A 144,179-nucleotide genomic window follows, 5' to 3' on the forward strand; every position below is an offset into this window, starting at 1 on the left:
TCTGTCCAAAGACAATAATATCAACAACTGACAACATTGAGGTTACAAAGGCCATATTTGGGAGAAACTTTGGCTGATATTTTCAAGACGCTCAGTCTATAGGCATACTGCACTTTAAGCCGGTTGAAGGAAGTGGGCAGTAAACATCCAGTAATAGAAATTGTGTTTATGTCATTATGTAAGCATGGCGTCATGACCACAATAAGCTAAAGTGTCTTTTTCCCTCCCACCAAAAGATTTGCTGCCATACTCGGGGAAAATGAATTATGTTGACATATGGCTGAAAACAATGGTGGAAAGGCATGCAACGTAAGCCAATGAAGAATCATACAGTGTTGTGGAGGAGAGGATCTGGAGCTGTTCCTTTGGGCCCTCTATGACAGGTATACAGAGCCTCTTGACAGCACAGTATTTCAGTGATAAATGCAGTGGGTCTGGGACTTCCATTCACTAAACTCAGGAGCGTGCTGGGCTGATACTTCAAGGTCAAGTGAATATGAAAGAGCCAAACCACACAGCTTGCTAAAAAGAGTGAGAGTGTCTGCTTCTTATGTTGCTTAAATTGATGTGACGTGCTTATAAACAGCTGTTGTGTAACAGCGATGTTTTGTGATTATTGGATGTTTGTGATTTTAAAAATTCATTGCATGTCAGACGCACATGCTATATTCAATCTAGTTCATCTACACACTGATAATAAAAATGACAATAACCATTGCTTGAAGTGGAAAATAATGACATTACTACTATAATATAAATAAGAATAAGTTAAGCTGCAATACCAAACAGGACCAAAGGGAGCCGCTAAAAGACCACTAAACCTGCTGCCTTAAAGGTACAGGTTGTATGACCTGCCAATAGAGGGCGCACTACCAAAACAATAACAATCGCGTGGTTTGATGATGCTAAGAAGGAGCGTGGAATGATGGAATTTGTTGTCTTTATTACCTCTTGTTCAACAAATATGTACACTCGTGTACATTTAAACACACTAATTGGGGATACATAGCAAACACGAGTTTAACGATTTGCGCAAGTATATTACATTCAAAGTCAATGCACAGACGCGATCAGACTATGGATCAGAAGTGTCCTTGCGCGGGTCTAGAGACGCGATGCCCCGCATTTGGCATGTATGCCCCATAATACTAATCTTGTTGATCGTTACAATAGCATACATTTTCTGTAAATATACGAATCAAAACAACTCACCTGTCAAGTAAAACACAAGCGAGATCGGCATCTCTTTCTAGCAAGGCAAGTTTATTTAAATAGCACATTTTGTACACAATGGCAATTCAAAGTGTTTTACATAAAATAAAGTAAAATAATAATGAAGAAAAATAATAACAAGAATAAAACAAGCAATTTTAGAATTTTAAAATTATAAAAAAAATACCTTTTTAAAATGAATTTAAAACAGCTAGAAAATGATTTTACATAAAAATAAAAATAAAAACATTGAAAATATAGTGCAATCAGTTCGGACATTGCACAGTGCACATTCAATAGATGCACAGCTAAACATATGAGTTTTAAGTCTAGATTTAAATGTGACTAGTGTTTTAGCACAACTGATCTTTTCTAGTTGAAGTTTGTCGCGAAGCTCTCTCCATCTAGAAAATGCACCAATATTGATCCTCGCTCTTTCTCTCCTCTTGTCCCAAACTCTTCTTGGTTCGTTTGGTTGGCCCATACGCTTACAAGCCACCATAAAACGTGCAAGAAGAATAAAATAAATAAGGAACTGCTTCAAGCAAGCTAGTGGTTTGCCGGACGCTAGACACTAATTCTGCATTTATCCACAACACTGTTGTCATGTGGTTTCTACGTCAGTAAATGCGGTAACACAGGGTAACTAACGTTTAGAATGGGGATTTTCTCATGATTTACAAGTAGTTGAAAACATTAGAGATATTGTTAGCTGGACAAAATATATAACGCTAGTCTAGTGGTTTTTGGATATTTTACTGCAAATATCTTACAAATTGTACCTTTAACCTGACTGTGCATGCTATTATACGGATCCATTCAGAATAACTAAACCATTAACCACCCTATAATCTAAAACAACTTCAGCCGACATTCATTATAAAACACTTCTTCTTTTAAGCCAAAAAAATGCTGAAAATAATAATTTGCTGCCATCTGGACTTGAGTCACTATTCTCTACCTATTCTATAAATACCTATTAGATTGTGCTATCAAAATATATATTTGCATTGTATTAAAGGTAAGTTTAGGGTAAAAAAAAAAAAAATTGCCAGTATGCTAAAGACTAAAATACTGAAGTGCTGGAACTCCAGTCGACTACATAAAAATGAAGTTGAAATCTACTCTCTCTCTCTCTCTCTCTCTCTCTCTCTCTAACACACACACACACACACACAGAGATAGAGAAAGAGACACATACACACTTAGAGCCAAAACAATTGAATTACAGGGCTTGTGGCATGTTGTCTTAGTCTGTGATATGTGTGAAATGCTTAATTAAAGGTGAGCTCGTTATTCTTGCTCAGGATCCAGTAACTATGTTAACATGATCCATGACTAATACATCACCCCTTTATTGCACCCAAAGAATTTAATCAATTGCTCTGAACACCAATTCATACACAAGAGTTGAAGTAAATGTGCCACTATAAATTCTACAGTTTGTATTGTTCAGGAGGACTGATGTTTAATTCACAAAAGCCAACGATTTTTTAAAGACATACACTCTTTGGCATAAAAATAAATAAATAAATGCTATATATTGAATATCATGAAGCTCTTAGAGTTCCAAGCTTGCTGACAGACCCTTCTGTGCTTTTCGCATTGTTTATCCTCAACTGGCTCATCCCTGAGGAAGTTTTGATTTTCTGCATATCTGATTATTCACTCTTTAATTAGCATGTGTTAATTTACTGTGTTGAGTGTGTCAGTGATGGAGGCAGTCCACAGGGCCTTCAGTCAGTTCATGCACTATGGAATGGACTTTCTAGTGCCAGCGTTCACAAATTCTCAGCATAGCATCACATGTTAGTGCTTTTTGGAAGGGTGTCTGATTGACTTTCTGACTGTGCAACAATTAACAGCTCTGTTTCCTCGGTATGTGTCTCTGATTCTTGGTAATTAGTCCCATCACATCAGTGGCTGTCATGTCACAAGTGCAACCCTGCCAAAATGCATTACCTCAGCTATTATTTCATAATGAATATTAACCTGTAGGTACAGTACCTTGTGGCAAAGTGCAACTTTTTATTTTCACTCACAAACGAAATCGGCTCATTTCTACCTATACTGATAAAATTAGCACAGCAAATAGTGTCTGAATGCTTTTGACCACTATAAATATAGACTACAATATACTTTGATAAAAAGATAAATAAATAAATAACTGAATGCATCAGTGCAGTGTATTATCAGTTAAAAATGATAGGTGAAAATTGATAGCCTGAATGCACTGTAAGTCGCTTTGGATAAAAGCATCTGCTAAATAATAAATTTATTTTAATTTAAATTTAAATAAAAAAGTTGGAGTTTCTCTTAAAGATGTGACCTTTTATAAAATGAACTAAGCAAAGAAACAATAAAAATATAGTTCAAGTAAAATATACACATAATCCAATAATGCAACTCTGTATAGTGAAGTTAGCACATATACATTTCCTTATCATTCGTTTTTGGTCTGTGATGAGCTGTTATTTACCACAGCACAATAACAAACAAACAAACACATGAATAAATAAATAAATAAATAACCTAGGTTTATGACTTTGAACAAAAGACGCGTATTTCAAATCGCAATAAGGCCATTCTAAATTAAATGTAGTAATTTGGAATCGGCGGGAAGAACACCGTGGCTTTAGTAAGGCATATGTAGAAGCGAGGCGACCGGAGGAAGCGCAGATATGTTTCAGTGTGTCTCTTTGATTCAAGCCCACCGAGCAGTCTGCTACCATAGCAACTGCCGAGGAGCGCTGCGCAGCGCCGCCTGCTTTTGCAGGAGATGTCACCCTTAACAACGGCCAATCAGAAGTTGGTATCTCTCTGTACAACCGTAGTGAAGGTAGTGCGCTCTGAAGGCGGGCGTTCTTGCTCAGCGGGAGCCACCCACTGGTCCTTGGGGCCGTCACTCAAACACGGACTCTGCGCTGATTGGTTTGAGACATCTATTTCCAATATTATAAACATGTCCTCTGCTTTCCTGCCCCTGCGAGCAAGGCTTGTTGGAGGCGACCATACTATGGTGTAAGGAAGCGAAGTGCCCGTGTAATTCATTATTAGTTTGAAACAGACAATATAAAACTCCGACCTTTTGTTTATTTTATTGGAAATTGTTATAATGTAACGGCATCTCAATGCACGGGCACGCTTTTAAATGAGGCACGCGTAAAGTGGAGACTTAAACGCTGTTGAGTTGATGTTCTGGTCTCATCATTATCATCACCAGCAGTATCATTAGAAGCTAACTGGCATTTTGTTTTCGGGGGCTTCGGCGAGAAGTGACAAGAATCTAAGACCCCTCCTCTGCAGGGCGGAGCGTGCATTTTGATGTCGATTTTGTATCTTTTTTCTTCTCTGACACGTCCGCACTGAGTGAATGGCATTGGCACATTGTCAATCGCTCACTACCGCTGCCATCAAACAACATAAAGCACACACAGCCCGCGCGCTCGACTCATAAATTTCCGTCAGCAGATATTTTTGCGCATCGCTTTATGGCGCGTGATTAATTTTTTTGTCCAGTTTTTCTATTTTCCCCACTGAAAGTGAGAAAACTTTTTTATACGTTTTTATATTTTTTCCTACAATCTTTATAGCTCTGGTCACAGGTGATGATGGTTTAATTTATTTCACTTGGCTTCTTTTATTTTCTTATATTTTTATTTTTGGAAAGTCTTTTCAAAGGCAATATTTTGCCAGTTTTTCCACACTCAATGCGCTTATTTGTAATTGCATATTTAATAACCAAGCATGGGATGTTTTGCTTGCAACTCTTTGTAACACTACGGATTTGTCCAAGTTTTCCTGAAGCGCACAAGACGGCATTATCCTAAGAAGACCGCGAATAAGAATTCCAGACATCTGCAAAGGACCCCATCTCTTCAAAGAAAAAAAATAAATTGGCATGAAGATTCGGACAGGATTGAACGGGCAACCACTGTCACCTGAACGCTGAAGTTTACTTAAATAATAGGCGAGAAATATCGCTTTTTTTTCCTCCAATGGGCATACTTACAGGAGGATCAAAGACGATTTAAATCTTTTCCACAAAGTGATTCCTGGAACATCAATTCCACTGCATTTCATCCAGCGATTTATTGTGTTTGCTACTTCGCTTCACGGTCACTGTTTTGTGCACGATAGCAACCCGTTAACCACTGCACATGAAATAATCAAGTTGTTTTTGCATGTGCATTATCCGATTTTATTTCACCCATCTCAGTGACTGAGCACGAGCGCATTGATTGTGTTGCGGCAGACTATGGACGAGCAAGCCCGGATCCTGCAGGCTCTCGGCGGTGTCAACCTGGCCGGTCACTCGGTACAGGGAGGCATGGCTCTGCCGCCTCCACATGGACACGACGGAAGCGATGTGGATGGAAGAAAACAAGACATCGGTGACATTCTGCATCAGATCATGACCATCACCGACCAAAGCCTGGACGAGGCGCAAGCAAAGTTGGTGCATTATTTTAATATAACGTTTCTATTGTTTTATTGAGAAAGTATTTGCAGCTATTTATGCTTTCTCGTTTTATGTTTTAAAATAGCTTACTGTGCTTCTATTCAGACGTTACAACAGCTAACTTATTTTAAAGTACTGTCCCACACATTGAAACTCTTGTCCCAACAGTATTTTTATCACACATGTTAATATAGTAATACCTTGAGAGTCACGTTTGCATTGAAATCCAGGTGGAAAATACCACTATGATATATTAAGTTATAAAGTTTAGACTGAATATCACAGTAACTTGTAGCTGATATTAAATATAGCCTCTGACTTTATATAGAGAATGATACACAGGTAAAGTACTCAAAACATGTGGGCATCTCATTAAAAGTTTCTACATCACACTTTCCTACTTCTAAACGTAAGAAGGCCCCGATACTTTTACAGTCTGTAGCAACTACAACTTTTATTTTATTTATTTATTTATTTTACATCGAATGTAAATATTTTGTGCTCATTTTACGTAACTTTGTTTTGAACGTGAACTGTAATGTGTAAAGCCACATTACACTCTCAGACGAAAGCAGTTTAAGGTTCAATTTAAACTTGAGATGAAAGTTTTATTGCGACAGAACTATGAGTTTTGAGTGACTATATATCAATCTCGTCTCTTGCTCCCAAATGGCATAGGAAACATGGGCTCAACTGTCACAGAATGAAGCCAGCTCTCTTCAGTGTCCTCTGCGAGATCAAAGAGAAAACAGGTAAGATACCCGTACAAAAAGGCAAAATTATGCACAGACATATCAAGAAAAAAAAAAAAAAAAAAAAAAAAGCAACAATACAGTGCCACTGATCCTTCAGACACCGCCATCTTTACTGGTGTTTTTTTATTTGGTCGTTAGCGGAGTCCAGTTGTACCAAGCCAAATCCAGCATCCACATTTCTGTTTCTCCTTTTTGAAATCGAATAAATGTCATGATTGGATTTCTAAGAATGTGAAATATGCAGATGAGCACCCCTCCCCCGCGTGGCATCGTGAGGCTGAACTGAGTGCCTTCTTCTGGGGGCATGTATGGGAGAACCACACCGGTAGATCCCTTGTTTACTCACGGTGCGCTATTCTCACGCCGTGCTTTTAATCTTTCAAGACCCACATTTGTTAGGCAATTATGCATCTTTAGGATTCTCTGCATTTGTCATTGAGGAAATGTTTTGTGCGGGGGTTGGTGTTGTGTATAAGGCTTGTTTTGTTTAATTGTACCACTGCGAGCCCAGTGAGCGTTTACGCGTGTTCGTGGTTCGGAGCGCGGTCCAATTCCTGCGCTCCTCTGCCTAATTATGCGACCTATTTACTGGGTAATTGTTGGCAGTATCGGCGGTCCTGCAGTTAATTATTGCCCCCATTTTATTATGAAAGACGCCAGCGCTGTGAAGGTTACATCGTTCACCGACACGTGCAAAAACGTTGTGGTGTCATTGTTGATTTTTGTTTGTTATCGTGTTAAAACGGACTTGGATTATCAATGTCATTTATTATTAGTTTCATATGAGCCTATCTTATACAAATATTTAGATCACATTGTACATCTGGAAAAATAAATCCTAAAACCTTATAATTTATGCAATTAGGCTACTCAATATTATGTGTGTTTAAAGCTCAATCTGGATTTCTTTATCAGTAATTAAATGCAAAGTGGTTAAAAAGCGTAATGAACTGTAAGTTGTCACTTTTACACGATACAGAAATTAAAGCTTTCATGAAACTTTATTTAATTGGTAGTTGTTATTATTTTATTTTACAGTTTATGACTTTCCTTCACTGACGGAGACCTTACATAAGTGTGAATATATATATATATATATATATATATATATATATATATATATATATATATATATATATATATATATATATATATATCAGTATTTAACTAAAGCAACACATCGAGGAAGAAGCACGAACGCACGTTGTCGTGTAAAATGTTTACTTTCACATGGCTCTTGTGACACCACTTGTCTTTGTTCTAATTAGAAGTGTAGGCTACTATAGAAATGTTGTGTTTGTGGTTGTTTTTTCAAAGTGCATTTGGATGTCTATAACAAAGAGGAATATTCTATCTCCACTTTTTCTGACACTCAAGCACCTCTGAAACAGTCTGTCGCGCGCGCACTGTAAATGAAGTCCAATGACAGATACAACATCAATCCAGCACGTGCGTTGCCAAGGCTAAACCGCCTGCACCAATGACACGGAACATTAGCATATGTCACTGTCTCACAAAGACAGGTTTTTTTTTCTTTTAAGGAGAAAATCAGCACCCGTTGAAATCAGTTCAGTACGTCCAGTAGCTTTGTAGATGTAATTTAATGTGCAGTTTTTCTTTTTTGCTGCGACGGTTAACAAACGCGCGTGATGTGCTCAAAGGCGTGCGCGTTCTGCAACCATGCAGGGCGCAGGTATAAAGAGATCATGACCACATAACCAGATATGCAGAATCCAGAGAGACCCTAACATAAGGGGCATTTACCAGGAATGTGCACTATGTATTTCTGGATAATGCGGAAGGAGAATAGCAGAGCGAAACCTTTAAGGTGAGCCCAAAATACAGTGGCAAATGCACTGCATTTGACTAATAACTGTGCTTTTGTCTTTACTTTTTCATTTTTAGCATAAGAAAATTAAAGCTTATTTTATACCATGTTGAAATAAGCATGTTTTTTTGTGTGCATTTTTTTTAAATAAACTTTATAATATGTATAGCCTATGTATGGACTTTCGAAGGGTTTACAAATGATTCATCTAATTTTTGAAAAAGCAAGAGATGATCATTTCACATACTAGAGCTTAAATCTAGTTTTTGATCAAAGATGAATACAGCAATGCAATTGCATTCAGATTTCAGTTAATGTGTTTATCATGTCTCTGTGTGGTTGTATAGGCAGAATAATGCTTTGCCAGATTTGTGGCCTTTGTGTGGCTTATAAGCAGTGACTGGAGGAAGATCATAAAACTTAATGAACTTCTCGGCTGTTAGAGGTCTTAACTGCGGGAGGGCAAGGCCCTGATCCACCTCCCGGTCTGCTTGAGTTGTTCTTTATGCATGTCCAGTATCAGAGAAAATATGGAGATTAAAAGAGAGAAATATTTAAATGTTGTAGCTGTATTGTGACTGCATTGTATTGTAAGTGGCTACTGTTGTGTCTCAAGAAAAGATGAATAGATGAATTACATGGAATGTTTACTAAAATCTCCATACCCCTGTACCTATATATATATATATATATAGGTACAGGGGTTATATATATATATAATATATATATAATGAATAACTGTTAAAACACAAGAATATTTGGAAATAAAAGCATTGCATGAGGACACCTATACGTACTGTAACACACAATTTACTCATAAGCAAACAAGTTATATAGATATATAACTTCTTTGCTTATAAGGAAATTGAGTGTCCTCATGCAATGCTTTTATTTCCAAATATTCTTGTGTTTTAACAGCTATCCATTATTTGCTGACATAAACAGTTATATGCAAGCACATTTCTAGCATTATTTATGAGGAGCTTTTCCATTTAATTTTACAAGTATTTTGATTATTTTAAACCAACCTCCAGCTGTTGACAATGCTTCCATGTGCACCTATCATGTTACATTTAATACAGCTATGTCCCTTATTGCATTATAGCTTTAATTAAACATGCATAAAGAGTAGAGTCCCTAAGTATGCTAATTATTTAAATGAGCTTGTTTACTAGCTCAGTTGCTGTAATCTCAGTTAATCCCTTTGACTCTGCCTGTTTGAATGGTTTCTTTTTTAACTCCTTCTTAACGCATGCGGACTAATTTCCTTACAAGCTTCATTCTGCTAATTTGTTTATTAACTCACAAGTGAACACAGGCATGACATTTTCCTGTTCCGCACATGTACAGTATGTATGTATGCTTTTTTATTGTTTTCTGCTCTGTGAAATAAGACATAAAAGAAAAGGTTTTCATAATACCGCGATAGCAGATTTTTAATTTTTTTTTTATTATTTTTAAAATAGACTAGTGAAGCACTACTGGTACTTAAATTTACTTGCTATAGTGTACAGGTTGTGAGAAATGAGGAAAACTGTGTTTTTTGTTTGTTTTGTTTTTCATCACAGGCCCGTTGAAGGACATTGTCTCATCAAAGTGATAAGAGAGACTTCCACTGATAAGCATGCTACCACTGCTACTCTTTGTTGTTGTTGTTTTTTTTTCAGTGAAACACATCTTCTGGAGGCTTTTTTCTCTTTTAACGCACCACACACATACCTAGTGAACACCTAGTGTCAGAGCAGTATGTACATTTCTCTTATCGCACTCAACCGATGCATAGAAGTAATGAGTAGTTCAGGGGTTTTCGTCAGGGTTTGGTGCTGTTGCAGAGCAGAGCAAATCTGTGGAACTGAAAAAAAGTATTCCTGAAGTTCCTGAGAGTTATCGGACAGGGTGTGCACATTTAATGCATCATTGGGCTTAGCGTGTGTGATATTGATATTGTACAGTTTTTACCATGCAGTCACTGCTATGTGTATCTCTTTATACGGTAAGATAAAATAAAGAGAAACTGCCAGTGCTGATGTATGAATAAGTTCCAGTCTGAGAGATTTCTTGGCCTTGTATTTGTGAATCGCAGCAGAGAACAGAGCTTTGAAAAGATGAAACATTCATTGTTGCTTTTGGATCTTATGCAAAGGGGACTTAAAGACGAAAAAGGGTAAATCAAACCTGAAGTGTTTGTATTGTAACTATGTAAACAGTGAGAAGGAAAAGCTGTGCATGTACATGTGTTTGTAGAGCGAGCAAACAGAGATGATGTGTGTGACTGTTTGGGTTTTCGGGATGCATGAGTGTGTTAAGAGTGTGTACCTTTGCCTTGACTATGAGAATACCAGGGATGTATGCATTTACACCCCTAAACTGTCTGAGTGGAAGGCCTCTAGATCTTTCTTATCGCTCATTGCGAAGCTCGTGAAGTGCAAAAAAGTTACTTGTAAGATTAACCACAGATTACCGCAAATGTAAAGTCTTGTCGGGCTGAGATGTTTTTTGGGATCCCCAGGGCACTGCGGAGAATCAGAATGAAGAAATTTGTGTGGCTAGTGGCTGGGCTAGATGATGTGTGTGTGTGTGAGAGAGAGAGAGAGAGAGTGGGAGGAGAAAGAGAGGAGAGAGATACATACATGGAGGATAAATGAAAAGAAGCGTTTTGCAATGCAAAGCTGTCTGTAGTGTTGGGGAGCTTTCTTGGCACTCCACTAACTGCTACTGGAGGCCCAGTGAGTAGATTTCCCCATCGCTAATGCCCTAGAAGTATTAATTCACTTTGATATGCTAATTAGAGGGCATTATGCAAGAAATGAGATTAAGTGGCAGCGTGGAGTCATTTGCCTGTCAGTAAATTGAGTGTTTTTAGCAGGAGGGTTTTTTTTTTTTTCTTCTCCTCCACTTTCTCTCGCTTTTGCATTTAAATGAATCAAATGATGGGTATGTGGCAGAATGCTTGAAAATCATTTATTCATTTTTTTGTTAGCAGATGCTGTTTTTTCCCTTTATTGCTTTCTCAGTCTCCCCATCTCTCCTTTTTTTCAGGTATCTGTTTTTCTGAGAAAGTTTTTGGTCTTTGTGAGGGGGCTATGTTTTCAAGTTTTTCTGCTGAATCATTTAGGACACCATTATACAATGCCATTCACTTCCGCACCTGCTAACATTTGATTTGGTGGGGTAATTAACAAATCCAATTATTTTATTTTAATTTCTTTGGTGCCGTTAACATATAATGTGTCTGATCCGGGCTGTAGTGATGGAGAAATCCCAGCAGAAAGGGTGAAAGAAGCCTTAACGTGTGGAGAATAAACTTGTCCAGTTTGTTTCGAGAGGGAATACAGAAGTGCAGCGGCGAATTGAGGAAGACCTCTGCTGAGTTGACTGTGTGCTAATCAGACAGTGTGTGTGTGTGTGTGTGTGTGTGCTTGGTTTTTTTGCTTTCTCTCCACCGGTAGAGAACAGGGCTGGCGGCAGCAGTGGAAGATGCAGCGGTAGCAGCAAGGAATAACAAAGGTGAAAGATTACCTCCATATGGCATTTCTGACCAGGAAAGAGAGAAAGAATGGAGGGGGGTGTTTAGGTGTGCTCTGAAGCAACACTCCTTTCTGAAGTGAGGTTTAATCAATACAGAGAGATTACAGAAAACTATTACAGGGCCAAAATCATAGGCTTCTCTTTCTCTCTCGGTTTCTCTCCTCTTCCCTTATTGCTGCCTCGGCAGCGGCTGCCTGCCTATTGACTTGTTGTTTTTCTGACCTTTGACTCATCAAGTTCAGAAACGGGAGGTCTGGAGAAGAGACTGCAGGAAGCCGTTCCCCTCACTCACACACACACACACACATGCACGCTATTTTTCAGCGAGGGGCTGTGTGTTGATATTTGTGCATCCGCGGCAAGACCCTTCTTTGTGCACTCTGAACCAGCTGAATTAATTTGTAGGCACTGTTGTAATTAACCACATACGAGGCCGGCTAAAAGCATTTCCTTGAAAAAATGGAATGCAAGGATTTCGAGAGTAAGCGTTTCTTAAACCCTCGGGGACCATTCATTTTGAGGCGCCCCGACAAAGTGGTAATGAGCCAACTAAATCTACCCTGAAGTTAATTTGACATCTGCTGGGTTATTGTTGTTACTATTTGAATTGTTATTGTTATAGATTTTTTTTTTTTTTTGGTATTTATTTTCTATTTTTGTAACACAATCTAAAAGTGATATTTTTGATATCATTTGATTGGATTATTATGAATGTGATGGCTTATTTTAATACTCCATAATTACAGATTATTAATTAATGAGAGAACATACTCATTAATTGTTTGCTAATTACGAAATAACAAAGGAGCACTTGTCCTTGAAACTATGAAAAATTGACTCCGGCTCATGATCCATATTTGTGTAGGTGGAAAGCTGTGTGTCTCAGTCTCTTTATGACATCATCACGAACCCAGTCGTTACAATCCAAAGTAAATATAAGTGAGCATCACCCACCTCACTTGCCTTTAGTTACAATACCACAACATTTTTTTTAAATGTGTAGCAGTAAATGTATGCAGCCTGCAATAGAAAGCCATTCAGCAGTGGAGACAATTGACTTTGGGCTGCTTTTTGTTCCCATCTGCCCCAGCAAAGCGTCTGCAGTGACAAGATAGTGTAAGGCAGAATGGCTTCTGCTCAACAGGGCGCCTGGACTCCTGAATGCCGTGACCTCTCTCTCTCTCTCTCTCTCTCTCTCTTTATCTGTTTCTTTCTGTTACACGACTTGATGTTTGAAATCGAGGAAGAGTGACTGCTATCTTCCTTACAGTGCCGTAAAACCCTTTGCTTTCCGCTGGTAGAAGGTGAATATGGAAAAGAAAGAGCAGATGAAGGAATTAACAAAAGAAAAAGCGAGGGTATGGATGGTTGTCAGGCTTCAGAGAGGTAAAAAGAATGCAAAAAAAAAGAGGAGAGGAGAGGAGAAAATCTGTAATCGCAAGCTTTCTTTCGTGCTTGGAGCATTTGAGGAAATGTTCCCACTCTGTGCCTTGTCAGACATATTTTTACATATATGAGGCTAATCTACTTCTTGTTGCATATGGCAAAGGCTTTGCAGCACAAATAGCATGCCTATACACAATTGGACTTACATTCACATCAGTGTGATTTCTCAATGTACTTATCCACCATAGCTTCAAATCTTTGACTGAGATTTTGAGAAAAAACTAGACTCCATAGTTGTTTTATATATATATATATATATATATATATATATATATATATATATATATATATTTATAAAAACTGTTTCCTTTAACACATTAGCTATGCTAATAAGCCTTTTATGGTGTAAAATCTTGGCAGGTTTATTATAAAATGTCTCGATTGTACATTTAGCAATGGCAGAGGTGGTGAATTGTTGGAATGGCCCAGGCTTGTGTTTCTTGTTTCAGGAAATGAAAACAGGACATGTTGCAGGTCAGGTTCAAACCTGTTTTTCCTACACGAGCACAAAAGTGTTGTGTGTCTAAAATTACAGCTAACATTTCGATGTTTCAGTGATCACGAATCCCAGTCTCCTTTTGGTTCAATAAAAGCTATAGTGTCTTGATAGAAAGTTTGACTTTAATAAGCCACTGCAGTGTTTCTCTGTATGTTGTCTGTGCATTAGGAGGGAGAATGTACTCATCCCTGGAATATGTATGGCTGTTAGTGACATTGTCTTTTATTTGCATGTCTTATTCATAAATCACCTCTTGATTCCTCAACACAAACACACACACATTTGTCCAACCCCTTCTGTGTTCTATCAAGATGCGTTCATGATGGGTTTCATTTAATTATCTCTGACTACAGATTGCTCTGTGTATGTAAATATATATGTGTATTCCTTAGATGTGGTGACTGGCACAAACCTCTGATGAATCTCACATCACCTTTGAATTGTCATCTATCCTTTGCGGTTTAACTAAATTGTGCTCTGTATTGAAACATTAAATTTTCATTTAAAAAAAGTAAATGTTCCCACCCGGCACTGCTGTTTTAATATTTTACATCCCCCTCTCGCTCTGTCATCTGTATATGAAATAAGTGCAATTTGTGATGTGTTGTCATCAATAATTTTGTCACTAGGGCGTAAAAGCTGTGAAACACCCATCCAGCCAGTATCGCAAACTGTGAGGCGATGAGCAATGTTAACGTTGGCCAAACGTTCTGGATATTATATTTTTGTAACTCAATTCATACAAAGCTTTCTAACACGGGTCCTATTTGTTATTAACACAAGGTTCATGAACTGTTATGTTCAGTTTTATATAGATATTAAAAAAATTGCAAGCAGTTGTACTGCATCCAGTAATGGATTTTTTTTTTTTTTTTTTTCTTGAATTATTATTATGTTGTGTTACATTGATTTATGTTCAAAATGTCACTAAAATAAAGCCAGGGCTTTCAACCAGGAACCCCCTGGGGGCCCATGAAGGTACTGTAGGGGGTCCTTGTAATTATTTTTTTTGCATATATCTCAAAAAGATTTGTTTTTATTTATTGTAATAAAACAACAACAACAACAACAACAAACTTATATAATCTAATTTACCGTTATTTAATTATGGTTTAATGTTCTATGTTGGACAAAACATTGGCACAATGAATCTAGGGCATGGTAAAAATAAATAAAGGTAGCATTTTTATTGATTGACAGAACGTCTAAGTGTGGGGTCCCTATGTCAAAAAGGTTGACAGTCCTTGAAATTAAGGAAATATTACTGGGTGCCCTGCAAAGTCACATTAAGGTATCAGTAACCACCTGGGGAATTTAAACTACAGTTGCAGTACTTACAATTATTCCACCTCCACTACTCGAACAGACCTGCAAATAACTCTGGCATGATTATTAATTTTTCAGGTGATTACACAATTTGAGTGCATTACTCAATTCCGTTTCATAATCTTTACAGTCTCCCAGTGAGGTAATGTCCAAGTACTTGCCCAGGCTTTCTTGGGTCACCACTCTGGTTACAGGACCCCGGCTCCGCATGGTTATCCAGCAGAACCTGCATCACTGTCAAAATGCTTATTAGCACAAAAAGGGTCAGTTGGGAGGGGAGGGGAGGAGAGTGGTCCTCTCATTGTAATGACATCGCTATTTATAGATCTCCATTTCATTAGCCTCCTCTGTTTCAGTGGTGAGATTTCCTCAAGGGGCAGAAGATGCAAGTCTATATACTTCCTCATGTACTGTCTTCATGTGTGTAATGTGTAGTGTTTGGTGATACACATTTGTTTTTTTAGGGCAGAACTACTGCATAACCATGTCTATTTTTCTGTTCTTTATGGGATTTTTTTATTATTATTTGGATTTATTTTTGAGTTTAATCAGTGGAGTTACATTAATATTTATTTATTCAATTAAATTAGTAAGTTTATTTTTTATTTTTTATTTTAATTATAATCATTATAAAATGAATGCATTTATTTATGTATTTATTTATTTTTGAGGAACTTCAAATTTTGTTCTTCTCTTTAAAAAAAGGATTATTTCAAACAGTTTACATGTGGGATGTGTTCAGAATATCTGGGAAGTATGCACATAATATTGGGCCATGCGTTTTTCGAGCTCAGTCCAGTTTGCATGATGTGTGTGCAGAAATCCAAACGTTTCCTTTAATGCTAAATTAGACTCAAGTAAAACACTGTGTTTTATTTTTCTTAGCCTAAAGTAGCATTTCAGGGTCTTATTCTCCCCACAGCACTGCTCTGTCCTCCCCTTTTCCAATTTGCATTCCTCAAATGAAGTCCCTGTGCCATTGTTCCTTCAGCATTTCATACATTAGAATGATATATTGAAAGCAGAAATGGGAAAAAGACTGCAACGCAATGAAATTTTAATCAGCGTCTTCTCCTGCTTTAACAAGGCAAATAATTCTTATTGGCTGCTGTGTTAAGATTTCTAATATTTTATTCATAACAAAGCTGGCGTTATTCTGCCGTGGCCATGACAAGCCTCGCTTCGCCTGCACGAAACAGCAGTTAAAAAAACAAACAAACAAAAAAAAACCTTTAAGCATGCGTAAATGTCCTAAAGCTAGCAGGCATCATCTTCAAGAGTGGTTTCAAAAAAATCGACTACTAGGCATTCCTTGAATTTAATCACTGGAGCGGTGATATTTCGATTGATTTGAACTTATTTATTTAACATCAAGAAACAGGCCTAATGCCATTGCTCATTTTGACCGAGGCATTTTCGGTTAATGCTCACACGTTTTTTTCCCTAGTTAAACATAGACTCCCATGAATAAATGACTCTCACATAGCTGACAGGAAGTTTTAAAGCTAACCCACTACTATACTGAAAGTTGAATGCTAATGTTTGTGTTTTTGTGAGCATGGATTTACAGTCTTGGGCAAGGAAACTAGAAAAAAGGTATGCAGGCCATGCAGTCTATCTCACAGAGAGTGAACTGTTTAACCTCTGACTAAACGAGTGACATTTACGCTATGTGTTGCTAACGGTGCACGAGGGAATGCTACTTTACCCAACTCTTCCATTTTTATACATCCCATCAGTTAAACAATCCAAAAGCCTCAAATAAATGTTACATCTGTTCTTTCTCAAGATTACAAAATCAACAACATTTTTAGGTATCGAAGGTGCTGTTTTAAATGTAGTCAAGAATTACACTACTGTGCAACACACATGTAGAAGGCAGTTCTAGAATGTATTTTGGTGAGCTTAGGTGAAAAAAAAGAAAGAAAAGAAAACTAAACCATACATACAGTAAAATACATGCAATGAACACCACCATTTAATGGTTTGGGCTGTTATTTTTAATGCTTTTGAAATAAATGCTCATCAAGGATACATTTACTTCAAAAGTACAGTTAAACAATATTGTGAAATATCATTAAAATGTTTTATTTTTTCAGCAATTACTGCAGTCTTCAGTGTCACATGATCCTTCAGAAATCATTAGGCTGATTTTTCTTATTATCAGTGTTACAATCAGTTATGCTGCTTGGTTTTGAGGAAACTAATATATATATATATATATATATATATATATATATATATATATATATATATATATATATATATATATATATAATTTGTAGGTTTCTATAGTGAACAAAAAGAACATTATTTGAAATAGAAACCACTTGTTGTGTCCTTGCTAAGTAAAAGTTTATTAAATTATTTTTAAGTATATAAAAAAGGACGAATTCTTACCAACCCCAAATTTTTGGAAAGAGTATGGATAGAAATAGATCAGTGTGATTTTAAAATAATGATTTCATCCAACATTTATGTGTTATTTATTTATTTCTTGGAGTAGCGCACCAAACTTAAAACTTGAGATCAATTGCTAGTTGATCAAACGCTATTTATGTTCCGCACAGATTTTCCGTCTATGTAGAGCATTCCAAATCAGTCACTTATGATGTTCCGTGATAGTTAGAAGGCAGCTGCCTGTGTAGGTAGTAGGCAGCAAAGCAGCTCTCTAGGTTTTGGAACAGAGCTTGTCTCTTCACCCTAAGCCCTTGAAGCTCATTTTTGTAAGCTGAAGCAACGGAAAGATGGCGCAGGGCCAAACCGGAGCTAGGTGCTGTCTCATGTTTCAGTGAGAGGGGGCAGATCCTGTACTGGGCTCATGGTGAAATGGCTTAATTGGTGTCTGAGACCCTGGGATATTCTCTCTCTTTCTTTCTTTCTCTCTCTGGTTATTTCTTTCTCTTTCCCTTTCTGTTTGCTCTGAAAAGCGACTCCACATCCTCTCCTCTCCTCGGTCAGTGCATGCTGCTTGAATGAAGAGTGAGCAGCACCATAACAATATTTGCTGATGTTTGGGGTGACAGAAATGAATACACGCTCAGTTCCTGGGAAAGTTGTGATTAATGGCAGCGAGTTGAGGAACACTGTCCTTTCGCTCTGCTACACTTTGATGGGGATTGAAAAGCAGCAGAAGAAAAGGGGCAGGTTTTTATTCTACATTATTGCTATTTCCTGCTGCCTTTCACTCCATTTTTATTCCCTGTTCTCACTTCTCCATTCTCTGTGTTGTGTGTTATTGTCAGGTGGAGGTTCTCATGGAGGTCGCTGCTGTGATATTGTCCCAATGAGGCACTGACGGTATTTGTTGATTGTTATGGGATTTTCAATGGCTATATATTGCCAAAGAAGTTTGGAGTCATTCAGATTATTAAAATGTTTTTGAAAGAAGTCTCTTATGCACACCAAGTAATATTGTGGAATATTGCTGCAAATTAAAATGACGATTTTCTGTTTGAATATATTTTACAATTTAAAATAATCCTATGATGGCAAAGCTGGATTTTCAGCATCATTAACTCTTCAGTGTCACTATCCTTCAGAAATCATTTTAGTATGCTGATTTGCTGCTAAATAAACATTTCTTATTTTGCTGCGTAATATTTGTGTGAAAAGTGTTTTTTTTTTTTTTTTTTTTTTGACGAAAGAAAGTTCAGAAGAGCATCATTTATTTTAAATAAAATGTTTAGAAACATTATAAACTTATTTACTGTCAAATTTGATCCATTTATGGCATCCTTGCTTTAAGTATTATAAAACAAAAAAAGTTTAACGTTAGTGTATGCATATGAAATCACAAACTAAAGGGTCTGTTCTGACGGAGTTGTAAATTGTAGGGAAAGATAATGGTAAGTGCATATTATAAAATTTGAAAAACCAAAGAATTGTATGTATAATTCAGATAACAGCTTTTAAAAAGGAGGAAATCATGATTCTTGTAGATCTTTTCTTGACGTCAAAGGTTATGTGTAAAGTCAAACTTTACAGTGTTTTGGAGTGAGTTTACATATCACTTTAAGTAGATACCAACAAGAACGGGTTATATGACATGCCCTCATCCTCAAAAAAAAAAAAAATGATTACCAAAAAAAATAAATAAAAAAATAAAATAAAATATATATATATATATATATATATATATATATATATATATATATATATATATATATATATATATATATATATATATATATATATATATTAGGGGTGTAACGGTTCACAAAATTCACGGTTCGGTTCGATACGATACACTGATGTCACGGTTCGGTTCGGTTCGGTTCAATACGTTTTAGATACAGCAAAATGTAAAAACATCTCAACTTTTCAGAATGCCGCAAGCGCACCGCGGGTCATGTGACAAGAACCAACCAATCAGCTTCATCCTTTCCCGTAACAAGGTTGAGAGCTCAGCCAAGATGAAGGAACAGCTGATCATAGTTGTATATGGATTGCAATTTTGAAATAAATTTAGTAGCAGAGCTACTGCAAGCGATTTTTAGAGCAGGAAATCCATTTATCCTTCGCTGAAATTTCCGCGTCTCATGGAGAGAGCACGTCATTGTTGCTTAGCAAAGACAGACGCCTCATGAGCGAGCCCGAGCGCTTCTGCCCGAGCGCTCTCTTGCCATCACCATTATAGCTTAAAGGGAATCCAAAGTGCACGCAGACACCAGACCTGTTGGTTATTGGGGGATCTTCTCATTTCTAGTCTGTTAAACGCATTGGCTATTTTGCAACGAGCCTTCAGCGCGTACTGAGTGAGCGAGCGCCTGCTGAGTAGCCTAACATAAACATATAAGATGGTGTTTTTTTCTTCTTCGGGAGTGTCAGGGGCGTTGCCTGTTACGTTGTTTGGGTTATTGGGCTACCTTGTTGAACGCATATCATTATATTTCTATCTCTCTCTTTTTTTTTTTTTTCCAAATATAATTAATTACTCCAACGAACCGTTCGGTATACATAATGCGTACCGCGTACCGAACCGAAAGCGTCGTACCGAACGGTTCAATACGAATACGCGTATCGTTACACCCCTAATATATATATATATATATATATATATATATATATATATATATATATATATATATATATATATATATATATATATATATATATATATATATAATTACTTGTCATAGCTTCAAAATATATTTATTTGAGCTAAAATAATGTGTAATACAGTTCAGTATGTAATATTTATAGAGGAAAACTTTTCAATGTATCAATATAAACTCAATTTTAGAGGCTCGTTAAAATTATTCATATGGAAACCACAATTCTTAGATTTTGACTAGATCTGATTTTGTGCACACCATGTATTCATGCCTTCATAACAGTTAAGATAGTGAGGTTAATTACTGTCACAGAGTTTTTCTTCCTTCTCTCTCTCTGTCAGTAGCAGGGTCTCTGGGACATCGCCTCAGTTAGTTGTTAATTCATTTAATCAGGGATCTTGGCACTCTGCTCTTCTCCTGGCTGAAGCAGTAAACTTATTTAAAGCGAGACGTAGACGAAGCCGCATGTCTGTGACCTTAGACTTTCATCCCTGTCAGTCGGTACACACCACTCCGCTCGGCACGGCAGGGTTCTGCAAGCTGATCCATCCTTCTCTGTGTTGTGAATATGTACACTTCATATTTGACCATTTATTGTCATGCATTAAGCATTTTGTTCGATCATCGGACAGATGAAAATAAGTTTCACTCTCAAGACCTTTGTATCCGGTGTTTGATTTAGAGCTCAAATATCAAATTCTCTTTTTGATCATGAAACCCGAAGTGCATGGTTCCATTCCGCTTCAATGTTGAAATAGGTGAACCGAATTTGATGACATGTGGTAGTTGTGATATCATTATCTGTTGTGTCCTACAAGAGACGGCATGCATTTTTAATCATGTGTGCAATGGCGCTCTGTTCATCCCTTCATGCAGCTCCTTACATTTCATATTAGAGCAGTAAAGCAAGAGGACCAGGTCTGTGTCTGCAATCGAAGTGCCTTTGGTGTAGTCTCGTAGCTGCTGAGATGTAAAGTGTGGGTTTAGACACTGGCCACTTTGCTGACAGCTTGATTTTTTGCTCACTTTTGCCTCTCAAATAAGCGGCAGCTCTGTCAGAATGATTGATGGCGATTTGTTTGACATGGCACAGTTTGAGATTTTTCACTCTTTTTCTGCCTTACAAGGAATCGCGAGTTTTTATAAGTGTAGTTTAGTAAAAAAATTATCAGTTTCCAAGGAAACTCAATGTCAAATACTCATCATAATGATCTAGTAAAATTGTTTGAATCTTGACATCCTTTTCTTGTTACTAGTAACGTTGATGTTTTTCTAACAAATATTGTACTTTCTTTATGTAATTGAAAACTACATAAATATAGCGTGTGGGTGTTTTTTTTTTTTTTTTTTTTTTTTTACATTTTTCTTATTATTCACATAGCACTTCACAACCTTTTTAATTTGCCCTAGCTTTTAATATAATCATGTACTGTAGAGTAGGGCATCCTTACCCATGCAAATGAAGATTATACACCAAGGTCAAAGGCGGTTCTCAACTTCCTCCTCAAATTAAAGACCCTTTCAACAAGACACAAGGTGTACAGGAACATTCTTATCATATAGTTCCAGCTTGTGCATGTTTGCTAATTCACTGCTTGCACTCCATAATAAGCATTTTAAAGTGTGTTTTAGATATGTTAACACAAACATAGAATTATAATTTTTAATTTTAAAGTGCAAAAATATATCAAATAAAGCTTTTTCTAATTCCAATTCTGATTGCCTTATAAATATATATATAACTCAACCTCTCTAGCCCGTCTGTCCGACCACCACTGATCAGACCAGACTGTAGGGCATGCTGCTAACACACAGGGTCTGCAGTAGAATGGAAGCACTGGACCCTTGAATTCAACCTGCACTTGGAATGAAGTAATGAATACATAACGTGATGGCTCAGAGGTTAAGAGAGGAGAGCTAGAGTGAGGGAGAGAGTAGGAAAGTCAATGTATAGCATTACCATAACCCATCATCAGCAATCCAGCAGGGGGTCGCGCAAACTGGAAATTATTTCTTCAGGCATTTGCTGTCAAGTGTTATTCAAATAGCGGCAGCCTCATATTTGAATAACAGCCGACATTTTGAATTAATTAATCAGCCGAGATAGACCAGGGCCTTTTTCTCATTAGCGGACGGGTCAGGCCGGAGAAGATATATGCTCCGGTGATGATATACTTGTCTTTAATCGTGATTTATGGAGATTTGCAATCGCACACAATTTGTCAGAGGTTCCGGGAGCATGCTAAAAATAAATAGATAACAAAATAGTACAGAGCATATTTCATTATCTGATCTTTGATTGATCTGGCAATGCTGAAAAAGAAAAATGTGATTTCGCTTGCAAGTGCAGAACTTTTTCAGTTTTGTTCCTTTTGTTGTTGTCAGCAGTCAGCAACGGTTTATTGGCAATGATGCAATTATTATAATATTATAATGTAATATTATTACTAATATTAAACTATCAATTTAAATACAATGCCAGTGTATAAGTTATCAAATATATGCAATAATGTAGTCCTATACTGTTCAATTTTATTTATAATTATATTGAAGTGTTTACGTTAATACACAACTCTTCAGAAGTTTAAGATTTCTTTTTTTGAAAGAAGTATTTTATGCTCACCAAGACTGAATTTATTTGATTAAAAATACAGTAAACATAAATACTGTGAAATATTATTACAATTTAAAATAGTTTTGCTTTTGAATTTATTTGAAAATGTAGTTTATTCCAGTGATGGTAAAGATGAATTTTCCTGTCACTTTTGATGAATTTAATGCATCCTTGCTAATTAAAAATGTAAATTTCTTTCAAACGTCTTACTGATCCCAAACTTTGGAATGGTAATGTATAACTATCTATAAATTTCTCTCAGTACATGTCATAAAATAGAGTTTGAGCGCTCTGTGTCAGTACCCAATGTAAATATCATCCTCCAGAGTTGCTGACAGTCCATTGCTAAGCAAACTGTCACTTTTCTTCTCTTGTTTAGTGCCGGACTAACAATTCTGCAATGCCATCTGATTTAAAACAAGGATGACGGTCTGCTGCTATTATTCCAGATCTGGAATATAGGACATCGAATTTTGTTTATTCATCCATTAATATGTATTATTTTTTGGCTGTGTGTGTGTGTGTGTTCATATAGGTAATGCATTCAAGTTCAAGCGGCTTGTGGCAAAGGAGCCGTTAACATCTAGGATTACACAGACCTAGTTCGAGTCATGCTTAGAGACTCATTAATGTGCTTGTGTTTTCAGAGGAATTAATCATTCCTTCTGCCAGTGCTTGCGGACTGTCAAGTGGACTTGCTCTAAGTGTGTACGTATAAAAGCCTAAGTACTATGTATGTTTAGAAAGTGAAAAGTTCAGCGCTCTGGAAAATAAAGGCCTGCTGGTTTGCGGTTTGGTGTTTGTGGGTGTTTGTACACGCTTGTGGCGGTTAAGTGTGTAGAGCAGGAGTTTACATTGTAATTGGTGTGTCTAGTGCCGAGCGAGGGCTGCATGTGGAAGTGTTACAGAGTAATAGGAGAGGCGATCTTCTAAATGCCTGAAACAGCAGCTAACCACGTCTGACTGTGGGTTTCAGCATTAACACTGCACTGAGACTCAACCAGCTGCCTGCCAACACAAGCGTTTACACTAGACTCTCAAAGCAGTTTTTTTTTTTTTTTTTTTTTTATGTTTACCGCTGTCTAAAGTAAGACTTGGAAATGTGGCAAGCTTCCTACAGGTATAAGAATCTGTGCTAATAAAATGTTAGCTCTTTCAATAAAGAATTTTATTTTTCTAACTTTTTTTCATTGTGAGTGTGTGTGTGTGTGTGTGTGTGTGTGTGCGTGTGTGTGTGTGTGTGTTTTACGCAAACACCATATGTAAATATTACATTTAACACCAATTTCCAGGATGCATTCATAGATTTAAGCTTTAATTGTTTTAAACTTAGCGTTTCACCATATTTTCTGCATCTCACTTGTATGCAAAGGACATGTTTGATCCCTTTAGGTGTTTTAAGTCTTCATTAAATTGAGGCAAACTGAATCTGTTTGGATGAGAGTGTCAATAAGCTACATGTTATTATATATTTTTTGCATTTGTGTGTGCGTGTGTGTGTGTGTCTGCGTGTGTGTCTGCATTCGTATAGGCAAGGGTAGACATGTCATATTAGCATGCAGCCTTCATATAATGCAGCAGTGCACTGACAAAACATTCAAATAAATTGCTGTCACTAAGTCCAAATGCTGGCTTCTGAGATTTTGATCTAACGGGCAGAGGACTCAAAACGTGCCACCCTGACAGCCAATGCCGGGACACCTGCGATAGAGAGAGGGAGGGAGACAGAAAGAGAGAGGGATGATAGAAATCCGTTACACACTGCACTCATCAATGCTTGATATTAGGAATGTAAAAAAGAGCAGTGCGTGTAATGAAACATGACTGGGAGAGGATGTGACATCACATATTTTGCACCTCTGCTTGTCAACAAGCTGCTGATGTCACTTTTGGCACCACTGGACAACTGCTGTCATGAAAGCAGGTTTATTTATTTATTATTCTTTTTTGTTTTGGTATTTTACCTTTTTTCTTGTATTTTTTAAAATTCTATATTTAAATTTTATTTGTAATTTTTAGAAGTTATTCATTATTTTTATTTTTTATTTTTTTTAAGTATTTTTGTTTTAATTTAATGCAGTTAAATTTTACTTAAATTTTCTACATTTTCTTTTTACCATACCTTTTTTAGTGTATTTATTATTTTTGTTTGTAACATTTTATTTAGTTGTATTTCTACTTTTTTGTAACTGATAATTGTTTTTGGCTGCACATTTCTCTTGTCGCTACAGTTATTTCTAAACATATCAAAGTTAATTTATCATTTATCATTTATGCTCCTATACATATGACATCAGCTCCCTGTTTTCGATGTTATGAAGATGTTAAATGCTGGCTCCTTTATTCAGCCACACAGATTATTAAGCTTAGAATCTCGCTTTGTCATTTATTGACAAGAGACGAACATCAGAAGGATGTTGAACTTGTGACGACAGACCTTCCTCTGTGTGTCTTACATTCTCTGTAGCATTGTTATTTTGCTCGTATGCCATCTTAATGAGAAATAGAGGCTCATTATGATTTTAAGGATGAGAGGGGAAAGCTTTTAATTAATGAAATGTAAATGGTTCTGAATTGATTATGTTACAGTATCAAGAGAGATGGGTAGAAGCTGTGGTGTAATATATTTTAATTAAGAATTAATTAAAAATGATGGCAATTTCAGAAAGCCTCACAGAAAATAGTGGAATTTACTCTCTGTCAGAAGTGAATTAGCCTCTGATTAAATGAATGCCTTGTATTTATAGCGCCGTTATTTTTAAGCCTCGCCAGGAAGAATTGCAAATTTGAAACATTTGGTCCACCAATCGCTGGAATGATTGGAGGTCATGTGACTTTTCTACATTCTCCTAATCAATCGTTCTCTAAACTGACCTTAATTTTGAGATGTTTGCTCCTCACATTGCAGGCAGAAGGTGGCAGAGAGACCTTTGTTCTTGCCGCTGTGTAGCATGTGTTTCAGGAAAGATCTCCCCCGCGATCAATGAAAGCGAAACTGGGATGGGAGTAATCGAGGTGGGTTGGGGTGGGGGTCCCTTGTGGTCGGGTTTGATATGAGTGCTAAGTTTGGTGTTGAAAGGCAGAGGGGAACAGCCTACTGGAATCATATCCCACAGGATCAGTTAGAGCTTTGCAACAAAAACATCCATATTCCACAATAAAAATGAAATGCACATGAACGACACATTAACAAACACGGGGAAGAGAGAGACACAGATTGATCTTGATCTTGTGTGAGTGAGTGCAAATATTTTTCACTAACGTGTTTACATATCACACACATTATGCACTGAGTTAGTCAGGCAAATGAAGGCAGACAGTTAAAATCTTTATATATATTAGATGTATATATATATATATATACACACACTCTTTTTTTTTTTTTATACAAGGATTGTAAGGTTTATGCAGACAGCAAATAATAGTTATTTTTCCCCTCCCGGTTGAATTAGATGACAATTCTAAAAATGCTTAAACAGTGGAATTCACTAGATTTCCCTGTGAATAAATAGTGTTTGAGAAAGAGAAATAGAGAGACAGTGATAGTAGTCTAAGCAGACAGTATGGAAAGCGAGAGAAGGACAGAAGAAATGAAGGGGGGGTCAGCATGTAAACGGGTGTATCATTCAGTTCCATTCCCTACAGAGCATCTCTCGCTCTCCGTCTCTTGCGGTTCACATCCCTCTCTTTTGCCCACCCACCCATGACCAGTCGAGTCTCGCTCCTCTCTTTGACACCTGCAACCAGTTGCAATACATCACTGTCAGGTCTGCTTTCCCCACCCATCCACACATGTGTATGCATGTGAGTGTGTGTTCGGGGAGAGTTGAGCGCTCCTGACACACACACCCCTGTGGGAGCAGTTGTAGGTGAAGGTGCGTATGGAGATGCCAGGTCCCCTCACCACCCTCCACTGCTCTCACACTCAAAATATCATTCAAATGGAAGACTGAGGATTTCTATTTTTTGACCATGGGGCCATCTGAATGCATCAAGAGCGAGATGTGTATCGTTCAATGTGAAATTGGTTGTTTGTTGCTCAAATTAATGTGTTTTCAAATAATAGTTCACCCAAAAATGCTAATTTGGACTCACCCTCAGGCCATCCAAGATGTAGATGAATCAGATTTGGAGAATAACAAATACATTATGAGTACATTATGAAGTTCAATAAAGTTAGTTCCAGTTTATCACATTCCTGCTTCTGATGACGGTGCATACTGATGTTTAAAATATGAATGTGAAAACAGATTCACTTTTGTTAGTTCATTAAACTTATCCACATGAGTCTTTTGCTTGTGTGCGTTTCTGTGGTCAGTGGCCATACGACTCAACAGGGGTGCAGAACATAGAATGTGGGCCAGTGTGTGTGTGTGTGAGTGTCATGAATGGGGCAGAATTACTGCGGGGTGTGAAAGCAGACTGTAATGGGGTCATTTCGAAGGCAACTGGCAAGGGTTAATGTACTATGGAGAGATGAGGTTATATTAGAGTGAAACTTGGGACCTGATAATGTGTTTAAATGAAAAAGACAGCCATGAGCAGAACAGAAGAGTTGAATCAGGAGCTGGGAAGTGTGTTGTGAGTGTGTGGGCAGCGGAGGTGGGACATTTCGAGGGGGCAGTGAGAAAGATACAACTCATAGGCATATAAATGGACATCAGGCCCTCGCTGTCTTTTTCAATCTCTCCTCCTCATGCACAATTTTTTTTAAGAGTCATTTCTTTGTCTCAGCAGCCATGGAGGAAGTGTTGTTTTACCAAGGGCCATCTCGGACAATGTGCTCCATTGTACTCTGCAAATTTATGAAATAATTTCCTGTATCATCAAGGAAAACACCAACATGAGAGTATGACAACATGAAATGCCACTTTGAAGGACTGCTTTGAAACTGAGCACCAAGGCCCCTATGATATTCAATACTGCGCATATGTTTAACATTATGGCATGGATAAACAGCGCAGTGGCCCGGTCTTGTCTTGAGTTAAGTGATTCAAAAACAACCGTAATGACACAGACAAGAGGCCTGGAGAGGACGGATCTTTATTCTTAGCCAGTTCATTAGCGTAATTGCTGTGGGTAATCCTGTTTTAGAGGGAACTTTAAGTGCGGTTCTGGGAGTTTCTCTGTGCCAAGGATCTTTAGGAATAGTTTCACACTGAAAAAAATAAATAAATAACTAAAACAAAATAAAATACAAATCAGTTACTTAATCAGTAATTTTGTCTTGTTTGCTAAAATATCTAAACCTTCTTTAAAAGTAAGTGTATCTGAAAGAAAATTGTGTAAGATTAGACTATAATGTATCTATCTATTAGATTTTTCTATTGTATTTAAGTCCTTGTTTTATTAGAACATATATAAAAAAATCCCTAATACATTAATATTGTTTCTTGTTTTAAGCATAAATCTAAATCATACAAACACGATGATGATAATGAATCTTTAATAAATCCACAGAAGGTAAATCCAAGGATTGCAACACACGTAATTTCGAGAGACGAGATAGACAACAATGCATAGAAAGAGAGCAACTTAAATACACAAGCAGGCTAGACTAACACATTACACATCTGAACGGAATGACACAATTTACAGAACAGAACAGTCCAAACTGAATGATACAGTGACAGATCGCCCCCCCCTCCTGGAATGTGCGAGCTCGCAATGTAGAGAGAAGGATGAAGTGGCGAGAAGGATGAGGAGATGGCAAAACAAAGGGCAGGCACGCTGGAGATGCAAGAGGAGGTTCAGGTCGAGGACGGACATTCGTGAGGAGGACGACAAACAAAATCCAAAGAGGTGCAGGTGGAGGAGGTGACCAGGGAGGAGCCTTGAGTAGGGTAGGGTAGGTGGAGACCCAGGCCACAGCCAGGACTGTGCTCCATGGCAGCACCACTGGAGGGAGGAGCCAGGACGTTATGAGGATTGAATGTGAATTCCCCCAGAGTTGTTAGTGTGCACTGGGGCGCAGGGCAAGAGTAGTGTGTGTGTGTGTGTGTGAGAGAGAGAGAGAAAGACCGTATAGTTGGAGTGCCCTTGCTGGATCACTGACCAGCCATTGCATTATCATCAGTCCTAGCCTCCAGTATGTGAATCGCTCTGATCATGTTCAACGCTGCAGCCGGACATCAGTCATGACTGAAGATTCCTAGAGTGAGGATGTTTCCTTTTATCTCTATGGTTGAGTTCACCTTGTGAAACGCTCTCTCGGTGCGTGTGCAGATTGCTCTGTCTCTCTTTCTGTCTTTCTCCCTCACACACACAAACTGTGCCCCTCCACTCGTCCTGGGCTGAGGGTTTTGGCGAGGAGCCGGGCTTCTTCAGCTGAAGCAGATTTTCCCAGGCTCCCACAGGGCTATTTGAGCATGATTCCCATTGGGCCTTAACCCATTATCAATGTTCCAAATCATTTACAGAGAATCTATTGAGTTTTATACTGTAATGAACACACTTCTCATGGCCTTTTCTCTCTCACCCACTCTCTCTCCATTAATATGAAAGTCAAAGTACTAAAGTGCTGCCCTCAACTCCACTTCTCCATTTTCAGCTGACGCCACTGCGGTGTGTCAAAAGGCTTTACTTTGACTTGAATTTGGCAGTTTCTACAGATCACTTATTTGAAGGAGATTTACCTCACACACTTAAATGAAGTGTTGATTGTGTTATTTGTGGTTATTTTCAGCACTTACGGTTTAGCGGAAGCCCTCGTCTTATAAAGGACAATTTTTTGCTGTTTATAGGTCTTGAGTTCATCATATGATTGATGTTTCATTATAGGTTCTTCAAAAAAACTTCCTAAAATGTAAAGTCTGCTAAATATTTGCATTTATACGGTTTGAGAAAAAACATGTTTTCTAAATTGAATAAGTGGCTTTTGTACTGCAACTGTATTGAAGCCAAATAAATTATTCAAATATCATCTGGGAAATTTTTGCTTGAAATTATGTTGACATGGTATTATTTTCCTCCATTAATGTTAGATGTAGAATGGTGGTTCTCAATTCTTTTTTGACTTAAAGACACCCTGTATGGGGTATTTCCACTGTTATTATGGCAAAGTTGCTTTTTTCCAAACTTTACTTGTAGTGATATATTAAATAAATGAACCACAATGCATTTTGCGATCCCCAAAGTTTCAAGACCTTTATGTTCTTCATTAAAAACCATAGTTGATGAGGGATAGAAAGAATAAATAGGATTTCCAGTTTTTTGTTTTATGTTTATTATTCCCTTGCATGTGGCTACAGGACCCTTTTTTTGATCTAACAAGAGCCTTTCTTTTTTACCACAGAGCTAAAAGAACTCTTGTGAAATCCTGTGTGTGTTTCCCAATTTAGGTAGACAGTGGTGGATCTAGCCAGTGTTCCTCAAGCGTAAAGCAGGCCTCCCTGTCTGGAGTGAGTCTAGAGATCTCACTCCTGGTGTCAGGCCATGTGCAGGCTTATAGCAGTCATCTTCCCCTGTCTTCAGGCATAGCCACTCCCCCTCTTTATCTCCCCACAGCAGACATTGGTTGAGAGATGAGGAGATTAAAGCTGCCCTCTCTTTTGTGTGACACCATGTCTGCATTCATGTGAGACGTGTGATTGAGAGAGGTGAACGAGTGCTTAGAGCACCTCTGCTGTGGATGATATGAGGGGAGTTACTTTCATCGCTGTCTCCCTTTCTTTGTGTATTGTTGTGATTCTCTCTCATTCACTCAGTGTTATTTTTCATCTCTCTCTCTCTCTCTCTCTCTCTCTCTCTCTCTCTCTCTCTCTCTCTCTATATATATATATATATATATATATCAAAGTAGTGACTTTGTTACTATGCACACAGCCCCTGCATTCATGTCATGCCACTAGAAAAACACCACCAGTAAGAAAGAAAGAGAGTGAGAAGGGAAGAAGGCAGAAAAAAATCAATGGTGCAATCCTTTTCTTTTTGCCTTATCCAATCCGTAATTGAAATGGAAAATCAAATGAACGGCGAGCAGATAATTGTTTTATCAATATTCTCGGGCTGCCCTACAAGGGTCAGCGGCGAATGATCACGAGGCAGGGATATGACGAGGACAAAATGCGAAATTGAACAGCTAGGAGGCAATAAATCAGTCCTGACAACTAAGAGTGACCGGCACGTACCCAGAGCGACCTGTATATCCCCCTCTCAGAGGTGGAGTGTGCTGAATGAAGAATATTAATCTTATTACCCATCTCTCTTAATGTCCTCATCAGATATTAGCTGAAGAAATTACTCGGGGAAACGTCAAGGTCAGTTTGGCCGATCATTGTTATTGTTGATGTTCTACTGTAATATCCTTACTGTAACCAAGGACAGATGCTGTGGCAAAGAGGTTGACTTGAATCAAAAAGGTTTTAAACATTTTCCGCTCCATTATGTATTCTCAAAACAACACGTCTGACTGACTTTACAAGTCTTTTAAAACTCACGGCTAAATCTGTTGCTGAAAGACAACATCCCAAATCAGACATTAGTCCTTTGAAATATAAATCATCCTCTAGCCAGACATTGACAAAAAATATGAAATTGATTAGGTTGACGGGTGTTAAAGAGTTGACTGTAGAATGTCACAAACAGTGAATGCTGGCAGTCACAAAGAAAAAAAAAATCTAAATCAATAGGGAAAGGTATGTGAGCAGTGGGTGGGGTGTTAAAGAATGACTTGGCAAGTGCCTGCTGTCCAACAGCTGAAGATCCATCTTCCTGGACTGGTGATCAAAACGGAAAGCTGGATGGGTTTAATGAAGGAGGGATCCAGGGAAAGCTGACAATACAAATATAGATTCTGCAGCGCAGTGTATCGCACATCAGAGCAGACTACTGTCATTCTGACTTATTGAAGATACATCTTAATCAAATGTGCAGAGGCAGTAGAAAGTGATTGAATCTTCTGTTGTGCTGTATTTGGTTAGGCTGTTGATATTGAGAAACGCAAAGCTCTAGTTTTAGTCAGCATGTGATGTTTACACTGTCAAATTTTCATATGATTTAGCTTTATAAAAATATTACATATTCCGAAAGGAAGAGTTCATCCAAAAATAAAACAATGACTCTCATGTCTTTCCAAACCTATATGACTTGCTTTCTTCTATAGAAACTTAAAGGGGAAGTTTCCAACATGGAAATAACCTATATGTGGATATATGCGCATATATGAAACTTATATGCATTGCATATGCACATATATGATAATATATATGCTGCATATATGCCACATATAGGCAAAATTGAGGTGCATATATGTGCATGTACAGGAAATATAGGTCTCCTGTATTGCTTCTTCATATCCACATATCCACATGGAAGTGAAAGGTGACCATGGCTGTTGGATCTGTTGCATTTATTATTTTATTTATTTATCTTACACTTATGGCCTTTGGCCACTTGCATTTAAAAGTGTTGGGTGACTGACCATTCTTAAATCCTGTTTTATGGAAGAAAGCATGTCATACATGCATTACAATAACATGCATTACGAAATCAGATTATTAAAAAAAAAAAAAAAAGGGTCGACGTGTTGACAGTTTTGTTTAAGTGGTCATTACTGTTAACCCCTCCTCTGTGAGTCCTGTTACTTTGTTGAGATTGCATTTGTAAAGCCGGGCCATATGCTGCTTCCTCTTTAGCTGGGATTATGCCACCATTACTGCTGATAAAGGCTGTTTACAGGCTTGGCACGGGGTTGGCGCTTAGGGTGATTGGACACTGGCACTGGACTCAGTAGAAGTGTTTGGCCGATGCCTGCTGCTCAGTGCCCTGGCCACTCTGTTTTGTAACAAGTCTTTCAAAGTAGAAATGCCACATGATTGTGACATTTATTTTACCTCAGATGGTCAGTGTGGGTTGTACTGGAAATTGAATCATATCTAACTGGCAGTCGTGATGATTTGGGGATGTGCTGAGTTGCTTAAATCACCAGACAACAAAATCAAAGTCTTAAGGAAGCACTGAATAAGTAGTCTGATTTTGGGTTCAGCTGACCACGTGGACACATTGTTTTAGGGGGCATTTACATAAGACAAACACTTTTATGTTCAAAAACAACTAGTTGAAACTGAAGGGAACATGTTGCAGGGGTCATGTTTTATATTAATTTAATTAGTATTTTTGTTTTTATATATATAGAGCGATGGTCCCGATGCTTTAAACTATGACAAAAAATGACTTTTCTAATGAGCTAATAGGAATGGGTACCGAAACCTGGTATTAAATGAGCCCCGGAGCTAAATTATGAAAGACAGGAGTATCGATATGCTCTGACGTTAACGGTTCTGCTGTCAGTACTGGAGAGATTATTGATAAGCAGTATTGGTAAGGGTAGTAATACTGTTAAAAACCTTAAAGACCTATCCCTGCTAGCTAACAGCTAAAGCAACCCAGACAGCAACATAGTGTTGGCCCAGATCCGGCCCACATCTGCCCCACATGAAATCCATGCGGGCCAGAGGTGGGCTGGATCTGGGCCGAAACTGCTTGCTGTCAGGGAAACTGCTAGTATATGAATACATGGGCCATCACTAAAAATCATAAGCTGAAAAACTAGTCACACTAACCAGCTAGTGAGTACAGTAGTTCACCATCATGACCTGTCCCTAATAGGCTCTGTGCAAAAACATTATTGCTTTTGTTGTATTTTACTGTATTAGCTACATTTAAGCTACCGAAAGTTTCAGTTTCTAAGGTGAAGTCACATTAACAAAATGTTGATGAATTTTCAGTGACACAATCCACTAATTTCAATAGGAATCCTTGTGATCATGGATTTCTTTTTGACTAACAGAAAGCTGCTGGTTTGTAGGTGACTTGTCTGTGAACCGTGCTTTATGCATTGCTACACTATTGACAAGAGACAGGGGTCCTTTTTTTGCACCCCCAAAATTTCATAGAAATTCTGCTAATGTGAGTGCACATTAGCAAAGGGTTAAAGCTTTAAAGTTTAAGCAAGGGGCCTAGTGGTTACTACACATTGATTGTGCATCCTAACAATCAATTCAGCCTTCGGGATGTCAGTCAATGTGTGTGGTATGCTGAGTGTTGTGCTATGATAATGACCCATTCCCATAACACCCGGGGCCCTGATGGCCTCGCGTGTCTCTAATTAATAATGTAAAATCAACAACTGCCTGATTCCCAGGCAATTGTCTAGCCATTCTTCACCTGCACTTGTCAGGCTGATGCCTTTCATGCAAGCTCATCTGTCTGAGAGAGGGGAAAAAAAACAACAAAAATTGTGTCTCTATTCACGTTGAGCCAACACTAGCATACACAGCACAGCTGATTGAGTGTATTGATTGGCACCACGAAAATCAGCTTCTTTGATCAAATGCACAATGAGGCTGATGTGTCTGCACATGATATGCTCTTTTGTAGACTTGCCAGACGTGTTTTCTTATCCGCTCACTGAGAGGGGTTTGAACGTAGGACAGTGAGCGTTTTGTGCGATTTTGTATTTGGTCGGTGAGCTTGATACCAGATGTTTTTCTGTGGAGACGTAGTTTTATAGTAGTTAAAACTGAGTGATCCTGGACTTGATTGTGTATGTTGTGTCCAAGCATGCAGTGATCTTTTCAATGATCTTATTTATTGATTTCAACAATGGCTTTTTAGCTTTTAACATCACATTTTTATGGCCCTTCCATGTCTTGAGGCTTTGTTTCTTTATTTTGTTTTGTTGGGTGTCTTATGTTATCTCTCTCTCTTTACTCTTTGGGTGCCCAGGGAAATCACGCTGATCAATATTTCCCATTTTAGAGGAATTGTAGCAAGCATTCAAGGAGAAGAGAATTTACAGTACCTTCTTCACAGCTCTAATCAAACTATAATTTAAATGTGCCCTGCGAACAATTGAGCTGAAAAAAAAAAACACATTGTGAGATTGTGTGTGTGTGTGTGTGTGTTTGTTTGGTTTCTCTTAGAAGTAACCTGAGTTGTATTTCAGAACAATATGTACAGATTTTCTCACTGTATTGTGTGTTTTACAGAAAAGCAGCTCGTACTGGTTTTGAATGTGTGTATTTATAATTATTCAAAGTTTGTCTTAGTATATAAATCAAAGGATGTAATTTCAGCTGCCTTTTATGATGGTCAAGGGCCATTGCACAACTCAACCTCACACTGTCTTACCATTTCAGCCGCGAGGAGATCCTTTACATACCGATGAGCACTTCCCAGCTCCTTTTAGCATGCTGGTCGTTTTCTCTTTCTGCTACTGTTCCTGAAACCATTTGTGCAAATGACCACAGCTTTCAGAAAAGAGCTCGGATTACATGTTAGCATTGTCATGTTGAAAGAAAAAACCTTCAGTAGCTGCAAACTGGAGGGTTACGACAACAAAATGGATTGCACGTTCAATAATACACTTATTTGTGAAGTACATACACAAATCCACAGCAGGGTGTTCCTTCAGCTAGAAGTACTTTTTGCCCTGTGGACTATGAAAACACACTTTTTTACATACAACAGTGTATATTTAATATGTCCATTAGTAGTGTATATACATGCATCACAGTAATTATGTAATGATTTATTTGTGTTTCTGAAAATGTCATGAACACAGTTTTATTTCCACCACATCTTTTGCGTAATTGTATGAAAGACTAATATCTTGCTAAAGGTAATTTCACAGAATTTTATACATAGTAAATTCCTAATTATATCATATTTGTTTAGGTTTTTGCATAATTTGATATTATTATGTCTTAAAATAATTATTCTATAAATTATATTATTTTACATGTCCTACTTTTAATTGAAATTTACCTTAATTCTTCACACATATCAAACTAACTAACTGATCTGTATTAAAGCCAAATTGTTTGGTTGTTGTGGATATATATATAAAAGAAAGAAAGAAAGAAAGAAAGAAAGATATCAGAATTAATATTGAAATTATGTATTTAATTCTTGTTTAGATCAGAATAGTTTTTTACATCTAATAGTTCTTATTTTAGGATGGGTCTTCATAAAACCAGGAACCTTAATATTTAATATTAAAAAGTCTGTGAAAAAAATGTTTATAATACTAAAAGTAATCTGAAAATTAAAAAAAAAAACATGACATGAAAAGACATGACAAACAAATTCTAGAGAGGACATTCATAACAAAAAGAAAAATGTTTGGTGTAATGATTTGATACAAATATTTAATAAAACTCACCTTCTGGAACACCCAATTATATAATAAGTAAAAAAGTAATATTTACACAGATATTTTTCATGTAAATTGCCTTTATGTATAATTAATTTTATTTGTTTATCTAATCCATGGTGGTCATATAACCTACAACAATATCCAGGCTCTCTACGGTGAAAAAACACCTCAAGGCATTTTCGTACAGACGGGGAGAGCAAGAAGAGGGAAAGAAAATATTTATACAGTCCCCTAATGTGGGACTTTTTGGCTGCAGAGATTCTTTTCTGGAGCCCCAGGGTGTTGTGTAGTGCTTTCTCGCTCATGCATGTCTGTCTGTGCACTGAATCAAGTCCCAGTCCCTGTGCAGGAAGCCCTGCTTCAAGTCTCAGGGGCCCGGTGAGCCACAGATGAGATGTTGGCAGCGGCCAAGTTAAGCTCGGCTAGTGCGGACAGACCGTGATATATGACTCATGCACTGTGCTTATGTGTCAGTGAGGAACGCTTCTGGAATTTCCCTTACTCCAACTTTTTTTTTTTTTTTTCATGTTCACTTTTTTATTGAGGTGTTAACAGTAATGGTTTATGATGGAGAAGGTTTCTCATTTCCCTCAAGTGTTTTCATGGTAAGATTTTGGAAAGGAACAACTTAAAAGAAGAAAAAAAGTGCTTTTAAAAGTTCTCATCTGAAATGTGGCTTCCCTTACAAGGCCCATGTGGTCATGGTGATCTGTAATGATTTGTTTGTTGTGGGTTGGTTTGCTTAAACGGAGCTCCAGGCTAGAGTTATCTGATGGTATCAGTTACAGGGTTATTCAGTCACTGAAGTATTGGATACTATGTATAAGGGCACTGCCAATTCGGTCGGGATGTTCAGGCTGCGTGTGCTTGAGGTGAGTTTGAGTGCGTGTGAAGGGCTAGGGTCCATGGAGTGTGCACTGGGTTCAGCTGGTTTCTCATGGCAGGTGTCGACAGGGTTTGAGCTCCGCCTGTCACAGGTGTGTATATTCAGATCCTCTGACAGTCCTGGACAGCCATGAAATGAGACACTAGTATCTCCCTCTCTCTTTCACTCTCACTTTTCCCCTCTATCTCTGCCATACCATCTTCCTGACCCTTTCTCAATTGAAATCAAACAAAAACAAGCCTTAGGCATTATTCAGATTGGGATTTGTTGTCCGACTCTCCTTATTTAATTTTCTTTTTTCTCTATTTTTTTTTTTTTTTTTCGGCTGTAAAAGTTGTCAAACGGGTTTAAATTCAAATAGATCCACTAAGATTCACAAAAATCCAGAAACATTCATTTTGGACATTTGTGAAACACAAAGTTGTCCAAAAAGGGTTTTACACAGCACCACCTGCACAATAATCCTCTCTTCTTCCTATATGCCATAAGCCTTCTGAAGAGGTGTGTGTGTTTGTGGGTGTGTAGAGGAGCTAATGTTTCGGAAAATGTCACTTTCACTAGATGGCCGTGGCTTGTCGTAGGTCAGGCTCGAGGTGTGGGCTGATCCAGTTATTAAGTCAAAAATCCCATAAACAGCAGTCTCAGCCCAATTAATAATTTACATAATTAACATGCAGTTGTAAGTTGGGGCTGGCAGAGCATGAGCCGTTTAGGGGTCGGGTGTGTGTGTGTGTGTGTTGGGGGGTGTAATTAGGGCTAACGTGCCCATGCCTCTAGGACCCCTGTTGGATATTCCAGCACATTTGCTCTCTCTCTTCCCCGTCCTCCTCAGCATGGTCGACTGACAACTGGGCGACAGGCTTTCCCAGCTAAAGCCCAAGCCCTCTCTGACAGTATTAATAGTTGACAAACTGCACCTAAAGCCTGGGCATTGTTTCTGTCACTTGTTTGGTTTGATGTCTGTGTTAGCCGTTATAAATCAATAGTGTCGGGATTTGGTAATGTTTATAGCAGAGCCAAGGTTTATTATTTCATGTGACTGTCATGGACAAATGGTATTTATCATAGCTGTCTATAAATTATGGCCGACAGACTGTTGGTTTACCCAAACCCACTCCACTCTAGCAGGGACCATTCCGACGTCCACGTCCATATTTAAAGCAATCTATTTTCCCCCGAGCTGGAGCCAGACGTTAACCCCACGCTGGTTCTCCTTTCTCTCTGTCGGCCCACTTGTATGTGTGTGTGTGTGTGTGTGTGTGTGTGTGTGTGTGTGTGTGTGTCTGTAGTGGTTTCTGGTGTCACATTAACACTTCCTAAACAGCTCAAGGGCAGACCTCGAAACATGACCTCTCACTCCAGGATTTTTTTCTTTTCTTTTCTTTTCTTTTCTTTTCTTTTCTTTTCTTTTCTTTTCTTTCAAACATTGTTGTCTGTTGATCTTTCTTTTCCTATGAAATCCTGTTCTATACTCTTAAAAAAGGTTATTTATTGGCACTGATAGTTCGATGTAGAGCTTTTAATATTTATGGTGGCGAGGTTCTTTGGGGAACCCAAAACTGTTCTGTGAAAGCTCTCATAACTTTTATTTTTAGGATCCTATCCTGCATTTTGTATAAATAGATAAAAGTCGGGGAAGTCGTGGCCTAATGGTTAGAGGGTTGGACTCCCAATCGAAGGGTTGTGGGTTCTAGTCTCGGGCCGGACGGAATTGTGGGTGGGGGGAGTGCATGTACAGTTCTCTCTCCACCTTCAATACCACGACTTAGGTGCCCTTGAGCAAGGCATCAAACCCCCAACTGCTCCCCGGGCGCTGCAGCATAAATGGCTGCCCACTGCTCCGGGTGTGTGCTCACAGTGTGTGTGTGTGTGTGTTCACTGCTCTGTGTGTGTGCATTTCGGATGGGTTAAATGCAGAGCACAAATTCTGAGTATGGGTCACCATACTTGGCTGAATGTCACTTCACTTTCTTTCACTTTCTAATAAACTTTGTCCCCCCCCCCCCCCCACATATATTTCCGGGTGTGAAGTATGTTAAAACTGTATTCACAATATTGAATAAAATCACTTTACTATAGTTAAACTTAAACCAGCTGTTTTAGTTGAATAATGCAGACTTTTTTAAAACATAAAAATATGATTTTGACAGGAAGCTCTTATTTGCTCCAAGTGTATATAATTTTTATATACTGAAAGCAAATAAGAAAAGTGATAATGTCATGTTTACTGTAACCTTAGACCAGAATTGAATTATGTTTACATTTAAGCAGTGGTTCTCAACTGGGGAGTAACAACCATATTTAGAACAGTAAGATACATGGGTTTACCGTCTTTTTAAAAGCTTTTCACATAATTATTATTAATATCACATGATGTATGTCCAATTAAACCTACTACTTTGGGGCTAAACTGCAGGTTGAATCACATGCCCTCCTTCTCAAAAAATGCAGCATTAATGCATTTAATTTTTTTTTGTTTACTTTTGTACTGTAAACGATTTTGAGTGATTGGTTGCAACATAAAAAAACATTTGCGAACCACTGCAGTGCAGTGAAAAATTAGTACTTTAGGATCCTATGTCAAAATACTTCTCCTGCTCTCACACACTCTCTCTCTCCTAAAAAACTGACCATGCCTTCTCACTCCACCTCTCTTTTCCTCTCTCTTTCTGTGCCTTTGATGATAGCCATGCTGTCTCTGCGTGTAAGAGATGTCTTTGGCCTTGGAAATGGTTTCTCGGTGGCCAGGCCCAGCTCTGTGCTATTGATCAGTGGCAGCCATTGACTATCAGTTCCACTCGCAGCAAGGAGGTCATTAGTTACCCACACACACACATTCATCAGAAGGCGGCCGTGGATCACTTAGAATGCTAATGCACACTCTAAGAGCTGACAGCTGGACCAGGGGGAGAGGGAACGAGGGAGAGCGAGCGAAAGAGGGGTGGCTATAGGGTTGTTCCTGTGTTGAGGAGAGTGTATCAAGGGAGCGCATGTTAAATTGTTTGCGTGTGTATACAATTGAACTCCATATTCTATTCTTAGCAGGCCATCTGCTAACGTATGTGCACTTTTCCTTAATGTACCATTCCTGTGGCCAAGTCTCAGAAATAGTGACGAAAAAGAGAGATGACATTGGCTATCCAGCCTGTGCATGCATTTGCAGTCTCTGCTGAGAAGGGCCACCATGCCTGACCTACCTTGTTTTAGCCTACGGCAGAATGTGACCATTCCCTTTAAAACCAAAACAAACATTGCATGAGGAAAGCAAGGCAGCGAGAGAGAAAAAGAGAGAGAGCTTTATAATTGGGCTGAGCGAAGCTATGGGAGGTGGCCGAGCCTCCAGGTTCGCCTTTTGTATATTCATGACCCCTCTGACTTGATTGATGGAAGGGTAGTGTTTGGTGACACTGTCATTTGCAAGTTGAAAAGGTAGCACAGTGGCTGGAGCTGCAGGCTGGGGTCCGGGCTAGGACTGTGGAACAAGTGTGAGAAAGAGAGGGAGAGGGGCTCATTTCTATGCTGATGATATCCAAAGCCCTTCTCATTTCTTTAGTCTCCAGTGGAATGACATCTGCTGACAACAGACACTTTCCAAAGGGCTCTTCAGTTGTGGAACAGAAAAGAAAAAAAAGAAAAAAATAGGATTCTGGGTATGTTAGTGTGTTTGAATGTTATACAACTTAAAAACAGATACTGTATAGCATAGAAAATAGAAAATGCCTTGCATCTAATAAAACATATTCATTGTGCGCTTTGTACAAAAGCCTTCTCCTCAGTCCACTTTGACTGTTTATGGGAACTTGTTTTTGTGGTTCTGACATCACAACTGTGAGCATATCACTGTATCACACACTTTATAACTGCCTTCATTTACATTTAGCTAAATACCTCAATGTGAACCACAACTCTATTTGGACGGCTTTCAGTCATAATGATCGTTTGCATACAGGATGTCTTAAAGTTACAATAGCAAAAACAGCTTAGTTTAATGCAAAAAAAAAAAAAAAAAATACATTTTCATACACTGAAAGCCTCTTTTCGATCTGTTCACAGTTTCCAGTTATGATGCGAAATTTGCAGGTGTAGCTCCCATCCCATATTTACACCAATTAACACATAAAGTGTAATTACCCCTGTGGAGTCGTTTGGAAGTCCACAAATGAGGACACTGCTGAGGCCCATGGCAGCTGACACAGAGAGCCAGAGAGAGAAAGAGGAGAAATTAGTAAGTATCAATTAAGTGTCAGTGATATTGATGAATGCTCTCTCTGAAAGGTGTCAGATAAAGACTAAACCCAGAAGACAGCAAGATTTGAATGCACCACGGGGTCTGTGTCACTTAATGCTGTCTGTAAGCACTAAGATGAGAACAACAGATGGAAGTTGAGCACAGAGGGGCTGCACAGCCCAAACATAGACCAAAGTTTTACTGCTGTTTCAGAACTGTCAACGTCAAAAAAAAAAATAAATAAATAAATAAATTGTGCTAGAGTTATGATTTAACAGATTAAATGTTTAATGTATTTTTTGTATTTTTGTATTTTTGTAAAATCTGTATATATGCTAATGGCCCTTCTGCCAGCTCTTTAATGCTTAACACACTGCTGTAAACAGCCCCTGAGATTATCCATCACACGTGCACTCCCTCTATATTTATGTATATGTATGGGTGTGTGTGTGTGTGTGTGTGTGTGTGTGTGTGTGTGTCAGCTATTACTCCAGTCTTCAGCATCACACGATCTTTCAGAAATGTTTCTAATAAGTGAATAAGTGTTATTAAGTGTTATTAAGTGTTCAATAAACATTTCTTCTTTTGGAATGTAATATTTGCCAAGATAATTCTAAAGAACACCAATTATTTAAAATAGAAATCTTTTTGTAACATTATACATGCTTTTCAATCAAATTAACGTATCATTTTGTATTGAAAGTGTTCATTTCTTTAAAAGTGTATCTCCTCATTTAGATAGCTTAGTAAATGTGTGTGTGTTTATAAGAGACACTATGTAGTTGCACTTGTCTTCTTGTGTTGTCTTGGATTCCATATAAATACAGAAGTGAAGAGCGAGAGAGAGAGATGGAGAGCGAGAGGGAGTGCACGTGTGATGGATAAGCTCAGGGGCTGTTTACAGCAGTGTGTAAAGCATTAAAGAGCTGGCAGAAGGGCCATTAGCATAAATGTTTAAATCAGACAAACAAACTTATGTACCCAAATGAAAATGTTTTCCTGCATTAATCTGGAGCAGAAGGCTCAAGTAGAATAATTAGTGCCTCTCTTATTCACCCTTTTCCACTCTTTCTTTTTCACCAACTCACTCTTATTCTCTCGTTCTCAGCCTCTCTTTTATTCCGCAAGTGTTTACTTCTCCGGTCCCCTATTAGTGCCAAAGCATCAGACACTGTAGAGACCCCGTTTCAAGGGTTGGGGAGTAATTGTCAGCCTGGTGTATTATGACTGAGTTTGTCAGACAACTGTGAAGTTTCACAGACCAGCTGCGAGGCATCAGACTCTCTTTCGTCTCGCTCTCGCTCTCTCTTTCCGAGCTTCTAGTGTTGAGGACCAGACTGAAGCTAGGTTGATTTAGGGCCTTGTAAAAGTGTCTGCTTTTTAAATACTGTTTGCATGCCGCCTCCCGGCAGACATTTCATATTCAGCAGATTTACATGATGGCCATTATTATGATTTTATGAAGCGTGAGCTTTTAAAACTATTGCCTCAGAAACGCTAGGGCAATTTCTGAGATCGTTCACAAGCTTATGACTAGAAGAGACCATGCAGATCGAGGTGTGAAGATCAGATTAGGGATAGAGAGCCTTTTTCAAATATACCAGTGCTCTGCTGCAAAACCTAGCGAGGTGGCTACATAGGCAGAATTTCAAGGCATTATAGGCGCTCCTGATGCAAAGACAGTTATATATATTATATATAGTATATATATTCTATTAAACCCAAATTATGGCAGAAAAATGTGTTGCAAAAGGCATTCCTTGTTTATTTGTTGAAGTGGTATATGAGTTTAACCTGTTTATTGGAATACCAAGGTGGTATACTTGTTCTAACCAGGTTCATCCAGATGTTCTACCTGGGACCTTTCAGCTAGTATTTCATCTGATCAACCAGAGTGAATTTTGGACTACCTAATGGCCCTCTTCAATCTTGAAATTATATAAAATCTGCTACCAGCTTGAACTATTTTTTGCTGGACTTTGTAATTATTTAATGTTTCCATTAAAAGAATGAATGGCGGAACTGAGATGCCTACATGTGATTCAGTCTGAGGAAAATCCCCTTCCACAGTAACCTTGTGTGTCATGGAATGGCATAAATCCAGTCTGGTTTTTACATATGCCCTGTCTACACCGCCTTACATGAGCTGTTTGTTTAAACTAGCCGATAAGCTCTTCAAAGTTCAGCTGCTGAAATTCTCTCTCTGAGAGGTTTTCTACTCTTCCTTTTTTCTCCTCAAATGTTAAACTTGCATAAATTATGGCGGCCCGCTCCAGGACTCTTGGTCTGGCTCTTTGTGCCTGCCTGAATCCATCTTTACAGTAGTGTAAGCACTGATAGCAGAACATGCTAGGTGTGACAGAACTTCTCCTTTTGTGGGTCGGATTTGACGTTTCTCTCGTGGAGAGTTATGGCCGTTTTGGTAAGACTGGTGGGCCAGGAGGGCTCTTTGCTGCAGGGTGGAGTGATAGATTCAGCTGCCTAAAGCATCCCAGTGTGTTTATCCATGGCTAGTATGGCAGCTTTCAGAAGACATTTACCCCATGATTTGCGATGAGCTTATGTGTGAATAATTAATGGCAATTAATCCTTAATTACAGTAATTAGGCAAGTCACAGGAAATTAAGCTGCAGCTGGAGAGGCCCTGCGCGTCAGGGAGGAGGAGAAGGGAGGAATGTGGCATGGCGGTGCTGCTGGAGAGCATCAGAGGGTGGCTCGGGTGGCACGGTGAGTGCCGGTGTGTGCCCATGCGAAATTGGCAGCCTCAGTGTGGCGTGCGGTGACACAGATGCTCAGCGGGCATAGAGCCGCCTCACAGAAGAGCAGAGCTGCTAGCAGTATGGAGCAATACTCTTTTTAGTTATCTCTCTTTTCTTTTATTCTTTCCACGCCTTCTTTTTGACAGTCCCTCGTTTCTTGCAGCTTGCAAATATAGGGATTGACCCATTGCCTTTCTCAGATCTGCAGAGATTAAGACAGCTATTTGAGCCATCTTCTTTATTCCCTTTTAATAAAACCCAAATTTATGGAATTTCCGAGCACCTGGGCCATAAAGCACTCATGCCAGACTGCCAGGAAGACCTGGTGGGTAGAATTCAAGGCGCGGCACACTAACTCATCCAATATGCCGGTGAGACTCCTGATGAGCCGTCTGCGGCAAAGTACAAGCAAAATACACTAATCATTCAGAGAACCTAAAATAGGCCAAAGGCAGATTTGTGCTTTCATTGGAGCAAGTGGACATGGGGAGTCTGAGGAGACGGTGGAGTATTTTTCCAGTTTAGTACAGAGCTCATTTGCGTCTTTTCATGCCTGCCTGTGTGAATTTCCACTCCTTTCTTCTACCGTTACTTTCAATTACGCTGTTATGCACATCACTAATTCATGTGCCAGGACCTCTGGATCAGCCTTGGGTTTGTCTATGCACATTTTCCAGCACAATATGACCTTCATCTTTTGTTTTTCTTTGTGATGTTTTTGACGTGCCTCGTTTTACATTTTTAGGTCATCCACAAGGTTTGATACTGGGCTCATTTTAATATATAATTTTGGGTAATTTTCACTCTATTGTTACCTGTCTGAAACACCTTAATAATATATTCATAACTTCACACAATGTACGTGGAAAATTATTGTTAACTTCTGTTGTTCCATCTTAGGTCTTTGGTATGTAGGGAATAATTATAACTGAGAGCCTAGAGCCTTTTCTTTTTTTCTTTTTTTTGTATTCACTACCAGTTTTTGACAGTCTTCTCTCCTGTGCATCATTGAAGTGGCAGCGTAGTTTATTTTTATAACACGGAGGGAGTGTTTTACTAATAGGGGGTTTAAGTGGCATGGTGAGGAGCCCAACTGTGTTATTACATTAACCCACCGTGCCTCACATATCCTGCCACCGATGACAAGATTAAAACACACCACCCCACTATTAGCTCTAAAATACTCCATTTCAAATAATGAGAATTTATTGAGGAGCTCAAAGATGCTCCTCTCACACCTCCTTTACCTCTTCCCCCTCTTTTAAAAGGACACACAGCGAAAAACATGCCAGAGTGCCACCAATGTGGATGTGCATGCTCTCTAATGATGATGCTCCTGCCTTTTTCTTCTCTGTCAATTTACAGCAAAAAAAAAAAATTGTGTTCAGTTCCACGTAACAGTAACATAGTTAAAGCTCATATGTGTTAACCCCTTTTAGCCGTCCATTATAATAGAAGCTGAAGCATTTGCACACAATGGGTGTTCTGACAGTTCAAGCACCGTCTACATGTACTCTTTATAGGTGTACATTTTTCTCCATTGCTTCTTCGAATAATCATACAGAACCCAAGCACCAGTGAGTCCTTTAGCTCCAGACAGACAGAGCAAAGGAGGCAGGGAGACTGGTGGTGTGAAGTGACAAGGTCAGCAGGTTCTCTTGTTGCTGAACTGAATCTTCTGGATAAGTGAAATAAATAAGGCAGTGTTAGCTGCTAACGGAACGCATTTCACCACGATGCAAAAGGCTAACTGTGGACTGCCACACCTTCAGATCTCTGGGTAGCTTAAGTTTCAGCATCAGTAGAGAGGTCCTGTTAAAGTGTCTTGGAAAAGTGCAGTGGAAGCAGATACTCATGTTGTCCAATTCACTGATTCAAATTATACAGGAACCAAGCCAGAACAGCATAGGTGCAACGCTAACCAGGGACTTATTAGTTACATATCAGCTAATGTGGAAGAATCAGAAAGCCACTCTGACATATTACTTGTATTGTTAATCATTACTAGTCACATTAATAAGTGGTGCATTCCTCTTGTGCATTCCTCTTATTCCTCTCTGAAAATAATGATAATGAAAATATGCTTCCTTGGCACTATTATTATATTATAATTTATAGACTTCCATCCTGTTAGACTTTTATAAAATGACTTTAACAAAAGCCAGTTTCCTAATGACATCGTCCTCTAGGAAGTAAAATAATGTTTGGCTAGAAAACAACAGCATACAAATCAGTGAGTAGTTTGTTTTCTGCCATTGGTTACAGTTCATTTTGTTTTTATATAATTACAGAAATCTGCATATGATCAAAATGACAAAAGATGCTAAAGATTAAATACTGAAGGATTAAGAGTTTAGAAGGTACACACAACAGTAGCTTGAATTTCAAAACAATGCTTAAAAAATAAAACTAAAATTAAATTAAACGATTCAATTTTTTTGTGTCAGGTCCCAGTAGGGAAATCACAGGAGACTGTACTGAGAAGTAGCCGATGTCTTGAGTCTAGCCTCTTTCCTTCTTTCCCCCCCATCCTTTTACAACTACTCATCGAAAGCACACAGAAGAGCTGTGGTTGTTTGCGTGCGTGTGTCTATGAGTGTAAGGCTATCCATTTGGCCCTGCGCTGAACCCTTTGTGGGCCTGAATTCCTTAAATATTTGCAGGATCAAGTCACTTAATCTGTGTCTCTGCTCGAACCCCAACGCACAAGGCCTCAGAGGGAAGTAGAGATAAAAAAGGAGAAAAGCACTTAGATTGAAATGGAGGAAGAGCTGGGAAGAGATTTACTGTACATTGAGAGCTGGGCTTCAGTCAGTAGGCAATATTTATTCACACTACCTCATATTGTCCATTGCCAATTGTTTTTGACAGGTAAAACAGTCAGGGAAATCGGCAAGGGAATTCTATGTGTTCCCACAAAATGGTAGGCATTGGCATTTAATCACAGAGTCTATGGTGTGAAACTACTCTCTATTGAAATTTACAAATTTGCTGCGCCAGGAATGGGGCACATCCTCTTTAGTTTGAAGACTATTCCGGAGGGATCACTCCTTGAGATACAATTCCGTTTGCGTCTCCAAACAGCATTCCTGTCGCCCGGCAATCACCAGTGCTCCCTTCATCAACTAGCAACAGCTCCCTCTTGATAGGAGCAATTCATAATTTCAGCTCCGTGTCACACGCGCACATCCGCGGCCCACTCATGCCTAATAGCTAGCGAGTCTGAGGCAGCAAGAATGGAGCTGAAACATGTCTGAGCCTTGAGAAATATTTGAGGATCAGTCAAAGATATATTCCAAGAACTCTAGTGCATAATATATAAAGGGCCTCGCGAACATAAGCCGCTGTTTTGCTCCGCTCCTATTTCCCGCTCAATCACGATGATACAACAACGTCATGGGAGGAGGGTGGTGAGTTTTGAGGCAGGTTGGTCTGTGTCGGGCTGTGTGCTCGTCTCCCGAGTTCCTCTTCCTGGGTAAAATGACAGTTGTGCGGTGGGGGAGCGACGGACTCCTCAGTCAGTGCGTGACGCTGCTGTCAGTACATGCATTAATTACGCAGCCCGGGGCCACTGAACGAGAGCGGGAATGTGTAAGATTAAGACTGAAAGATGGGGAAGGAGAGATGAGAAAAGAATGAGATGGATGAAGGAGACTTGTGTGTGACGGGACAAACAGTGGAACGGAATGAACTGGGTTTTAACTGGGTTTGAACTTGGGATTTTCTTAATGCACATTCCTATTCTTATTTTGATATATTCATCTTGCATGTTATTCCAAAAGGGAAGACAAAAGTTTGTCTTTGTAATGTTTAGTCCAGTTATTTGGAAATGGCTTACCGATTAGTTCTATATTAATTTAATTTAGTAAACTAATTTTATTTTATTTATTTAGTTAGATATGACTGTGCTTTTTAGGATGGACCAAACTGAACTGAATGTGTAATGACAGCGAATCGCCATGGCAGGCAGCTCTCCATGAGAGATGCTAATTTTAAACCCTGTCCTAGATTTAGTACAGCCTAGCACAGCAGTTTCCTTCCTGTGTGCACACATGCTTATGGCTCACTGTGCTGTCTCCTTTCCTGTCACTCATCCCACATCATCCACCATAATTCAGAGGTGATGCCTCATGACTTCTCACTGCCATCAGCCTTCTGCTCTGTAAGTGTTCCAAGGTTTGAATCCGTGGCTGTCAGGATCTCGTCTGTATTCAGGGATATATATTCCGTGTGTCCTGCCAATATTGCAGAGGAGCTTTTCGAATAGTCCAAATTGAGTAATGCAAAAAAAATATCTACATTTTTGTTCCAATGATCAGGAGTTGCTTCCGCGAATGCATGAGTTCACAACTATTATTCACTGTGAGAACTTCCGTGCCTTTATAAAGACTTAACCCTGCCGGATCCAGCATGCTCACTTTGTAGCACACACAATTTTGATCTCAGGAAAACTGCAGTTACGTAACTGTCACCTGTCACTTCCATTTTTCCACAACTCAAAAGAACATATCTTGTATTACATGGTATTCCACAGGGGTGTTTCTCTTTCCTTCCCCTGATGTCTGTAGTTATTGAAAAATAAATGCTGTTAACTACTGTTTGAGTGGGCTTTGATTCAAATGGCATGAAAAAGAGTTAGTTGCTTTATTCTCAGGGAGCACAATTGAAACCATTAATGGATTATTCACTCTCTCTCCGAATGTATTCATTTCTTTATTCTGCGTGATCATACATAACCATATTCCTTTTGACGGAAAGGTATAAAAGCTATATTAGCAGCCCAACACAGCATGGAGCTACATAGCCCCGAATAGCAAGGTTCTTTTGAAAGAAGTAGGTGGCACGAAGGAAAATCGATGGAATCGTTCCCTGAGGAATGGCATGTGTATAGAGCTTTAACTTCAGCCTCTGTTATACCTTAAACAAATTCACGCCCACCCATGGACTTCTTAAATATTTAATTTGACAACTTTTTAATCTGTCACTACGCCATGATGAAGTAATTGTCACATGTCGGGAAAGAGAGAGAGGAGGAAAAAAATATTAAATTATACTTTGAAATGTGAATTGAAGTGATTTAAAAGGTGCCGGGCTCTTATTTGTTTTAGGACCTCGAGTAATAAGCCAAGGCTAAGAAGGATGACTTTTCTCATGTACTTGCGTGTTTATCTTAGGGCTTTGCCATTACAAAGCCGGACTCCCTGGTGATTTGCCTGGGATAGTGTTCTCTGGATCCAGAGGCGGGAAGGGGCTTCAAACCATAACCTGTACTAATGGAGTTCATGGGTCTGCTCACTCACACATACACACAGTTCCACACTCAGCAGTGCCGTATTTGACCGATGATATTTCGTGAGTGCTTTTAAAACCTATGCCTAAGCTATTGACCTTGGTTTTGCTTGGATAATGTGGAGCGGGAGGCAAAAACAAAAAGCTTTATGTGTTTGAGTCAAACTCCTGAGCTCATATCGGTGACTAACTGTCTTTTCTTAGCATGCCTGATCTTTTCTGATCACAGATTAGCTACCACGAGAAAGACATAATGCCCTTCTATCTCATCTGCAGAGAATGGGAACAGGACAGATTATACTCAACCCATAATCCTGAGGGGCTGAGTAGAATGGCATCCAACACCCCCAGTGTTTATTTGACCTTCATAATTTTATTACTTTTAACATTACAGAATATAATATAAACATTAAATGAAACTAGATAGTAAAGTTTGTTTTCAAACTTTAAGTTGGCTTGAAAAAGCCTGGCCAGAAAGTTAGAAAAATGTAGAAAGTTTGAAAAGCTTAAAAAGTTTTAAAAATGTAAAAGTTTGAAAAGTTAAGAAGTTTTAAAAAGAAAGTGATTAACATATTACTAGCATTATAAGCAAGTGACTACCATGTCGTTAGCATGATTAGCAAAGTTGTTAACATGTTTCTAGCATGTTGAGAGCATGATTTTAGCATGATTAGCATTTTGCTAGCATGTTTCTAGCATGTGACTAGCATGTTTCTAGCATGATTAGCATGTTGCTAGCATGTCGCTAACATTTTGCTAGCATGATTAGCATGTTGCTAGCATGTTTGTAGCATGATTAGCATGTTGCTAACATGTTTCTAGCATGATTAGCATGTGGCTAGCATGTTGTTAGCATGTTTCGAGCATGATTAGCATGTTGCTAGTATGTCGCTAACATTTTGCTAGCATGATTAGCATGTTGCTAGCATGTTTGTAGCATGATTAGCATGTTGTTAACATTTCGCTAGCATTTTGTTAGCATGATTAGCATGTTGCTAATATGTTTGTAGCATTATTAGCATGTTGCTAGTATGTCGCTAGCATGTTTGTAGCATTATTAGCATTTTGCTAACATGTTTCTAGTATGATTAGCATGTTGCTAGCATGTTGCTAGCATTTTTGTAGCATGATTAGCATGTTGTTAGCATGTAACTAACATTTTGCTAGCATGATTAGCATGTTGCTAGCATGTTTCTAGCATGATTAGCATGTTGCTAGCATGTTTCTAGCATGATTACCATGTTGCTAGCATGTCGCTAACATTTTGCTAGCATGATTAGCATGTTGCTAGCATGTTTGTAGCATGATTAGCATGTTGCTAACATGTTTCTAGCATGATTAGCATGTGGCTAGCATGTCTCTAGCATGTTGTTAGCATGTTTCTAGCATGATTAGCATGTTGCTAGCATGTCGCTAACATTTTGCTAGCATGATTAGCATGTTGCTAGCATGTTTTTAGCATGATTAGCATGTTGTTAACATTTTAGTAGCATGATTAGCATGTGGCTAGCATGTCTCTAGCATGTTGTTATCATGTTTCTAGCATGATTAGCATGTTGTTAGCATGTCGCTAACATTTTGCTAGCATGATTAGCATGTTGCTAGCATGTTTGTAGCATGATTAGCATGTTGCTAACATGTTTCTAGCATGATTAGCATGTTGCTAGCATGTCGCTAACATTTTGCTAGCATGATTAGCATGTTGCTAGCATGTTTGTAGCATGATTAGCATGTTGTTAACATTTTAGTAGCATGATAAGCATGTGGCTAGCATGTCTCTAGCATGATTTTCATGTTGCTAGCATTTTATTAACATGATTAGCAAGTGACTAGCATGTCGTTAGCATGTTTGTAGCATGATTAGCATGTTGCTAGTATGTCTCTAGCATGTTTTTAGAATGATTAGTATACAACTAGCATGTTGCTAGCATGATTAAAATGTGACTAGCATGTGGCTAGCATGGCTAGCAAGTGACTAACATGTTTCTATGCTAATCCAGGTAAAACCAGTTGATTCAGTTAGAAACCAGCTAAGACCAGCGTGACAGTGGCCAAAACTACTTTAAAACCATGTTAAAAGCATGTTTTTGACATGATTATCAAGTTACTAACATGTTGTTAACATGTTTCTATGATAATCGAGCTAAAACCAGTTGATTCAGTTAGAAACCAGCTAAGACCAGCTTGACAGTGGCCAAAACCACTTTAAACCATGTTAGAAGTATGTTTCTAGTCTGATTAGCAAGTTACTAGCATGTTATTAACATGTTCCTATGATAATCTAGTTAAAACCAGTTGATTCAGTAAAGAAAACCACCTAAAACCAGCTAAGACCAGCTAAAGCCAGCTTGACAGTGGCCAAAACCACTTTAAACCATGTTAGAAGTATGTTTCTAGTCTGATTATCAAGTTACTAACATGTTGTTAACATGTTTCTATGATAATCTAGCTAAAACCAGTTGATTCAGTAAAGAAAACCACCTAAAACCAGCTAAGACCAGCTAAAGCCAGCTTGACAGTGGCCAAAACCACTTTAAACCATGTTAGAAGTATGTTTCTAGACTGATTAGCAAATTACTAACATGTTGTTAATATGTTTTTATGATAATCTAGCTAAAACCAGTTGATTCATTAAAGAAAACCACCTTAAACCAGCTAAGACCAGCTAAAGCCAGCTTGACAGTGGCCAAAACCACTTTAAACCATGTTAGAAGTATGTTTCTAGTCTGATTAGCAAGTTACTAACATGGTATTAACATGTTTCTATGATAATCTAGCTAAAACCAGTTGATTCAGTAAAGAAAACCACCTAAAACCAGCTAAGACCAGCTAAGGCCAGCGTGACAGTGGCCAAAACCACTTTAAAACTTGTTAGAAGTATGTTTCTAGTCTGATTAGTGAGTAACTAGCATGTTGTTAGCATGTTTCTATGCGAATCTGGCAAAAACCAGCTAAAAACAGTGGATTCAGTAAAAACCAGCTAAAACCCAGCTAAGACCAGCGTGAGAGTGGTCAAAACCACTTAAAAACCAGTTTGGGAGACTAGCCAAAACAACTGATCAGCTTAGGCTGGTTTTAGCTGTATTCTCAGTAGAGAGTTTTTAAGGTTTGCCCTGGTAGTAGACAGCTTAAATATATTATAAGCCTTATATTTCAAAAGTTTGTACCCCCGCAATGAAAGTCTATGGGATTTAAGGTGGTTTTGGTAGTCTGGTTTACGAAAAACATAAGCAGAATCAGTTAGAAAAGATATAGCAACCCGAGTCAGACCAGTCTGAAGGTCTGACCCGAGTTTGGTGGTTCTAGCTTGAAAGCTCTAGGAGGAGATAGTGTTTAAAATTTGGCTCAGAAGAATAATAATAATAATAATAAGATTAAATAGTAGATCAGTAAGTTGGCTTTTTCAAGCCAACTTAATTATGGCATCATTCACTTACCTTCATGTCATTCCAAACCTGTATGACAGTATTCGTTCTAGGGAACATAAAATAAGATATTTTGAGAAACGTCTTTGACTTCTTAAATCTAATTAATTCACAAAGAATTAATTTGTCTTTCTGGTATTAGCTTCTTTTCCTATATTAAACCCCTGATTTCTTCTTACCCTCTCACCCTGGCATGGGAGGTGTGTGTGCCTGGTTATGGCCGACTGGTGCCCAGCATTGCAGGGGATGGCACTGAAAGCAGCGGGCAGAACCTTCAGGCTCTCTCTACCTTCATCCACTGCTGAAGGTGAAAGTGCCCCCTCAGGGCTATTGAGCTCTGCCCCTCCCAATGGCTGCTGTGCAGGGAGTCAGATAGAGGAGAAATGATTAAAAAATGAGAACTGCTGAATTTGCCCTTGTCTACTGTATAATGTTTAATAATGAAGGCATTTTTTGTCTCAGAAATTAACTTTTACATTAAGGAGCAGTGCTTGTCCCCTGGAGTTGTTCTTCTGGGCTTTTTATCTTTAATATCTAATTATATTAAAACAGGCAACATATTGCCTGTTTACATCAAATACTTCTGAATCAATTATTGGAAATGTATTCTCAGTTGAATAATTATGGATTTTATTAGTAAAATTAAATTAACATTACATTTAAAAGTAGCTGCAAATAATCAGGCCTTCTATATATCTATCTATCTGTCTGTCTGTCTGTCTGTCTGTCTGTCTGTCTATATCCCCTTTCACACTGCCATTCCGGCAAATACAGGGGTAAAGTGTTCCTGCAATTGTTCCCTGGTCTCTAGATTTGGCACTTTCACACTGCCAGTGATGACCCGGTATATATGCGTGCTTTCACACACAACCCATAAAGATCCCGTATCGACACGTGACATCAGTGCGTGACGTGTAATGTACAAGTCGACACCGCTAGGCACGTTATACTTTCACTGAAGCAAGCAAACGATCTCTGCGTCAGCACGGAAAGTGAGGAACTAACTGATCTCTGCTTCATTACAGTTTGCACATATTTTTTCGTCGCGAACGTTAAAGTCGCGTGATAATGCGCGTCATCACTTCGACACGGAATTAGATCTGGCTTTTATTCACACAGTGCTCGTACTGGGTCGAACCCCGCAATGTTACTAGGTCCCCGACCCGGATTCTATTCGGTAATCAATCCCGGGACGTGGTTGCTTTCACACAAAAGGCGACCCGGCAATGTTCCAGAAATATTGCGGGTCCGACGTGCAGTGTGAAATACAATACGTGCAGTGTTTAATACATTTCATTTGTTCCATGGGATTTGTAATTGCTTAGGGTTTTTTGTGTGTCCACTAGTAAAATGTTGAGTACATACACAGCTAGTATTAATAAGGTACTACGGAGGAGAGGGAGCATAGTATGCATAGACAATTAGCCCTTATAGACTTCATTGAGAATATAAGGACTGCACAGTATATGTTGAGTGCTATGAAGCCCCAATCCATAACGTCAAAGAAAGCAACAGCCTGTTGAAAAATGGAGACCAGAGTTATATATTCCTGCAGGACTTGTAGTATTATAGACAGTCGGATATGTAGAATGTGTAGACTGTGAGAGAGCGAAAGGCCCCAGTTTAAAATTCCATCCAGGCAAATTTAAAGCCCCTGCCATCTTCCATTTTCTGGAAGAAGCCATTCATTTGTAACCTATGAAGATGGCAGCTGGAGGAGTGTGTGAGGCAAATGGGGGGAAATGACAGAAAAAAGAAAATTTAACAGATAACTCCATTGCCTGATGTGGCCACTAAAATATTTGCTTTGCTTAAATGCTGTTGGTTTTTAAAAGGAAATAAAAGAGAGCAAGTGAGGGAGGAAAACAGACCCCCATTACCGAGGTACCTACAAAGCAGGTGAGAGTTGTTTTTAGCAGTGTTTTCTTATCTAATAGGCTTTCCATTTTGATGGCTGAAAGTGTCATCACTTCTTCATTTAAACAGCAAACAGGAAACATTCATTAAGAGAGAGACAGAGAAACAAAAAGATTGGACTCTTTCTCTCTTGACTGCATGAGTAATGAGGGCTAAAGAGAGTTCACAACCTGACTAAACAGCTAGCTGTGTTAGCTGCTGCCTGTAGCATGATACTTGCTAGCTCCTGTCTTTGTTTTGCCCTAGTAGCCGCAAATGCACTTGCAAAGGTAGATGTTTTTGTTTACTGTACATGGGTAATGCGGGTCTGTTTAATGTTGACAGATATGGGTTTTGGGTAAATGCTAGCTGGGGTGGATTGAGTGGCCCATTATGTGGCTGTCATCTGCATGAACAGAAATTAAAGAGAAGCATCCCACCTCTGTTTCCCCCTTCGTATAGAGCCTGCACTTCTCTCACTCAGCAGCGCTTGTATTTATGGACTGGTTTTACTGGCCTCAGACATGGCGCTTTTACACCGACCTGCTCAGACTCAGGGTTGTTCAGACATTTACGTTGCTCCTGCTCGAGTTACGTACTCTTGTAAAAAAGACAAAAAAAAAAAAAAAACGAGAGTGATATTTTCTGTAAGTTGGGGGGAATGTAGAAATACACTAGCAAAGACACTGACAGACACAGACTGTGAACCTGTGGCATATACACTCACTCGGAATATGGCATGATATGATAAACCAAATCATGAGAATGTGTGAGATAAAAAAAAAATATATACACATATATATATATATATATATATATATATATATATATATATATATATATATATATATATATATATATATATATATATATATATATATATATATTAGGGCCGGGACTTTAACGCGTTAATTGAGATTAATTAATTACACAAAAAATAACGCGTTAACTAAGATTAATTAATGACAGAAAAAAAATTCCCGCATTTTTTATAACTTATTTTTGCACCGCGGAACGTTTGTCACTGGATGAGTTTCGGGGGACCGATTATACTGGAGCACCAACTAGCGTTCGCATATCACCGCAGCACACATCGAGCCTCAAGTATCACCTCAACGCAAAACATATAGCAGCTAGCGTGGACTTTACACTTTATGTTGAACTATGTATTGTTTTGTTGGTGCAACAGTTTATGTTGAACTCTTTATTGTTTTGGCCAAGGTTATTGAGAGTTGGACTTAGTATGTTATGGCCTCTGAAGCAACAGAGAGATGTTTTCTAATAGTCAGGGTTTCCAATGTTCTGAATGTAATTGACAGTATTGTGTTTTACTTAAAAACACTTTACATAAGGTTCCAGCACCGATAAGCTACCTGAATTTCTGAAATGTACTATTTCTAAATTGTTTCTAAATATGCTATTGCTACACTTCATGGCAAAAATTGCACTGGTCTGCTAGACTTGGTTGAACAAAAATAAACAATATTTTGTTGCTTAAGCTTATGTATTCAGTCATTATTCAATGGTATACTATAAATCCATGTGAAAAAAAAATACTTCTCACTGTTCTCAGGTCAAATATTTATATGCGATTAAAATGCGATTAATTTCGATTAATTAATTACAAAGCCTCTAATTAATTAGATTAATTTTTTTAATCGAGTCCCGGCCCTAATATATATATATATATATATATATATATATATATATATATATATATATATATATATATATATATATATATATATATATATATATATATATATATATAATTATGAGATAAAGTTTATAATGGAAAATCAAGTCACATTGTGAAATATATGCTCTCAGATGAAAAATACAGTTGCATTTGTGACATTCTCAGTTGTGAGATATAGATACAGTATGTTGAGGTATGAAGTCACAATTTCATTCATGAATTTTTTTTATTTTTTTTAATATTTTTCTGAAATAGGTTTCCATACCTTTCTTACCCTTACACAAATAGCCAATATTTGCTTCTTTTGTCAAATACCATAATTACTACAGTCAGTTGTGTGTGTGTATATATATATATATATATATATATATATATATATATATATATATATATATATATATATATATATAGTCGCAGATACTAGATACTGACAACTTCTATAAAAAAAAAAGGAAAAAAAAATTGACTGTACTTTATTTATTTACTTATTGGAAATTATGGTTACCAGAGTACATTTTTGTCTTTACTTTCCATTATAGCAGTTAAATTAACTACAGATATACAGTACACCTTATTTCATGCAAACTTTCAGGCCTCAATGTTTGTTTTCAGGAAACTAAAATCCATTACCAAGACATTTCTATCTTATTAATAAAAAAACCTCCCTGCAATACACATTTATATTCAAATCTGTGAACTGCTGCGAAGCTCCAAAAGAAGCAGGCAGAAGTCATCTGCGGAAGTCTCTCTTGCGCTAAGCCCTCGAGTTTATATGCACAAACACACAGAGCGCACAAGAAATGAAAGGGAACAACAAGAGCAAGCAAGACGGAGACAACCCCTCCCCGCCCTCCTCTCCCAAATCCTAAACACTGTTTACTCATATTTTAAAATCAGCCTTTCCACTGCCCCACTGCGAGAATATCGAACTCATTCAAACACGTCATCTTTACCAAAGCTTATTAAAAAGACGGACACAGCAGCGGAAGATCCTCATTTTTCAGTCTGTGCTGTAATTGCCCAACACAGACTGGCGAACAACAATCACAGAGAGAGAGAGGGAGCGAGAGCAGGAGAGTGGAGGCAAGGAGATAAAGGGCTTTAGAGGGCTGGACAAAAAGGAGGGAGAATGTCTCGGAATCTCTCAATGGACCATGTTCCAATAAATCCCCTTGCATTTCAAAGGAGTGTGGGATTTCACAAACACATTTTGAAAGACGATCCTGTGAATCGAGCGAGCACTTTACGGTATAAGTGCCAGCTTCTTTAAGCTGAGAGAGCGAAAGAGGACAGGGGGCAGGGAAAATGCGAGCAAGCAAGGGGGGTGGGCTTTTTGTGCATGTAATGCCTTGTGTTTGACCTGAAACTGCACCGGCTGGCTGATCTTTTGTGGAAATGATATACACGTGGAACAGAAACATTAGGCAATTCAATCTGAAAAGGTCAGTCGCCACTGCAGTCGGCTTGAAAATGGAGATGAAGTGTATGCTGCCCCTCATCTGTTTCATAAAAAAAAAAAAAAAAAAAAAGGATAATAATAACAGCCTCAGCCCACAAAATGCTCTCAAAGCTTCATGTTCAGCATGAATCCACTGAACTGAGGTGGCTAAACGCGTCAAGTCCTGAGAAGAAAGGAGACACTGAGATGGAATTGTTTGCTGGCAGGATAGGCTAATGGTGCTGTTGTTGTGGAGAGCGTGCATGCTCTCATTAACCCTCTAGCTCGTTAGCGATGGCTGTTGTGCGTGCTTGACGAGCCCCGGCATCTCAACCTGACGCATGTCGTGTCAACGAGTGCTGTTCCTCGCCCCGAGACAAAGGCACGCTGGCACGACACTGGTCCACCCTGACCACAACCGACAAAACGCTATCCCCTCTAATGTCTTCCCCTCCAATTAAATCTGTAACTGTTAATTACTGTAATTAGCTAAGAAAGACCTTTCTCTCTCTCTTTATCTCCCTCTCCACCTCTCTTTCTCTTCAACATTTCATGATAAGCTGAGCTCTCGGTTTTGGAGTGCAATTTGTAATGAAAAGGTGTGATGTTGTGAATAGTTGTGATTTAAATATTAACATATTTTCTAAAAGCTAAAGGTCTGATGCCACAGTTCAGACTCTAAACCCAAATTAAGAGATGTGTGAACAAATACATTTAAATATATATACATATACATATATACATAAAGCTGTAAAAGTATACTGAATTCTTTTTTCAAAGGTCATTGCACCTAACAACACTTTTAACTTCTAGCACGTTCTACTGCTATATTTACACCGTTATATGCACAATATAGGAGACTATCCATCAATAAACACTAATTGTGCTACGTTTGTGCTAATTATTATTATTTTTTTTTAAGTAAATGGTGACAAAAGTCATTTTGGGTTAACTGACTATTTAAGGTCCATTTAATGGGCTAGTGTAGGTGAACGAACCACTGTAGGCATCAGCAGGGATTTTACATGAATTTTAGTGAACTTTAGACCATCTTCCTTGTTCCTTCACACCTGATTTGTGTGCTTGTGCGCTATGTAATGGATTTAGTAGAGTGTTATAGCTGAAATAATTGCATGCGAGTTCTGTGGTGAATGTGCATCCTCTGTGATCAGAGCTCCGCAGGTTTCCTGCCTCGGGATGCAGAAAACAAGGCAATGCTAATCTGTAATTTGGAGTGTAGTTCTTTCTCAGAAAAAAGAAGAGACCTCTCAGAGGGAGCTCTTTCTCTCCTTCTCTCTCTCTCTCTCTCTCTCTCTCTCTCTCTCTCTCTCTCTCTCTCTCCGCTCCAGGCGGCAGAGTCTTTGCTGTGGATTCACTGCAGCCAAATTTAAATGATGGACTGTCAAGTCTGGCACAGAGGACACCATTGCAAAAAGTCATTTCTTTGGCACTGGATCACGGCCCAGCTGTATATTTCCAACGCTGCTTTTGTTGTTTATCAACACGCCCTTGCACATACACGCACATAAAAAAAAAGACACGCACATGTGGGCATCTGACATGCAGGAACACTCCAGCATGCTCCCATATCGCAGCGAGAGAAATGAAAGAAGCAGGCAGAGAGGATTCTGGGATTAGTGTGCCTGCATATTACAGCATATTCACGTCTGCCCCAAAGCTTTTTATTATTGCCCTGCATGCTGTCGTGCTCATGTGTGTGTGTATAATGACACTAATACACCAGAACCTGCCATTTGTGTGTACTGTTTTTATATGTGTATGCATGTGTGTGTGTGACCTGGTTTTACATACTTCTCCCTTGCCTAATTAGGCAGTGCTGGAGAAGGACGAGGCGGCTTGCATAGATTAGTTGCCTGTGGGTATTTCATAAGTGCCTTTCAATGACACATTTGCATTATTTGCTGGGGGTGTACATTAAGAGGCACACTACCTTGGCCACAAATGAAGGCCAGGAGCTTAATAAGACAAGAACAAATAACCAAAGCAGATATTAACATGAAATATGACAACCCAAAGCAGGCTAGAAATTAAGAGAGTCAAATTGGAAATGTACAACATTGAAAATAGCAGTGCTCAAAGCACATATACACATTTCAAGGAATTCTGGAAATATGAAGACATTTTGTATTTGAATGAATTAAGAGATTACCGTCTCATGCTGATAATAAGTTCTGGAGTTGGGAAGTTAGATTTGTTATAACAAAATGTCTCATTTAGATTTAGTTCATTTAGGTTCAAATACTAAAACATTGTCATTGCAAATTATTACTAAGGAAGTTCAAATTAATATAATTCATTTTGTAATATATATATATTACATATATTCGGTGTATATATATATATATGGTCCAATCATCAGTAAAGATTCATTATCAGTACTTTATTTATCACTCTGTTTTTGATTAGGTTTTATAGATTGGCATTAGCTTGCATGGGTTACAGAGTGCTTTCTGAATTGTTTGGACTGAAACATTAAAAAGATAACCAGCAAACGTCCTTAATCAGTATCTTATCACTACTTCTATTTAACACTTTTTTACACTACATTATATAGTTTGCCATTGGGTTAGAATATAGTGTGTTTTGCAAATTGTTTTATTAAAAATAATTGGCTCAAAACCATTATTTTGTGAACTGGACATCACTAATCAATAAAGATCAATGTATCACTGTTTTTTTGTTAAGTTACTGTATATAGATTCCCATTAGGTTACACAGGTTATAGATTGCTTTGTGGATTGATTTGACTAAATCATAAAAGTAAATAATCATTGTCTATCACCAATGATTAGAGATTCATATATTATGCTACTTCTTTATATTATTTATGAACTAAGGCTAGCTCTTTATTACATGGTCAACTAGGACTGCGCCCAACACTATGTATACCAAAAAATGCTGGCTTCAGCATCTTGACCAGTGACTAATTATACATTTGGCCTAAACAAATGATTGAATGAAACTGTGCCTGGCCAGAGCCAGTGACCCCGTGAGATCCAGCACAGGAGCCCATGCTGAATAGGTCCCGTCAGGTCACTGTGTGAGGAAGTGTGTCGATCTGTGTCACTGTGGCCTTGCACTTTGGTTTGGCCGGCCTCCACATAGACACACAAGCAGGCCTGCTTGCTGACCACTGTGGTTTTTGGCCCCAGGCCGACTCCATGTCCAGGAGGGCACCCACACATGCACACACACACACACACACAAAAGAAGCAGCGACAAAGGCCCTCTTGTTTAGACACTCTTTCTCTGCATCTCTATCGCACTTTCTCCATCCTCTCCCTCTGGACTCTCACGCTGCGTGTCACTACAGACGAATGTCAGCTCCTCAGCAGGACAGTGATTAATTTTGGTATGCTTTGCAAAATGTCTACAAGATGTTTGTTTGGGTTATCTTTTGCCACCCCTGTCTTCTCTCCCCTCCTCTTCTCCCTCACCCTGTCACAAACCTCTCTCCTGGGGAGAGGAAACGCATCATCATCTAGGGACATTCAAGCTACCTGAACTGACAGGAAATCCTCTACTCTTGACTGCTGCCACTTTTAGTCACGTCTCTCTCTTTCTCCCTCCTTCTTTCTCTCTTTCTCCACTGCCTTTTAAGATTCAGATGTTTAAACTTAAATGCCCTGTCCCAGCTCGGAGGTGTGTGTGTGTGTTGTCACGCATTGCTGTCAACAGTCCTGATTAGTTTATCATTCGGTGCAGAGGGAAGAGATACCGTGTATCATCAACATCATCTTCCTCCTAGTTGAAGTTGTACTGTTCCATCGTTTTTCATTCCTCCTGCATCACTGCCATGCTGTTGTCTGTAAACACTGATAATTTACTAACCTTGTAATGCATTTTAACATTCCACCAAACTCCACCAAACACACTATTATGGCTTAACACTTCAAGTGGTCATAATGAAGTGCAATAGTAACATTTAACAAAATTGATAAATGGGAATTTATTGGAAATTAATATTTTATACATTTTATGTTTAAAATAAATTCATTTTGCAATGAAACTGGAGTAGTGACAGATCTGTTCTTCCATTTTCTTCCATCAAGTCTGCCCTTTCACTAGAATATTGAAAAAGAACAACAACAACAACAAAACCTTGATCAATACCTTACTTATAGAAAATATAAATTGTAAAAAAATTATTTCATGCTGACTTTACCTTGAAATTACACTGATCTGTCTCTATAGAGAAAATCTGTAGGATTTTTATATCTGAATTCCTGCTGTTGCGCTCCATAAGCATAATGCATTCCAGACTTTATACCAATAGTCTCGCTATGAGAAACTTGTGTCGCTCCAACTGTCTCTGTTGTAACTTTACATTTAGAAAATGTCCAGCATGTTAAGTCGACAGGCAAAGTCAAAGTCGACAGGCTGGACAGGCAGTATGTGGTGGTCTCGCGGTAAAGTGCTCCCCGACTGTGGGGAAATAGAGAGCCTTTAGCTTGTGACTGGGGCACTGATTTGAGCTGGCTGAGTCGATTTGGTGGGAGGGTGCAGTGCGCTGGCCTCCCCAGTGCAGTCTCAGGTAGGGTAATTAGTCTGTCATTAAGTTTGGGAATAGCTAATGTGTATTAATGTGTTAATGGCATGTTAATTACCCTACATGTGAGAGTTAGAGAGAGCCCGGAGGCGCTTTCCCCTCAGCGTTCTCTTTGCCATGTGGATGTAGGCCAAGACTCATGTATGGACACACACATACACACAGAAAAGGACACTTGAAGACACATTAACATGCTTGAATTTGTGGGTTGTTTTACTTGGCGGAACAAAAGATTTTCAGAAGTGATCTGATCCACTCTGATCTTAAGGTTTTTCCCACCAGACGTGACTGAGAGGAAGCTGGTTTTGTAATCCTGATTCGGTTTGGACCACAATTAAATACACACTTTCTATTGACTTCTATTGTTTTTATACTGAGCTATTGATGTTTTCGATTTCATAATCATTGCAGAACCCTTTTAGATGCTACTTAACACATTATTTAGTGTGTTTATTAAGCCATTTTCCTTGTGTGGTCAGTTTGTCTGCTAAACCGGCCCCACATACACACTTTTCATGGTCATGAACGACCGAGCACTGAGCTGCTCTGAGAGAGATGACCTTTCTAGATATTGACAGGAAATAAATTCCCTTTCGATTAGTTAGCTTTGGGAGACCTGCGCTGGTCGATGCAATTAGACGTGCCGAGGTGTCGATAGGCAGCGTTCTGCTTCAGAGCAACTCATTGAACAGAAAGAGAAGGGATGAGTGGTTATGGGGTCAGTCGGAGGTGTATTGAACTGAACTCACGGACCGTGGATGCGTGAAAGAGAGCACTCGAGAAAAAGCACTGTAAGACAGTGCTCGCATGCAGGGGATAACTGAATCACAACAAATGTATTTCTTTCCTGTCTCCTCATGACGCTTCACAAAACCAGCTGCTCATCCTGTTATGAACAAACACGGAGAAGTATTTCTGCTGTCAGCACATCACAGTCAGATTTCAAGCCTTCCGTTAAATGGATGAACTGAAAACAAACAATTTAGTTGTCTAGAATAGTGTTTCCCAACCTTTCCCCCACAACTTATCAAGTACTATTTTTATCTGTACAAACCAGAAATATGATCTTTTAAACTTACACCACTGTTCAAAAGTATGGGGACATAAAACAGATAACATTTTTTATCCAGCAATAAATAAAAAAGACATTTATAACGTTACAAAAATCTATTTAAATTGTTATTTTACATATTTTATTAAAATGTTTACTACGTTTGCAGTTACCACAAACATTATGCAGCACAACTGTTTTCATTGTTTATAATAAAACAAAATGTTTCTTGATCACTGAATCAGCATATTAGATTTTAGGATTATGTGACACTGAAGGACGGCTTCTTAAAAAAATGTAGCTTTGAAATCACAGGAATTAATTATGTTACAAATATTACGTAATAATATACACTTTTTTGTATTTATTGTGAAATAAATGGGCATAAGATACTTCAAAAGCATTAATACAACTTAATGACTTTATATTGGATATATTTATTATCAATAAAATTATTTTTAATCAACCAGTTTACAATATTTCATAGTAAGGGTGAAAAAAACAGTAATTTGACTAGAAAACTAGAAAATAGAAACTTTTTAATTAACTGCATTTATTTTGATTGACCAAATGTACACAATTTGATTTCTATTTCATTATAAGTGCATATGTTTAGCCATTAATTAAAAAAAATAAAATAAAAATAATAGTTCTTATGTTTTGATTATTTTATATTGAAACTTTATTTCAGTTACATTGATTTAAAGCAAAGCTGTAATCCCTGGTTGGGAATCGCTGGTCTCGGGTTTGTGTAAGTATTAACAAACACACATCCTCACCGAGTTGTTGACCGTACTTCAAAAAAATAAAAAAATAAAATACGACTCTCTGTGGTGCTCGTGTGTGTGTTAAGAGCTTGGCACGCTTCAGTACTGCACATTAACTCTGCGGGGATGAGTCTTTATGGCTCTCATGGCCACTCTAATGTGATGGGAGTAAACAAGGTAGAGGTCAGAGGTCAATTGTAAGGGCATATCCAGTGCCTAAGGGACAGATAGAAGGAAAGAGACAGAGTGAGCAGGTGTAAATTCACTATAATGGTTGTGACGGTACACGGTTGTTAAATACTTCTCTAAAACCATAATATTGTGTCTGTCTGATGTCTTTAAGTATAAGGCCTGTTTGCGTCATTTGTGTTGGACCTAATGTACGCTTTTGAAAATATGTTCTGCTTACACTGTGCAGTATGAAACAGGCCTAAGTGTATTCAGCAATCTTTTGTTCTGAGTTTTTTTTTTTTTTTTAAGCAGTCGTAACACACTAGCAACAGTTCCCCCTTCATCGTGTTGTTCGTTTGAGCTGATGAAATCGAGTGACAGGCCTAAAGCACAGCGTTTAATTGGGGCTGGTTCTTCGCCGTACTGTGTATTTTTAGGGTACTTGTGAAGGTGAAGCCTTGCCTCCATTCTTCAAACGAGCTCCCAACCCCCTATTGTCCATTTACTATGATATCCGGAACGTTGCATCAGACGCAGCTGCTCGGAACAGAGCTTTTTCTGTCGCATTGGCTCGGGGTTGAAGTCTTAAGGAACTTGCATCAGATAAAAAAAAGAAAATGAATGTTTCGTACTACTACCTGGGATTGTTGCGTCAGTTCGAAGGTAAAGGGTTTGGATAAAGGTGCATGGTGTTTAGACATGCCGTCAAGATTATGCTGAGAGAGTGAGGTATTAGGTAAATCCAGTGCAGATAACTGTGACTAAAGCAGTGGAAATTCTCAGCTGCGTATTTGTAGCTTTACTGCCAGTGAAAGATCTAATCGCCTCAAAGCCTATTTTACCAGGATCACGGCACGATGTTTACATTTCTCATCCTAAAAATGTTATTAGCTGCTTAGCTTAAAGGAAACCGCAGGCCTCGGGATGAAATAACCCGCTGTGTGGATGTGATAGCACTAATTCATTTCAGACATATTGGGGTTTAGTTTGGAGTAATAATACTGAGGAGATTTGGTTGTTTCTTATTTGTCTGGATCCTCCGTGAGCCGGAAGTTTTGCTATAATAAAACGGATAAGAATAAAGATTAAGAGAAGCGAACGAAGGGAGAATATTTCAGACTGAAAGGAAGGAAAATCTGGTGAAATTATATGTGTGTAAAGCAAAGGAGCAATTCTTTTACAATTCTTGTTTACAATATATACTCAGTGTTGTTTGAAGACACTTTTTGTATTCATGTTGGTTTCATATGGTTTGGAAAACTTTCATACCATTTTCAACAAAAGGTTTGTTTCCTTATAATATTATTTCAATGATTTAAAATATTTTAAGTGTAATTTGTTTTTTTAAATCAGCGTGTGATATCATCAAGTAAGCACTACCATCTACTTTAAACACGCAAGTGCCCATCTTAATCATTGTTTTATTTTTTAAAGGTTTAATTTTTTTTTTGTCATGTAATATTTTTTTATAAGTATTTTAAAGTATTTTTAAAACACACACACACATTTATATATAATTAATTATAAATTCATAAATTTTATTAATTAGATGGAACATTTTTTTTAAATGTATTGACCTTCACAACAGTCACACGATCTTGAAATAATTTCCAAAAGGTTTCCCTTTTAACACTTTTTTTCACTATGATATGAGGATTGTTGTAACACAAAGACTATGTACATATAACAGCTTAAAGAGAAAGGACTTGAGAACCCCAAAAGACTTTTGGGAGTGAAAAATATTCAACAGGAAATGACTAGACTCTTATTTATGTTCTTAAAAGAAAGTGGCCCATAAACCACAGCACAGTTAGCTTGAAGCTCTTGCAGCAGGTGGAGGTGGAAGAAAAGAGGGGGTCCGTGTCTACAAACGTGTCCATTATGGATGGCTCTCCTGGGCTGCCGTGGCACCAATACACCATGTCTGCAGCCTGGAGGGGCCCGGCGCGCTCTCCGCACAGCCGAGTAATCATTTTTATCCCCGCCATTTCCCAAATAGAAATGGACACGTATGATAAAGGTGTCAGGGCCAGTGTGGGCGACAGGACCTTCTAACTGCATTACATGTCACATCCTCGCGTCCCTCTCTGTTTTCCGCTTTGCTTGCGAACGGCCGTGTTATTGCTTGCAGGAACTTGGCGGTAATATACAGTGTGAGACGAGCAGCTCTTTATGGCCTCAGATTATTTGGTTTGAATGAAAGTGCTGATTTATGTCTGTTTAAGTGAAAAGCACTGTAAATTCCCCTCAGCTGCATTCCCTGTTCTGGTCCTTCAGGAGCCACTGAGCAGAATGGTAGTGACAACTGAGGCTGGTGTTGAAATGTGTCAGTTGTGGTCTATTTAATATACCTGGCTGAAAAGTGAAGAAATAAACCAACCTCAAGAACTAAGCCTTTACCTCCTCTAACTTAACACAAATTAAATGCAAACCCAAACATAGTCATACTTGCATATGCTACCCAGTGAGCATGCAAATCATCGCATCATCTGGAAAGTATCACGCTCTTTTTTTTTTTTTTTAAGCCATAGTTGTGTACAAACCTCTGATAAACATCTAAAACCACAGACAACATCTGCTAAATGTCATTCTAACATCCGACAGGGAACATTCTGGCTAATCCACATGAAAACGATGAACACATCAAATCAGGGTCATAGTAGTTAAATAGGACTAAAAATAAAACCATGAATAAATGTTACTTGAAAAAAAAAACACACACTGAAATAACATTGAAACATTTCTCATTTTCATTTATTTTCACTTGCTGTACTAAACTGAAACTACAGTTGAAATAAATAAATAAATAAAATATAATATAATAAAAGAGATTAAACATATAGATAAAATACAATTAATATAAACTATAAAAACAGAGCACAATAACAAAAAACGAAGCAAAATTACTAACATTTAAATAAAAGGATAATAAATATGAAATTAAGGAAATAAAAACTAATTCAAAATAATAATAGAATATAATAAAAACTATATAAAACTACAGTGGATGAACTTGATGTCTTGGCGATCGGTTGTTTGTATGTGTAGTTGAGTAACTGCTCTTGGAGTCATATTGTCCCTGGTGTGGCCTTGGCTCTGCGCGCTGACACTGCACTGTCCAGCACAGCCAGCTGAGCGTCTCACACAAATGACCTCATTCATCCTCGGCCTCTCACACCATTACACCCCATGGCCTAATATCAACAGCACATACATGTTCTAACACCTGATCAATACTGCACGGGCCAGGCAGCGACCACACTCGCCAGGCTGGGCTGAAGGTGCTGCTGTTTAAATTTGTTGTGTTAGCCGAGTAAATGGTCTCTTCATGTTGACAGTGTCTTGTCTTTGTTTATTTACAAAAGTGGGTTAGCTAGAGTGTCTGTGTTCAGTGGGGTTTGTTGGTACTCTGTCCACAGGCGTTGATGGATTGTAGGCTTTTTTTGTTTAGTTTTTTGTGGTTGTGCTCTATGGGACCAAATCTTGAAGTCTGTTTGCAAAACCATTAAATTAATGTGTAAATATTAGTTTATGTTGTAATGTACCCGATAATTGTAAGTGTATGACCTTGGTCAATTATGTTAGGGAGTATATGTATTCAAACTTGTATTATGTTTGTGCTATTGATTTGAACCACATATAGTAAATAAACTGGGGAGTCAACATAAAAATCAAGTAATGCCCTGTGGAATTGGAATTCTGGCATCTAAATGTAGGGATGTACATATTTATTTACTTATTATACACTACCATTCTAAAGTTTGGGGTTATTCATTCATTCATTCATTTTTGTTTATTTGTTTGAAAGAAATGTATTATTTTATTCAGAAATTATGCATTAAATTCAAGACATTTATAAAATTACAATGGATTTCTATTTTAAATAAATTCTGTACTTTTAAACTCTTTATTCATCAAAGAATCCTAAAAAAAAAAAAAAAAAAAAAAAATCCAGTTTCCACAAATATATTAAGCAGCAAAACTGTTTTCAACATTAATAATAACAGAAAAAATATTTCTTGAACATCAAATCAACATATTAGAATGATTTCTGAATGATCATGTGACACTGAAAACAGGAATAACTGATGAAAATTATGTTTGCATCACAGGAATAAATTACAATTTAAGTAAAATATATAAAAACATAAGTTATTTTGAATAGTAATAATAATATTTGTTTTTACTGGATTTTTTTTTTTTTATCAAACAAATGTAGTCTTGGTGATCATAAGAGACTTCTTACCAACCCCAAATAGTGTGTATTTCTATACATATTTTTGTTTAATAAAATTATATGTGTGTGTGTGTGTGTCTTTGTGTCTCTGTCAAACACACAGAGAGGCTTAGCTGCTTGCCAGCCTTCCACAGTTCAATAATAAAGTCAGTAATCTCCTCATTTAGGATTCAGCATCTCACAGTATCTTAATGAAGCCTGTAATGAAGCTCTCAGAAACTCTCAGAACCCCCAAATCACCCACTAGTTAAACCGTCCGAAATACCCAGACCAACCACAGCATATACACACTCGTCTTAGTCCTTGACATTTCCTCCTGCATTCATGATGATTTCTCACCCCCTGATATAACTGAATAATAGCATGTTAATTTCAGCTTGTTTTAAGGCTGCATGATTTATTTATTTATTTTTATTTTGATTCTACGTCTGTTTTTTAAAGCTTTTAAAGCGCTTTGTTGAGTGAGAGTTAATTGGGATTCACTAAAATATTGTTTAGTCTAAAGTGTGTATCCAGTGGACATTTTGATTGGCCAAAATTCTGTATGAAAGGGTAAAACAAAATAGAAGAGAACTGTGAACCGGGGTGCTCTGGATACCAAAAAAAAAAAAAAAAGGTTCCTCGTGGTAAGCGACAATTACTACTACTAGGAAAGTAGAAATCAGGATGTGTCCCAATAACAATCACAGAAGGCCAGAGACAAAGTGCTTAGAGTTCTTAGAGGAGCACCCTTACAAAAACTTAAGATTAAAATTTAATTAAAATCTTTCATAAAAAGAACTTGTTTCTGCTTCATTATTCTCCTATATGAATGGAATTCATTATACAGACACACAGAGTGAGAGAAACAGAGAGAGGCAAGCATGATGGGGAAGTTTGTAATCAATCTTAATGGCTCTTTACTGCTCCAAGGTTCATTATGAATATCAGGCAACCACGATGAGCTATCTTTCACCCTCATATCGATTGCTATGCAAATTTACATACATTTCAAGCAGCCTTGCCTCTGCAAAGAGCAGAACTGGATTGTATAATAAAACAGTTTGTTGACAACAAAACATAACGACACTTGTGAGAACACTTTCTGCTCATTATTACCCCGTACTCGTGGATTTGGAACAGCAGGCGAGCGCATTCAGACACGTGTACATATGCGCCTTTCTCTTTAGCATCGCCTCAGCATGGAGAGGTGCCATCACACTGTTGAGTGTGTGTCAGTCGGTGAGTGTCCCTGTCATGTATGGCTGTGAGTACACACACCGTGTGTGCAGTGTGCCGTGAAGATTTGAGAAGGCAGCACTGCAACAAATTCATACCTACGGGCCTTTTCAGCACTCTCTCAGTACCGCCAGCGCCCTGATCCATCTCACTTTAACTCAAGTATAGAGATGGGCCGGAGTGGACGACATATTTTTACTCTGATACGATCTGGAGTTATTTTCGCCTGTTTTGACAGATAGTGGCATTTGCTGCCAGACAGAGGCTTTATTGCAGAGCTCAACACCCGTGTGATAGTGTGCCTATGATTAACGCTTATATGAAATTCAATCATTCGTCAATAATGAATTCACTCTTTCATTGTTCATGGCTCATGAGGGCAGCAGATTTACTCAAGTGAGGCAGTATACATCTATTGTTTTGTTTTTTTAAACACCAACAACTTGCTGGAAACTTGTTCCATTATGTCTGGTTTCGACACAGTGTAGTATCCATTGCATTTCTTTATGAAAATGTAGAGTTAATAAAGTTTAGTACAGTGTACTTAAGGGGATAGTTTGGACAAAAAGAAAAAAAAAAGAGTTTGTCATCATTTACTTGTTTCAGACCTGTATGGCTTTTATACTTCAGGAAAACAAAACGGAATATTTAGAAATATTGGGGTCCGTTTTTTTTCTCTCTTTGGGCCCAGGTGACTTTAAATGACTTTAAAAGAGTTGAAACATTCTTCAAAATATAGTCTTTTGTGTTCCACAGTTCAAAAGAGTCATATGTCGTGTACAATAAGTTGATTCAAAACTGTTTAAGAATATAAAAAGCCTTGTCATGTCACTGACCAATCGCTTCTTGTTGTTTATCAGGTCTAAGTATCCGCGGGGCTCAGGAGGAGGACCCACCCGATCCACAACTGATGCGTCTTGACAACATGCTTCTGGCAGAGGGAGTGTCAGGACCGGAGAAGGGCGGAGGATCGGCGGCGGCGGCAGCGGCAGCGGCAGCAGCCGGCAGTCCCACTGACAACTCCATCGAGCACTCTGACTACAGGGCCAAACTCTCCCAGATCAGACAGATATACCATACAGAGCTGGAGAAATATGAGCAGGTGAATGACAGTATACACTACAGTACAGGAAGTGTTTGTGTTTGTGTTGATTCGTACAAGAACACTCAAATTGATTTTAATGACAAATTCAAATTATGTAGCATTATATTTATTTTGCACCAAATCCTTTTCCAAATTTGTAATCACTGAAATTGCATATCTAGTTATGTTATGAAGACCAAACACATTGTACTGTACAGAGCCAAGAACACTACAAAAGAACTTTGTATCTGCAGTCACATATTTGCATTGATCCTATGATTGTGAATCATTCCAGCTCGCTTTTCTGTCTGAATAGATGTTTTTCACTAATGCCTTATGATAGGTTTAAAGGGAGACCTGGAGGCCTTCATCTGAAGGTGTCACAGGTCTAAACCTGAGCAAGCGTTTTGCGTTTTACAGTCCTGTCTATCATGATAACGACTGAGAGCAAATGTGATTTATTGTGGTATTCAGGCATAAGGACATCTTCGACTTACCTGACCCCTGAACAGCGGTAGTCTAGACGTCCTCTTATAAATATTGAGCAGACGCTTTTAGTAACAGTGTGGAGAGCAGCCTCTGATTGCACAGTGCATTTGAGAGTGTCGCTATATTCCGGACTTGCTACTTCATTGAGGTCATTTATTGATTCTTTAATGGAGCTGACATAAATTTTTGATTCAGCGCTTTAGTTTTTTTTCGCATAATCAAGGATGAGTTGAACCAGCGCCTTTCATTTATTATTATTATTTATTTTATTTTTTTATTTTTTTGATATGCTGTACGGTTGAAGTGCTTGGTATTTTAAAGAGATGCCTTGAACAATAATAAGTAATAGATGCATGTCTATTTGCCCCTGGGTCAGTGACATCATGATCTTTTTTAATGATTGAAATGTGAGATCTGTACATTCATGTATTCATGTTTTCTTGACGGTTACACAGTGTGACAGAAACCAACATGAATACATGTACACAACTTGTGTTTTAAACTAGATTTTACAAGGTTTTTCCCCTTGTTCACTCTTATTTGTCATTGACCCCGTACTGTTTATGCTGTACATACACCATGAACAATAAAGAATGGTCAGAAGAACACTTTTATTTGTAAATAACAATCCTTCTAATATGATATGGAAGTTGTTTAGCTGATGGCTTAGCCAGCCATTGGGCTAAATTAGTCTGATTAACTTGCAAGCGTTTATGTGGAGCATGTGGAATAGGTGGCTGAACCCAGGGTAAATGCATCCTTCTTAAGGGTGTTCCCCTTTTAATTATCTAAATGTAAATACTTAACATTTTACTCAGAGTAATGAGCTGAAGTATGCACTACCTAAATTAGTTATTCTAATTAATCATGCATGAACCTCTGCTTTAACGAAAAGCTGTTTAATTCTTTGGGCTCTGGGAAGGTGCCAAATTGCAAATCGGCATTTGCATTCATAGATGACTTCACCTATTAAGTCGTTCAAGTCCTGCGCAGCACTACAAACTGTGTGGATGGTGTTTTTCCCATGCTTTCAAGAGTGGGGCTTTGAACTTGCTTCAAAAATTGCTGATTGCTGCTCCAGAGAGCTTCAAACGAATGCAGTTGAACTGATGTGCTTCTTCTGCAGAATAACGTCAAAGAGGATTTCTGTCACTGTGCCAAGAGTATATAACAGTTTTAAAAAGAGGGTCAATCTCTAGGATGGTTTTGGAGTTAAAGTGAGGATGCGATGCCGGAATTGTAAATACAGAAATTATTTATCACATGTAGCTGTTAAGTCTAAAGACTTAGTAGTAGAAGTAATTTATTTTTGCGTAATGCACTTTCACACCTACATTCTCAGCTCAAAATGTTCTTTCTCCACAGGCATGTAACGAGTTCACTACCCATGTTATGAATCTGTTGAGGGAGCAGTCTCGCACACGGCCCATCTCGCCGAAAGAGATCGAGCGCATGGTCAACATCATCCATCGCAAATTCAGCTCCATCCAAATGCAGCTTAAACAGAGCACCTGTGAAGCAGTCATGATCTTGAGGTCCCGCTTCCTCGATGCCAGGTTAGTATCAGTTTGAGATCTGTCCATATAAATTACAATATGTCTATATACAAATGAGTTGTTATCAGTTGTATTTGAAATAATTAATATTCTGCTATATGCAAGAAAGTAATGATTACAGAATATGATTTCAAGTTAACCATCAAATATATTGGCTCCAAAAGATGTGGTCACATTTACCATTTATGGACCAAGTCTATTCATAATAGGACTCTGCTCAATGGGATGTTTCGTGTGAGGGTGAAAATGTTCCCCAAACATATTTCTCTAGTGTTCAAGTTGGTCACATACATTTGCCATGTTTGCTGTACACATATTTTTTAAAACGAGGACAAATTAGTCATTATTCTACTAAAGTTTGTTTTACAGTAATGGCTTCGTAAAGTGAAGTTAGTCTTGGAAAAATATCAAGTCTCATTTGTCTGCAGAAGCCACTTGGTTTGATATTTTATCTATACAGTTGAGTTCAGATGATTTTAAGTGTGTTCAAATACTTTTTGGTGCCATTGTTACTTGAATTGGGACCTGTTTTAGCTACATTTTCAAGTTCATTTGACCTTTAGTCTACAGAGTCAGGATTTAGGCTTAGCCACTGATGGCATGGCGCCTGTTATTAGTTGACCACAATAATGCATTCATTATTATTCAGCCATTAGTCGTTAAGATGTGTTGCCAAGACTAGAGTTTTAGAGCCTAGAGGCCATCCACGGAACACAGACTACGTTTACATGCAGCCAATAACCCGTTCAAAACCTGGGTTATAATAGTAATAACCTGGTCGCGCACAGCCATATAAACACCGGCAAAAACCCCGATATGCTCATATCCCGGTTTTTAAAAACCGGGATATTATACCTGGGGTACCCCTTTTCTAACCCGAATATTTGGTCTTGTAAACGTGTTTCGGCATATCCCCATCAAAATGTGTGTTCTGCACATGTTCTATTCGCAAGGAATCTTGGTCTTTTGAGTCTTTGGATACAGGAAGAAGAATCGGAAATGACGCATAATGCGTATTACGTCCAGACGCTAACCGTGCGTCGCCGTTTACATCGGGATATTGGCGACTGATTACACATTCCATGTATACAGGAGTAACTCTCTCTGCTCACGCATGTAAACGGGTTATCCCGAATGTTTCAGAAACCCAAATAGTGACCTTAACCCGACCATAACCTGAATTTTAACAGCTTGTAAACGTAGTAAATGTCATACTAAGCACCTGAAAGCAGTTAAGAGTTTTATAGAGTGGAAATGAAGTCAATTGTGCTTGGTGGGTAGGAGGCCATCAGCAGGTGGCCCAGATTACTGTAATCACAAACAGTTGGAAGAAGAGATTTGGAGAGTTGTAGAGGGGAGAGAAATGATGCAGTGAACATGAGAAAAGAGCAGATGAGGTCTTGAGGAGAACACTCAAGTGAAGCGGAAGCACAATCCTTTGGCTGGCCACTCGTGTGAAAGGCATTAAACAAGGCGAGAGAAAGAAGCCAGCGCTTAACTGTGGCTGGGTGGGCAGCAGTGAGTGGCCGTAAGTGCAACTCCATCAGGCCCTGCCCCAGTACTTGAGGAACAGTGTTCAGCTGGCCGTGGACTGATTTCCCTAATGTCCCAAGATACAGCTCTGACTGGGAATGCTTGAGCACCTCTAAACGTCCCCATCAGAGCAAAAGAAAGTGCAATAGAGGGAGAAAGAGAGAGGGAAAGCTTGCAGATCTAAACACTGAACATTTCACGCTTCGCTTAGAGCTCAGCCGATAACGTAACATCACCCATTTGTGTGTCTACATATGTATTCTGATAATAGCCTTCCCGACTTCATTTCTTGCCAGCAGCTTCATTATGAGTTTGGCCATCACACATGGTTTTATTTGAGTTTCTCTAATTGCCCTCCTTCTCTTGTTTTTTCCCTACTTGGCAGACGGAAACGGCGGAATTTCAGCAAGCAGGCGACCGAGATCCTGAACGAGTATTTTTACTCACATCTTAGTAACCCTTACCCAAGCGAAGAGGCCAAAGAGGAGCTGGCTAAGAAGTGCAGCATAACAGTATCCCAGGTGAGACCACACCACCCATCCATGTTCCACACGTCCCGTTTGTTGGATAGTCTGAAAAGAATGACTGACAACAGGTCAAAGTCTGGCCAGGGTTTAATCCAATGCCATCCCTACTCTGTCCCATTTAAAATGGTTAAAGCTAGTCTAATTTCAGCTGGTCTAACTCTGGGATCTTCAACCCTGCTCCTGGACTCACACTGTCCTTCAGAGTTTATTTCCAAACGGCTCCAAGACACCTGCTTCAAATTTTCAAATGATCCTTAAGACCTTTATTAAATGGTTTGGGTCTGTTTGAATAAGGTTGGAGATGAACTCATCAGGACAGGGGTCACCAGAAGCAGAGGTCTAGCTGGTTTAGGTGGTTGGCCAGTTGGTCCCCTAGCCTGATCAGCTTAAAACACTCAAAAACCCTCTAAAACCAGACAACAAACAAACCTGAGAGGCTTTAAGACCATCAAACCATCTTAGACTGGTTTAGGCTATTGTTTTCGGCAGGGTACTATAATCTAGGCTAACAGTGTCTAATTGGCTGTGATATGTCACACAAAGGCCCTGTCTAAAATGGCACATCTAATGGACTTGAGGTGTACATGAACTTCTCTTGTATGATGTTTAGCTTGTCATTCTAGGTTTCCAAACCTTCCCAAGCACCCCATTTGAAGCCACTATGCATCCTCGAATGTTACCCAGTAGTCCATGTGGCAAAGTATAGACTCTGAAGAGGATTGCGAGTGCTGAGGGTGCCATTTGGGACAGGGCCAAGCTTAATCACAGTGATCACAGATCTCTCCAGTGCACTGTCTCTCATTGTCCTCTTCTTTCCTCACGTCAATGTCTAGCATGCATACCTGTTTGCTCTAACACATCAGTCTGATACTTCCACTGAGCTGAGTCTCAAGCAGGGCCTGAAGACAGAGTGTACCCTGTTGTGGATGGATGCCACAGTTTGTGGTGATCTGTGTCAGTCATTGTGTTTTAGAGTAAATGTGTTTTCGCATGTTGAGTATATGTGTGTCGGTGAGAAAGAAGAGGGACTTTAGTCAAACAGTATGATCCATTATCCCAAGTAATATAAAAAAAAGTATCACAGTGTTTTCCCACTCTAATAACTAAATTCAGAATCCACCTGAAGGCAAGTATACCCACCCATACCCATCTCCCCACAGACAAAACTTTTCTTTTCTTTTCTTTTCTTTTTCAAGTGGTCACAGAGGTTGTTAAGGAAAATGTTTACTGTTAACCTATTGGTCTTAGAGCATATCTGCATACTCTGTGATGTAATAAATGTGTTTTCTCTGTGGGGAGGGGCTTATGGAGGGTTGTTCAGAGTCAGATCCTGTAAAAGCCATTCTTTTTTGCCTTCAGGGGGTGGGAACCACCATCACAGTGGCACAGGTATGTCATGACTTCTCCTGCTCCACATTTCTTGTGCCATTTGTTTTTCTTTGTTGCTTTTCCTTTAATCTGTCACCAGTTTGTGTGTGTCACTTGTACCTTAGAACATGTTAAAACATACTCTACACTCTGTTCCCCAAAAGTCTACCTTTCCTGCACTTAGTGACTACAAATCTGCACACTTAATCAAGTGTCAAATGGGAATTATATATTTAGAGTGCTTAGTAATCAAACCAAGTATCAGACAGTATTTATGTTGTAAGACTTCTGCTGTAATATACATATTTACACCCCCTCCACTCTTCCCTAGAGAATTTCACTCAATTGTCAAATCGCTAAAAGTATGTGTCCCTTTTGATTGTGTTATGTCTTGTCATTAAACATTTTGACATGCCTGTGATAGATATTTACCCCACATTGTATGTAATCAGTGTGTTCTGTATGTTCAAAAAATATTTATTTTCTTGGCAATATCTTTCATTAAATTCATTTGTATGTTGCAATGTTTTGTTTTGTAAGGAATTGGTTGCAACAGGGTTAAAAATAGATGCAGATTGGCAGGGTTTTTATATTAATATTAAAATTTAAATAGTAAATATTAATTTCTTCCAGTTTTATTAAGTTACATTTCTATGGTATCCATTTGTGGTGTTTTTTTTTTTTTTTCACTCTTATTGTAACGGTTTCTAGGCTATGTAGATCCCAGTGATTGTCTGCATTGTCATTTTTCCTGTATCTGAAACGTGAAGTGATATGTGGTGTTGATGGTATTGTTGATGAAATTTGGTCGCCTTTATCAAGCACCACTTCATGAATCAACCTCATTATCTGAGCACAATCTCTGTACATGTGTGATGCTTTGGCTTCTAAAGGCAGCACACAAGGTCACATGATGCTTTTTTTTTGGGGGGGGGGTCATAACCACTATGAATTTAAGCATTTCTAGAGGGGTTATTGTGCACCCTTCAAATGAGTGGGCACAATGTGTTGGGCCCATCACCCTGTTGAATGCAGTTATTCTGCTTCAATCTTCCTGCGGTTCAAACGAGCGACACTTATCAATATTTCAGCTCATTATACATGTAGCAGAGCTCTGCCTCAGGTTAATGTGTTAACTATTCATGCAGACCGCTTCATTATTGATAATATCAGCAGCCCTGGCCACTGCAACCGCCCATGACAGGGATTGTGTGTGTGTGTGTGTGTGTGTGTGTGTGTGTGTGTGTGTGTGTGTGTGTGTGTGTGTGTGTGTGTGTGTGTGTGTGATGAAGCCAGAAGTCTGAGTCTTCATTTAAGCTCCACTCTCAGCAAGAGAAGCAGTATAAATCGGGAGGTATTGAGACCTGGTAAGATCATCCATCCCATTTCAGTGACACTAGCAGCGTATTGACCCAAGCTTGGGGAGGGAGTAGTGGTGAATTATTTACTACACCCACACAGAGGTTCCTCTCCATTGGTTTAAATCAAACAAACCAGGTGTTGGGTTCCAGCATAGAACTCTACTGGGTCTCTAGTCTGTTCTCACATAAATATATAACCCGAATATTAGAATTTAACTTAACTTAATCAACTTAAATTGATGTAGGGTGTAACCAACATGCAAGAAGTCATTTAGTTTGTCATATGACAATACAACAAAATGATAAAACATGAAGTATATCACAGAATGGGGCCCTGTACCCCAAAATTTAAGATGAGTTTAGAAAACCCTAATATATATATATATATATATTTGCATGCGTCTGTGTGTGTGTGTGTGTGTGTGTGTGTGTGTGTGTTAGTACAGGTGTAAACCCCAGAATACTTATTAGAATTATATAATATTCAAACATTTATGATATTTGTTTAAAAGAAAGTTTTTGTTTCGTTAATATATGAAAATTAGGGATAGGAACAGCTAAGTTTAAAGTATTTAATCTTTAGAGGGAGGTTAGCTATGTGTGTCTCTTTTCTATGGCCTTAAACTGCTTCATAAGCAGGTTAAGTAAAAAGGATGACGGCTAGTGCTTTCATTGCTTCCAATTAAACCTTGCTTGTTAGTTTAACCTCTAGGTAAACCCATCAAACAATTGATGTTAAGGCAAAAGCCTGCCAACGGTGGTGGCTTCAGCTGAATGGTCATTAATTTTAATTGCCTAGATATTAAAGATTTAGAAGCGCATAGGCAAGGTGGGGGTAGAAATGATCTGATGTCATGTAAATTCAGCCGCTGTAGCGTAGTGTGGCTCGGGCTGCTGGAGATATTAAAATGGAAGCAGAGAGGTGGAAATTAAATAAAGCATCATTAAGGGGCTGAGGCTCTCTGGTCCTCCAGTCCAGCTAGATCCGGAATACGGCAGGAGAGATCGCCACGGCGACAGGCCACTGTAATTTATAGGGCTATTAAGAAACAACCCTTAATCTCTTTATTATTCCACAATTATGCAGTGCTATCATTTGCACATCCACCACCCCCCATGTGACCCAGATCTTATTTTTTTCCTGGCTGCTGTTTTGAGTAAAATTGGCATTATTTTTAATTATTAATGTATTGTGTTAAGGCGGTGCGGCTGCTTTTAGGTGTACTATCTGAGTTGTGGTTATTATGATTATTATTTGTCTTAAGGCAGGAACACAAAAGTGAAAAGAACATTATTTATATTATAAAACATCCATGTAACTTTTAAAGGTAGGTAGTGAAATTCAAATCTAAAGATAGTGTTATGTTAAAACTGTTTTTTAGAATGTGTCCATTTTTAAACAGGGCCAGGGACCAAAACACAATTTTTTAGCAAGATCTCTGTTAGCCTTACAGGGAAATATACAACCTTCACATTTGGCACTAGCTACTTGATCCCATAAGCACAACACTGATCAAATTTTGACACAAGAAGAGCAGCCCCTTGCGTGTTGGTTTTGTCTAGAGACAAACAGGGAGCATGTCATGCCTCCATCCACAATAACGCACAAGCCCTGTCTGATAATCGCTTAATTAGTCTGCATGCCCAGCGGATATTATTGTGGGAGGATGGGGACTGTGGACTTGATGGACCTAAACATGACATCTTGAAACAATCACTCTGCTCAGTGCACAGTGCCTTGTCTGCATTGACGTCTGACACCCCCTCCTCTTTTTTTCCTCTCTTTCCTTTTCTTTCCATCTCTCGCTCAGGTATCCAACTGGTTCGGCAACAAGAGGATCCGCTACAAAAAAAACATTGGCAAGTTCCAGGAGGAGGCCAACCTGTATGCCGCTAAGACAGCCGTGACTGCCGCGCACGCAGTAGCTGCCGCCGTACAGAATAGTCAGACCAACTCACCCACCACACCCAACTCCGGTAAGCTTGCACTGATCCCGGACGAGCCCCCAAAAACCAACCAGCCATCCCCTATCCCAGCTTGGTCCCTTCTGAACCTCTGCTCCCTCTGGCATGCCGGTTGGCTGCCGTGACAGTGAGAGGTCCCAGACTGGGGGATGAGCCTCACTATCCTGCCTCTGAGGCTATACATGCTGAACGAGATGAACAGAGTCAAGCAGAAACTGTGTGAGCGGGTTGCACATGCTGAATATGTTTCTAGATTTGAGGGGTGGGAGGGTTTTGGTTGTTGTATGGGTAAAAGATATAATCCTCACCCACTGTCCTGCCTTCCTATCCATAAATATGTGAACATGTTAAGCTGCTGTGAATTGATGGAAATCTCTTGTTCAGAGCATGTTACACTCTTGACGAAATGTGTAGTATGAAATAATTATGAATAATTGATGAATTTTCTACCTTAAATTGATGCTCTTCCGACATAATAAGCAGAAAATTTGACTGTGATTAAGACATGGCTTAGACCCTGAGGAGTTGTGGGTAAGCAATTTTTTAAGGGGTCCCCTTTTTCTTGCACCCAGGATTCCAGATGAAAGATGAAGAATTTCAGCTGGACTCTGCAGAGAACAAAAACACTCTATTAACCAACATGTTCACTGGTACTGGACTTTTCCATAAGCTTCTTATTGTCCTTGTCATTAGCATATAATTCCCTTTATGAACTAGTCCAATAAAGTAGGAATAGGTGTGAACCCCTATGGAAAACTTAGACTTCCAACTCCATATACCATCTTTGTCCTTTTTTTTTTGGTGATTTCTCCCCTTGGTTTTGGCATTTTTGGTGACCCCCACGTGCCCTTCTAGAGATGTAATGCAACCTAGCCATCACTCCCATCCCTATCCTTTCATTTCTTCCTTTTTTTTTATTTGCTCTCCTTTCTGTTGTTCGCTTTCCAAGCATCTCTTCTTAGTGTGGCGTGTGGTGTGCGTATGTCCTCACACATGTGTGAGTCTGTGATAGCCTCTATTTCACTTTCTCATCCTCTAGTTATACAGCTCCTTACATCTTTCCTTTCTAGGTTCGTCAGGTTCTTTTAACCTCCCAAACTCGGGGGACTTGTTCATGAGCATGCAGAATCTGAATGGGGATTCTTACCAAGGGGCACAAGTCGGAGCCAATGTGCACTCACAGGTAGGCGCTATGCACAGGAACTGGGGCTGTGAACCAGAGCAGACCTGTCAGCTAGCCTACCATCCACATTAAAAACTCAACTCCCTCCCCCTCAACATATAGAAAGTGATACAGATTCAATTACCCCCTCAACAATTAGTTGAACTATAGTCATGGAAGATTAATGATTACTATAGTCTGGACATGGATGATTCCTTCACATTTCCTAAATGGACCCCCAACTAAATTAACAAATCACCACCCATACGAGGCCTGTCTGACTAGAGACTCATTATTTACAGTATTATGCTAGTATGTTGATCCTGGAGCAGACCCCGTTTTGTAGTTGATGTTGTGAATGCATTTGGCTCTGACTTAAGCTCTTGGGTTGGTATTGGTTGTATGGTACTGTTCTTTCCTCCAAACCTCTATATCATTTTCTGTCCCCTTTTCATCATGATAATCCCAATTTTCACATGTTCACATAAGCTCATTTCATTCTCATGTTAAAAGACACCATTTGAAGGAGAGAGACAAAGAGTTAATGTGTACTGAACACTTCTCAGATTCTCAATATCTGCTCATTTGCTGATAATGTGTTCTTAGATACCGTAATCTCCTCCAACTGCTGTCATGTGTGAATATTATTGTGCTTTGTAGTAAATTCCAAATGAAAACTATTCCATTCCTTATTTCTATGTTTTTGTGTTTAGAGCCTGGAATTAGAGCTATCATTGTCAGAAAGCAATAGAGAGGGAAAACGCATATATTATCCTAAATATTGCATTACACCACATACTATATGTATGCCTAACTTCATTCAGCTGCATATTCCGTTTTAGTATGATTAATTTAGTAAACCGCAAAGCCATCAGATGTTTTTATAAACACCATTGCCTTTGTCTGTTGTCACCATACATCACTGCATTGATCTTTGTGTGTGTTTCTGTAATGCAGAATGTTGACAAGTTTGACTTCCTGTTGTGTCCTCTGCAGGTGGATACCCTGCGCCATGTTATCAGTCAGACGGCAGGATACAATGATGCCCTGGGGGGGAATCTCATGTATAGTCCACATAGCTTGAATGTAAGTACAAGTGCCACAGAAATAAGCAATAATGAACATACTACACCCATCCTAACATTATAGAGATAGTCTATAACCCTATAAGCCTTTTTGAATGAAAATCGTTATATACTCCCATTCAAAAGTTTAAGGTCTGTACGTTTTTTTTTGTTTTTTTTTTCTTTAAGAAGTCTATTCTGCTCACTGAGGCCAATTTATTTGATCAAAATATATTCATGTCGTGAAATATGTGATTCGATCTAGGGAAACCCAACAAATGGTGAAATTTACCTTTTTAGGTTTTGATACCATATGAAAGCTGAGTTAAAGCCCTTTCCAAAAATATTCTGCATCATTACACAAACAGACTAACGTCACCCTGAAGAAGTTTTCCATTGTTTATCATGATGGGCGTAGTCTCTGAACTTTTGATCACCACTTGTATGTTTGGATAGCACGAGTAGTTTAACCTGCAGTTAGAAAAGCGAACGCAGCACACGTGTGCATATAACAGACTGTCATCGGACTCCTCCTCTTCATCCGATCCTTCATCTCTGGATGAGAAATAGTCCATTATAACATATTTTAGGGCACTGATATCACCACGATTGAGCAGACTGAGACGAGCAAGATCGTCTAAGTGAGCAGCTTCAGACTGCGTTGTTTTCTTGCGCTCCAACATCTCACGATATTAAAAACTAAATAAATTAAACTTGGCGTGACGTAGTTTACACCGGACTGGTGGGAAATGTGCATTGATACACCTTTATTATATATGTTAGATGATTTATTTTAATAGGTTAACTGTTTTTGTGGTGTAAAGAGAAAACACCCCCGCAGCCTGTTCTTAACATGAGAGAAAGACAGTCTTTTCTACTTGTTGCAATAAATTGCAATTATTCTGCACTAAACAAGGGAATTCTGCCAATATATTTTGAGTGATGATAGACAAAATGTTATAGATTATAATATAGTATAAACCATGACATTTTTTTCAGGGTTCTCTGACAGATATACAGTTAAAAAAACTACATATTTAGACATTCTCACACTTTTGATCAATTTAATGGGTTCTTGTTGAATAAAATTATTTATTTTTTTATTTTTTTGTTAAGAATGTGTTTTATTTAACTAAATGATATGCCATAGGCACATAAACACCAAAATTTTTGGTTGGCATTTACTAAGAAATGATGTTGTGAAAATCTGCAAAGTGCAAATACAGTTATTAGAACATAAATCAGAAGGACCTGAGTCAGACAGCAAGAAACCACCATAAATCCAAACTCCACGACAAACAGAGTGATGATTCAGAAGATGACAGGAGTATCTATCCTATAATATGCTTAAAGTGGAAAATGTTACTTTTTTTTTTTTTTAAGAGGGAATAAATGCTTTGCTCAGTAAAAGCTCAAGCAGCTCAAGTCTTTGGGAGTGGTGAGGAAAATGAGATTCAGAAATATATTAAGTCAGTTTGTTCCCTTTGTAAACAGTTCCTATTACAGTAACCTATAAAATGAAAAGACTTACTAGCACATAGTGCCTCTGTTTGCCTGTTTTGCAATGCTTCAAAGAATTTGCAATATCCTTATCAACTTTATGAAATATGAAAGTATGATTGCCTGCAGCCATCTGTAGGCATGAATTTTATCTTCCTTGATGAGGTTTGATATTACTATTTGTTTCAGTCATACACTCCATAATCACCATCAGAGTAAAGATTCATTTATTTGATGGGGTGGGTGGGGGGGGGGGGGGTAAAAACAGACATACTGTATATCTTCCTTAAGCTAAACACAGGTTTAGATGTTATAACTGTTACCTTGTTTGTCAGAGAATTGTTTATAATTATAAACTTAGATGTATTAACCTTATAAATAAAAAAAGGGGCTGAATGACAAGACTCTGGTGATGAGCTGATAAAATAGGAACATGTAATTGTAGTTTATGAAAGACAATTGATCATTTTCTGCATTTGCAATATTATAAAATAATCCAGTAAAATGTGTTTTGAAGATTATTACATATCCATGATACAAAACAGCTTATTTATCACTCCAAATGGTCCTTGTACATTATCAAAAAAGACAAATGAGCCTTCCAAAAGCAAAACAAATCACTTTCTATTGGGAAACAGATGCAATCTGATGTAGGAATAATTTGCAGTGAGGTAATTAATAGAGCAGAGCTGTCATATGTGTACTTTCTGATGACTGTTAGAGCTCCATTTGCATGAATTAACTCTCACAAAGCACACAACAATAAATGTCAGAAGTCAAAACGTATGCCGTTTTTTCACAGCAGTGGGGCCCAAACGTGTGGCTAATGCTGAGACTGGTGTGTGTGTGTGTGTGTGTTTGGAAGCCTTTGTGGCCTGTAGCTGTGCAGATGAAGTGTCAGTCTCTCGCAGGCTCAAACGCCACACTTTCACACTCTCTCACTCTCTCACTCTGGTCCACTGCTCAAGTCAGAACTCACTCTATCATTACAACAAGTGTGTGTGTGTGTGTGTGTGTGTGTGTGTCTGTGTGTGTGTGTGGGTGGGTGTGTCAGGCTGAATGAGAGTGATCTATGTCATCAGGGTACAGCAGACTTCCTCATAATGCTCGAGTTTCAGCATCAGTCCAGACATTGTAGCTGGAAGAGACTAGCACAGTCTATTTATTGACCTGTTCCAGGAACTCTAAATCAGCAAAATCCTAATTCCCCCACTGAACAGTCCCTTTTCACACACACACATATGCACAGGCACAAACATCTCCCCATGATTTTGTATAAAACATAGACAGATTGTTTTGATAACCAAATATCTCATTAGCAAATCAGCATATGGCAGCACTTCTCAACTAGTTTTGCTTCAGGATCCAGATTTTACATGAAGTGACAATTCCATGAAATTCAATCAATTCCATTGATTGTACAAACAAAGTTTGTACTAAAATGTGACCCTGGACCATCTTAAGTCGCTGGGGTATATTTGTAGCAATAGCAAAAAATACAATGTATGGGTCAAAATTATTGATTTTTCTTTTATGTGAAAAATCATTAGGGTAAGATCATGTTCCATTAAGATATTTAGCAAAGTTCGTACTGTAAATATATAAAAACTTCATTTTTTTATTAGAAATATGCATTGCTAAGAACTCATTTGGACAACTTTAAAGGCGTTTTTCCTCATTCTTTAGATGTTTTTGCACCCTCAGATTCCGGATATTCAAATAGTTATATCTCGGCCAAATATTGTTCTATCCTAACAAACTATATATCAGTGGAAAGCTTATTTATATATAAATCTTGCTCTTTTATTTATTTTATTTTTTTATTGACACTGAAGACTGGTTTTGTGGTCCAGGGTCACAAATGCCATTAAACATATTATTATTATTATTATTATTATTATTATTATTATTATTATTATTATTATTATTATTATTATTATTATTATTATTTAAGCCAATGATTTACAGTATTAATTATTATTATTATTATTATTATTATTATTATTATTCAAGCCAATGATTTACAGTATTAATTATTATTATTATTATTATTATTATTATTATTATTATTATTATTATATTAATTTATTATATTAAAATCGTTTGTTTGTTTATGAAGCCAGTGATTAACTATTTTCATTATTTATTGAAATCTGATTAGACATTTATTTATTTATTCACTGATTGATTGATGCAAATGATTGACTGTTTATTATTATTATTACTTTATTATGTTAAGCAATAATTCACCATATTTATTTTGTATTTATTTTATTTGACTAATTATTGAGCCAGTGATCCACCACATTTTGTTTGTGGCTTTTGAGAACGAGGGTATTTCCTCAGGCTGGCACATGCCTAATTTGACAAACTTCTAAAAAAATATATAATTTCAAGTTTTTTTTTTTTTTTTTTTTTTTTTTGTGGTTCATGATCCTTAACCATTTGTTGTGGTGATATGAAGAGTGAGCAGTAAACTCTGGTGGGGGATTGAATGAGGAAAGATATCCAGCTAAAGCTATTCTTCAATGAGTGCCGGGAGGGCTCATGCGTCAGGGTGGAGGAAAGGCCTGCACCGTCACTTCCAATCAGCATCCTTCCAGATTTCCGCCTCCCCGGCCTTCCTCCCCTTGACTGACATCAAAATATGGAGCGACAAGCTGTCGGCCCACCGCTGAAATCTGATTAGACATTGATTTCAGCAATCGTTCCCATTGGCCACAACGTTTATGCGAATTTGTTTTCTGAGAGCGAGGGAAGCAGGGACCGAGAGTGGGAGGTTTAGCGTGGCAAGCCGATGTGGGTTTAGCATGGCAAGATGTCCATCGGCATGTCAGACAGTAGATCAGAGGAGACACTCTCTCTTATTAATTTCTTAATGCATTAATATGCACATCCATGCAAGCTTCACTCCCATGTACACACCACAATTAGGGCACACACTTAAGCATGTGCAAGCAGACAGATAAACACCTGTACTTCCTGCCACACATGCTTCTGTGATTTTTTGAAAACTAAGAAAGATTATCTGTATTATTTTACATAACAAAATTCTTTAATGCTATATTAAATATGAACAGATAAATATTAATCTGATAATAATAATAAAAATTATTTTTATTATTAGTATTATTATTATTATTAACAAACATGCAATGTATTCCTGCGATCAATATATTATGCTGATCTGAAGCTTAGTAAATATTGGTGCTCAGTTATTAATAATACTATTCATAATATGAATATTGAAAGGTTTTTGGTGTTTTATATATATATATATATATATATATATATATATATATATATATATATATATATATATATATATATATATATATATATATATATATATATATATACTCTTTGAGTATAAAGTTAATTAAGTATCAGTTAAATATTTATTTATGTATTTATTTAACTTTTTTATGATTCTCTGTAACATTATACATGTCTTTACTGTAATTATTATTATTATTATTATTATTATTATTATTATTATTATTAAGTTTCCATAAAAATGTTAAGCACCAAAAAGTGTTTTCAACATTCATTGAATTATGGCGCATAAACTCAAAATAAAGAGCATGAGAGACTTATCTCTCTTTCTCTCTCTCTCTCTCTCTCTCTCTCTCTCTTTCTCTCTCTCTCTCTCTCTCTCTCTCTCTCTCTCTCTCTCTCTCTCAAAAAAAAACCCCCATCATAATAATAAAAAATAAAAACTTAATTATTCAAAACGTTTGCCCACCAGTGTTTGTATATATAAAAGTGTATTTCTTTTTTTCCACTGAAAACTTTTTTTTCCTGCTGTGTTTTCAGGGTAATGGGGGATGGCAGGCTGCTACGACTCCATCCTCTGTGATCTCCCCTGCAGAAGGCCCTGGTAGTGTGCACTCTGATACCTCGAACTGATCTCCTCATTGACATGGATCCTTCCCAAGCTGTGGACAACCAATCACAGAATTACAAATCCACAGACTGACCAATCAGAGACACAGAATAAACTCTTAACGCTCATCCAGAAACATCATCATGGAATCATCCACAGTACCCTTCCACAGCGTTTTGGAAGCTGGATATTTCCTAGCCGTAACATCAGTCCACTGCAGTTTTTACTAACAATCTCTCCTCCGATCATATTAAACAATTATGGTTTGTTTCTTTTATCATTTGAAGTGTGCAAACTCAAAATGTATGTTTAAAAATTAGTGTTTTTTTTTTTTTCTTTTTTCTTGAGTTTATTACTGGTCATAACCCTCTCCATTGTGCTAACTAACTGTCAGCAAAGCTTTAGGAATACATCTGGTACTGTACTTACAAAGTATATTCATATGATGCTAACCGATGCATTTAACAGGGCTAAATGCTACAGAAGGCAGCTTGGGGGATTAATTGCTGATATTTTTTTAGTTTTATTAATATCTCAACTAGCAATGACTAAAACAAGACCACCTATAGCAGGCAATCCACTCCATTTTGGGGGGTGATTTTTTGAAATACCTGGCAATTAATGTCTTAAAAAAACACACAAAACGTAATTAATATACAGTCCACTACAATTATTGAAGGTAAGTGTAGAAGATGGGAAAAGGAAATATGGGTCATCTTGTTGGACGCTCTTCTGGCAATTTTCCATTCAAAAACTTTCCGCTTTATTACCTCATTGAAAAACATAGAAAACCAATAGATTTAAAACATTTCTTTAGCTTATAGCGCTCTCACTGACTACCTCTCAACAAAAATCACCACCACCGTTTTTGTCTTTTACTTTCTGTCATTCTTTTTTGTGTCTTTTTAAAATACATTTTATACTTTTGTTAGATTCGGTTCCATCTTGTATGAAATTTGCTCTCTCTGACTCTCTCTTGCGCTTTATGTAATCTAATGTATATTTTAACCTTCTAAGAAAACTTAGTTGCTTTGTTGCAACTTTTAAACAGAAAAAAAAAAACAATATTAATAATATGAATAAAACAGAGAGTATGGAGAGCACAGTGGCTGGTGGAGGGGAATTTTGTGCTGGAACAGGGAGGGGGAAATACGATCATAAAATTAACAGCAAACAGTTAAACTGTTGTAAATACTGAAGAACATTTTGAATGTTGCTCATCTTGTTACTAATTCATGCAAAAAAGACATAAAAAAATTATAAACAAAAACCCATGATGAAAAAAGAAGAAAGGAAGAAAACCTGTAATGTATAGAGGTTTCAGTATTCAGAATTGTACATTACAAAACCCTGTGTGACAGGGTTCTAACTGTCCTTCTCTTCTCTTTTTTTTCACTTTTTTTTGTATCGTATGTGATTCTGAAACTAAAAAAAAAAAAAAAAAACAGTCATACAAAATTTATTTGTGGCAGTGGTTCTAATGTATTAAAGATGTTTCATTTTTCTTTCTAACCAGACTACACCCTGGACTGAAAAGTCTTCCTTGTGGTAGTTATGTGTAATTTCGATGAATAAAATGTTTTCCTTTCATTGACAGTCTGTTTTGATATTGCCTTAGGTACACTTGAGGATATTATAATACTAATAAAAATATTTTTTAATGAATGTAAATGGATTAAACATGACATTTTATTAGTTTTAGCAAAGGCATAGTTGTATTATTATGAGAACAACTGTCCTTCTGTTATATGCATATACATGTGTATCCAGAGTCTTGTTCATTTGCATGAATACCTCTTCATGCCAATTTCAACAAAGTGAGAGATTTATTCTCCAGCGTGCATGTATCAAATCAAGCACACACGCCGAACTAAACACAACACCCTATTTTGCTAACGCATAAGTGCTTGTGTCACATTACTTAGACAATCATACGCCAATATCTTAAATGCATTAGTACACGTCTATGCAAGCCACACATGCGCATGACAGAGCCTCTAAGAAGAATTGACAGTCCCCTCATAGAACGCATGGTTTTCCCCGCAGGCTTGTTCTCTGTCAAAGAGAAAGAGAGGGATTTTAGCGTAGTGAGGGCTGCTGGGGCCAAATGAATTATTTGGTTTGATAGGGATCCATGGAACAGCTTGTGAGAAGCTACTCCATGTGGCATGGCGACGTGTGACAAGATTGCATTAATAGCACTAATTGTTGCCCGAGCCCTTTGACAAATGCAGCTAAATTAATAGCTTTCTTTAATTGGCCTGTTTGTGAATTCGCCTAAATCCCTGATTCTGTTTTATTTTTATTTTTATTTTTTTGTTTTTGTTTTTATAAATAAACATGATGTGATCTTTAGACAATGAGTCCAGCTTAAGCTTCTTATAAGAGTCTGGCGATGTAGAGCACTGATAAAGGCAAGCTCTATTCAAAACACAAGGAGAAATTCTCAGAAATGGAACATATGCACGACAATTTAAAAATAATAAATAATAGCAAGAGTTCAGTGTGATAGTGCTGAGGCCTAGAAGTTGGTATGCATTTTATAGTTTATGCAGCCAATGAACTGCACAATTCTGCTAACAACAATCAATAGAAAAAATGCATGAACATCTATTCTAAACAACATTTTTGTAGATGGGTAAACCATTTTATATCTAAAGGATTATTTTTTCTTGACTATGCAAGACTTCCAGTGATAACTTCTACAATAACTTCTAGTTATTTTAAGCTGGTATCTGTTAACATGTTTTTAATTTATAATCGTAATCATATATTGCTGTTCTTCTTCTAGTTATTTACTTATAGTGGCTAATGATTCGTAAATTGAGAACGCATGAGAATACAGATTATTATGGCATTTTAAGGCTGTCAGTTGATTAAAACAATTAATCATCTCATTAATTATATTAACGTGAATTATATCGAACCTGCTGCAATATTTTTTTTTTCTTTCCAAGTGTGCATTCTGAATAATAAAAATCTTTTCATACTACAGTAAGTCTATAGTGCTCCTCTTCTGAAAGGTTTTTCACTTATTTCATACCTGTTGAGTTACCATTTAAAATGAATTGGACTGATAGACTGGATTTGCTTGTGTTTTGGTGTTTTTATTCCAGACTAAAATAGAAGAATGAATGCCATACCCACCTTTAACAATGTAAAATATGTTTAACTAATCTTAACCAGTAACACTGATTGCCATAGTATAATTACTTTGAACGACAATTTACAAAAAAAATTCTGTATGGTGTGTGTCAAACTAAATTGTGGGTGGTTAGCAAGTAACCTACTGTAACTGCACACTAAAGTAGAGAAAGTGTTTAGTAAATTCAGCCCTGAGAGTCTGGATTGGTTTAGAAGTAAATGGAGCAAAATTGCTATAATAACATGCAACGATAAAACATGCATGCCAGATAATAGAGCAAATTGTGCACTGCATATACTGACTTTGCCCAGACAAATCCTAGTATTAGCTGACAAAAGATAAAACCATTACCAAGCTCTAGGTAAGGTCATGCACTACAGTTAAAGTGTCACTTTTAACCTAAAGTAGTGCTTTCTTAGACCAGCTAGTATATGCACCAGGAGTTTCTTAGCACTTTCTTTTCTGACTAATGACCTGATTGACTTTGCAAGAAGAGAAAGTACTAATGGTTCAAAGGGAAGAATGTATTAGATGTCTAATGCCTGGAAGACATGGGACTAATCATTATGCCAGGAGAAATTGCATCCTCTTTTTGATCATTTTACCACCTAAATTACCATAAATTGTTTTCTGATCTTCTATGTACATGTTTCAATAGCTTGCCAAACCATCTGCAAAATATCAGTCCCAGATTCAAGACATCATCATCTTTCTTTATTGTTGTCTTTTTTGTTTGCTTTTTTTGTTTGTTTTTTACTTGGATGGCCGAGACAGAGGCACAGCGATAAACAGTTTGACCTTCAGATCATGTTGCAGGTAAACCTATTTAGCATTGCCTCAGTCAACTGCTCCCGGTGGTCAGTGCCCCTAGTAATTAAAGGGGCAGCGCAAATCATATACAGACCTTGAATAATGAAAGCCAATTTAAACAATTCCCCCTCTGATCCTACTAGAATGATTTAGCTGCCAATGTGAGACTTTTGTTGCAATGGTGTTTTTGTTTATTAATGTAATGTGGGCACTGAGAGGGGTTTGACTGCTAAGAGAGGGGTTGTGTGTCTTTTTGCACTCATTTCAAGGAACTGACTGAAAGCTAATTGTTATGAAAGTCTGTTTCTGCCTTAAAAGACTAAAAATAAAAAGTAATCATGACTTCCAATTCCAAATCCAATCTTTAAATTCATATTTTGACATTTCTAATTTGTTGTGTACTTTTGGATTTATAATTTATGATGTGATTTTATAACAAACATTGTGACTCTAAATCTAGAATGGAAATTGTGTTAATCATTTCTCTCCTACTGTGTAGTATATTTTAGTGAAATGACTTCTTGAACTAGAAAAAATATATATATGTAAGGTGAGACTTCATTTAGTTCATTGGAAATTCAATGGATCTATTGCCCTTAGCCGTTCTAAAATCACTGTAAACCACAGCTTCACAGGGCTTATTGCTTTTATGAAATGTTTACTACATGTACAGTACATGACAAGGTTTCATAAAATACAAACAGGAACAAAAATGTAAATTATTTTTGATAAAAAAAATCATTCTTCCGTCAAGCAATGTAGTTTTCATCAGAATGTTTATCAGACACAACAAAAACCCACTGATTTAGAGGCTAAGTGATATTCATGGAATACGGAGTATTTTACAAAGTACTACTTATGAAATACATATCAATACTCATGTTATACAAAGTAAATTTTGCATTAATGCAGTCTGAACCAGGGAAACATTACAGTGCCACTTACGGAGAGTGTTCATCTTCACCCTTGTTGCAATTTTGAGAACCGTGATGAAAGTTGTCCTGTCTGAAATATGCTGTCAAAAAAGTTAAGATGCTATTAAAACGGCTGCCAAGTCAAAGACATCAGTTTTTGTTCCTGCCCAGATTCAGCCAAGATTCACACTTCATGACAACTGAATGTGAGACTTCATTGTGTAAGAATCCCGAGTTGTCAGTATCCAATATGCACTGTCTGTGCATCTATCTTCCTAACCATCTTCCGTCTCTCCTCCAAATACTCGGCTGCAAAGGTGAAGACTTAATTGAACCTGGTTCGGAGGTGACTGCAGAAGCCGGCCACACTTGCAGCAATTAACTGAAATGTCAGGCGCTTATAATTCGAGTTATTCTGTCTGTCTATGGTGGAAAGGGCTTCCTCCATGGGTCATTGGCTAACAATTTAAAATGGAAATTGACATCCATTTATTCCCATTTTCGCTGCAGACTCCTCCAAAATGAACTGTGCCTTTTAACCCAAGCAAGGAGAGGGAAAATCAGCTCTCAATAGCCTTTTTTTATTTATTTAACTTTGTGCTATTCTGAATAATGGGTAATGCAGAAGAACATCATAATCGTCTGGTCCTCCATAACTGGCTAAATGTGTTTAAATCAGCAGAATCAACTAAGAGACCTTTAATGTAAGGGAAGTAACATTTGTTAAAAACAATGTCTATTAGGATTGTCTCTAAGGTTCATTAAAAACAACATTTTCCCCCTGTAAAACTTTGCACGAAAAGCATGCATCATTAAATATGGAAATCCAGAATTTTATTAGCAATCTGCTACATCTGAGCTGACGCCAATGAAATTAAAAGAAGATATCATTTATTAAGCTAGAGTTCATATTCTGTTAAATATGAAATGTAATTTTCTTCTCGTATTGATTAATTGCCTGCTGGTGCATTGTTCAAAGACCCATGTAACATTTCAGCAAAAGGACATTGTTTATTCATTAAAATTTTAAACCATCCTTTTTTGCTTAATGCTCTTCAGCTAGAAATGAAATGGTTGTGATTTAAAACTATGAATTAATAAATACATTTGCAAGTGTAAAAAAGAAAAAGCAAACCTCCTATTTTTCATTAGAGGGCTTTAATATTTCACTTACTCCACTAATGCCATTTTTTCTCATTTGCTTCTCTCTCTTTCACAAACCCACACATATTTAATCAGTCAGTGGTTTATTTTTTCTTCTTCTTTTTTTCAAATGGTCAGCCCTCTGATATTCAAGTCTCGGCAGATCGAGCGAATATCGGACAAATGCAGATTCTCCTCTCATAAGATTTCATTGACATTTTAAAAAATTTCAACAGCAATATCACACACACACCAGCCAGACTTCCCACATGCCCACACGTAAGTATTCCATGCACAATTTTCCACAATTTACCCAGCAGAATAAAGAAGGGGGAGGGCGAACAGAGTGGAGATGTGTTGATTGGTACTTGTTAAAGTATGATGTATGGCCCTCTCGGAGAGTACAGCTATCTGGAAGTCATTACCGTGGTCTCTCTTATTCTCCAACCAAAGTGAACTCTACATTTAAAAGGAGAATGTCCAGCCCTTTAATATCTGAATATAAATGGAGTGGTTATTTTAGAATGAGTGTGTGATTTATTACAGATACTTTGTCAAATTAAGTATACTTTGGGGTTGGGAGTTCGACTGAGCTCTGAAGTTTGCCGCTGTGGTTCAATTCACACTTTGCTCACAGTTGTAGGATGTCACTGTTTGATTAATGTGATGGAGGACATCCGGGCAGGTGGATAAGAAGGATAGGTTATGATCCCTGAGTTTCTGTCATGGTGGAATGTCTAATATGACCATGCTTGGGGTGGTGTGTGCAAAGCTTCTATCCCCATTCATAGCAATTACATGGAAATAGTTCAAATTGTAAAATGTCAAAGTGAAAATGATGTAAATGACAGCATAATATTTTTTACTTGTTTCTAAAAAGGTATAATTCAATGGCGACATTCCTCTGGCCTTGGTTACGTTGTTGATAAATAAAGATTCAGCTGATTTTTTTTTTTTTTTTTTTTTTTTTTTGCCATTCATTGCATAAAAATAAAGATTGCAAGACAAATAGTTCCGAAACATTTGTTAATGCCCATGCAATTAAAACCTTTAAGCTCTGAAACCACCACATGGTGTTTTCTTCACACTTGTGCAAATAGCTGGACTAATTATCACACGTCACAGTCCTCCCTTCTCTAAACACAACATTTTCAACAAAACCCTTCAACAACAATACATCCAGTATCTCTCACCTTCAGCCTTGAGCTATATTACTGAACATGCTATAAGGATGTAACTGTTTGTGAGGGAGGCAGGGCAATAGCTGGGGTTTGTGGGGCCCTGGTGCAGGTTTACCAGTGGGCCCTGTTTGAAATACTCTCATTTGTATGTTTGTTCTGATTATTTGTTTGCACTATTAACACAATGTTTAATTTATTTCAAGTTTGTAGGTGTCCAGGTACAGAAAACGAATAATTAAATGTAAAATAGCACTGCATAGTTTTCAGTATAAAAAAATTATATATGTACATGTATATATATATATATATATATATATATATATATATATATATATATATATATATATATATATATATATATATAATAGATGATTAATATATGATGATAGATAGATGATAGAGAGTAGATGACTACATTTTCATATTGCTTCATGGCTTCATATGGTGTCCATATGCAGTCACATAATGAGAAAAAAAAAAAAAAAACATTATCATTATATAATTTTCACAACAAAACATGGTACTTATGGTACAGGGTTGATGTCAACATAACTGCAAAAATTGCAGGCTTAAATTTTGCTGAGGTCTCAAAGCTTGGCTTTGAAAGACTTGGATCTTTTATGTTGCTTTGTTAGTGATTGTTCTTTTTAAGCTTGATGGGCCCAGTCACTATGAACAACTAAATAGTCTACGTAAAGATTAAAACATACTCTTTTTGTCTTCCACAGAAAAACAAACAAAACAAACAAACAACAAAAAGAAAAACATTACAGCAAACACTGTGGAACAACATGAGGAAGAGTAAGTATCTTTCTATCAGTTTTTTCTTACTTAAAGAAGGACCTTGACCCAGGAGGCAATGTTGTGTTTTTTTACAGTTTGGCACGTTTTCATATTTTGTAATAAAGAGATATTTGTGGTTGGATTGGTATATTTGCTTTCCAAATTCCCCTCAAGCTTAATTTATATTTCATATTTTGTGTTTCGCGTGGAATTAACAGCTGTGATTTGTTTTTGCCATCTGTAAGCGATTACTTGGACTTTATTTGGCTTTGTAACAATGGCATGTTTTTGTCTTTGCATCTCTCTCGACAGGCGAAGCAGATCTCTGACAGGTGCTGAGGCTTTTGCTCAGGAGACTTGGAGAGTTGAGTTACTACTGCATTATTCAGCTGAGCTTGGATAAACAAACAGTGCTTCTCCGCGACACCGTGTAATACAGGCCCCTGTGCTAGATTCTGTACTCACAATTTTCATTTTCAACAATAATAACAATAATAATAATAGTAATAATAATATAAATAATAACTACATTCTGTATATCTCTTCCGAATATTACTGAATGTCCTTCTCCTCACCCCTGCCTTTTCCTATTGCTTCCTAGTTTCTCTTGATTTGGTCACTCTTCACCCAATTCATTGTTTTTATTTATTTATATATATATATATTTTTTTTTTTGGTTTGTTTGTTTGTTTGTTTTCAGATCCGATCTCTAGGACTGAGTGTCCACACTGTCAATTTGCAGGTGTTTAAATCTAATAATGGAAAGCTCAATAAGTGCATGAGACAACATACAGCACTGCATTTTACATATTCACATCCATCAACCTCATTTTTCAATTTGTAAGTATATTTCCAGTGAAATAGCCATGGGTTCAATAAACATAATTTTTACGTTCAAAATAATTTGAATAACTGAACACAGACTGGTACATTTTTTTAATACACCGTTTTGGGAAACTCCTGGTTTATAAGAGGAATCCTATTGAATAACTAGCTGTCTATTTCAGATGCGACCACACTTTTGTTATGTGTTTTCAATTAACAGAGCTGTCGTCTAGTTGCTCCCGTCTCTTTTGTGGTTCACAGGTGACTCACAGCTGTGATTTTCACTGTTTAATTTAGCTGTTGGTTAATTAAGGTAATACAATTAAATGGACTTGTCTTGTCAACTGTGACAAGACTTTTTTTAGCATTATAGATGTTGCCATCTTTGAAGTTTACTTTTAGTCACTGTCACTGTGGTTACAGATGATATTTACTATTAGCAGAGGAACAGAAAAGGAAATTGACATCAGTTATGGACTGTTCACACAGAACACATTTTTGCTTTCCAAATACACTTCTTTCCATTGTTTTTCTATGTAATCATCTTTATATAAATTTCTCGTGAAATTACTACAAAGATGTTTCAAAGATGGCTGCCGACCGCTTTGGAAGCTGAAGGTCACTATTATGGTAAGGGAATTACATTTCCGACACACGCTTGAGATGTTTGGCCAGTCAATTGACCGATCATAGCACACTGAGCTTTTTTGGAAGGAGGGGCTTTGTAGAAATTGACAGGTTTTGGAAAGACTGGGCATAGAGGAGCTACAGTAATGTTCAGTATATGAAAAATGTGTTTTCGGAACATGCTAAAGCCAAGTTCACACAAAAAATGTAGAAAAAAATTTCAGAACAGATCTCACGAAACCATTTCAAATAAACAACTCCTGTTTCACTTGTTGTTGAGCATCATTCCCAATCAACTTCTCACGTGTGTTTGACAAAACGTGGTTTGGGGGCATTGTAGAGTTGTTGGTTGACAGAGTTTCTGGCAGCTCATGTAGTGTGTGACCTCTTGTTGTGGGTCATTTACATAGTGTCATGTAGTGTGATCACCACAACGATTAAATTTTACACCCAATACAAAAAATAATGATCTTTGAAGCATCATATGATCCCTTTAATGAAATAAATAAGTGAATAAATAAATAATCTGTGTGAACGGCCTCATACTTTTACATCGATCTATTTGAATGTTTAAGCTACTCTGTGAATGGGACAGTTTGAGAGTCAAACCTGTTATCTGGTAGTTTAGCCTCTCTCTCTTGTTTCATCTTTCAACTTCCTTGTTATTCTCTCTTACATTCCTCTCCGTAGTCATCAGGTAGCAATTTCACCTCCTTCTTATACCATCACAGTGATATTTGTCCTTTTCAGCCGCTCATTTGTTCCCTCTCTCTCTTTCTTCGGTGACCTTCTCTTTTTCCTCTTCCTTCGTTCTGCCTTTCTCCTTCTACCTGACTTCCTCGCTTACAGAGTGCTGGTCTAGTTTTCACTATAATAACTTAACACTTCAGAACGCATTAGTCCACGTCCCCACAACAAGGCAGTATGACCTACGAAGTCAAAGAGCACACTCTTCCGTTTGCGTGTAGTAGCTATTCATCAAGACAGCCAGAGGCTTGCTATGATTCAGCCCAGAATAAATCCGGATGAGAGTTTGCAACAGTGACCTGTAGCTGCAGTTCCTCTGCAAATGTCACATGAAGCTGCTGACATGCAAACCACAAAGCTGAGCATATATGTGGAATGTAGTTGTTTTCAGATCATTTTAATTTCTTGTGAATATAGAAACAAAACAAGCAACAAAGTTATTGTCTACTAAAACCGTATTAGGCACTTTAAGTGAATACAGTTTTCAACAATTTGTAGAGCATCAAAAGCACAAAAGGTTTTTCTAAATGGTATAAATACTAAAAAAATAACATTATTTTAAATTGTGTAAACCATTAAATGGCATAATTTGAACCCTTTCTGGAGAAAATATATATATATATATATAAATATATATATATATATTACAACAAATGTTTAAATTCCATTCAGTCATGTAACCTTAATTATTGTAAGAAAAATTGTCAAACATATATTTATACTCAGGATATATTCAAATAAATTCAAATGCTGTCACTTCTTCAAAAAGAATGTATAGTTTCCAAAAAATGTTTGCAACACAACTGATTTTAGTATTGATAATACTAAGAAAAGTTTCTTGAAGGATCATGTGACACTGAAGACTGGATTCCTTGCTGCTGAAAATTCAGTTATGCTATCATAGAAATAAATTACATTTAAAAATATCTTAAAAATAGAGAACAGTTATTTACATTTTACAAATATGTTTCACAACCTAACTTTATTGACCAAATAAAAACAGCCTTGGTGAGCATAAGACACTTAAATAAAAAAAAAATATAATAATAATAATAAAACATCTTACCAACCTCAAACCTTTGAATGATAGTTTGTTTCATAATTACATAATGACAAAAATCAGAATTAAAAACAAATAGGTTTACAATCAACATTCTCTTAAGCACATTCTATCATGACAATTGACAGGAAAAAAAAAATATATATAAGAGTTTCAGGGCCTGGTTAAATACAACATGTGGTTTACTTCATGGGATTATGTAAAATAATTGGCTCTTTTTCAAATGGACATCCAATATTGGCAAGGTGTACAAAGGCGAGTGTCAGAGCTGAATAATTATTTTGGAATACTGAATGTATGACAGAGAGAGAATACGATAATAAGGAGAAGCAAAAGAGAGACACATAGAGAAGCATCCAAGGCTCAGCTCTTTCTACTGCAGCTGCTGCCGAACCCTGAGGAAGTCATTGCAGGACCTGTGACCTCACTGGTGCAGCCCCTCCGACAGGCCAGCCACTGGCATGATGTCATACTTCACATGTCAGGCCTCATCAGAGCTCTTCTGGCCATTGGAGAAAATCGAGCAGCGCGGCACAAACCAGGAGGACGCCACTATGACAAAGACAATGTGTTAATATCAAACACGCAGCAGCTGACAACAGCAGCTTTACACTGGCCCCGAGACACAATGTGTCAGAGTCTAAACACAGTGTGATACAAAGTGCTGAGATTTAATCAAGTAATTTTCTGATAGATAGCGCATGCATTGTTGGTAAAGGTGTATGACATTCAAGGTGAGATTGATCAAAATAAACCTCTATTTCAGTATGAGAATATCAAAATATTAAACATAATGTGAAACATTACATGAATAGTTTAGCCAAAAATGGAAAACTGATGAAAATGTGTTCACTTTTAGGCCATTAATGATGAAGAGGAGTCTGCTTCTTTATTTGCTCAGCAGTGGATCCTTTGCAGTGAATGGGTGCCATCAGATAAAAATACACAAGTAATTCACATGACTCCAGTCCATCAGTTGCTGCATGTTTGTAATAAACAAATCCACAATAAGGGCATTTTAACTGTAAACCTTCACTTTTGTCCAAAATTCAATGTTTCTTCAGAGTAATAGTCCATGCCTTGTTGTCCTCCCACATCAAAATCCAGTAACATATTTGTTCAGAACCATTTTGGTTAATTATGGATTTATTTATTCATATACTGTATTTACTTACAAACACACAGCTTTTAACTTCAAAAGACAATAACTGATGGACTGCAATCGTGTGGATTACTTGTGGACTATTATGTTTCTATCAGCTGTTTCATTCTGATGACACCCAATCACTTCAGAGGATGCACTTGTGAGCAAGTTATTTAATGCTATCCCTTAGGCATGTAAAAAAAAGAAAGAAAGAAAAAAAGAAAAACCCGTCCTGGATTATTATTTATGCAGCTAACATGTCGCAGTTCCTATAAAAGGTTATATTGCTCAGTACTAGTGGGAGAAGTCTCAACTCCTACAAAACATTCACTGACTCACTTCACTGACCACCTCTCTCTCTCCTTTTTATACTCCATCTTGCTTTCTCCCTCCAAATCCTCTCCTATTTGATCTGATACACATGTCTACATGTGACTGCCAGGCTCCCAAGGGTAATGGAGAGGGGTCCGGGGTCTGCCAGCCCTGAATTGAATATTTAAACTCATTTGTAGTCAGTGTCACTACCCCTGCATGTGCAGCAGTGCAGAGAAGCAGGAAAACCCCAGAAAACCTTCAGTTTCAGTTTAGAGGATCATACTCCACAACACACACGCACACACTCACACACACACACACACGCACGCACACACACGTTTGTTTTTTATGAAAAGTGGGGACCTCCCATAGGCGTAATGTTTTTTTATACTGTACAAACTGTATATTCCATGGCCATTCACCAACCCTACACCTAACCCTAACCCTCACAGGAAACTTTGTGCATTTTTACTTTCTCAAAAAAACTCATTCTGTATGGTTTATAAGTGTTTTGAAAAATGGGGACATGGGTTATGTCCTCATAAGTCACCCTCTCCTTGTAATACCTGTGTCGTACCCATGTCATTATACAGAGTTGTGTCCTGATATGTCACAAAACAAGAGCACACACACTCACAAACAAAAACACTGTTTTGCCTGTGTAGTGTCTTGCAACACTACACTGGGGAATTTATTTTTGTAAAATAATATTTCACTCAGGAATTTCCAGTAAGCCAGTAGTATCTTGAAATGACTAAATATGTCTGTCTAAGGCCCATTATTCAGCTACTTCTTTACTTACTTTCCTACAATTTGAGGAAAATATTCTTGACTAAATACAGTGTAAAATGTTTTCACAGCATCTGTGGTCTGCTATTAATGAAACACAAAAAAGAAGTCATATTTAACCTGAAGTATGAATGCACTTGTCCATTTTCACATGCATTGTGTTTGTGTGTGTGTGTGTGTGTGTGTGTTTAAGTTTTGGGATTTTGGTCTATTTTGCTTCAACTTTTGTTTTTCATACTAGTGGAACCTTCACCTGTGATTAGAAATTAGAACAGCAAATGAGCCAATCTAAAAAAAAAAAAAATATATATATATATATATATATATATATATATATATATATATATATATATATATATATATATATATATATATATATAGTACAGACCAAACGTTTGGACACACCTTCTCATTCAAAGAGTTTTTTATTTTATTTTCATGACCATGAAAATTGTAGAGTCACACTGAAGGCATCAAAACTATGAATTAACACATGTGGAATTATATGGAATTATATCAAAAAAGTGTGAAACAACTGAAAATATGTCATATTGTAGATTCAAAGTAGCCACCTTTTGCTTGGCATTCTCTTGATGAGCTTCAATATAATACAGAATACTTTCTCCCTACTTCTATGGTCTGTTAAAATGCATGATCCTGTGTTCATGCATTGCAGATGTGCATATTTGTGTGTGTGTCTGCTTGTGTAAAAACATGGGTGTATGTGTGTGTTGCCCAGGTCTCAGGAGGGCTGCTTTGCACTCAGTCTGCTTCCTTGCGGCGACTGAGACTTCAGGTTGTAAAGGCTCCAGGATCAGGTTGCCTCTGTTGCGATTGTCACTTGCATGGATTTGGCTAATTCATCTTGCTAATGGCAGGTGGCTAAGTTGAGCGCTATTATGTTTTTTTTTTTTTTTTACCTTCTTTTTTCTCATAACACTGTACAGCATAAGCCTGTTCCCTCATGTTTTTCCACTGATATGAGACATTTTGCACTATTTATCTTATAAATAACCATTTTAAGCAACCCAAGCAATAATTTTCTACAGTCTTTGAAAGCTGTTTGTGTGTGTAACCTCCAATAATGCTCAAATCATACTTAAAGAGGTTTCTTTATTTATGTTTATTTTTATTTTATTTCTTTATTTTTACCTAGACACTTCTGCATGAAATTATGAAAATAAAAAATTCATGAGTTACAGCTTTGGCAGGATGTTAGCTTGATTTTGAGATGCAGCTAAATCCATTTCTTTTAAGCTGTGCTCCCTGAAGACTCTACTTGAATTAAAATGTTAGTCTAAAAAATAAAATAAATAATAAAAATAAAAAATCTTACCCCAAAGAAAAGAAAGAAGAAAAAATTATATCACTTGATTCTCCTTGACAGTAATGAGAATAAATGGAGAGCAAATGGAGCCTTTTGCTTTATTCTCCTGCTTCTCATCCAGAGATATTTCTCCTGACAAAACGGTTACACTTTATTTCAATAGTTTACTTTATACATTCCACTCACTATAGATAATTTTGCAACTACATGTCAGCCAACTATTATTAGAGTATTAGTAGACTATTAGGCTAGAGTTAGTACATATTCATTAACCTTTCTCAAACAAATAATTCACACACACACACACACACACACACACACAAATATATAACCCTAATGATTTTAGTAAATCAAAACGTATATAGTAATTAGTGTACTGACTGGTTTTGTGTGTGTTTCTATACTATATAAAAAAAGTAAGTAAACAAATTATGTTACCACATATTTTGTTAACTTAAAATTGATGTTTAATATTTAGGGTAATTGTTGAATTGCATTATTGCTGCTTCTAAAAGACTTCTAAAAAACAATTATGTGTATTATGTAAAAGCAAAGCCAGGATTGTTTTTTTAAATACATGTATTCTTGAAATGATCTTATTGTCCGGCAATGAAATATTGAAAATAAATAAATCAAAATCTCCTAATTTTAAGTTAGTTCACTAAAAAAAAAAAAAAAAAAAAAAACATTACTTTACTTATTCATGCAATTTGAAGTTTTTGAAAATTCACCCTCTTTCTTAATAATAACAAAAGGTGAAGCTGACCACTCTTTTCTCCTCTCCACTATGGCTCCCTGACAGAGGAACAAATCTAAGATGGCTGATGATAAAGTATTGTGGTTTGAGAAGGTAGGCTGCAAGTGCCAGGACTTCATTTGTGTCAGGCGCTCCATGATGGTAATGAATTTCTGTGGTGAACCTGAGACTGAGAGAAACAGAGTCTGATGAGTGGTAGAGTACGTGCAAGCGGTACCAGTCAATCCCTGCAATCCCTTTCAGATTTTATCTGCACAGTCCTGTCATTCCCTATCATTGCCATACCACATACTTGTGTCATGCTTACAAAGGATCACTTTCATTTTTGCTTTTTCCAGCTTGGCCAATAATCATCTACCTTGCCAAATCCCTCTTGAACTTACTTTTTAGACAAAGCATGTGTGATCGAAAGACTTTAAAAGGTCTATAAGAAAAGAGACTGGCTCTTTTATCCATCTCATAAAACCCTTTTGATTCCTAATGTTGATGGAGCATATCTGGTTACTTAGGTGGAATCGGAGCAGCGGAGGAGGCTTAATTGCTCCCAGTGAGTGCAGACAGAGTACTTGATTAGACCCCGGACTGCTTCTCATGTTCTTCATTTGTGCGGCGACGACCTTCTGCAGCGATGGGCTCAAGTAAGAGGTCACTCAGTGAGGTACTCCACTGGGAATAGGCCCCTGCTTAAAAAAAAGTACCCACATGCTTAAATCCACTTATAGACTACATTTCTGGCTTTATTTTGCTCAATGTACAATACAGACAATACTACACAAAAGCGATTTTTACTGCTAAGAGTTAAGACTTTAATATTTAAAAGAATATTTCAACCAAAAATGATTATTTGCTGAGACATCTGAGATGTAGATGAGATTATTTCTTCCTCAGAATATATTTGGAGAAGTTTAGCATTACTTAGCATAAGCATATATGTATTGTCTGAATCAGGAGAGTAACATGATCTACTGGTGAGCAAGAGATGTAATGCTAAGTTTCTCTAAATCTGTTCAGATAAAGAAACAAACTCCTCTTGGATGGCCTGGGGTGAGTAAAATTGAAGCATTTGTGTGTGTGCTCTTGTTTTGTGACATATAAGGACACGACTCCGTACAATGACATGGGTACGACACAGGTATTACAAGAAGAGGGTGACTTATGAGGACATAACCCATGTCCCCATTTATCAAAATGCTTATAAACCATACAGAATGAGTTTTTTTGAGAAAGTCAAAATGCACAAAGTTTCATGTGAGGGTTAGGGTTTGGTGCAGGGTTGGTGAAGGGTGATAGAATATACAGTTTGTACAGTATAAAAACCATTACGCGTATGGCATTTCCCCACTTTTCAAAAAAAACAAATGTGTGTGTGTGTTTAAGTTTTGGGTTTATGACTCATTTAATCAGCTGTAAAAAAAAAAAAATAGTGCTGAATGTTTTGATCTACTAAAAAGAAACGTCTCGTTAGAAAGGTGTTTTTTTTTTTCAGTAAATTTTGAGAATTTGCAGTGCCAATTAATGAGCAGTTAATGCACCAGGAAACTATTTCTGAATTCGAAATAGCATACAGTACTACTATTAATATTTCGGACACATTTTTATACTCTTTCCAAATACATCCTCTTTACGTTATTTTATTATACTACACTGGTCCAAATGATGAACAATTAAAAATTTTGGTATCGTTTTAATCTTTTCTCAGTTTCCAAAACCTTCTCAGGAACATGCATTTTATTTTAAATATATTTTAATATGTTAAAAAAATATATTCTTTTGCATCGCAGCCACTCAACTCACGTCTACAGATGTTGAAAATGTAAGACACCATTGTCAGAAATAACAGAAGATCTCCATAAAGAAAACATCTGATTTGCCCTCACGAAGATGCTCTACATGTATCTTTAAATGCATCTTCTATTCAAATAAGATCGTTCCAGTACTATGTGTGGTCCCCGTAACAGACACCAAAGGACAAATCAGGGACATCCATCATGAAAGGCGAAATTAGATATAGAGGAATCTTTACATTCACGACACGGCAGCATGATGAATTCCCAAATAAACATGAAAATTAATTCTCAATCAACAGAACATTAATGTACTAGCCAATTACTAATCAAAGTCCACGTGTATAGAAAGTATCTTCATTCATTCCAGCACAGGAGCTCGTTTTCTCTCACTCTCTCACAGAAGTAATAGCACATCCCATCCCCCTCTTCAGTGGAGCGACAGATCATCTTAGAGTGCTGGGCTGAGGAGAGGAGAAATATGAACGGCATAGTGGGTCAAACTAGCAGCCCCTCATTAAGGATAGATGGCATCGGCTGCAGGAGGTTAATGGCCTCACGTCCCCCAGCTGACTGAGAGAGAGAGAATAAGAGAGGGAGAGTGAACGGTTTTAACTGAATCCACATTACCCCCTGTGAATACTTCAAAAAGGCACACTGGAGTCAGATAATCTAATGCAAATCTTAAATATAAGATGCCATTGTACCATGGGACAAGCCAATCAAAATCTGAATTTAGTGGCTCACTAATTCTTGAGACATGAGATAAATCTGGATCGAGGAGTGAAAAAAAGTTAATGTATTATTCTTTGAATTAACCTGTTCAACATCCTGAGATATTCACCTATGCTTGAGTTCAAGCTCCTGTTTCTCTCAAAACGTGTTTTTCTATATCTGTCACTTATCATGAGTCACTGTCGGATACTAAAATATTGTGTTAAATATTTATTTGAAATATTAACTAATCTAGCATGATCTTCACTAAATGAATACACTACAGGACGGTTTCCAACTCACGTTCAGCTCTATTGAATACACTGAATTCAAGTCAGAAAATCTGAAAGCGTTGACAAAACAAGCCATTTTGTAACAGTAGCCATTTTGTTTGTCTGTGTCTGGACATGGCTTACTTAACCTTTAACATATATAAAAAAAATAAATGAAATTTTTACACTCATTAGATAAAGTTCTTGATGGTAGTGCATCACCACATAGATGTTTTTTGTCCAAAAAACATGTTTTTTGTTAGCAAAAATTGTTAGCAACTCATGCTTCACTGCCATGACATAAATTAAGGTGCCTGTGCTCTCTCTCTCTCTTTCTCTCTCTCTCTCTCAAAAAAAAATAAATAAATAAATAAATAAATAAAAAAAGGTACAAAGCTGTCACCTTTTCTAAAGGTACAATTTTGTACCTTTTAGGTATTGATAAGTACACTTTAGGTACACATATGGAACTTTAAGGTACCATTATGGAACTTTTAGGTACAAAGGTGCACCTTTTGAAAATGTTCTGTACAGTGTGGTTTAAAAAAGGCCATTCAACTTCCTGATTCAATAGAAACCATGCCAAAGAAATGCACAAAAAGAAAACCTATCTAATCTGGTAAAACTCTTAAAAACTATTGGTGATACATCCTGCACTCATCAGTGTACAGATGTTTTTGTCCAATAAAATGCTCCCCTGCCAGAATATGCTGTTCGCAACTAATGCATCACTGCTGTGACATAAACTAAATGCTTAGTTAAAAAAGGCCATTCAAAACACTTATAGTTTAATCAGTAAATATGCCATCCTAGGACAGGAATCTGTGTATTAAGTCTTAAATCTCAGAATTGCTACTTAAAAGATACCAACAAGACCATATTATAGCAATATGTCAGCATAGATTTTCCATATTTATTTCTTAGAATCTGAAGATCTTGCAATATTTATTAAATTATTTAACTGACTGTAAACTGTAGCATCTAATCACGTTATTTTCACTTTTTCATCCTTGCACAGCTATGTGTCAATAATAATGAGATCTAGACTTCATCAATAATACCTCAGAGTAAAGAACATGGATTTTTATTTACATGTAAATATCGCTATCACCTTGACATGATATGTGAAATGAATTACCATGTAGATTAAGGGGTTCCAAATTAGTCTCATAAATAGTTGATTGCATGGAGGATATGAGGAAGGCTGAGAGTCTTTCATTAACCCAATGCTAACGAAGAGTGAGTCTGCTCACCCTAACGAGAAAATGTCTATCACCCTTGCTCTCCATTCCAACAGTGTTACAGGAGATGATGTGGTTATATTTAGCTCAGTTGAACAGAGAATATCTGTTGTTATTTACAGGTATGAATGTTAAGGCCAACGGCAGATAGAATATTTCCCTGTCTGCTTTCCTGACATCTACATGTCCAGATGATAATGCAAGTAAACAACCACAAATAAATACTTTCACTCGTTCTCTCGCATTTTCCGTTTTCTTTATTTCTGGTCTGGGTGCATAATTACTTGTGCAATGTTCAACTTTTGCATCAAACACATTAGTGCATGCTTGTATGATTCAAATGTGCAGAATCAAATTCATCCTTAACTGCTTTTTGTAATTGCACTATTCTATAAGTGCAGCATATAGCAAAGAATTAGATTTCATTATCTTAACCAGCACTATCACAAGCACAGAAACACCTGTTTGTGTATGCATCCTTTTTTTTAAATGCGTCTGGTCTTAATGCCATTAAACACAATTTGTTTTATGTGGTATATATTTTCATTTCACATAAAGTGTTTACAGAGAAGCTTGTCATGTCAAACAGCACACATCTTAATTTAGACTCTCTTTTAGTGGTTCGAAAGTCTTTTTAGCCATTAAATGTGATTCCTTTGTATTCATTAAATGGTAAAATCCTGAACAATAGCCGAATCCCTTTTGAAATTGCTATGTTGAAGGCTCAAAAGTGCTTCTCATCTTCACAAGTCAGGATGATTGCAAATAAATATAGGTTGTGGCTCCTTACTGCATGCGGATAGTTTAAAGTGCTTTCATTTTTACAGTAAATGCACTTCCATCTTTGTTCCATTTAAAGAATAAACAGATGAACATTGACATATGATGCGTTGCATAACATTAAGGCAATGAACTCAGTGAGAGTCAGTTTTTGCAGGTTATGTGCTTTCAATTTCATGCAATCTCCGTACACACACCATCTCCTGAGACAACTGTCAATGGTACTGCCAGTCGTTACATGAGATTTTGTTGTCATATCGTATATGAGAGGCTGAATGCTCGCTTGGAAGATAAAATAAATGAGTGAAAAAGTGAGAAAGGACAAGAATAGAATAACAAAGATGGAGGCAGACAAAGAGCGAGAGAGAACAGGATGAGTGTGGCGGTGCTACTGGAGGACTGGTGGATGATTATCGCGAGAAAACTGTCAGTCAAGTTCTTGTGTCATAGTTCTCTTATGAGAGGATTTGGATAGTTATATGCCCGGATCAGATTTGGACTCTGAATTTTGAGTCTTGAATGAGGCATGAGTAAGAGCAAGCTAGTGTTCATAACCAACGCATTTTGCTGGCCTGCTAAGAGGCCATATTTCTTTTAAAGGGGAAGAGAGGGAGGAGGAGCAGGATAGCAGTAAAAGGAGCTGCTCACGTCAACAGCACAGCCTGAGACTCAAGGCTGTTCATCACTTCCTGCAGAGTGAATGCAAAACAGGAAAAAACATGAAGATGGCAAGGCAAGGCACATACGAAAAATAGAAAGTGAAGAAATTCTTCACAGATGGACATCACATAGTTGTACCTCTCACAGCATCCACGACTTGACAGATGATGGTTTTAGTAAAAACACTTGCTTGATTAGACTTACAGGTTGCTGTGACCTTGGTTTTGTTTATGTAGGACTTTGTACAACACCTGCATTAAAAAAAAAAAAAAAAAAAAAAAAAAAAAAAACACTTTTACTGGATTAGTTTGCACAAAAATGAAAATGCGGTCATTATTTAATCTCTTCTTTAATACTATCATTATTTACCCACATGGAGTTGCAAACCTTGCAAACATTCAATTAATTTAATGCATCCTTGTTGAATAAAAATATTAATTATTTTTTACAAAAAAAAAGATGGTGTCTTTTTGTGAACAAAAATGTGAACAAGCCAAAGTCTGTGACAAGAAAACACATTCCTAATGATTTAAATCAATAATTAAGTAAGTATTCAAATAAATAAATAAAATATCTGTTTCATTCTAAATGAATTTGGGTGATTGGACAAATTTAGATACACTTAACTTGCAGACTCTAAAAGCATCTCTATGCTTTTAAATATACCATGCAGACAAGTCCGATGTCAATTAATGGTTCTCAAGTGTCTCATAACCATATTTGACAACATATTAGCAGATTATGAGCAAATGACGGCTTCCTTACATGAAGTGAACTGTCGCTTTAAGGTCAAAGACTAAAATGTTGCCAGCTCGTCTGTCAGTTAATTATAAAATACAAGTGTAACCTATTAAGATAACCAGAAGCAAGATTATCTTTGATTAGCTCTGCACAACCAGTGCTGTTGTGCTTCAAAACACTCATTCCTGCAGGAGTGTCACAACAACGCAAGGCTTCAGAATGGAAGAAATAAAAAAAGCCCCGTCTCCTCGCTAAAGTGCCATCCCCACTCACGTCTGTCATAATCCTCGCTGTAAACACTTTTGCACTGCATGTTTCATCACCAGTAAATACACCACTAAGTCACAGACTGAGCAGAAAGACAGAGAGAGACACAGTGAAACACGAATGTGTTGGCTTGTCATGAGCATCATCGTCTGTCTGTTGACTGGGTGCTGTGCCACTGGCTGCCATCTTAGTTTCAGTACCCGTGAACTACAGACCTCAGGAAACTCGTTGTTGTTGCAACGATGAGCCACTCAACCGAGTCATGTCATGGATTTCAGTTCGTATGCAAATGTGCGTGTGAGTAGAGTTTGTTCAAGAGGAAATCAGTATTATTATATTCCCCCAGAATTCAAATGCTGGTCTTCATCCTCGAGGTTCTGAAGAATGAAATTTGACTTTACAGACTTGGAGGCTTCCAGAGATACAATTAAAGCTGACACTGTAATTACAGCACGAGAGAGGAAGAACACCGAGGTGGTGGGAGGATGAATGAAAGAGTGAGAGCTCAAAGCGACGGAAAGCTCGGAGAGAGGTAGAGGTGGCAGAAACGAAGTGAAATGTAAATCAAAGCGGGCGATAGTTTGATAAAGTAATCGGCTCTCCGGGAACAAGCAGCAGACCCATGGTGTCAGCTCTTACCGATTCAACCGAGCTCCCACGGACACCGCCAGCATCAGATTTACAAATTGAAAATCATTAATAATTCTAACCAGGACGTGATAAATCTGAAATCTCTCTCGATGAACCTGGACACACTTCCATAAATCAAAAAGATTACTTGGGAATTTTTAAAAAATCTGACGTCAAAGTGTCAGGCTTACTAATGGATTTTGTAGATCTTTCACAGTGATACGCTATTAATCTGTGATACATTTGAAATATGTCAGCGGCCGATATGTGATCTCCCTAATATCAGCAGTGGGCTGTTTTATGCTTAAAACACGACGAGAGACAAGGGCCGAGGTGGTGGGGAGAGCAGAAATGGAGCTTGAAGTGTGTGTTGCACAGACTAATGTATGCTGTTTGGGAGCAGAATCTAAAGTAATATAAAGAAAGTATAGGACACATTTGCTCAAGAAGTGACACAGAAACAACAGTGTCCAACTATAACGTTTGCAATGGTCTACAAATAGACCGGAATGGGTTAAACTGGCTAATAATAGTAAACACACTTGAACATCACCTCTTTCAATCATGAATGAATCTAAATTCATTTGAAATTACTTGAAGAGGTGATCTATGAGTGAGGTGGTTTTTAGTGACTTCTCAGTTTGGTTAAATTAAAAATGTGCTACTGTAAAAACCTTTACTTGTAAGGTGAAAAGCTATAAACAGTGCAACACTGAATTACATGTAATTTTACCGTAAAATACTGTCAAATGTATGGTTTTAATGACGTATGATGCATTTACTGAGGATTTACAATACTGACTAATGGTACAAACAAAGGAGACTGGTAATAATAACAATGATAATATTATTAATAATAAAAATAATAATAGTTTAAAATATATATAAAAAAGGCTGCATTACATATTCTTCATACTTTATTTTTTGTAAATACAATTTTTGAGCTTGTGTTTAATTAATAAATATTAAATAGTAAATGTTAATAACACACAAACATATTTAGTATTAGCTTTATAAATATTTCTAAATGCTTATAAATGTTTCTAATTATTCAAACAATGAATTTACATTGTACTATATATAGATATATATATATATGGGGTATATATATATATATATATAGTATATATAGTATATATATATATATATTTCATAAGTCGAACGCACACCACTACTATGAAAGTGGAAATAATAAATAAATAAATAAATTATTAATTTGAGTTATTGTTTACACTTTACTGCTCTGGGTTATCTGAGTTAGCTGAGGTCCCGCAGCCTGCTAGGCTGAGCACAGTCTTTTGCTTGTTTGAGCTGGATGCTAAGCCTGAGAGTGTCCATTGAGCTCACTATGATATCTACTGCGACAATAACAGGCCACCCCACCAATCTGAATGTCATTTGCTGAATGTTATTAATGTTAACCATTGCTAAAGAATCAGTTATTCTACTACCTCTTCCTCTCTATAGTGCCCCCCCCCCCCATTTTTTTAAGAATAAAATAAAATAAAACAAAATAAAATGAATTGAAAGAATAATTTCCAATTTCTTTTTTTACTAGAATGTATCTGTCACGATCATCAGCTGGAGTGCCCATGCACTCCTATAGAGGGCACTCCACTCAGGACTCTGGCATTTTGTATTTCCATTCCCAACCCAATTTCCCATAATCCCGTGCTTAGGGCTAGAAACCACCAGGTGTTCCCCATTACCACTCCCCTATATAAACTGTGTTTGGACTCTCCTATAGTGCAAAATCTTGTTTAGTTCTGTCTGGCATTTCTGAGCGTATTCCTTGTGTTTGTTCCTTCCGTGTTTGACTTTGGATTGTTTATACAGACTGTGATTCTCTGCTGCCTTCCCCGACCTCTGCTAGTTACTGTTACTGCTTCTGGATATCCCTGACATACTAGACGCTGTGCTCCGTCTGACCATTCTCTTTATTAATCCACTGCATATGGACACAAACGTCAATGACTCCTTGTTACAGTATCTTCTCAAAAAGAACATAAAGGTATATAAATTGATTACAAGTTTGTTTTTATGTTTGTTTGAGGCTTTATCTTACCATTAACCTTACTTTAACAAATTCTGAGATTAATTGGGGTTAATCAATGTTTAACCATTGTTTGAATGGTCAAACAAGCTATATTCTATGTCTGACAACCCATAATGATGAGTTTAAGTCAAAAACGAATTAATGTGACATTGAATGTGACTGGGAAGAAAGCAACCAATCCACAACATTTTTTTTTTTCTCCAGTACTGATCTTCTTGAACAACAGCTCACCTGCTATGTTTGTTGGTTCAACTGCGAAATATAAGTATGTAGCAAAATAATTACTTGTAAAAGTTTTAAGTCCATCAAACAATACAATTCATCTTTCCAAAATTATTAGTATTATTATTATTATTATTATTATTATTATTATTATTATTATTATTATTATTATTATTATTATTATTATTGTTATTATTTATTTATTTTATTTTATTTTTTTTTGGGGGGGGGGGGGCTGTTTGCTATTTGTGATGGTAACACCATTGAATCTTCTGAGGTGAGAGGCCTTTCATGCATCCTGAATCTTCTTAGTCATTTGTCACTATTAATTGGCTTTTCCTGTCATTACTTTCAAAAGACAGGCAAAATCCGCCACGAAAATCAGAGAAACACCCCCCCCCCCCCCCAAACCAAAACATGCTGAGAGTAATTAGCAGAAGGTTTAATTGGCTCAAAAAGAAAAAAGAAAAAAAAAAAACTGTACGTCATTCATGACAGAGATGCTCGCGCAGTCCCTAGAGGATCATGTTAAAAGTGAAGCATTTGTTTGATTGCCTCTCAATGGAGTATAAGGTGCCTCGCCAACAACACAGGTGCACATTTTCATGTGAAAATCTTTTTCTCACGATTCAGAAGCACACAGACTTACCTCTCTCTCTCTCTCTTTTTCTTTTTTAGAGACGAAGAACGAGAGAGAGAAGGGGTGGAGTTTCTGAACGCGACGGTCTTTGACAGTGACATCAAAGGAGATGGCTTCTTTTGTGTTGGGAGAAGAAGTGCGTTTGAAGTGCTCTCCTGGAAATACTGGAGTGTGGGAATGAGTTCATTGTTACCCGGCTCTGCCGATGATTATCTTCCATAGGCACAGAGCAGTGAAGGGGCCTGTCAGACAGTCAGACAAGTAATGATCTATACACCTGATGCCGAGTTTTCAACTCACAGCAAGACACAGATGCGTTCAACATGCTGCTCATTCACAGATTCCCGATAGTGATAGGATTGGAGATACCTTATCATTATCCGTCTTGGTTTTTTCAACCAACGCTTGTTAAGAAACAAAGTATAATTTTGACAACCTGGGCATTTCATTTACACATCTTGTTATTAGTAAATGTGTTTTCCCACCCTAGCTTTCCTAAATATCCCAAATAAAGGGGTCTTAGAGTGTTGAGACAGCTTGAATAATATATATTTACTTTTTAATGTATTTGTTCACTTTACATCATAACATTTCCAAACTTTATTAATTATCATTGAAAATATCTTATGCTCAGCGAGGCTGCATTTACTTGATCAAAAATACAATATTGTGGAATATTTTCAAATATGTTAAATGTAATGTATTCGTGTCATGGTTACATTTTTGCCAGTATTACATGATCTTTTGGAAATCATTTTATGATGCTCATTTGGTATATATATTTTGATGACTTATAATAAGATTAATTCAGGCCTTTTCACCCAACTTTAATAGGCATCTTTCATACTGAGGAGACACAAATTGAGGAATGAGTATTATGAGTGTACTTATCACTTCTGAATTTTTAGGGCTTTTGGAAAAGAAAGCCTCTGTTGCCTCTGCTGTTATGGGCAGGCAGTCTATAGCGCTGCCTGTAAAATCTTTGCGAGAGGGTCATTAAGGATATTTCATTATCTCCATATTGCCAAGGTCAGGTTGTCCATATATCCAGTTTACAGCTGCTGTGGGAATATGCTGCAAGTGTAGTATAATAGACCAGAAAATGTCCACACCGGGAGTGATGGGAAATCAATACCGTGGCCCAGCTCATCAATATAAACCCCATTTTCACAAGCAGGAAGAAGGCACTCAAGAAAAAAAGCAAGGCAAAATAAATTAAATCAAAGAGAGGAAAATATAATAAAAGAACGGGCCAGTGTTCATAATGTACTTTTTTTGTTGTTGTGTTCTGGGAGCGAGTCATTAGATGAGGGGAGTCGGGGGAAACCAGGTTTGGGTTGATTTTGCTGTAATCCACCCACACTGGATGGAGTCAGTCGTAAATGTTATGCTACACATGTGTAAATTTCTCACAGTAAACTCGAAAATGGGTCGTGACAATGACTTTTGTTACATCCAACTCTGTTGTGGTGACATCTGATGTGTAATCAATTCATTCTGAAAACACACTGTACAAAGCCAGTAAAAACCATATCAGAATGCAAATGAAGTGATTCATTTCAACTCATTCCTCAATAATTGTTTTTGACAGTAAAATATTTACAATGGATGATATAGATCAAAACAAGCATAATGTAAGTGCTTTAACAAAATGCAACCTGCACATTTCTGCTTTTAAAACCTCCAGAAATGGCATTCCACATAGGCTTACATTATAAGTGAGATACTGTAGAGACATTTTTGTTTGTTTTTAAAAAGCAAGCCTAAATTATCATCTGTATAACTGACAGCAAGCCACAGATGCGGTTTGCCTTATGCATCAGATCAAGATGCATTTAATTCGTTGCATGCATGAATTTGTAAAAGTATGTATTTGTAACTGATTTTTACATATATTTATATTTTCATAAACCACATCCCTACTCTAAGCCTAACCACTTCTCAAGAATTTAAAACTTGTAACAGGTAGATAAATGTACAATCAAGGGTATTTATTATAAAAACTGACCAAAAACAGTATAAAAGTACTAGTGTTGCATTCCAAGTCATCTAAAGCCATGCAATGTTTATGTGAGGAACAGAGTGAAATATATAGTTTTAAATGTACAGATTTTATGCTGAAAATAATTCTGCTCCGCTAATGTAGTCTTATCATATTCAAAGCATAAATCCAAGCTTTAACATGATACAATCGATCATGAGCTACACGAAAACCAATGACATTTCACAGTCAAAGCTGATAATGCATTATCTGTTGTAAATTTTTGAGCGTGTTTGCGATTGAGCGTTAAAACGAAATGAAGACGGTGATTGCTTTTGGGTCTGTTCCTAACACAAACAATTGTTTGACCTCGGAAGACTTTGAATATTTGTAATTTTTATATATATATATATATATATATATATATATATATATATATATATATATATATATATATATATTGCAAAATTTTGACTCTCTGTCATATCATGTGTTTTATGTTGTATTACATGTATATTGATAAACGTTTAGGTTTAGAAATAGGGATTGTGCTAGTTGATCAAAATGTCTAAATAGTTTAATGGAAAGTAAATCACGATGGGTGTTTAAATTGGAATTCATACCCTAACATATACTGTATGTCATAATTACAAAATTATACCCCAATACATAGTTTAATGACAATAAAATTAAGAAGATAAACAACAACCATGGTGGACGATGCCGCTGAGACCAGTCAATGGAAGGGAAGCGAGGTCACAGATTTAATTAATGTTTGGGGTGACAGCTCTATTCAGGCCAAACTCAAGGGCCCCTTTCAGAAACGGGTGGTTTACGAAAACATTTCCAGCGAAATGGCCGAGCGTGGTTACAGACGATCCTGGCTCCAATGCCAGCGAAAAATAAAAAGGGAAAATAACTTTAATATTGCAAAAAGAGCTCCGCTGTTGACTACACTGTTGTTGACATCCATGTTTAACGTTAGCTACTACCGCAAACAACAAGTGACGTCATTGACCGTTGAGTAATCTTCTGGGGATACGGGTCACTTCTTGGTCATTTCACGTTCACACAGGAGATCACAAAAGGTCGCATTTAATTGGAAATGTGAACGGCCTTGCAAAAAAAATAAAAATGTTTCAAAAAATCGGAATTGAGCATTTAGCCCTGCATTGTGAACGTAGCCATAATGTCGCCTAGGGGTACCTAGTGCCTCAGTTGTGGATGCCTTTTCAACATCTCCTCATAAATTGACAATTTTACTTAATAATATAATGCATTTGCTCAGGAAGGCCTCCATATGATTCGAAGCTTGCATATAGCTAATACCACTTCCAGTTATCCGTTCTTTTTGCCACCTTTATACAAACACTGGACTACTGAAACATCCTGTGAGCATAAACTCGAGAGTATTTTTCATCCAAATTTGAAGTGCAGTGTGGTTAAACTGTGCAAGAGAAGTTAAATGAGAAGAGCCTGAGGTTGGGTAGGCAGTCTGCACTAGCCTGCGGCACTTTTTGTTTATGCAGAACTATGTTTCTCCAAGACAAATATTAATATGCTATGAAGACACTTTCGATATCGATGGCAAAAAAAAAAAAAAACTGGAATATTTGATTCTGATTCCGACACTTGTCATGGATCAGCGCTTCATGTTGATGAGGGTGAAAGGTCAACTGTATCCACTGCTTTGTCCTCGACTGCACTGTGTGGCATCACGTCTGAAAAGTCAGAGGGGCTTCAGTCACGTGCATTCTTGTACAATACTGCACATCTTCTCTTTTACAGAGAATAATGCTCAGACCACCCTCTTTCCACACACATACACCCTCATATACACACTCTCATCTCATGCGGAATGCTTATTAACATCCTCTGCGGCATGTTAATGGCTTATTGACCAAATATGGTGTAATGAGGAGCCATGGTGATCTATGGTGGAGGGAAAGTGGCCTGTGTCACAAAGATGATGACCGAATTTTAATATCACGGCACAAGCTGAGAAAATGACCCCCATTCTGATGACAGCTATTTTGGGTGAAAGCTTCACAGTCACTGTATGTGTCATCGCTTGAAGCTGACCCACCCTTAAACCCCATAACAGCAACCCAGCCCCATAAATGACTCGTTCGTGCCATCTCTCTACCATTAAAAAAGTGTGTGAGACAGCAGGCGCAGGCAGCAACTTGGCTTTGCCTTTTAAAAGTCACCTTCAAGCACAAAACCTTGCCACCGACTTAATGCATGCATTCAAAGGAATAAGGCAAAAGCGGATACGTGAAAAGGGTCTCCTTCCCCCTAGATAACCTTGAAGATGTATGGTGTTTTAACATTCCACACCAGCCTCTGGCTTAGGCATCTTTTAAGTGCATATTTGATCATGGCCCGTACATACTGAAACATTAATACGTTTCCTTTCTAAACAGGCACTGCATTGGGATTTTTTCCTGCCTTCTGGAGAAAAGGGGCTATGCAGAGTGTCAGTGCATGTTACGGTAAGCGGGGGATGAGACCTGGCGAGGTATTAGCTTTTCAGAGAAAGGCTGTGGGGTATGTGTATGTGTTTTATACTGGGACTATCTATACTCATATTTTTCAGTCATGCATTATTTACATTGAATGAAGGAGTCCGGTTAAACTTTTTCATACTCAGATTTACTTGGCCACCTTGTCATGGAAAAATAGTGTTTTTATAACATTCAGATTTAAAAAGTCTATGGGTATTACATCTCTTCTCTGCAAAAGTAAAAGTAAAAGCCATTTATTTAAAATATATACTCTATACATATATTATGCATTCATATACATATATTATGCATTCAAATGAAAGTAGGTATTTAAATAAAAGTATGTATATTTCATGACACCCCAAATGTCTGTATACAGACATGTCATGCACATTCGAAACAGTGACAAATAAGAATGTCAAAGAAAAAGAACATTTTATGAGAAAATTTAAAATGCATGAGTAATATTAAGTAAATTTAATGACTTTCAAAATGTCACGTGTTATAACATTAAGTAAAGACAGTGAAGAACATAAGCATATTTGTAAACCTTGAATAAATGTGAGCATTTACATCTTAATAATTATTTATTATATTTTTTTAATCAATACAAATGTCACAAATAATTAATTTACCTGATTTTTTTTGTAAATTATAAATAAGAGTGAGATAAAAAAGAAGAAAAAAGTTTGTTTGACGTTATTCAGATGGTTTGTTTTGAAAAAAAAAAAAAGTTTGTCATTTTCATTAGAAGTTTGACTCTTAAAATGTCATAACATTTTCATCAAAGTGAAAAATTTAACCATATTTTCATACCTTGAATAGATGTGAAAATATGCATCTTAATCATTATTTTTAAGTCGTTTGTATCAAATGTCATGAATAATTAATTCATCAACATTTATTTTTTAAGTCCTACCACATTACAACCTGATTTTTTTTAATAAATGATAAATAAGAGTGAGATAAAAAAAGTTTGACATTAATAATGTGGTATATATTTATAAATGATTTTGAAAAACTTTTATGTCATTTTCATTAAAAGTTTGACTCTTAAAATGTCATGCGTTGTAACATAATTTGAATAAAATAATAAACATTTTATTTACACCTTATACATATGCATACAAGCATTATTTATAAAAAGGTTTATTATATACGTATATATATATATATATATATATATATATATATATATATATATATATATATATATATATATATATATATATATATATATATATATATATATATATATATATATGGCCTCCAAAAATAAATAAATAAATAAATAAATCTAAATTTAACATCTTTTCATCTACCCTTTTACCACTTGCTGTCTCGATCTACAAGTCCAAATGAGTGTATTTTGAGTGATGCTTTAAAGTTGTCCTTTCCTCACAATATACGTGTGTGAGCATGTGCACATGTGTGAGTGTGTGTTCTGCACTCTCAGCAGCAGGACAGGGGCCAGACTGTGGATTTATGTGGCCAGCCGGTGGAAATGACCTGCTTCTGTCATTGGGTGTGTGCCCCATCACGAGAGGCCCTAAACTATATTGGCACAGCTCTGACAGACATGTTTGTCACCCAGTCAATTTGGAAGATACCAAGACGACAGCAGTATTATTCCTCTGACAAGCTTCTCTGCCTTGCTTTCCTCTCGCTCCGTCCCTCTATCAAATCTCTCTCTCTTCACTGTCAAAGGTACAAATATGCAGTGATAGCAGGGCTAGCTGTCAAGTGCTTCATTTAGTGATTGCCATGATGATAAAGTGAAATTGTCCAGAGAGGCCTCCGTGATGTAACTGCAGAGAAGAGGCATCCTTGTGTTTTCCACCAAGTAGGTTTCATGATTTATATAGCAAATTTAAAAGATCATTTACATCAAAAGCCAATGAAAGTTCAGTATCTATCTCACAGTATCAATTCAGATTAGTTTTACAACACAAAGGCCCAGTACAAACACGCTCTGCTTTTATTGGAACAGTGACATCTACTGGCACGTCTTCCAAACAAATATAACACCAGACAAAATATGAAACAAAGGTCATTTTCACAGAGAGGTTTTAACACACCCACACACAATTAATTCCACCCACAGTACATCTAAATTTGTGGGAATAAACAAGAGCTGATGGAGTCCGTTTTAAAATAACTCAAGTTAAACAAAGGGATATATGACATTGGAATGTATTTATTTATTTTTGCTAGACTCTAGTGTCTAGAAAACAAAGCTCGTATAATTTCTCCATAACGAAAGGTAGTGGTCCTGTTAAATGATCTGATATTTAGAGCATTACATTGGATAATCTACTGTACAGATGACAGGCTACCAACCTCATCTGTTTCTCTTTGTCAAACGATTCCAGTCTGATTCCTTTTAATTACGGTCATCCGCTATAAACCTGCAATTAATTTGATTACGTTTCACATTTAAATATTCATCATGATTAACAACTCAATAAAGACCCATTAAGAAATGTTAAAAGGCAACTATTTAAATTAATTAATGATGATGTCTATTTTCACCAAATGATGGGCTTTAATGAGTAAATATGGATGGATGGACACGATGTGGTTTAATCGGAGAGTTTATGGATTCAGCTTTTATATAGTGCTGTAAATAGGTTTACACGTTTCACAAGATAGGCTTGAACGCGTTGATGCCTGATAATTCTCCATAATGCACTGAAAGATGAGTTATGTACACTCGTATTAATTGTGAATAAACCGAGGTTGAATATGAGCAGATCAATGCATTTTTATCAGTTGCTGTAGTGAGTCTTCAGGGGCCACGTGATTGAGCCGAAAAGACATCCTTCACAGTATCTTTGGTTTAACCCTCCTCTCCGTGTGGGTTGATCCACGCAAGCAACCCTTCTAGCCCTGGTGATGAATATTTTATGAAGATGCAAACATCTCGCTCTCCCTGCTGTGTAATCACATGCAACACAATGCTACGAGGGACCGTGTTAAAGGGGAAGCGTGCAAACATATCTGCGTGGGGAAGAGCTTCATTTTGTCTGCCCACTTCCATTCATTAATGAATCAATGTCGGTCCCCGGAGAGCCCCTTTAAAAAAGGAACCATAATGCCTCTTTCCCCACGGATGGGCCAGTGTTATTTTGATCTTGAGAGAAACAAATGCTTTTTGAAAGTGCTGTGTGCATTAAAGGCTTGGAGGGAGGGCCGGGGAGTGGATACCTACAGTAATCAGAGAGATATCACATTAGGAGGAAGCTGTTGACGGAGATACTATGGACATGCTTTATGATAAGAGGGGACAGGGTCAGATCAATGGCTCAAATAAAGAGCTCTAACAATTTAGTATCTTACGTTTAGATTTTTATTATGTTTACTGCATGTATAAGTAACGGCGGTGCATTAAGGGTTTCTATTTAATGAATGGCAAGAACCGCCTGCTGTCGCTTTAAAGTGCTTGAAAAGCCAGACTGGAATGTGAAAAGATAAACAGGTAAAAAAAAAAGAAAAAAAAAGACGATACTCAACTCAGTGGGGACAAGACTGAAATGTATGTGATGAAATTTCAGGATTTTGTCATTTAAAAAAGGGGGTTTTCAATAGGCCTATTTACAAATACAGACACACACACGCTCTTTTAATATCTTAAAAAAAATTACTAAACATTAAAGTATCCTGAATTTTCTTATGTAAATTGATAGTATATATATATATATATCAACTTGATAGCTTTAAATGCTTTAGATGTCATCAATAAAAATTGGCTTTACTTACTGCATTTAGGGACCCTGATATAAGGGCAATGAATCTTCACATGCTAAAATTTCCAAATTGTCAATTTGAATGAGATTTACTAAATTTTTCTGAAACGCGTTAAATGGGGTCACATTGACAGAATTAACATACTATTTTATAAATGCTTACTTTTATCATACTATGTTAGAGGATCATGAAGAGTTTTGAAGCAAAGATAATGTGAGAAACAAACCAATAAAAAAATAACATATAATATCCAAACATTTAACTGTTGTTAAAGCCTAAAAAAATTAATAACTGCTCTCTGTACATTTGTTGTGCATGTACAGAATGAATGGAAAATACTCAAATGTCCCAGTAGTGAGGAAAGGGAACAGAGGCTCAAACCATGTGTGTGCAGTTTTGTTTGGAATAGAACTGCATGCATGTTTTCATGTGCAGGTGTCCTCCTGGCCTGTAAGTGTTTTGAGTGGACGTGATGCGCTGAAATTTGATTAACATGCCCACGGGTATGAACAGTGGCTAGAGAAAAGCATCTCTGTGCTGACCATGCATCAGTGCTCCTGAACACACCAAGTCTGGCCAGCCCTTCATTTTAAACAGCCCCTAGCTGCTCCCCTCCCACCAGTGTGAAGAGACCACAATATACAAACTCACCTCATCACTGGCTTTTTCATCCAACCACATGGGAATTTAGGATATTGCTTGTGAATTATTACCATAATCTTCTACTATAGAGAGTACTGTTGTGATTATTCATGTTAGGAAATGAATGTTAACATTAAATGTTAGTTAAATCTTTTTTTATGTAGACCAGCTGCCATTATGTCTGAATTATATTATATTATATTATATTATATTATATTATATTATATTATATTATATTATATTATATTATATTATACATACTCATTGGAACGCAAAGGAGACTTTTTTAATAATGCACTAGTTTCTACTTTTCATGAAAATACAGTGAATTCAGATTTTATACATATCTTCTTTTGTATTCCAAAGGACAGACAGATTGCAAAAAAAAAAAAAAAAAAAAAAAAAAAAATGGAACATGATGGTGGCCAAATTGTGACAGAATTTTCCTCTTGGGTGAAAAATAATAATGAATTAAAATGCATTAACAATGTAAATATAAACTTCAAATGACCAACTTTACATGTTTTTCTTGCCAAGAGTAATGTTTCATCATAATGCTCATTATGATGCATTATGAAACATTTAAAGTTAGCATTGGACTCGATACACACATTCATTCCTTCCACTCAAATCACACTGGCAGATCTTGAAAAAGTGCAGTTATTTTCGGACATTTCATCCTTATATACATGTCTGGCCCCGGGGCCTTCCTACTTAAGTGTTTACGCTGGCCGTAAGCATGGTTATTTTCACTTCCTAATGGTCACCCACGACAACCAGCTCATAATGAGCACTTGCCACCGAGGATTGTTATTTTCTTAAGGACCAAATTAAAAAAGAAATCCCAAGCAGCCGCATCATTACAGGAAGCCTAGAGGAACTATTTCCAGGTCATTAGTTGGCTCGCCTGGCCTTCCTGCTTCCACCGGCTGGGGAGAAAGGATGTGATGAATTGTGCATCCGTTAAATTTGCGAAGCCACTGTTGTTAATGAGGACTTTCTTCTTCCTTTCACTTTTTGCCTTGCTCAACCAGCCACCACACTCGCCATTGTCTTGAGGTGATATCCTCAAAACACACTCTGGATGTGATTAATTCTAATTGTCTCATTATCAAATTTCGGATAATATTCTAAACATGTATATATGTGTCAGTGTGAATTATCAGCTACTTGGCATAATTCTTAAAGCTCAGATGCATGCAAATATATATACACACATACACACACACACACTGAAATCGCTCCACCACCTCTCACAAACAGTATAACACAGCCTCACCGGTGAATAGGTTACATGACAAGTTGATTGTATTAACTTCTAATTGGCCCATTGTTGAGAATGCTTCAGATTGTATCTGTGAGTTTGGAGGCTACAGTGAGATAATCAGGTGTGCCGAATTCAACATCTCTTCCTGGAGTTCCCAGAGGTCGTGTGGATATCTGATGAGGGCTGACATGTGAAGTATGACATCATGCCAGTGGGTGGCCTATTGGAGGGCTACACCAGTGAGGTCACTGGTCTTCTAATGACCTCCTCAGGGTTCGGCTGCTGCTTCCCATTGCACTTCTCTCAGGCCTCAAGTCTCCGCGAAATTCTCTCCTTTTCTTTCTTATAAACTCCAACACATTTTTCCTCCCCGTTCCTGGTTGAGGGAGAGAGAAGTCCCACCAAAGTCCCTCTTTGCCATCTCCGGCTGGTTTCAGCTTTAACGCTCTGCTAAGCCTGCTTGCTTGTCGGCCTTAATCAAGAATTGGGGGCAGAAGAACAGGGCCAGTGAACTCCTAAATGCCCAGCAGGGTCTTTATTCTCAGACAGCGTGCGTCTCGCCTCACCCTGCCCACCAGAGCAGAGGCAAAGGAAAAATAAACCCACTCACACTTCAGTACTCACTGTGTGGCCAGTACCTCAAAGCAGAAAATGATGCTTCAAAATTTAAGTCAAAATATGGCGATGCACATCTGTCTTTCTGGCAATCTGTAGTATCCATAATCTAGTTTATGTATTTCTGAATAAAAGTTTGTGGGCGACTGCCAAAAACATCTCTATTCCCAGGCCCTAATCACCAATTCCAGTGTAAACACACTCTACACATGCTAATTGATCTTAGCGGTGTAGCAGGGTATCAACATGCCCTAACATTACCTGCAATTTTCCTCACACAAGGCTATTCGCATTAGCATGCCTAATATGTGCCTTGCGCCTTCCTGAACACATAGCCAGAGAGCAAGTTTACAAAGCTACGAGCTTATAGAACTGCCACGGATGGTCTGAGTTTCTCTCAGCCACACATCTCCAGGCCTGCAGCCAGTGCCTGTTCAGGCCGGCGTGAATAGCCATGTTAATGCTTTCTCCCCTGCATGTTCTTCTTTAATATTTAACACAGGTTATTAGACAGAGCGAGCTTGCAACCCCCTGAGCGCCTCCGCATCACGCATGAATAACTAATGCACGACTGATTATGTTAATCAGCTATCGCGGAGACCGAGTGCTGATGACCAGGAGTGTTGCCGTGGTACAGGATGAGAGTCTAATAATCCCAGCATCTCCAAACAGGTCCCCTAACCCATTATTACAAAACCAGACACACTCAAACACACACAAAAGCCAAGCGAAAGCACTAATCCTGAACCAAACTATCCACCCACATCCATACAGACAGCTCCCAGCTAAAACAAACGTATTTAGTCCTTATGCTACAGGCTTCAAGTTCTCTGTGTGTGAGGGTATAAACATGCTGCTTTTATTCACCTCAGAATTTTTATTAAATATACATGTGCATATGTGCTTAGAAAGAGGAAGCAGATAGTAGCACTTAAGATATCTTGAAATTGACAGAATGTTCCATTTGGAGTCCCTGAGAAATGCCAAGGGCTCTTAGTTGTAGTGCAATTAATACATATTCAGTCCTAATTATATTTGTTTTTATTATGGTTTTTGGTACACTTTTTATGCCTCAGATGTCAGACCCAAAATGTAAAAACAATCTCTGACAAATTGAAAACTATAATAACCTAAACAAAGTGTATAACCAACAAAAATGATAGATAGATTTGATTTCCACCTCCAACTTTTTCACTACAGAATTATAATCAACACAATACATGGTTTAAGGTCTGGCAGAAATTACACTGTGTTTTAAATTATAATGACAGTGTGTCAATGGGCAAGGTGTCAATGGAAATTATATGACCAAATGTGCCCACAGTTGAAGAAACATGCCTTTATGTGTGCATCAGTAACATGTAAGCATAAAATTATGTTTTATATTAACAAGTATTTTATCTAGCAACTAAAACAGGTTAGAAACCTTGTTAAACATGCTACTAACCTGTAATGACCGTTATGATCATTTCTTCCATTTTATACACTCTTATTCCCCATGTCCTCTTATTCCCCATTTCAGAAAGTCCACTGGCCTGATATGCCTTGATGGATCTGCATTAGTCTAATGTCAACTTCCAGGTAATTTCCTGTTCCTGAGGTTCTCCACACCACTTTGCAAGCATCACTAGATGTGTCAGAGGCCCTGTCAAACCAAGAAGCTCCATCACAGTCGAATGTGTGCTCATCTCGATTCGACTTTTCTACAATAACCCCATCCACCAGCAGTAACGGACAAGCTCTGATTTCAAAAGCTTATTGCTGCATGGCAGAGCAAGTAAATATCTTTTCCTTTTTTCCGCTTGTGTGTTTGTGACCCCCCCAGATATAAAAGCATGCTCTTTGAAAGCCATTTCGGAGCTGCGAATAGTTTTTAGCATGGCCGTGCTCCATTCACATTCTAAGTTGCTTGGTGTCTACACCATAAAGAATTCCAACAAGACAATTTTGTGGAGCGCTCGGTGAGCTGACAGTGGGTGTTATTAAAGCACAGAGTGCTGACCGATCTTGTGTGTGTGTGTGAGAGCGTATGTGTGTGTCAGGCTAAGATTGTTTCTGTGATAGCTCCGTTGGCCCCAGTGTCCTTCACACATAAACAATCACAGGTATATAACAGAAGATGTGGTCATTGGGGACGAGGGCATTGGGCATGAGGGACACACACATATAAACAGACGCGCGTGTGCTGCTGAAGGGTCACAGAATCAGCCTCAGAGGTGCCTCTTCATCTCTTCTAGTTCTTCTCTTTGGATTGGTAAGAAGCTAGGACATGAACAGTAGAGTCCATGACCAAGCTAAGCAGCAGACCTTGGATTTTGCAATGTTTATGACATTAAAATTGGGATGCACCTGTTCTGTATGGAATCAAAGATATGAAAAACTAATGGAAGAAATTATGCATTTCAATACGGCAACTGTAAAATTGCATTATGAAGTTTGTTTACTGACTTATTGATTGTCTTTTTTCTTCATCCTTGAAACACAAAATGAGATCATTTTCTTCCATTTCCAGTTGGGTGAATTCAATATAATCAAAATACATTCTTGATTCATGTGAATGCTAAAAAATGAAATAAAATAAATAAACACCTAAGAGCACCAGCATATGAGTTCATGAAACTCGCTGATAATTTTTCAATGCTTCTAGCTGATTCTTACTATTTTAGAGTAAGAATCAGCTGATATTTACTATTTTAGAGTAATATACTGTATACACACACACACACACACATATGTGTATATATATATATATATATATATATATATAATTAAATACATAGAAATGAGACATACTCATCAAGCAAATGAGTGATGACTCTTCTGAAACTGTGTATTTGTGTGTGTGTGTGTGTGTGTGTATGTGTGTGTGTGTGTGTGTGTGTGTGCGCACGTGTTTGTTCTCATATGAGGGGAATAGTGAGGATTCAGGTCCATCAATCTGGCCATTCCGCTCTCTCTCTCTCAATCTGTTTCAGGTATGTCCTGACGTGACAGCATGTGGGACCTTGGCTGTCCATTCATCACAAGCAGAAGAAATAACAGGATACCTCTGGTCTGTCATACTAGATTAGTCTGTGGATTCCAACCACTGGCTATAATAGAGTCCCCATTCGCTTAGCGCAAATGTCCACTGAACCACGTTTACAATCGCTGGGGAAAGTCAGAACCGCTCCGAGATTGTGTGCATCCAAAATAAGCATGCAGAAATATATGTAACATACATTATTGTTAAATCCACACCTACATGCTTCTGTTCTGTTAGAAAGCTTCAGTCAGGTAATGCTCTGAGGTGAATTGTGGGCTGTCAGTGTTCCCATGTACCGCCTGATGGCCTATCAGCGGCTGTGAGACCTCTCCACTCAGCCCTGTCAGGTGCTAGTATATCCCTCACTCCTCTTCTCTGTCCCAAGGGCTGGATCCAGCCCTCAAAATCAATGCTAGGAAATCTATAATATTGTTTAATTGGTGATTAGCAGGTACTTTGTGGATCACAGGTCCTGGCTGGAAAATTAGCCTCGGCCTTTAATAAACGCTTGACCACATGCCACTGTGGAGGTGTAATAGCTGCTGGAGAGGTTAGCCGTTTCCTTAGCGCTCTCTGTCACTCTCTCACTCTCACTAAGTATCTGTCTGTCTCTGTATCTCTTTCTCTCACATAGGTTTCAGGCTATTTTTAAAGTTATGTTTAACAGGCTTTAATCACAAATCCTCACATTGAGTTTGATGGGAACATGAGCAATTTGACTCCGCTTTTCCTCAAGGGCTGTTTACGCAAACATGCGTGGTGTACGCAAACATGAATATTTTGGCCAGAGTCACAACAGGTGTGTACACACATGTATGTGTATGAATCTGAATTATTTACACTTCGTAATTAGCATAATGCATGCCCCATGCATCCACATATAACAGTGTTCTGCAAAATTATTAATAATTAATAAATATAAATATTAATTATTAATACAAATATAATAGATATTAAAAAATAAATTAAATTTCAAACTGAATTTCCTCACAGTAAGTCCTTGTAGCCTCAAAAGAAATTAATATGCTGAGCTACAAAAGATAATAAATATGTATATTAAATAGATTAACATTCCATCTTTCAAATGCCATGTTTAAAAGGAAAGATTTTTGAGTGCATGTGTTTTAAAAAGGTATCCTAAATGAATACAACTATATATATATATATATATATATATATTAGGGGTGTAACGGTTCACAAAATTCACGGTTCGGTTCGATACGATACACTGATGTCACGGTTCGGTTCGGTTCGGTTCGATACGTTTTAGATACAGCAAAATGTAAAAACATCTCAACTTTTCAGAATGCCGCAAGCGCACCGCGGGTCATGTGACAAGAACCAACCAATCAGCTTCATCCTTTCCCGTAACAACGTTGAGAGCTCAGCCAAGATGAAGGATCGGCTGATCATAGTTGTATATGGATTGCAATTTTGAAATAAATTTAGTAGCAGAGCTACTGCAAGCGATTTTTAGAGCAGGAAATCCATTTATCCTTCGCTGAAATTTCCGCGTCTCATGGAGAGAGCACGTCATTGTTGCTTAGCAAAGACAGACGCCTCATGAGCGAGCCCGAGCGCTTCTGCCCGAGCGCTCTCTTGCCATCACCATTATAGCTTAAAGGGAATCCAAAGTGCACCCAAACACCAGACCTGTTGGTTATTGGAGGATCTTCTAATTTCTAGTCTGTTAAACGCATTGGCTATTTTGCAACGAGCCTTCAGCGCGTACTGAGTGAGCGAGCGCCTGCTGAGTAGCCTAACATAAACATATAAGAGGGTGTTTTTTTCTTCTTCGGGAGTGTCAGGGGCGTTGCCTGTTACGTTGTTTGGGTTATTGGGCTACCTTGTTGAACGCATATCATTATATTTCTATCTCTCTCTTTTTTTTTTTTTTTCCAAATATAATTAATTACTCCAACGAACCGTTCGGTATACATAATGCGTACCGCGTACCGAACCGAAAGCGTCGTACCGAACGGTTCAATACGAATACGCGTATCGTTACACCCCTAATATATATATATATATATATATATATATATATATATATATATATATATATATATATATATATATATATATATAATTGTGAGCTTCCTGCATAAAAAAGCACACATTTACACAACGTACAGTAAATGAGATCCATTGTTAGTATGATTATGTGATTAAATAAACATTTTATTGTTGTTTCAAAATAAGTTAGTAAGACAGTATATGAGATGTTATGTAGTATATATCCAATCTCCTTCATTAATGCTGGATAAATAAAATGTAGTTTTCGGTCTCCGACTATAGTAAGCTAGTCACAAAAACATTATCATTTAGGCTTTCTCTCATTCTCTTTCTTCTACCCAAAGCTATCTCACACAATGCCGCAGCATATCTCGGCACATCCTCTGTTTTCACTGTTAATGAAATTCAGTTGGACAACAAAACCAGAAACAATAGAGAAGAGACCATCAACAAAAGCCAGCTTTTGCATCTGCTTATCACCAACACCACTGCCATTGTCTCCAGACGGCGCACACTGGCAACGTTGGCTCTTCCTCCTTTCCAAAACGCATGAAAATAGCCGAAAAAACAAAATAAACATGAGGCTGGAAATACTGCCAATTTGAGCCACTTGTTTACCTGTGGGTCCTGAGGGGAGGGGGAGGAGGAAGAGGAAAGGAGAGGAGGACGCGGCCCAGAGTGCCTGCGAGCGGGAACGTGGCGTTGGGAGCCTGACCCCGATGCAGCGCTCATTGTGTAGTGCGGCAGTGTAATGAGGCCCTGTGTGGATATTGATATGACAGAACAAAAGGCCAAGGTGCAGTAAGGACAGCAATCCACACGTTTCACACCATTTGTTTTTCACACCGTATCCATCACATTAATGGGTCACCTTTCTGTGACAGCTCATGATTACCTGCTTACCCATGGCGAGAAAAAGGGAGAGAGAGAAAAGGTATTGGGTGAGAGAGAAAAATGGGGGGTTGAGTGTATAAAAGAGATGGGAGACACTGAGACAATTGGGGAAGGATGAAAGAGGGAATAGATTCAGAGAGGGCTTTTTTATATGGGGTAAAGGGTGAGCATAGGTTGGAATCGGCTGAGGAAAGGCAGGGGGAAGGGAGGGGTCATAGTCCATTTTTTTAATTATTTCATGGAGACTGGCTTGGGTCCTGTCACCTTTTCCTGCAGGGTGAATTTATGACAGGTCAGTGTGCCACCCAGCTTACTGATGGATGAAGAACATTACAGTTTATTTGGGGCAGAAGTTGAAAATTCTAGAGCCATTTCCCCATAGCTCCCTGTGCAGCCTTTGAAAAAAGATAATCATGGCGCCCAACGTGTGAATGAGGGTCAGTGTGAGGGGGTCATAAACGCTCATATAACAGAGCAGGGGTGAGACGAATTCCTACACCTCCATTCCTTAATCCTACCACACAATGGGGCCACTATGTCCAGAGCTCCACATATAAAGCACAGGGTTTTGGAAATTTTCAGAAAACCCTTGCACATTTGATGAACATATGAAAGCCAATTTAGCCCCCAAAAGTTCTAGAAATAAAATAAATAAAATAACATTACATAAATGTGGCAATTGTCAACAGTAATTACAATTGTAAAATATAGTTTCAATAAAATAAAATAAAAACACAATAACCAGAAACAAATTGACTGTTTTGAGATTTACAACAAAAATACAAATTATGTGATAATTGTCAAAGTTACATTGAGAGGAATAATGAGATAAAACTTTATCTGTGAGATATGAAATTGCGATTTAAGAAATAATTATGTATGAGAAAACAAGTATGAGAACAAAAAAATCTTCAGTACAGCAAACAAAGTATACACTGTGAGATGTGAAAAAGCAATGAGAAATAAAGGCACACATACATACATACATATTTATTTGTTTTTTGTTTTTTTTTCATTTGAACATAAAAAATGGGTTCCATTTACTTTACTTTCTTCCTGTGTAGTCTCATCTGGGATATTGTATTATTACTTTTGTATAATCTATTTATATATTTATTTGTATTATTATTTTATTCAGTTTGTTTCATGAAACTCATCATGCAACAAGAGACCATTGCAAGAGAAGAAGGTCATTTAAAATCGGTGATTTCTAGAATATTACAGCTTTACAGTTAGGGCTTGGCGATATAGCTAACAATATGATCATGCTCATTTAGTAAGTAAATCTGGTTCCAGGATTACCGCTTAATCGCCATAACCTGCATTCAAATGGAGCTGCATTTAATACACTGCGCTGTAGATCACTGACAAGCTACGCAATATCGTGTTCAGATATACTGACCTGATGTGCATGATCATATCGTCAGATATATTGCCCAGCCCTATTTACAATGACACTAATTCATTCAAGTCCCCTAAAAAGGCTGGTCGTCCACTTAAGACTAATGCATGAGAAAACTCTCAGTAGGGAATGGGTTCAGCACTGCAGCTGGAATTGCTCACCAGGTCAGCACTAAACAGAGTAAGGATATGTCTCAGCATGTTTAAAGATTGACGGACTGAAAACAAACTCTGCATTGACCAAGCCTCTCATCAGTGGAAAGAATCAAAAGACTAGGATTCATATTGCTGAGGAGCATGTTGTGTGGAGAGAGGAGGACTGTTCCAAAGTTCACTTTAGTGATGAGAACAAGTTTAATTTAGTTGGATCAGATGTAAAACATTATGTTCAGCATCAAACTGGGGAAATACTTAATCCAGAGTGATTAAAGAAGTCGGAGGATGAAGTCTCATGGTTTGGGAGATGTTTATTATACCCCTACAGTGGATGCATATATTTATCACAACCTCTTTCAGCAGCTTGCAGTACCTTACCTGCAAGCATCACCTAACTGGCCTGCAATTTTCATGCAAAACAATGCCCCTGTCACCCTGAAAAAATGTGTAAAGCAGGTCTTTGAAGCTGATAACACTGAAATAAAGACATGACCAGCCTAGAGTTCTGATCTAAACTCAACTGAATATCTCTGGAAAATCCTTTGCAATGAAGTTATTTAACAGCTTTAACCCTCAAAAAATTGAGTTGTAATCTTCTTTCAACATAAAGTCTTCTAATAACTGTGCTTTCCACAAAATGAAAGATTTCTGTTGAAATGCCTTGGCTATTTTGACAAACATGTTAGTACAACAGTGGTATACCTAGAGCTAATATTGCCTAACATTTTGAGTTATGAAGAATAACAATATTTCATTTAAAAAAATCCAGTATTTTTACATTGTTCTCTAATTTTGGCATTTAATTGTCTGTTTTTACAAGAGTTCAAGTGACAAACTCAAAGGGCCCTATCTTGCACCCAGCGCAATTGACTTTGTACACCGACGCATGTGTCATTCCTATTTTGCACCCGCGCAAAGCGCGCTTTTCCCTCCACAGAAGCACGTCGCTAAACTAGTGAATGAACTTGCGCTCCCTGGGCGGTTCAGCGCAAAAAAGGAGGCGTGTTCCGGCGCAAACAATCCCTGGTGCTATTTTGCTGTTCCATTAATCAATTGCGCCACTGACCAGAAAAAACCTAGTCTAAAGTCAGTGGCGCGTTGCGCGTTGTTCATTATGCTATTTTAAGGGCGCAAGCTTGACCATAATGTATAGCGTGCACAACGCGCATATACTTTGCTCATGTAATCTACACAGATGCTACAGTTATTTTTGCAAATCATAAATTGTTACACTAAAAAAATATTAACACATGAGATGACGGAAATCATTGTGAAATCTTGCTTACAAATTATTCAGGCTAATTGTAGTAATTAAGGATCAGACCTGTTTGCCCGATAGTGGCAAGACATATATGTATAAGGACATCTGACAAATTTGTTTGTCCGTCAAGAACCAGGAAAAAAAAAAATCGATGAAACAATTGTGGCTATTTCCTCCCACGCCTGTTTAACCGACGCTATTTTGGGTGGGTTTCTCCCATCCCCATACAACACAACTTCTCTGTCTTTCACTGCTCTTACAAGAACATCAGTCTCCTCGGCTGTGAACCGCTCCTGGCGTGCGCCTGGTAAATACGCCATAATAATAGCAATCCATAATGGAACTTGCGCACCTGCTTTTAAAGGGAATGTTGGATGACGCTCCGATTGGTTTATTTCACGTTACGCCCAAACCACACCTATGAATAATGAAGCTACTTCAGACCAACCCATTTTAGATTTGCGCCGGGCGCAAGAGCCATTTATCCCGCCGGGAAAATAGCAACAGCGCCGAGACCCGCCCACAAAGTTACTTGCGCTTCGCGCTTTGACACTTGCGTTTCAGATCGTTAAAATAGGGCCCAAAGACTGCTTGAAGTCTCTTGAAGGTAATTGCACCCTTTTCCTCTTGCACACACACACACACACACACACACAAAAAAGAGTATTCATCTCAATTGTGGGAAGCAATACTGGAATGGCTCAGTCTTGCTAGTTTGTCCAGTGTTTCCTCATCGGCAGGCAACAATAATTGGCCATGCATGGCTCATTGAGCGATGCACATGGTCTCACACGCTGCATTCCCATTTGCTTTGATTCCTTTTATAGTTGCTTGCTGAGCTGAGGCAATATTGCGCCTGCCGCTGAAGCCTCTACACCTGCAATTCTCTTGCGCTAATCGTAAAACAAGCATCAATTTCCCAGACACACATTCTGATGAGAACTACAAGGGGAGGTTATCATTAGACGGCCCAATAATATCATCTTCTTCAAAAAAATGAGACTATGAGAGATATCTCATAGTCTGATATATGTTGTGTTATGGTTGCTTAGTGTTTGTTTGCTACTTATTTCTGCTCAAATCCGCTTATGCTATCATTACTGCTCTTTTGTTCCTTGTCTTCCCCTCTCACCACTACCTTTTTAGGTGATGCACAATGTCTTCTTGATCTTTTTGCTGCTCCCAGAGACACATTTGTTCTCCATTTTCATATCTCGCATCACTTAGAATAAGCACTTTGGTCAGGAAAAGCGACAGTACAGCGCAATGTAGGAAATAGACAGGATAAAATGGTGCTATATGGTAGAATAAAGAGTGTAGCTCATGGTAAGTCCAATCTCAGCACTTCAGTCTGGTGCCAGGAGAGCATGAAAGAGTCATCAGCCACACCGAATTGTCCCCAAACTAAAAGTCAAAATGTCATCTTTCTTCCTAATTGCCTGGGTAGATTATCGAACCCTGCAGAAAACACCACTGCACATGAAATTTATTTGCTCATCTGTTGCTGTGGTCTTAGTCCACTAGGACTTCATCCTGAGCGTGAATGTATCTGTGACTAATTGTTAAAAACACAGAGGAGGAAGACCTCAACCATTTATGTCACTGATAAATCAGTAAAGAGTCCCAGTGGACATGGAAAACCTAAATATATGAGAGAATTTTAACATTGTGATTCCTGGGCCTGGAACCAAAAGTCTTTAAAAGATTTGTAAAAGTCATATCAATTTCTACGTTTTTGTAAGTTCTAAAATATTTCAGAAGAGTAAAATAGTTTTTAGCACAAGCTCTATAAAATTATGTGTACTTCTGTGATGCTCTCCTGTGTCAGCCACAAGGATTTGCTGTTTTTATTTGTATTTATGCTTTGATTTGAAAGAAAACAGTGCAGCCTTGTGGCGCGGCTGACACAGAAGAGCATAGGCAGTTTGAGTGATGTGGAGCGACACAGGAATTCTTGAATAGAGTCATTATTTTTGTTTTCTTTGCTTATAAACAGTATTGTCGTTGCTTTATAACATGCTGGTAGAACTACTGATGGCAGATGGACTATGCTGACAATGTTTTTCATTTTTATCTGGACTTTCACTTTGCCAGTCTATGGGACAAGCCTCCCGGTTTTCAGACAAAATATCTTAAATTGTGTTCCGAAGACGAGCAAAGCTTTTACTAGTGTGGAATGACATGGGGCTAAGTGATTGATGACAACATAAAGTGGAGTATCACTTTAATTTCATTAGAATGTGTCAGTCTAGCTTAATGTTAATTTCTACCACATACATGTTATTTCTTTTTGTGAAAATGTGGATTAAGTATCGTTAATTGTTTTTTAGGATTGTTTTAGGATTAACAATTCATTTTAACATTTAGTACTTTATTGAAAAGTGTTACCAAATTATATATACATATATATAACTTATCTTAACTTATCCATTAATAAGAACTGCAAAAGAAAGAAATATAACAGATAAGTCATGAAAATTCATTAAACAATAGGTAGGAGAACGCTAAATTCCTGAGAGACTTATACTGTATAGTCAGAAATGAAGACTTAGATATGAGTTATATCTATAATTCTGTATTGCACCGAGCAGGTGTAAATCAGTAAAGATGGAGAAAACGATCTGACAAGTTTTGCCATTAAAAGATAATTGTAATCAAGGTGCAAGATGAGCAGTGAAGAGATGGACAGCCACAGAAAGATGGATTGTTTTAATTTTTTTGTCAATTAAATTGAAGTTCATCGGATCATCTTCCTTAATCTTCATGAATACTTTATTTTCAGACTGCTATGAAGCTGTTAAAAAGAGTGATTGAACCCCAAGACTAAGTGTACCATATTTTATGTTGGACCATCATTAAGGACTTTTTGCATGCGTGAACTTCACCCTTTTGCGTATAATGAGTTCTGTTGATGCAGAATGACTGAAATGGGAAAATAAAACTTAAACGATATCAAATCAGGCCTGAATCCCCAGGTTGACTTCTTTGGTTCTTCTATGCTGGAAAGAAGAAAAATGTCTGAGCTCTGCTTAGATGTACATTATAATGTTTTCCATGTTGGTGCCAAATATGCAGTTTACGGTTTTAACATTCTCATGGATGCTGACCAAACAATTTAACACAGCTCTGTTTCTGCAATTTGCATTCTGAAATCATTTGCTACCCATGTGCATGCAAGTGATGCATACAGTCAGTGTTGGGTATAGTTACTTTGGAAAGTAGTTAGTTAGGTTACAACGTTACCATCAATTAAAAGTAATCAGTTATGATACAGCGTTACCTATTCATAAAAGTAACGCGTTAGAGTACTCATGCTTACCAAAAATTAAAAGCCGTTTGCAGCGGCTCACACATGACAGACACAGCCCCCGGCCCCTTTAAATGCACCTAGAAGTCGTGACTCCCGACAATGAATAACGTCAGACATCCGACTAAATTAACACTGCAGGATAACAATAACAGGAAAGACAGTCAGCAATCGGCTATTCCACATGGCGTTTTATTTATTTATTATCACAGAACATATTATTAATCAAAATTCGCACCTAACGTTACCCAGCCCGGGTAGCCTAGGCTACTGTATATTATGAGCACCACAAGATAACTCCTGATTTTTCTTTAACTTTAAATAATGCAGTTATCAAAGTACAAGTATGCTTACTTGTAAACACAACCTTAAACAGGCTTGCAGATTTAAATCCATTTAGAAATGATGAACAACCAGCCAGCCAATGATCTAACAGAAATTAACAGCTGCCTGTCAAACAAAAATGATAACAAACCGACCGAATTAAATCCTTCACTGCCACACAGACAAATGACAAATCGCTCAATAGCCGAACTAATTATTATTAAAGTGTCACTCACAGAGTGTGCATTTTACCGTTATGTTCTTTTCTTTTTCGTTGACAAATTGAAAATAATGTGCGTACTTCCATAAACCAAACGCTGTCCTCTCTGCCATCTTGCCGGGAGTTCGAAAAAAAAAAACCCACACACACAGGGTCAGGCGCAGGGCACAGACGTATCACAGCCATTGACTTTACGATCACAGAGCTTCGGCTCCGCTGATACTGTACATCCGCAGGTGGCACAGTAGACCTAGGACTACTGTCTGACAAAAAGCAGGCTGCAGTCGGGATTTTCCTTTCCTTAAAATAACGGATTACTTTTTTAAAAAAATAACGAAGTTACTGATTACTTCCGCACGAAACTAACGCGTTAAGTTACACATTTCAGGAAAAAAGTAATTAGAGTACTCTAACGCGTTACTTTGTAACGCGTTACCCACAACACTGCATACAGTACCACACAAAAGCACATGCTTTCAACGCAAGCTTCAAATATGTCACCCCAAAATTACCCACGCGTTACTGAAATATAGGCTATGGGCTTTGAGAAGACAACTTTATCACTTGCTCGATTATAGTTCCTAGACAGGTTATTAATGATTCAAACTAAATGCTGGATTGTTATGCAATGTGTTGTTTATGGCCTCACCATAAAAACATCTCAGCAGGGCTTTGGATGAAACGGTCTTAAACTTGCCTGAAATTAAATACTGAAGGGAATAAACAAAATAGATTTTACTTTGATCCCGCAAAACCCAACACTTCAGGCACAGCACACATCAGATAACTGCATTTATTTATTTATTTTTAAAATAACTTTATTTCTACTCCTAAATGTCAAACATTAACTAAATAAATAAGTAAATAAATAAAAATAAAAATAAGTAAGTAAATAAATAATAATGTAGCAAAAAAGCAAGCAGTTATATTTGTTTCTGTGCACTGCCTTAACTGAAATGTAATGCAGTGGCCATTCTGCAGATCTTAAAAGGTCAATAGCCATGTTGATGCTTATCAAGTGTGATGTGAAAACAAAGCTTCAATATATTCAGCTTAATGTGCATTTTCTGAGGGATGCAAGGACTGGAAACACTTGCACACTCCATAGGCTGTAAATCAAGAGTATTTAAGATGAGACAATCGGGTATTGGCACATGTAAATTGGTGTAGTAAATTGCAATTTCAATACGCAGGATATGCATGAACTGGAAAGCAGCAACAATGGGAAACAAGAGCCAAACAAACCCCAAGGCTCCAGAGATTACTGCTCTTCAGTTATTTGGCAACCCTGACTTCATAACCTTGCTGAAGCCAGATTAACATTTGGGCCCTGGAAGTAAAGAGTCAAGATGCCTTAAAGTATGCTGTCTGCCATCAGGGCAAAACAAATTCTAATGAAGGCCCTAGCTGAGCAGCCTGATCGCTGGAAGAAAAAAATTAATTGCAAAGCATATTGGGTTTCATGAAAGATCTAAGAGCGGCATTCAACAACATCAACAACTAGAGGCTGGAGGAAGGAGAAGTGCCTGGACTATCTATTCAGGTGGAGTCTCTATCTATCTGTCTATCTAACCCTGCTGGAATAAGTATACGTAAAGTGTGTATTTACATTGGATTTTAAAAATGGCTGGTGACAGTGTTTTGTATGGCGTGCATTCTTCCAATCAATGTACACTTACATCATTGGTAGTTCCAGGATAGACCCTGCTCTAAAGTAGTAGTTGATTTATTCCCACCAAATGGTTCCTATAACTAAAATGATTCCCAGTTCCTGCTGTGTGAACACACCAAAAATCAGGTACTTCCACCACTAGTTTTAGAAACTATACAGTATAAATGTTCCTCCAGTTCAGAAGCCCATATTGAAGAACCATGCATTGTTTCCCAAGGAACCTTTTAGTGTTTTTTTTTTTTTTTTTATAACTTTTTTATTCATTTATTTATTTTAGAGACTGTCCTCCTCTTAAAAACGACCAAATAGGTCGTTTGTGCAAGCAGCATATTACGACCTATTATTACGTTTTAAAATCAAGCGCCCTCTAGCGGCCGTATTACGACAGTCTCGTTTGTCGGGTGTGTCGTCATCAAATGACCTTTGACTGTCGTTACCATCGTTACCACCCAAAAAAAGGAGGCGTGACCCAACATCTTACCATGCGTTGTTGTCCAGGTTTGTAAACAATTTTATTTTATGGTTTATTTTTTAAGGTACTGTTCTGATTGTCTGCAATTAATGTCAAAGTAAGTGCAGTTTGACGTTTTCTTTACAAATATGTTGTGAATGCCAGTGAACGAATGTGTGGCAATCGCAACGAATCTGAAATGACCAGTGACCACAACACTTACCATATTTTTTTTTTTACCATGATAACTGTTTTACTGTGGTATTTGTAGTTAAAAATCATTAACCACAATGCCATGCCTTTAATACCTTTTTGTAATGTAATTGTGATTCAGTGTTTTTTTTTTTCAGTTTTGCAGTTTCTTCATATCACATACATCTCCAGCTCCTACAACAACATTCAGTGTCCAGCAGCTCTTTATGATGCTCTCTCTCTCTCTCTCTCTCTCTCTCTCTCTCTCTCTCTCTCTCTCTCTCTTTCTCTCTCACTCTCTCTCTCTCTCTCATTTTCGTTTCCTATTTTTCTGAACTGTAATTCATAAATAAGTCACACATATTTTTCTTTCTTTCTCTTGTTCATCATGGCATATTTTCACAGCTCAGAATCAGATTTTGATCAGTTCTTGTATTAACAGGGAACTTGTACTCGAAGCTCAACTTGAAGAAGTTTTCAGTGAAGATGAAGTCCTTCAAAGGTTCGACACAGGTAATGTTGAAGATATGTAGTTATAACTGATTTACTTTAATTAATTTATCCTTACTTTATGTTAATAACCTTCCTTATAGTCCTTCCTTTCAAATATTTTGTTCACAGATCATTTCTAACACACTGTCTAAACATGTATGTATTAAAACAACAACAACAACTTGTTACTTTTTCTTTATTCCAGCTGAAAAGGAAGACCATGGGCCTGTCAAACCTTGTTTGTGGAGAGGGATGAATTTGACCATCTTGTGTGTTTACGGAGAAGACCAAAAGCTGCTAAGGCAGATATTTCCAGAGGTACGTCTGTGTTGATCTGAGCACCTCGACAGAACTTTACTGCAGTTACATTTTGCACCGAATTTTATGTTTTTTACTTTTTTAAATACCTCACGACCCCATCAGTACAAACCCTGTGCTATGTCAAAGTATTAATAATTCAAACAATTTCAGCAAATTCATATGATATTGTACAAGCGTACTCTCCAGCTTTTCCTCCTGCTGTCATTGACCATCGCCTCAGCTCTCATGCAGACTGTGTCAGGAAATGCTGTGTAACTTGTCATGTGACACAAAAGGGGCCGGTTGCGTAAACATAGCTATTATGTTAAGACTGTGACCAACTAGCAGTTAACCAAGAGATAATCATATTTCTTAGTAAAATTGGACCAATCTATGTTTTTGTAACTGACTTTAAACAATTATGACAAGTCTAGAGTAAATCAAATTATATGGCTAACTTTTTTAAAAATTAGTTTAAGCAGTTTATGCAACCGGCCCCAGGTCTTTAATTTATTTGACCAAATTAGATCATTTAAAGCTGTTTACAACAAGAACAATAACTATAATGACTATTTTAGCATCGCTACCAACAAATTATAAAGTTCTGTTTATTATTATACACGCTGCAGTTATGTTGTCTTTAACCACTAGCCCGTTGCTAGGGGGAAGTCGTGGCTTAGTGCTTAGAAAGTTTGACTCTTAACCATAAAGTTGTGGGTTTGAGTCTCGGCCCGGCAATACGACTTTTTTTGCGCTGCCCCCAACTGCTCACCGGGCACCGTAACATAAATGATCCCCACTGCTCCGTGTGTGTGTGTTCACTGCTGTGTGTGTGCACTTTGGATGGGTTAAATGCAGAACAAGAATTCTAAGTATGGGTCACCATACTTGGCTGTATGTCACGTCACTTTCATTTGTTGTCAATGTTTTAATTATTCATCATGTTATAAATTCAATTTTTTCCTGTCTTGCAGGATTTCTGACAGATTACTGAGTCCTTCTCCATCAGCTCTCCACAATAGCAGCCCTTCCAAAAGCATCCACATCACTCTCTCTTGTGTGGCACATCTGCTCTCAGTCGTTAGCATGTCTACTTGTATTATTTCTCCTCTAGTCAACACTCCCATCTCTACTGTGAACACTCCTGTCACTATCACCATCCCACCTACTGTATTCTATATGCCATATATATATATATATATATATATATATATATGTGTGTGTGTGTGTGTGTGTGTGACCTTTAAGGTCATTTAATGATAGAAATGCATTTTCCAGCTGAAAATGATTTATAAAATATAATTATTAATAACCGTTTTAGTTTGTCTTGCATATGTTCACAACAGAAGCGATCAGTGATTACAAGAGATTAAGAGGTAATCATGTGAAATATTAGTCTTAACAATATTTTTCTAATTAGTTAATCACTTTTAAATGAAAGAAAAGAATATGATTTCAGCTGGTGCCTTGCAACTCCTGGTTTGTAAAAATATTATTTGGCATTTTATAAACTTCTCTGCAAACAAATTGACAATTTTTATTTATTTATTCATTTTTTTTATTTTATATATATATTTTTATATTAGCCAATTTAGTTTTAAAGGGATTTTCTATTACATAATTCTGTCTGTACCTATTAGTTACTTTATCAATCAGTAATTTTTAAAAGTTGTTATATTTCACAATAATATATTATTTTTTTGTTTTTATTTCTTCATAGTGACAAACTAGAGAGAAAGAATGGTGTTATTTGCATTGTTTGTCTGAAAAGTTTGACATATCAATAAACACTGATATGGAAATTACTAAAAAAAAATTATCCCTGTGTTTTTTAAATTGTATTTATTTATTTATTTTTATTATTATTTTCCTTTTTTTCTGTAGTTTAACTGGTAGAGCTAAAAATTGCAAGATTGTAAATACATCTCCAAAAAACACACAAGTGATTAAATGTATACATTTAATACACTATAAATATATAAATATAATATTATTTTTTCATACAGTATATGCAAAAATGTTGAGCTTAAATATTGTACATTAATATTACGGTAAAGAATGTGTATAATCGCAAATATGAGGCCCTTGTTTGAAAATAAATAACTGTAATCAACAAATCTATTGCTGAATCAGGTTTACCCCACAATGCAAATCCGTCATTTTAGTTTTATATTTAGTGGGTGAAAATAAATTCACCACAAGAACCCGGAAAAGCCTGTCATGAATGGCCGTATATGGACAAGTAAGGGTGTCGCTTCTGCTCAACTGGATTTTCATTGGCTTTGAAATCCACTTGGCACTCGAGGACTCGCTGTGACTGGACTTTCTTTTAGCCCAAATTAAAAAACGTTTAATGTTGCAAAGTAAATTTTGCTGTAATTATTACGTCAATAGTACCTTCAGTTAACAATGGTGCATTGCTATATTTTGTGAAATTACCTCTTTACCGAGATCCTAACCTTAAACCTGAACATAACTTAATTGAACTACAAAAAACAGCGCCATGACTTTCACTTTCCATCGATAGAATGGCTAAGGCTTATGGGCAATGTAGTTTAAAATGTTTAATAATGAAATTGTGAAAAATACTTCTTTTTTTAAACAAAGGGATATCTAAGCATGTTTATTGTGCAAAGTTATATGACATATGTGAGAGGCAGGCTGACATTTTTTATTTTACTAAGAGTACTTTTATAAACACATGTATAGCACTTTTCTATGAATGTTTGAAAGCTGTGCCAAACATTATTTAGTAAACATAGCATAATGAGTTGTCCTACCAATTTTCTTTTTGAAACTATAATCAGATTTTGATTTACAGCCATTTGGAATGTTAATTGTTTTGCTCTTCAAGGGGACTCTACTGGGCCCCTGGGGATGGAAGGGCAGGAAAAAAATGCACAGCTCTATTCTCATCATTGGCAACAAACTGTTGAGACACATTTTGTAGGTTGTCTTTTCAAAAGCATACCATTATGTAAGTTGGAAGTCATAGTTATCTTAGAATTAAGACACCAGAAAATCAACATAAGTGCCCATTTGGAAAGAGCTCAATTTATTTCATAAGATCAAGAGCAATAATACAGTGCTAATAGTAAAAAAAGGCAACAAATACATATTCTGACATTTCATCAGACAAGGCCAATGTGTCATTCAGTAAGACAATGTGTGACAGTGTGCAGTTTATGGTTCCATACAATTCATGCAATTTAAAGAATCATAATATAAAATACCTAATTCATAAATATCTGTAAAGAATGTCTCATCTTTGTCCTGCTCAGGAGCTAGACATCAGTAATGTGCATGAACATCTTCATTATAATACAGAACAGGATTCATGTTGATCTTTCCTTGATTCATCACCTTCAGTTGTGCATGAAGTCCATGCAGTCTCTTCTAATGCAGCTCTTCATCTAACTGAATTTCATTAATATTACTAAATGTTCATGTCTTCATCAAAACAACCATGGTGATTATATGTGTTGTTTACAAAATTAAATGGTGTATCTACCAAAAAACCATCTCTAGTACAGAATATTCACCATACTTGATTATCCAACACCATACGCAATATTTTACTAGGATGCAGCATGAAGACAGATAAAGAAGCATATTAAGACAAATTATATTCAAGTGAAATAAAAATGGGTTACATTAAAACCATTTTATTTTAATCAGATGAAGAAACCCAGATGAAGGCATGGTGAAATGTCTTGAGCACCAAAGAATCACATCCAGTTTCCTTCTCATCATCAGAGCTCTCCTGGTTTTCTTCAAATCCATGTCTCTATCATGATCTTCTTCAATGTCATAAACAATTTGCAATTGTTATCCAGCACAACAATACAACTGATGAACAAGTCATGTGACCAATTCAAATCAAATCATTTTATTATCACAATACCATGAATGCAAGTATACAGGTGGTAAAATGCTTTTCTGCAAACTGCAGCATGACAAGTACTGAATATATTTGCAACACATATACAGTATCAAAAATATAAACCGTATACATAAGAGCTCAATACAGGTAGAAAATATAGTGCAATACTATACTATACAGAGAGAACAAAATGAAAACAATTAACAACAATCACTGTATACTGTAGATATACCTCTGCCCACTGCTCCGGGTGTGTGTTCACAGTGTGTGTGTGTTCACTGCTCTGTGTGTGTGCACTTCGGATGGGTTAAATGCAGAGCACAAATTCTGAGTATGGGTCACCATACTTGACTGTATGTCACGTCACTTTCACTTTCAGTACAGTATGAATTAGTGCAAACAGAATATCAGGTTGCAGAATAATAGTGAGTCAGAGTCCAGTCAGTGTAGCTGATAGAGTGCAGTGCACACAGTATGAGGCTGCTGGTGTGTGTATGTGTGTGTGTGTGGTGTTACTGGTACGAGTTCAGTTCAGTCTGATTGCCTGTTGAAGGAACTTGTTTTGCAGTCTGCTGGTGCTGGTTCTGTGATAATGTCTGTCTGATGGTGATGTTGAGAGCAATCCATGGCTCGTGTGGCTGGAGTCTCTGACGGTCCTCAACAAAAGAAAAACCTTGCGTAGATGTCCTGGAGAGACAAAATCATTGTGTCAATTATATATTATTATTATTTAGAATTGTTGTAATGGACATACCATTGATTCCTGTTGAAGGTTGTTGGAGGTATGGGCTCTCAGTTGTGAAGTTTCTTTTATGGCCGTAACATCTGTGCAGTCACACAGCTGTTTGGGAATTCAGTCTTCACAGTTTCAGGCTGCAGCGCTGCATTTGGTGACCATTGACTCCTCCATCTCTGGCCTCAGACCCGCTTCTCTTTAGTCTGGAGTGAAGACAAATGTTCTCAGTACCAGCTTTCCTTCTACTGCAGTCTTTCTGTACAAGTAGAAAATAATAAAAACAGTCATAACAAATCAGTTATGTATTGAAAACTCATAGTACATATGAAGACTTCAGATGCAAAGGCATCTAAGTTCCACCTGAAGTTTTCTTCTAAAATTCTTCTTAGAAGAACATTTCATACAGAACTTAAAGGCTTTTGCATCTGAAGTCTTCATATACAACACATCTCGTTCTTCATTTCTCCATCAACTGACTTCATCCTCCTTCAAAAACTGTAA

At 37.5% G+C, this 144,179-nt stretch overlaps 1 protein-coding gene and 1 long non-coding RNA gene across 11 annotated transcripts in view; one reads left to right on the plus strand and one right to left on the minus strand.

The window, feature by feature from the left end:
- Positions 1 to 4,190: 4,190 nt before the first annotated feature.
- LOC113096321 (pre-B-cell leukemia transcription factor 3-like) lies at positions 4,191 to 88,611 on the plus strand. Of its 9 annotated transcripts, none has more exons than XM_026261662.1 (11): positions 4,191 to 5,667; positions 6,347 to 6,426; positions 70,381 to 70,622; positions 72,459 to 72,649; positions 74,568 to 74,703; positions 76,069 to 76,098; positions 79,250 to 79,415; positions 79,976 to 80,053; positions 80,474 to 80,586; positions 81,562 to 81,651; positions 86,946 to 88,611. In XM_026261662.1, the coding sequence occupies exons 1-11, from the start codon at positions 5,471 to 5,473 to the stop codon at positions 87,036 to 87,038; spliced, it is 1,416 nt and encodes a 471-aa protein (XP_026117447.1). In that variant the 5' UTR covers positions 4,191 to 5,470; the 3' UTR covers positions 87,039 to 88,611. The 9 variants fall into 9 exon arrangements, with proteins under 9 accessions (XP_026117447.1, XP_026117454.1, XP_026117449.1 ...); XM_026261663.1 differs by having other exon boundaries at positions 4,193 to 5,667; positions 6,353 to 6,426; XM_026261664.1 differs by lacking the exon at positions 76,069 to 76,098 and having other exon boundaries at positions 4,192 to 5,667.
- A 54,897-nt stretch (positions 88,612 to 143,508) lies between these two features.
- The window catches only part of LOC113096376 (uncharacterized), a 2,238-nt gene continuing 1,567 nt past the window's right edge, over positions 143,509 to 144,179 (minus strand). The window contains exons 4-5 of one of the 2 annotated variants that reach the window (XR_003288498.1): positions 143,697 to 143,934; positions 143,509 to 143,629 (exon numbers count right to left, since the gene is read on the minus strand). This is a non-coding gene — a long non-coding RNA (uncharacterized LOC113096376). The remainder of the gene's footprint in view (positions 143,630 to 143,696; positions 143,935 to 144,179) is intronic. The other variant, XR_003288497.1, reaches the window with a different exon arrangement.

The sequence above is a fragment of the Carassius auratus genome, unplaced genomic scaffold (genome assembly GCF_003368295.1).
Source record: "Carassius auratus strain Wakin unplaced genomic scaffold, ASM336829v1 scaf_tig00215912, whole genome shotgun sequence".
NCBI classification, from domain to species: Eukaryota; Metazoa; Chordata; class Actinopteri; order Cypriniformes; family Cyprinidae; genus Carassius; species Carassius auratus.

Bases quoted from the DNA above. Each gene is read 5' to 3' on its own strand.
- LOC113096321 (XM_026261662.1), top strand. From the start codon at position 5,471: ATGGACGAGCAAGCCCGGATCCTGCAGGCTCTCGGCGGTGTCAACCTG. The intron at 5,668-6,346 runs GTTGGTGCATTA...TGCTCCCAAATG, and splicing joins CTGGACGAGGCGCAAGCAAA to GCATAGGAAACATGGGCTCA. The intron at 80,587-81,561 runs GTAGGCGCTATG...TGTCCTCTGCAG, and splicing joins GAGCCAATGTGCACTCACAG to GTGGATACCCTGCGCCATGT.